The sequence below is a fragment of the Lepus europaeus genome, chromosome 3 (assembly GCF_033115175.1).
Source record: "Lepus europaeus isolate LE1 chromosome 3, mLepTim1.pri, whole genome shotgun sequence".
In the NCBI taxonomy this organism is placed as follows: domain Eukaryota; kingdom Metazoa; phylum Chordata; class Mammalia; order Lagomorpha; family Leporidae; genus Lepus; species Lepus europaeus.
The window spans coordinates 80,980,218-81,124,396 of NC_084829.1; the positions used below are offsets into that span (position 1 = coordinate 80,980,218).

At 39.4% G+C, this 144,179-nt stretch overlaps 1 protein-coding gene across 1 annotated transcript; it reads left to right on the forward strand.

The window, feature by feature from the left end:
* The first annotated feature begins 2,429 nt into the window (after positions 1-2,429).
* Positions 2,430-108,307, forward strand: LOC133756039 (cytochrome b5 reductase 4). Its single transcript, XM_062186445.1, has 16 exons — positions 2,430-2,631; positions 7,026-7,179; positions 48,560-48,660; positions 55,839-55,920; positions 62,540-62,569; positions 63,991-64,051; positions 65,333-65,390; positions 68,318-68,411; positions 70,701-70,733; positions 73,153-73,275; positions 84,036-84,176; positions 85,304-85,456; positions 88,537-88,687; positions 88,989-89,075; positions 96,347-96,511; positions 107,715-108,307. The coding sequence occupies exons 1-16, from the start codon at positions 2,557-2,559 to the stop codon at positions 107,767-107,769; spliced, it is 1,563 nt and encodes a 520-aa protein (XP_062042429.1). The 5' UTR covers positions 2,430-2,556; the 3' UTR covers positions 107,770-108,307.
* Positions 108,308-144,179: the final 35,872 nt, after the last annotated feature.

Genomic DNA, 144,179 nt, shown 5'->3' on the forward strand with positions numbered 1-144,179 from the left:
AGGAACTGACCTGTGAAAATCAATCTGATTAGTTACTTTTGATGACATTCAAGGTTACAAGATTTAAATTTAGTGTACAAATGTATTATAATCCTTTCAAACTAATTTATTTGTATATAAACTATTAATAAAATGGAATATTTTATTACTATGGTAGTGTGGCCTTTTTAAAATCCCTACACTAGAATTAAATGTTTGAATTTTAAAAAGATGCTATAAATATCTTAGTTGTATAACATTTATGGTTTGCAAACTATAACTTTGGTGTGTTCATTAAATTACAAATTGAGTTACAATTTTGCAAATTATAGTATTTAATTTTCAAGACTGGACCTGTAACATCAGCTGTGTGCTGCTGGTCCCTGTTGGATAATGTGGTTAAATATTAATATTGTCTTACTAGATAATAGTGAAAATAACCTTATTTTATCAGTCACACGCTTATTACTATGTTCTTGCTAGAAGCTGGTGGAAAACACTTTAAATCATTATAACTGAGAAAGGGAATCAATCTTAGGGCTCTTAAATTTTAGGAATTTTAAATAAGTGAATAAAGTAACTCTTGTAATAATTCTGCTATCCTTAAATTCAGTAACAAAATACTCATGTGCATGGATTTCAGAAATCATTTTTGTACCAAAATAAACTTAAATTTTAATTCCATTTTCAGTGAATTTTTTGAAGTACATTCATAGCGTTGGTGTTCAGTATGTATCATACTGTATGAGGAATCCCCAGAATTAAAACAACATTTAAATGGAATATTTTACATGGAGTCTAAAGGCCAGAATTTGATAGTATTTTCTAATTTTTGCCCAAGGAAGAGCTAAGGAATTTGGCAGCTATGAAACAATCTTTAATATTATCACATTTCCTTTGCTTTAGTTCCTTGCTTTTGATATTCCCATGTAATTTTTTTCTCATGGGAAGTGAAATCCATAGTGAGTTTTTCTCCTAGATACTTGTAGATGAATGCATCACCACTTAATGGGAGAAAACAACGATTTCCAAAGTAATGTAGTATAACATGGTTATGAAGTTCTTTTTAGCATACATACAGTCTTTTCAAAGTAGGCATTCCAATCGCAAGTAATATTTCTTTACCATTTCAGAATATTAATGGGTAGAGATGAAGGTCAGAGGTGATTAGCTGGCTAAGTAATGCTTCTTAATGAGTGGTCACATACAGTGGCACACTCTTCATTCCTATTTATTTTTATTTGATTTTGGAGAGAGAGTGAGCATGAGCTGGGCCTGGCAGATGCCAGGAGCCAGGAACTCAGTCTGGGTCTCCCACAAAGGTAGCAGGGAGAAAACTGCATGGGGTGGGGAGGAGCTGGTACTCTGGTATGGGATGTGGGTACCCCAATGGCATGTAATCACTGCATCAAATTCCTGCCACATTCTAATATAAAAGGCACTACAAACAACTTTGATTTCCAGGCATTTTATGGACTAGGTAATTGTAATGGAGAAGGTTTCAACCATGAAGATCTGTTCAGCAGGCAAAGTTAGTGAAAGGATCATGAGGAAGGTTATTTATGTATCTCCTCTTAAAAGCTTCTTTTATTGAATTCTATTCTCAGGGTCTGTGTGTGTGTACACAAAATGCAGCAGGCCACCCATCTGGACTTTGAGCATTAGGGACTTGTATTTCCCTTCACAGTGTTTGTGCTTATCTCATGAATATGTTGGAGTAGTACAGAGGTCCACTGCCATTTGTTGAGTACCTACGGTTAGCCAGGCACTGCACTATAGTTTACATATGACCCTTTACTCTGGCCATTGTGCGGATGGGGAGCATGAGGCTTTACGATAGCAAAGTAACTTGGCATAACTCGGCTCAGTCATTAAGGGCAGGGATGGCATCCAGACCAGATCTGCTTGATGTGATCAACATCAGTTAGGGGTGAGCTGCAACTTCCAGGGAAGATGGGAGGTTACACGAGGAAGAGGAATTTCTGAGCAGATACAAAGGGCAGGAGGAGATTTACTCACATATTTTACTGAAAAGTGAAGTTTTCTTCTTACACCCAGTGCTGGCTGTCAGCACTCGATACCTTGGCACTTAAAGGTGTGAGGTTCTCCTTGCACAGCCTAGGGAGAATTTCAGAGCAATCATAATGCTTTTATGGTGTTATTTTATTTCTGTATTCCAAGTAGTGTGGTGGTACTGCTTACCATGGACAGACACTGGCATTCTGAGTACTCAGACCTGGTCAGCACCAGGGCTAAGGAACAGCTTCACTGTCTTAAGACTTCCACGAAATAGCTGTCACCTCCCTCTAGTGCTGAAGTTCTGGACGCAAGAGTAACTGAGCATGCGTACTTTCCCCGGTTCCACCTCCGCCGGCGTTCCCGCCGTCCCCTTGGCCCCGCCCCTCGCGGACGTGCTGCGTCATGGCGTGGCTCACCCCCGGTGACCCCGGAAGTGGGTCGGGGGCTTGGCCTCTGCCCGGCCGCAGAGCCGGAGCGGGAGTACTGTTCTGAGAGTTGAGCCCCAGAACGAGCTTATCCGGCGGCGCACCCCGGGCAGGGCCCGGGACAGGGTCCAGGATGCTCAACGTCCCTTCCCAGTCCTTCCCGGCCTCCAGCTCGCAGCAACGCATCGCCTCTGGGAGGCGTAGCAAGGTAAGCGAGCTGCACGGCCAGCCTAACCCGGAGCTCGCCTTCCGCCGGCGTTCTGCGTTCCTGCACGGTCTGTTAGCTGCTGTCACGCCCTCTCCCACCTCCTGTGCCACTTTGTAGCCATCATGCTCTCCTGCCTTTGCTGCCGACCTCTCTCTGATCCTGGGGCGTCTCCAGTCCTCGAACTCCTAGAACCTCCTTGCTTCTCACCTGCTAGCCACTCTTCCTTCTCGTCCGTTAGTCGCGCTCTGTCAGCTCCAAGTCCTTTCCCGCTATTTGAATTCAGATCTGAATGAGGGGACCATGCACTGAGCTTGTCGCATTGTAGCTACTCAGTATTGGGTTTCTTCCCTCAATCTATCCTCCTTTGCAGCCCTTTGTTCTTCACTGTCCAGAGTTGGGAGTGATGTGGGTTCCCTAGAGAAAGGGAAAAGCTGTGCAGTAGCGACAGTGGCCATCCCTGTAAGGATGGGGACTCTTAGAGGAGATTGGAGAAGCAGGGGCAGTTGTCCACAAACTTCCGAACAGTTCTAAAGTCACACTGCCTTTCTTTCTCCGGTAACTGTTTCTCCACTGCCTTTTCTGCTGATCCCACTGGCTGACTTTGACATTAAATATACTTCTCTTGAGTTTTTCTTGAGCGTAGTTACTGTTAGCAACAAGTGTTACAGGTGTATTCTATATTTGCAAAGTTTACCAAGAAATTGCAAGGTGAATGTTGCTCACTTCAGTTATTTGTTAGTTTCTCATTGTGTTACTACACCTGCCTGTTTTGTTTTTGAGACCTGTGCTTGAGGTTTCTGAACCCTTAGCATCAGCATCATTTGGTACACTCATCGATTTTATTATTATTCTTCACTTAGACCTAGAGTTCTGATCCTAGATCAAAATAAGGGTTCAGGGATCTCTGGCTTTCATTAGCTTTTCACAGGTCTTTAATCCTAAATATAATACTATTACTAATAATAAATGGGTTTGTTTATTGATGTATGTTCTGAGTGCTTTACGTGGATTATCTCGTTTAATCCTCACAGTGATACTATGAATTATTCCCACTTAGAAAATAAAACTGGCTGTGAAGTGTTGCCTTACTATCTGGGCTTATTTGTGATGTGATTCTGGCTGTGACATATCATTTTTTTGCTGCTGTTCTACCATACAAGCCATCCATTATGTGTCCTCCCTGAGGTTTGACCTGTTTCTCTCTTTAAAATACATACTTGACAGATTAATAGAACCTTTCCAGAGAAAAATCTCTGAATTAGAATATGAGTTACTGCTCTCCATTAAAACCCCAACCATATTCTCAGCATCCATTTAAAGGCAAAAACTTAAAGGCAAAGGCAGAAGTAACAGGTGGTGGTGGTAAAGGTGAGTACCATAACCATCCCGACCGCAAAATGTGTGGGGGTGAGAGAAGACTTCTGGAGAAATAATGAGTTGGTGAGGTTAATCCAGGTAGAGAAATTTGTACTTATAAATAGGTGCTTGATAGCTATCAGAGAATCAATTTGGGGCCGGCACTGTGGCATGGCAGGTTAAGCTGCTCTCTGTAGTGCCGGCATCCCAAATGGGCGCCAGTTGAATCCTGGCTGCTCTACTTCTGATCCAGGTCCTGCTAATGCACCTGGGAAAGCAGCGGAAGATGGCCCAAGTCCTCTGGGCTCCTGGCTTCTGCCTGTTCCAGCCTCAGCTGTTGCAGCCATTTGGGGAGTGAGCCAGTGGATGGAAGACTACTTTCTCTACCTGCTTTTCTTTCTATAACTTTTGCCTTTCAAATAAATAAATATTAAAAAAAAATCAGCTCTCCTTTGACTAAAGTATATAATATGAAAAAGTTAAAACTTGTATCTAGTAAAGGAAAATTGACCAGATTGTGAAAGATCTGATAAACTACTAGAGAATATAACGACATTATTATAAGGTAATGTTGGAAGCAGTTGGATCAAACAGTGTCCATGATTAGATTTTTTAAAAGAGTTATTTATTTATTTGAAGGGCAGAGTTACAGAAAGAGAGGGAGAATGGAGTAGAGGTTGGGCAGGGGGATATCTTCCATTCACTGGTTCATTCCCCAAATGGCTACAATGGCAGGGGCTGGGCCTGGCTGAAATCAGAAGCCTCCAACTCCATCTGGGTCTCCCATGTGGGTGGCAGGGGCCTAAGAACATGGACCATCTTCTGCTGTTTTCCTGGGCACATTAGCAGGGAACTGGATCGGAAGCGGGGCAGCCAGGACTCAAGCAGCACTCCTATGGAATGTTGGTGTTGCTGGTGTTGGCTTAACTTGCTGCACCATAGCACTGACTAGATTTTCATTCCAAAAGATTACCTTGTGGATTATGGAATGGAGAGGGACAGTGATTTTGGTTTGAGATGGGAAAGATTGTTTTTTTATACTTTATTCGTTACTCATAAGAGGCACAGTTTCTGTGATGATCAGAATGGGATGTTGTAGATTGATGAGATAGAATTTGGAAGAAAAATGGATGCCTAAAACAGAAGAGTAAGATCTATAATCTTCCTTTAATTTGTGTACTGTACATTAGATATTGACCTGGTACTGTGTTACGAACTTGTTAAGACAGTTTTTATACAGTAGTCCTGTTCCTTAGAGATGTATGGAAAATTTTCCAGTAGGTAATCTTAACTGGATAAAATACAAGAAATACCTCTTGGTCGATTTTGTGTTGCTATAACAAAATACCTGAGACTGGGTGATTTATAAAGAACAAAGATTTGTTTTTTACAGTTCTGGAGATTGGAAAGCCCAAGGTCAAGGGGCCTGTATTTGCAAGGATCTCCTTGCAGAGGGCATCACTTGGTGAGAGAGAGCAAGACATTGAACCTGCAGTTCAGTCTCTTTCATATTTAGCATTAATCCATTCATGAGTGTGGAGTTCTCAGGACTGAAACACATCCCATTAGGCCCCACATCTGAATGTTGTTGTATTGGGAATTCAGTTTTCAATGCATGCTTTTCAGTGGACATATTAAAATCATATCAAGCTTTAAGGCTCTGTTGTAAAAGTCTTGAAGATGTATTTGTAAAACAAAACAAGAACCCAGACCATCCTGTTAGTAAATCCTCTAGGCAGGGAGGGGTTGACTGACACACTTTTTTTTTTTTTTTTTTTTTTTTGCTAAGGGCCAGATAGTACAGTATATGGTTGTTTCCCCTTCTCTTTGATTTTGCTTTCTGTGGTGTCAATTATCTGCAGTCAACCAATGTCCAAAAATATTAGATGGAAAGTTTCAGTTCATGAGTTTGAGGTTGTACACTATTCTGAATAGCATGGTTAAATCTGGCTCTGGCCCTCCTGCTGTGTGAGTCATCCCTTTGTTCAGCATATCTACACTGTATGTGACAGACTTCATTCACTTTGTAGCTGTCTTGAGTATCAGATTGACTGCCTTGGTTTCACAGTGCCTTGTGTTTAAGTAACTTTTATTTTATTCAATAATGGTCCCAAATGCAAGAGTAACGATACTGGTCATGCAGATATGCCAAAGAGAAGCCATAATGTGCTTCCTATGAAAAGGTGAACATTATTGACTTAAAAAGGAAAGAAAAACAATCACATGCTGAGGTTGCTAACATCTATGGAAAGAATGAATGGTCTGTATGAAATCATGATAAAGGAAAAAGAAATGTATGTCTGGGGAAAACCTAGAATATATAAGGTTCAGTACTATCAGCAGTTCCAAGCATCCTCTGGGGGTTTTGGAACATATCCCTGCAGATAAGGGTCTACTCTATTTAGGCACTGAAGGCCTTGGAAGGTTTCAGTCTCTTTACCACTACCATATGTCAAAACTGTTCTTACCTCAGGGCTATATAAAGATGTTGGAAAGGTAGGCCTGGCCATTGTTTGCCAGCTCCTTTTAATAATTTTACAGTTTTGTTACTTTTCTGATATTTGATAAACCTTGTTTCCCAGTGGGTTCATAGCAAACAGATTGCTACCTGATGATTTCTAACGTCTCATATATATTGACAATCAGTTTTAGCCAATCATTTATCTTCTCTACTATCAAACTTGTTTCGATTTTAAAGGTGAAGAAAGTTTTTGGTTCGAGTTAATGACTATTACATATACAATATTAGGGATAGAACCGGGACCAGACCATTATGGTGCAAATTTGTGTGACAAATTTCTAAGCTCTTCCTCAGATCCTAGGTATTTTAAGTAGTGTTATATTTATAATTCTAGTATAGCAAAAACAATTTTGACAGCCTCCTAAAGCTATAAGAGGATTCGTAGAATTGTGAAATTTGAGTTTTATTGTATTTTTAAGTGAGACTAAGAATCATGAAGGTAGGCTGAAGACAAACAGTAGGGAAGCAACCAATGTGAAGAAACCAAATTTGTTTCTTCCTTTTTTTCTTTTTTTAGGTTCCTTTAAAACAGGGCCGAAGTCTTATGGATTGGATTCGACTGACCAAAAGTGGAAAGGACTTAACAGGATTGAAAGGCAGGCTAATTGAAGTAACTGAAGAAGAACTTAAAAACCACAATAAAAAGGATGACTGTTGGATATGCATAAGAGGTAGGTAGAATTTATTAAACACTACAGAAAAATTTTGTCTTGGTTTTCCAATTGTTATGTGATTTTTACTCTATTTTTGTTGTTTGGTGGTATGATTCACAATTAGATAACAAAAGCATGCCTTGTATTATTACTATTATTTTAAGATTTATTTTATTTATTTGAAAGAGTTACAGAGAGAGACAGAGACAGAGACAGAACGAGAGCGAGAGCGAGAGAGAGAGAGAGAGAGAGAGGTCTTCCATCCACTGGTTCACTCCCTAAATCACCACAATGGCTGGAGCTGAGCTAGTCTGAAGCCAGGGGCCAGGCTTCACATCTCCCACATAGGTGCAGGGGCCCAAGTACCTGGGCCATCCTCCACTGCTTTCCCAGGTGTGTTGTCAGGGAGCTGGATTGGAAGTGGAGCAGCTGGGACTTGAACTGGCACCCATATGGAATGCCTGCGCTTCAGACTGGGGCTTTCACCTTCTGTGCCACAGCACCGGCCCCCACATGCCGTGTATTTTTTATACATTATATAATAAATGATAATTTTGATATATATTCAATTATATTTCATAATTATAAATGATATAATTCTGATTTAAATTAGTATTTATTCCTTAAGTAACCATTTGTATTCTGATGCCGAAAGTTGAATTTCTGAAATGAAAATTTTTTTCTAGTATTCCTGCATTTCATTGCCTTTGAAAGGATATGAATATTTTCCAGGCAAGTTAATGCCAAAATAATATAGTAAACTTACTCAGTAACTCCTAGTTTATGTAGAATAACTTTCCACCACCGAGCTTGTGCCAGAATCCTATTGGGGAAAAAAAATCTTTGAAAACTTAAAACTTGGAAAGAATTAAAGCTAAGTCTTCAGTTCTCATTTGTAGGATTTTTTTTTTCTTTTTTGTTACATAGTAAATGAGAACTTCCATTGAGAAATGAGCATATTGGAGGAAGTGAGCAGAGGGACAGGAAGATAAAAGCATGACCTGATAGTAGCCGAAACTATGGTGTCAAAAATAGGAGCAAAAACAAAGAAAGGCATCAAACTACAGTGAGCTTCTATAGTGATGGTCTGGAGTTATCTAGACACAATTAAATATATCTGCTGTCCTCTGTTTAAAATTTACTTATTTATTTATTTTCATCAATTTAAGATTCAGAGAGGCAGAATGAGAGGGAGAGAGAGAGAAAGAGACAGAGCTTCCACTGTTACCTCATATTTGCTCACCTGTAAAGACAAGAGACCAGTGTGCGAAGACAAAGTTTTCTGGGGGCTTATGGATACAGTATGGTGGAAAGAGTTTCCTCCAAGTGGCTCACCACTGGAAGCTGAACAGGTGCCTTTGTGGGACTGGGAAGATGTGATGGTTCCCTCTCAGCATATGACACTTTAGTCTGTACCTTTCTTGAAGTTCTGCATCATTCCCCTTTGCACAGCACATTTTGGTTTGCGCCTGGCTCAGTGTACTGTACAAGCATAGTTGGTTTTTTTTATACATTACATGCTCAAAATTGGTGTTGTTTCTCATTGCTGCCACTCCAGGAAGGTCACATATTGGTTGCCCTTGACTGTTGGACATATGTGCAGTTTGGGGAATGCTCCTTGTTCCTGATTGGTTTTGAGCTGGAGCTGGATACATAGTCAGGTCAGGGATACAAGTCCAGTCCTAAGGGACTTCATTTAGTGAGTCCTATTTATATGCGATTGACCATCCACTGGTTCCCTCCCCAAATGTCAGTAACAGCTCAGACAGGTTGAAGGAAAAGCCAGGAACTTAAACTGGCTCTCCCACATGGGTGTCAGAAACCCAAGTACTTGAGCCATCACCTACTGCTTCCCACAGTGTGTATTAGCAGAAAGCTGGAATCTGAAACATAGCCAGGAATTGAATCTAGTCACTCTGATATGGGATGTGGGCTTCCCAGTTGTGTCTTAACCACTCTACCGAATGTGCAATCCGTCCTCTGTTTACAGAGGAAAGAAACTATGTCATTTTACTATTATACAATTATAATTTTATCGTTGTCTAATTATGGTTTGTTGTCAGCTATCCTCATTATGCTGTATCCTGCATGAAGGCAGGGACCATGTCAGTCTGTCTGAGTACTCTGTGCTTAGTGGCTGCACAGTGAGGCCACATGTTTGTTGAGTGAATATAACACTTATTTTTAAGAAGTTTTGTTACTTAAAGAGGTGTGTGGTTGTCATGGAACTGTTGATATGATACATGGAAAGACCCCAGGAGACACTTCATAGGTTCCCTATGATGACCACATCAAATTTCCCAAACTGCATAGCTTAAACAACAGACATTTATGGTCTCACAGTTCTGGAGGCCAAGAGTCTAAGATCAAGGTGTTGGTGGGGTTGGTTCCACCCAAGGACTGTGAAGAAGAATCCATCCCAAGCCTCTCGCTTAGCCTTAGGTGGTTGGCGGCAGTCTTTGGAGTTCCTTGGCTTGTGAAACATCATCCCAATCTCATCTTCATCTTTAAATGGCATTCTCCTTGTATGCTTGCCTGTGATGAAGTTTCCAATTTTTATACAAAACACGGATCAATGAGATCTACCCTACCCCAGTGTGACCTTATCTAATTTTATATCTGCAGTAACCCTATATCTAAATAAGGTCAGAATCAGAGCTACTGGTGGTTAGTGCTTCAACCTACAAATTGTGGAGAAGTTAATTCAGCCCATAATAGAAACAATTAGAGCATGGAATTTTCATGGCAAAGGATATAGTAACTTGCAGCAGATGATAATACACTTTTCCCTGAGAGAACAACTATGCAACTCCCAAAAGTTCCTCAGAGACACACAAATGTAGATAGTACCAGCAACATGGAAGTAGGATTCTATCTGTTGTGAAAGCCCCTTTTGCCATTTAATAGGAGTTTTAATACCCTCCCTGCTGCCTGTTTATCATTTGCAAGTAACTAGAGCCAAGTGACCTCCCAACTGCGCTTGAGTGTGCTTGAGTGTTTTCTGGTAGGTTGAGTGACGTGGAAGTCAATTCTCCAAGAGCATCTCTCAGCTAGCCTAGGCTGTAGTCATTCCAGATTTCTGTTCTGCAGTAGGGAAGTCAATTCTGAAAACACCCTTGTGTGAACCCTTCTTGTCTTAGTGAGGCATTATCCAAATATATTATACTTTATTATTCACGATGTATTGATGGGGATAACAGATTGCTTAGCCATGTTTGAAAAGTGACACGATGCTTTTCTGCTCCTCGCTGTATATCTTCTGGTAATGTATAGCACTTCTGGTAAGGTTGTTGATTTAATTATGAATTGTGAAAAAGTTCTTGGAAATGTGTTCTACTCTATCAATAGGAAGACTTTTCCCCACTTTTGCAAAGCAATATAAATGTCTTTTGTTTCTTTCTTCTTTTCTCAAGAAGCATGCAATTTAGACCTTGCCCTTGGTATGAGGTAAATGATTATTAGATAATAGGCTGAATGAAGGGCCACAAAGAAAGTAATATCATATTGAAGATGGGGAGACACATGACTTATAACAGTCAGGGATGCTTCTGTGGTAGAGATAAACCTTGAAGCAGGGGACAGTATTTCAACAGGAAATGGAGTGAGGGGATCATCCAAGTAGACAGAAGTGTCTAAATAAAGGAACAGACACAGAAAAGTCTGAGGTTAACTGTTGGAAAATTTTAAGAAGACTGGAAACATTTGTTAAGTTGGGTTGTGCCAGATCATGAAATGTGTTCTTCATTTAGATGGCACTGTAAGCTGTTGAAGGGATCTGGATGTGAGGATAGTGTGATCAGATGTGTCTTGGAGAGTAATCTGATGGTGCGTGTAGGGAATTGAAATGGGACAAGGAAAACATTTATCTAATCATAAAAGATCAAGTGGAAAAGGAATTGAACCAGGATGTTGAGAAAGACATTTGAAAGTAGGATGAATATGAAATGGACTGTTCATTTCTAAAATTATTCCAAATGAGAGTTAAAGAAAATATATAACTAAATGTCACCTTTTCTTCTTACCTATTTTAATTTAACATATTATTTAGGGGCAGACGCTGTGGCATAGTAGGTTAATCCTCCACCTGTGGTGCTGACATCCCATATGGGTGCTGGTACTAGTCCTGGCTGCTCTTCTTCCGATCCAGCTCTCTGCTATGGCCTGGGAAAGCAGTAGAGGATGACCCAAGTCCCTGGGCCCCTGCACCAACATGGGAGACTGGGAAGAAGCTCCTGACTCCTGGCTTCGAATTGGTGCAGCTGCAGCTGTTACAGCCATTTAGGGAGTGAACCAACGGAAGGAAGACCTTTCTCTCTGTCTCTCCCTTTCACCATCTGTAACTCCACCTTCCAAATAAAATAAATAAAATCTTAAAAAACACATATTATTTAAGCTTCTTGTAAGGAGAATGTATGCCTTTAGCCTCAAACATTAGTGATAATGTCTGTACCCAAGGTTTTTTAAAAATTTTTTTAATTTTCATTTTATTTGAAAGGCAGAGAGAGAGAGAGTGCTTTAATTTGCTGGTTCACTCCCCAAGCGCCCTCAAGAGCCAAGGCTATGGCAGGCCAAAGCTAGAGCCTGGAATTCAACCCAAAATTCTTATGTGGGTGGTAGGGACTCAGGACTTGAACCATCACCTGTTGCCTCCAGGGTGCTCATTAACAGGAAGCTGGATCATAAGCAGAGGCAGGATTTGAACCCAGGCACTCTGATATGGGATGTGGATACCATAAGCATCATAATGGCTATGCCAAATGCCTGTCCCTGTGCCAAGTTTTGATCAAAACTGTAGCATGGGGAAGCGTGGTTTCATAGTATAATTTCTTTTTTTTCTTTGTGAAAACATTACATTCTTCATTTTCTAACAAATGCCTCATTTTTAGATCAAATCTGAATTCAACTGATAAGGATGAAAAAATTATCTCTTTGATAAATCTTAGAAAATATATGACTGAGTGTGGGGTTTTGTAGCTTATATTTTCAGGACTATTTTCTCTCTCTCATTTTTTTTTTTAAAGGATAATTTTGTTCATTTGAAAGAGAGAGAAGGAGAGACAGGAGAGAGGTCTTCCAGTTCACTGGTTCACTCCCAAAATGGCTGCATTGGCTGGGGCTGGGCTATGCTGAAGCCAGAAGCCTGGAACTACTTCTGGGTCTCCTGCGTGACTGCAGGGGCCCAAACACTTAGGCCATCATCCACTGCCCTACCCAGGCTACTTCCTGGATGTGGAGCAGTCAGGACTCGAACTGGCTCTCGTATAGGATGCTGGCATTTCAGGAGAGGCTTAAACCACTGTGCCACAATGCTGACCCCCTGTTTTCTTTTTTGAGCATCGATTAGCAGTTCTGCTGCATGCTCATGTGTGCTGAGGTCAGTCACATTCCTAAAAATGATGGTGAAAAAGACCACTTGGCTGTCAGTAGGCTGCAAAGTGTGAAACTACATTGTAGGCATTAGCCTGGAATGGTTTCTAAGATCTTTGGAGTTTGTGGTTTGATAATTTTCACTGTTTTCTATGAAGTACATAACTTTGTTGTAGTACAATAGTAGTTAATTGGAATTTTGAAGTGATGGGTTGGGGAAGTGTTTTGCTTTTCAAAATCTTTGTTGAATTTACCATTCATTCATGCTTTTGTAGTTTTCTCCTTTATTATTTCTCTCCTCTGAGAAGAAGTAAGGTGATTTACAAACATGAAGTTTTGAAAAGCAAACATTTAAATCATTTATCCTATTGGCACAGGCAAAGAGTTCTTGGAAAAGACCCCAGGGGCAGAAGCAGTCAAAGCCAAAATTAACAAATGGGATTACATCAAATTGATTAGCTTCTGTACTGCAAAAGAAACACTCAGGAAAGTAAAGAGGCAGCTGACAGAATGGGAGAAATTATTTGCAAACTATGCAACTGATAAAGAATTAATAACCAGAATATATAAAGAGCTCAGGAAACTCAAAAACAACAAAACAAACAACCCAGTTAAGAAATGGTCAAAGGACTTAAACAGATATTTTTCAAAAGAAGAAATCCAAATGGCAATAGACACATGAAAAAATGCTCAAGATCACTAGCCATCAGGGAAATGCAAATCAAAACCACAATGAGGTTTCATCTCACTCCAGTTAGAATGGCTTTCATACAGAAATCAACAATGCTCTCAAGGATGTAGGGAAAGATGTACCCTAATCCACCGTTGGTGGGAATGTAAACTGGTAAAGCCACTATGGAAGACAATATGGAGATACCTCAGAAATCTGAGTATAGACCTACCATATGACCCAGCCATCCCACTCCTGGGAATTTACCCAAGGGAAATGAAATCAGCATATGAAAGAATTATCTGCACCCTCATGTGTATTGCAGCTCAATTCATTAAAGCTAAAACAAGGAATCAACCCAAATACCTGTCAACTGAAGACTGGATAAAAAAAATATGGGATATGTACACCACGGAATACTACACAGTAATTAAAAAAACTGAAATCTGGTCACTTAAAAAAAGGGGATGAATCTGGAAAACATCATACTAGTGACATAGGCCAGTCCCAAAGGGACAAATACCAAATGTTGTCTCTGACCTGTGATCACTAATAGAGCACCTAAAAGGCAGTCTGTAGATGAGAAATTGATACTTTGAGAAACAGTGACTTGAACAGCCCTTGGTTTGACTTGAGGAACAGTTTTTTTTTTTTTTTTCATATTATTTGTTGAACTCTTTTTTTTTTTTTTTTTTGACAGAGTGGACAGTGAGAGAGAGAGAGAGAGAAAGGTCTTCCTTTGCCGTTGGTTCACCTCCCAATGGCCGCTGTGGCTGGCGCGCTGCAGCCGGTGTACCGCGCTGATCCAAAGACAGGAGCCAGGTGCTTCTCCTGGTCTCCCATGTGGGTGCAGGGCCCAAGGACTTGGGCCATCCTCCATTGCACTCCCGGGCCATAGCAGAGAGCTGGACTGGAAGAGGGGCAACCGGGACAGAATCTGGCGCCCCGACCGGGACTAGAACCTGGTGTGCCGACGCCACAGGCGGAGGATTAGCCTATTGAGCTGCGGTGCCAGCCATGAACTTTTTTTTTTCTTTCTGACAGGCAGAGTGGACAGTGAGAGAGAGAGAGAAAGATCTTCCTTTTTCTGTTGGTTCACCCCCCATTGGCCACTGCGGCCGGCGCACCATGCTGATCCGAAGCCAGGAGCCAGGTGCTTCTCCTGGTCTCCCATGGGGTGCAGGGCCCAAGGACTTGGGCCATCCTCCACTGCACTCCCGGGCCATAGCAGAGAGCTGGCCTGGAAGAGGGGCAACTGGGACAGAATCTGGCGCCCCAACCGGGACTAGAACCCAGTATGCCGGTGCCGCAGGTGGAGGATTAGCCCATTGAGCTGCGGCGCTGGCCAGTGAACTCTTAACATAGTTAAACATATGTGAATAAGTCATTTGAAAATAGATCTTAGTAAAAAATAAAAGTGGGAATAAGAGAGGGAGGTGGAAGAGGAGTGGGAGGGTGGGCACTTTGGGAAGAATCAGCATGTTCCTAAAGTTGTAATTATTCAGTGTATGAAGTTTGTAACTGTAAATCTTCATAGTTCTGCATACATTCCTGTGGACTTACTTCTAAGGGTACAGTTTAAAAACTTGCCATGGGATCCCAAAGCCCCTTAAGCTTGATGGTAAAAATACCATCTTAAGTGTTAAAGTAGTCATATGGATAGGATTAAGTGTCTAGTAATAATAATAGATGTAATTAAAAAAAGAGTGAAACCTTCAACATGGGAAGGAGTCCACACAACAGACTCACACAATGACAATTGCTTTAAATAGTACTCTGACCTCAGAATTAGTTGTAAGGCATTCTGGTCTGACTGAAAAGCCCATTTGAGCATTTCAGGCATAGAAAGCCAGAACAGTGAGGCAAAAAATGTCCTACAAGAAGGACCTTAGTAGGTGAGACCCTAATACAAAGAAGTGGACATTAAAGAAGGAGGTTCTTTTCTCTGAAGGGAAGAAAGAGAGAACTTCCACTTTGCTTATGGCCTTGTCTAAATATTGACGGAGTTCGTGAGTTCCAAAGGCTTCCATAGCCTGGGCAGCTCATGTCAAGAGCCTCAGGTGATTACTGATACCATATATAAGAGTATTAATTGTTAAATTTACAACTGGACTCACTGTGTACTAACTTCCTATGCAGGACCTCTGCCCTCAAAGAGCTGTATTATAATTATGTCTAAATGCTCACAAAAGATGTATCACTCTTTGGTGCTTCTTTAAAGTTATTAAGTTTATAAAAAAAAAAGTGAAATTAACTTCAGTTAATTAACTTCAGATGCAGTGACTTTGAACAGTCCTTGTCTTGATTGTTGAGGAACAGTTTTTGTGTGTGTGTGTGTGTGTGCAAATTGTGGAACTCTTTACTTAGCATAGAGTTGGTCTTCTGTGTAAAATGTTAATTTAAAATGGATCTTAGTGGAGAATGGGACTGGGAATGGGAGAGGGAGGAGGAAGAGGGGTCGGAGTGTGGGTGAGAAGGTGGGTATGTTGAGAAGAATCACTATATTCCAAAAGTTGTACTAATGAAATGCATGAAGTTTGTATTCCTTAAATGAAAGATTTCTTTCGGGGGAAGAAAATAAATCACTTATTCCTGAGAGCTCTGAAGAGCTTAAATCAGGCTGTATGGTATATTTTATTTCAGTATGTAATCAGTGTTAGTAATGATGTATTACGTGATGAAATCGTCATGTGGCAGCGTGGTATAGCCTATGATCTTAGTGAGGGTGAGGGATATGTGTGGCCTGATACTCAGTGATCGTGTACTTAAATAAAGTGTTTTGAAAAAGTTGATTACAGTCAAAGGATTGATGGCTCTTTTTTAAAAAAATTGTCAGATTAGGTACTCCAAATAGTATTTAATGTACTTCATTTATGACTTAGAAATAAACACACTTTGATTTCTTTTTTTACTTATTTGAGAGGCAGAATTAAAGACAGAAGGAGAGACAGAGAGAGAAGTGCTATAAAGTGTCTTTCACAATCCAGTGTCATGTATTTCATATTTTTGTGTCTTTGTTGGTGATTTTGCTGTTTGAAATGGCTGTCAAGGATACTGAAGTGCTGACATAAGAATGCTTATGGTATACCTTATGGAGAAGATAGGTTTTACTTAAGAGTTACAGTGCCGATGACTCTGAGTTCAGTGTTCATGAATGAATAATATACATGTACCAAATAAGATACCTTTTAACAGAAACACATTAAACTGGGTTATTCAATGATTGGTTGGCAAAAATTTTGTGTAAAGAGGGTTACAGGAAACAGAATGTATGTTTTCCCTTAGGTGCAGTAGTTCAGTAGCCTCTGGTAGCTACCATTATACTTTTAACATCTATATCACCTTTTTCTTTAGATTCTACAAATGAGTGGGATCACATTGTATTTGCCTATCTGAGTCTGACTTGTTTCATTAAACATAAAGATCTTCACTTCCATCCATGTTGATGCAAATGACAGGATTTTTAAAAAAATTTTTAAGACTGACTAGTATTCCATTGTGTCCTATATTTTCCTTATCATTTATCAGTTGATGAACATTTAGATTATTTCCATTTTTTGGGTACTGTGAATTCTGCTGTAATAAGCATGATGGAGCAAATATTTTTTTGACATCTAATTTTATTTCCTTTAAATATTTATTCAGTAAAGGGATTGCTGTATCATAAAGTGGTTCTATTTTTAATTTTTTAAGGAATTTCTGTGTTAATTTCCACAATGGCTGAACTAATTTATGTCAGCAGTGTACAAGAGTTCCTTTTTCTGTACATCTTCATCCTCCTTAGCACTTACTTTTGTTGTTTTGTTAATACATCCTCACTGGAGTGAGGTGATATCTTACTGTGTGTGTGTGTGTGTGTTTTAAGATTTATTTATTTATTTATTGGAAAGGCAGAATTACAGAAAGGCAGAGGCAGAGAGAGAGAAAGAGAGAGAGAAATGTCCTCCATCTGCTTTTTTACTCACTAGATGACTACAATGGCCAGAGCTGCACCTATCCGAAGCCAGGAGCCAGTAGCTTCTTCCGGGTCTCCCACATGGGTGCAGGGGCCCAAGGACCTGGGCCATCTTTTACTGTTTCCCAGGCCATAGCTGGATTGGAAGTTGAGCAGTGGGGACTTGAACTGTTGCCTGTATTGGATGCCGGCAGTGCAGGCGGCAGCTTCACCCACTACGCCACAGTGCCGGCCCTTCTTACTGTGGTTTTGATTTGTAGTTCCTTGGTGATTAGTGGTGTTGACCACTCTTGGCCATTTGTGTGTCTTTCTTTGAAAAATGTCTATTTAGATCTATTACCCACTTTAAAAGCGGATTATTTGTGTCATTGCTATTGAGTTGTTTGAGTTTCTAATATGTTCTGGTTATTAACAGCTTCTCAAATGTATAGTTTGCAATATTGTCTCTCATTCTGTAGGTTTTCTGTTGATTTTTTCCTTTGCTGTGCAGAAGCTTTTTATTTTGATGCAATCCCATTTGTCCTTTTTGCTTTTGCTTCCTGTGCTTTTGGAATATTATCCAAGATTTATTTGCCAATCCAGTATCCTGACATGTTTCCTCTATCTTTCTCTGGTAGTTTTCATAATTTCGGTTCTTACATTTAGGTGTTCAATCCATTTGAGTTGATTTTTTTTTTTTTTTGTACGTGGGAAGAAATAAGGTCTAGTTTCATTCTTTTGCATTGATATCCAATTTTATCAGCCTTGTTGTTGAAAAGATTGTCATTTCTCCCGTGCATGTTTTTAGTGCTTTTGTCAAAGAGCAGTTAGTTGGCTGTAGATATGTAGGTTTACTTCTAGGCCCTCAATTGTCTTCCATTGGTCTATGTGTCTGTTTTTATGCCAATACTATTTTATTTGCTATAGCTTTGTAGTATATTTTTAAAAAAAGATTTATTTATTTTACTTGAAAGAGTTACACAGAGAGGAGAGGCAGAGAGAGAGAGAGAGGTCCTCCATCTGCTGGTTCACTCCCTAGTTGGCTGCAACAGCCAGAGCTGTGCTGATCCAAAGCCAGGAGCCAGGAGCTTCCTCCAGGTCTCCTGTGTTGGTGCAGGAGCCCAAGGACCTGGACCATCCTCCACTGCTTTCCCAGGCCACAGCAGAGAGCTGGACAGGAAGTGGAGCAGCTGGGTCCCAAATTGGTGCCCATATGGAATGCCGGCGCTTCAGGCCAGGGTGTTAACCCGCTGCTCCACAGCGCCGGCCCCTGTAGTATATTTTGAATCTAAGGTAATATAATACCTCCTGTTTTGTTCATTTTGCTTGAGATTGTTTTGGCTATATTATTTATTTTGTGGTTGTGTACCATTTTCAGATTTTTTTTTGGTTTTGTGAAGAATGTTTTGATAGGAATTGAACCTGTAGGTCATTTTGGATGCTGTGGACATTTTAATGATGTTGATCCTTGTATTCCATAAGCATGGGATGTCTTTGCATTTATTTGTATCCTCTTCAGTTTCTTTCATTAATGTATTATACTTTTTTTATTGTAGAGATCTTCTACTTTGCTTAAATTTATTTGTGATTTTAAAAAAGATTTTAGTAGCTATTGGAAACATTTGGACTGCTTTCTTGATTTCTTTGTCAGATAATTCACTGTTTGTATAGAATGACACTACTGATTTTTCCATGTTTTGTATCATGCGATTTTGCTGAATTTATTTATGCTAATAGTTTTTGGTAGAATCTTTGCAGTTTTCTATACATAAGGTCATGTCAAATGCAAACATTGAAAGTGTTATTTCCTCCTAATTTAGATGTTCTTTAATTCTTTCTCTTGATTAATTGCTCTGTTTTAGGATTAATTGAATGAAAAGTGGTGAAAGTGGACATCCTTATCTTGTTCCAGATCTTAGAATGCCTTTAGCATTTATCCATTCAATATGATATTAGCTGTTGGCTTGTCATATATGGAATTTATTATTTATTATTTATTATAATTATTATTATTTATTATTGAGGTAACTTTTCTTTCTTTTTTTATTTTTAAGATTTGTTTGAAAAGCAGAGTGACAGAGAGTGAGACAGAGAGAAATCTTCATCCCAGATTTATTCTCAGAATCGCCACAACTGCCAAGGCTGGGCCAGGCTGGCCAGGCTGAAGCCAGGAGCCAGAAACTCCACCTAGATCATTCACATGGGTAGCAGGAACTCAAGTGCTTCAGCTGTTGTGTGCTGCCTTCCCATGTGCAATAGCAGGCAGCTGGAGTGGAAACAGAGTAAGCTGGGACTAGGAGCGTGAATCTTAATCAATCTGGGTCTCTAGCTTGGGTGTCAGGGCCCCCCTGTGTCAGTCATCAGCTGCTGTCTCCCAGATGCACATTAGCAGGAAGCTGTATCAGAAGCAAAGCCAGAACTTGAACTCAGTTACTCTGAAATGGGATGCTGGTTTTCCAAGCAGCTTCTTAACTTTTGTTCCAAATGCCAGCTCCTTTATTATTTCTTTACTTCTACTAACTTTGAGCTTGGTTTGGTCTTGTTTTTCTAGCTCCTTGAGTTAGAGCAATAGGTTGTCCGTTTGAGATCTTTGTTTTTTTGATGTAGGCATTTTATTGCTATCAGCTCCCTTCTTAGTATTGCTTTTGCTGTGTTCTATCCATTTTAGTATGTTGTGTTTTCATTTTCATTTGTTTCAAGACATTCTTTAGTTTCCTTTTTATTTTTTTTCCCCTAAATCATTTGGTTGTTGTAGTTTCCAAAGTTTTTTTTTTTTTTCTTATTTATTTATTTGTAGTTTTAATGCATTGTGACCAGAGAAGGTACATGATTTGATTTCAGCTTTAAACATTGTGTGACCTACCATATGATCTGTCCTGAAGAAAATTCCATGTACTTCTGAGGAGAATTTATATTTTTCAGCTGTTGGATAGAATCTTCTGTATACGTCTGTTGGGTTCAAGTTGTCTAGGATGCACTTTGGTGATCATGTGTGCATGATCTACACATTGCTGAAGGTTAGGTATTAAAGTCCCCTACTGTTTTTATATTGGAGTCTACCTCTGCTTCTAGGTCTGCTAATTTCTTTTAAGCTTTTATTTGAAAGAGTGACAGAGAAAGAGAGCAAGCAAAAGAGCTCTTTTCTGTGCTGGTTCATTTTCGGAATGCCTTCAACAGTTAGTGCTTGACCAGGCTGAAGCCAGGAGCCAGAAATCCTTTTGAGTCTCTTGCAAGGATGGCAGGAAGTTGGGCCATCATCTGATGTCTGCAGGTACATTAGCAGGAAATTGGATGGGAAGCAGAGGCAAGACTGTATCCAGGCACTCCGGTATGGGATGCAGGCATCTAAAGCAGTGAAAGAGCCAGCTGCACAGCTGTACTACAACACCTACCCAGGTCTATAAATACTTCCTTTATATCTGTAGTTGTTCTAAAATTGGGTACATATATATGTATAAGTGTTAGTTCCTCTGGCTGAATTGTCATTACTTTTCATTAAATAATGATCTTCTTTACACTGCTCTTTGTTTAAAGTCTATTTTATCTGCTATAAGTAAGACTACTGCTTTCTTTTTTATTTTGCAAGTAATAACTTAAACCATTCCTTCAGTTTCAGTCTATGTGTATCCTTAGAAATAAAGTGAGATTCATCTGATAAGCTTATTTTTTTAAAAAAGAATTATTTATTTATTTGAAAGCCAGAGAGAGAGAGAGAGAGAGAGACAGACAGACAGACAGACAAATCTTCCATCTGCTGGTTCACTCCCCAAATGATCTCAAAAGCTAGAGCTGGGCTGGTCCAAATCCAGGAGCTTCTTCTGGATCTTCTTTGTGGGTTCAGGGGCCCAATGACCTGGGCCAGGTAGAAGCTGTAGCTAGGAGCGCAACTACTTGGGCCATCACTGCTGCCTTTTAGGGTACACATTAGCAGGAAATGACTGAGGAGCAGAGCTGGGATGTGAACTCAGGCACTCCAGTAAAGGATACAGGTGTCCTAAGTGGTATCTTAACTGCTGCGCCAAATGCCTACCTCCTCACATTCTGATTTCCCACTTTATATCTTCCGTATTATGTATCTTTTAATATATTAACAAAGTTATTATACTTAATTGTTCTGTTTTTCAGTCTTCATACTAAAGATAGGCTAATCCTCCGCCTGTGGCGCCGTGTTCTAGTCCCGGTCGGGGCGCCGGATTCTGTCCCAGTTGCCCCTCTTCCAGTCCAGCTCTCTGCTGTGGCCCGGGAGTGCAATGGAGGATGGCCCAAGTCCTTGGGCCCTGCACCCGCATGGGAGACCAGGAGTAGCACCTGGCTCCTGGCTTCGGATCAGCGCGGTGCACCGGCTGCAGCACGCCGGCCGCAGCGGCCATTGGGGGGTGAACCAATGGCAAAGGAAGACCTTTCTCTCTCTCTCTCTCTCTCTCTCTCTCACTGTCCACTCTGCCTGTCAAAAAAAATAAATAAATAAAAAAGATATGAGTGGTTTGCATATAATGTTTATGATGCTAGAACATCCTGAATTTTTATGGCTATTCGCTAACAAGTTTTCGACTTTCAGGTGTTTCCTTCTTTCTTTTTAGCCTCTCTCTTTGTTTGAAGAACACCTTTTAGCATTTTTTGTAGAACAGGTGTGTTAATGATAAATTCTCTCAGCTTTTGTTGGTCTGAGAATGTCTTTATCTCTCCTTCATATTTAAAGGATAACTTTGCTAAGAACAGTATTTTTTGTTGACAGTCTTTTTTCTTGCTATACTGTGAAAGTGTCATTGCACTCCCTCCTGGCCTGTAATGTTTTTGTCTAAAAGTCTGCAGTCAGGTAAATTGAGACACCTTTATGTGCTGTTGTTTCTTTTTTCTTGAAGCTTGGAGAAATATCTCTTTGCATTTAACTCTGGAAAGCTTGATTATAATATATCATGGGCTAGCTTTGGGTGAGTCTTTTTTTTTTTTTAAAAAAAAGATTTATTTACTTATTTGAAAGGCAGAGTTACAGAGAGGCAGAGGCAGAGAGAGAGAGGTCTTCCATCCAATGGTTCACTCCCCAAATGGCTACAATGGCCAGAGCTGTGCCAATCCAAAACCAGGAGCCAGGCCTTCCCATGCGGGTGCAGGGGCCCAAGGACTTGGGCCATCTTTTACTGCTTTCCCAGACCATAGCAGAGAGCTGGTTTGGAAGTGGAGCAGCTTGGACTCCAACCGGTGCCCATTTGGGATGCTGGCACTGCAGGCGGTGGCTTTACCTGCTACACCACAGTGCCAGCCCCAGATTTGGGTGAATCTTAATGTGATATTTAACCTTTCTGTACCTGAATTTTCTAAGTTTGGGAAGTTTTCTGTTGTTATCTACTACTTGAATATGCTTTTTGCCTCTTAGGCCTTCTCAGGTTCTTTTTGAACTCCAATTACTTGAATATTTGCTCTTTTAATGCTAACTCATAGTTCTCATAAACTTTCTTTATTCCTCTTTTTTTAAATCCCCCGACTGTATATTTTTTTCTGTTTGATCTATTCTGCTCTTGTTACCTTCTATCAAATTTAGCTTTCTCTTATTGTATTTTTTAGATCAAGATTTTTAAAAAATGACATCTATTTCTTGGTTAAGTTTCTGTTAGAGGATTGAAGCATTGCTCTGTGCTTTCTTGAAGCTGGTTGAGCGTCCTTACGACAGCTGTTTTGAGTTCTCCAATAATTTGAAGGTATCAGTTGCTATATATATATGGTCAGTTTCTAACAGGTTTTGTTGTTGTTTTTCATTAGGTAAAGCCATGGTTCTCTGGAAATTTTTAATGCTTTTGGTGTATAGTGTGATTAAGCATTAAGCAATTATATATTTTTCAAGTCTTTATTTGTGCCTAATTTTCCAGAAGTTCCAAGCAGTCTGTATTTCCTTTGAGCACTTCCATATAGCATCCAAAGTCTAGGTATGCCATCAAATCCTCTCTCAGTGTATTTTTTTTCACTGCTTCAGCACTAGAGACTATTCAGCCCAAGTTTGCCCTAAAACTGTAGTTGGTGGGGCCTGTGCTGTGGCGAAGTAGGTTAATCCTCCACCTGGGGCGTCGGCATCCCATATGGGTGCTGGTTCTAGTTCAGGCTGCTCCACTTCTGATCCAGCTTTCTGCCATGGCCTGGGAAAGCACTGGAAGATGGCCCAGGTACTTGGGCCCCTGCACCTATGTGGGAGACCAGGAAGAAGCACCTGGCTCCTGGCTTCGGATTGGCACAGCTCTGGCTGTTGTGGCCATTTGGAGAGTGAACCAGCAGATGGAAGACCTCTCTCTGTCCCTCTTGTCTGTAACTCTACCTCTCAAATAAATAAATAAATAACATAAAAACTGCAGTTGGTGTATTTTTTTTTTTTTTTGAGTGAACTGAGGTAGAATCTAAAAAAGGTTCTACATCTCTGCAAGCCTGTATCTGATGTGGGGATGCCTTGTCTATAGTCAGTGGTATATGATCAGGTACCATGTAATTCTGCTCAACTCTGGTTTTCACTGTGGAGAGACCAGCCCCATGCTCCATTGCAGTGGCTTGGCACCCACCTCCCTTTTCTCACCCTAATGAATAATTTCTTTCTTTCTGTTTTGCTGCCTGGAGTTGGAGAAGTGCTCTGAGCAGTTTTCATCGCCACCAGTGCTACAATGCTAGGTCTCACCTGGAGCCCACAGCCCACTGAGACCATCAAATGAAGGGCCACAGTACTATGGGATCCCTTTCACTGAGTTGGACTTGCAGCCGATACTGCTGCAGCCAGCTGCAGGTGATACTCTCTGGGATATAAATTTGAATGGTCTTTGGTACCAGGTAGGTCCAGAGGCTCAGAGACTGTTACGATCTACCCAGTATTAGGTTTTACCAGTCCAGCACTGATTAGTAAGGCACAGTCTTATATTCACTTTTGTGTTCTATCTCAGCAGCTGGTGTCTTGTTCCTTGCTAGCAACTCAAGGTAGGGAGAGGGGTTGTAGAGGCTGTCATTTGGCTGCCCAGGTTTACCTTAATCTGGGTGGCATTTGAGTCTTCTAGCTGCAGGTAGCTGTGCAGTACTGTAGTGAGGATGTGCACCAGACTCACATGTGGCTGGTGGTGATGCAGGTTGAAAGACAAATTTGTCTCACTGAGATGCAGGTTTCCATCTGATGGTAGGGCAAGTGCCTGGGGATTGGGCTAAAGGTTGTATCTGCTACTAGGTCTCACCTCAACAGGACTGGCACTGAGCTTCAATGTAAAGTCCTAAGCTCACTTTCCTGCCCTGCTCCCCAGAGGCTAGAGTCTTTCTCTTTGTTGTCTGCCTTAGGTTGGGGCATGGTGATAAAGTCATGCCTTAGCTGCTGACTGATCTGTGGGTGCTAGCCTGAGGGCAAGGGCCTTTGATCCTTTGATCTTGTCCAGCACTGGGTTTCTCTTTGATGGGCCTGGTACTAGGTTTCAAAACTGGACTTAATACCCTTTCTTTTCCCCAAACAAGATTTTTCTACTCATTGTGCTGTTTGGAACTAGGGAAGGGGTGGGGTGTTGCCGGCAACTTTCCTTCCTGCCTTCTTCAGTGCATCTTTTTATTGTTCTGAAGTCAGGCCCCGAGGTGTCTTGCTTGGCTTCCTTAGCTCTTGTAGAAGCAGTTTGATGAATGAATTTGTTGTTCAAATTGGTGTCTGTTGAGAGGTGATTACTTGAGCATCCTGCTTAGCTGTTGTGCTCCATGCCACAAACCAACTTTTTACAGGTATGCTTCCCATCATTTGTTTTTGATCTAACCCATTGATTTTTGGGTTGCCTATTCCACAACACTATTGCAAGTAATCTAGTCTTTGTTGATTTTATCTGTTTTACTGACATCTAAGTTTATTTGGTTTCTCTTTCTTTCATTCTCTGTCTCCGAAATGGTCATTTACTCTTCCTCCTCCTTCTTGTTTCTTGTTTTTTAACATTTCCTCTCAATCCCATTCATTGAACATCCAGAAAAATAGAGGAAAATCCATTGAAAATAGAGGAAAAACAAAAACGAAACAAACAGCAGCAATCAAAGCACAAGTGGTCCAGGGTCTCATCTACCCTTGACTGTTTGTGCTGCAGTGCTTCACAGACTTCATACAGCAGTCTGAAATTTCTAAGAAACATGTAGGCATATTTTAATTTTCTCTTGTGTCAGATTTTAAAAGTTGTGCTTTGCAGTGATTTTGTTAATTTCATATCAGCTATCAAGTATGCTATCATCAAGTTGTACATGGTTTTTTCTTATTATCTCGTGAATGCCATTGTGTGCCATGGTATACCCTAAACTCTCTCTCATTCCTGATGATGCTAATTTTTGGTTTGTCTCTTTTTTTCTTGGTCAGTCTTACTAGGAACTTACAATTTTACTAGCTTTTTCAAAGAAATTAATTTTGGTTTTGCTTTTCTTAATTGCTTGTTTATTTATTTTACTAATTTTTACTCTTTATTGAAGAGAGAAGTATTTTAAGATGATTTTCATCCAACTTTGGCATCATTGTATTTCTGGTAATAATTAGCCGTAACTCATATTCTTAGTTAATGCCTGAATTACTTGGTAACGCCAAATCCAGTATTATGACTTCTTTCTTTCTTTCTTTCTTTCTTTCTTTCTTTCTTTCTTTCTTTCTTTCTTTCTTTCTTTCTTTCTTTTCCTTCCTTCCTTCCTTCCTTCCTTCCTTCCTTCCTTCCTTCCTTCCTTCCTTCTTTTTTTTTTGACAGGCAGAGTGGACAGTGAGAGAGAGACAGAGAGAAAGGTCTTCCTTTTGCCGTTGGTTCACCCTCCAATGGCCACAGGCGCTGATCCGATGGCAGGAGCCTGGTGCTTCTCCTGGTCTCCCATGGGGTGCAGGACCCAAGTACTTGGGCCATCCTCCACTGCACTCCCTGGCCACAGCAGGCCTGGAAGAGGGGCAACCGGGACAGGATCGGTGCCCCGACCGGGACTAGAACCCGGTGTGCCGGCGCCGCAAGGCGGAGGATTAGCCTAGTGAGCTGCGGCGCCGGCCTCTTTTTTTTTAACCTCTTGTTTCAACCTTTGTTTAAGGCAAGATCTGTGTACCTGAGCTCCAGGAGCTGAGCTTTCTTGGTACTTCTGTGACTTCCCCAGGGACAGACATCCTCTCCTTCTAGCTTAGTATAGGATCTAGAACGCAAGCAAGTTTCTTGCTTCTCCCCTTATGACGGTTAACCTTATATCAGTAAGGGAAGTGGGAGAGGCCAGGACAAAGGGTCCAGGATGTGAGCAATTTCCTTGCCTCTTTTCTAGTGCTAGGATTACTGTTTTGTATGAGTGCAGCATCTGGCATGAGTTTTCTGTCCCTTCCCCAGTATTTGGCTAGCATTTGCCTTGTGTCAGTGCAGAGTAAGCAGTAGTGTGTGTTTTCTGCCCTTTCCAGCAACAGCTAACTTTTGCCTGATGCCAGGGCAGGGGTTAGGAGGTAGGAAACTTTATTATTCCCTTTTCAGATCAGACAGCTTTTTTCTTATTACAGGATTTGGTCTGTGGCATGGTGTCTTGTTCTGCCTCAGCAATAGTGGATCACCACCATGTACTTGCTTAGGCTAAAAGCAACCATGGACTTTCCTTGTTACTTCTGTTCTATCCTTAACTTTTGGTGCAGGTACTACATACACATACTATCAGTTAGTCTTTCTCAGTTCTGTCCTGCTCACAGTATTTTTCATGAGCAACTCAAGAGGGGGAAGATAATGAAAAAGAATTGGTTAGTGAACACAGAGTTCCCTTGTATATGAGATTCTTAGAGATTCATAATTGGCTCTAGCGCACAATTGCTTTATAATGACATCTCTCTCCCTGTGTTCTGCCAAAGTTGAACTGGTTCACTTGCCCCTTCTGCTCAGTGTGGCTGGTCACTCTTCGGAATTTAGATCATCTGCCTCATGGCCTTGCCTCACTAATGAGTGCAACACCTTTATGGATTATCTGATGTTTTGAAGGATGGGGACAATGCTTCCTTATGACTTATACTAAGTTTGTTCTATCTTAATTAATTTTTGCAGCTGACTTATTTTGTAAAATAGGAAACAGCTAAGAGCACAAGGACTCATTTGTCTCTGTCCACCCCCACCCCCCAAACCCGGTGACTAATAGCAAGACTGGTAAGTGCTGGTAAACCTAAGGCATAGGCAGACAGAAGGAAATGATTCCACAGAATTGAAAAGAGATAGAGAAAGGCAGGAAAACTGATTTTAGAAAGAGGATAGTTGCATAATATTGATGCAAGTTGTGAGTCTAGTTTAAATGTAGTAAGTGTGACCATTATTAATGATTCCTGATTTCTACAGAAGAAGGTTGTGGATTGTTTTCAGAATTATACCCTGATTGCTTAGGCCTTTGGTTAATTTTTAGTGCTTTTACTAATGCTTCCTTTTAGTTAAATATCAGGGCTGTTTCTCCTAATACTGTCATTTATAAGATGATATTTGATAATTGTGCCCAGTTGACCTTCTGAAGTGCTTAGATGCTTATATCGCATTTTCTTAGGGAGATAATTATTTAAAATTTTTTTCTTCCATTATTGGTATCAATCTTTGGCTAGTCTGTTTCTCCTGAGGAATCTTGTAATTTTCTGTACATGATTGTTCTGGGAACCATTTGAGTAATGGGTGGTGGTGGTAATAAGAAGTAAATTTTAGTGTTTTCACTAGTAGAGTTTTGCCTCATTTTAGTTCATCCTGCTCTCCTACTCCAAGTGTGACCATCTCCCTGAACACGGTGTCCTTCTGGCTCATCTCTGGAGAGTGAACCTATGCTTCTTGCACAGTTCATTGGAGGTTTGTCATTTGGTTGTGTTGGTTTTGGAGTTGGGGATCCTAAGGAGTATGCTGCTTCGTACTTTCAGACCTGCCAGAAATCTCTGATTTTTGTACCTTTTGGGGTTCTGCTGAACAAGTTGACTTTTTTTTTTTTTTTAATAGTTCCTACAATTTACACATAGGCTTTACTTTCACCTTTCTTTATTCTGCCAAGTGTGTTATCTTGTCACCACTGATGTGTTTGGCTTTCAGACTTTAAAAACCTTATTGCTATTATTTCCTTATATCTGGATTTCATGTTATTTATCTTTTTATTTTTATTTTTTTTAAATTTCTTTTTAACTTTTATTTAATGAATATAAATTTCCAGTGTACAGCTTATGGATTACAATGGCTTCCCCCTCCCATAACTTCCCTCCCACCTACAACCCTCCCCTCTCCCGCTCCCTCTCCCCTTCCATTCACATCAAGATTCATTTTCAATTCTCTTTATATACAGAAGATCAATTTAGTATAAAGATTTCAACAGTTTGCACCCACATAGAAACACAAAGTGAAACATACTGTTTGAGTACTAGTTATAGCATTAAATCACAATGTACAGCACATTAAGGACAGAGATCCCACCTGAGGAGCAAGTGCACAGTGGCTCTTGTTGTTGACCCAACAAATTGACACTCTAGTTTATGGCGCCAGTAACCACCCTAGGCTGTCGTCATGAGTTGCCAAGGCTATGGAAGCCTTCCAAGTTTGCCGACTCTGATCATATTTTGACAAGGTCATAAAAGACAGAGTGAGGATAGTAACCAATGATCCTTAAAGAGTGGCATTTACCAGGTTTGAACAATTCTACAGCATTAAGTGGGGAAGAGGACCATCAGTACACACAGGTTGGGAGTAGAGCCATTGGTGGTAGAGTAGAGGTTATGATTACAAAGGAATGAGGCCCAAGTGTGCTAGACAGGGTCTAGAACAAAGGACAGAGTCATTATTAGATGTGCTAAGAAAGGTGCTGTCTAAGCTACAATTAAGTTTTCTGATTGAGAGGCAAATAGAACCTGACAGAAGGGGCTTGATAATAATCTGTTGGGCTTTAGGCCTTTTAAGTTAAGAGGCCCAGCCCTTTCTATCTCTTCACATGGGGTATATCCTAAGGGAGGTGTGAACCTCCTAGGGGAAGGCACTCTGTTGACTTTCATTACTTGGCTGGCCTGGGAGGAGAGCTGGCCAGGTAAAGGCAGGTGGCATCTCTAACAAGAGATTTACAGTTCTGCCTGCAATGTTGTTGACCCTACTTGACCATCCCCTCAGCTGCAGTGGTCACTTTGGAAGTTGGGCTGAGTGAAGGGCTTTTCAGCTTAGAGCCAATAAGATCTGTGGCTCTGACCTGGGCATCCTTCGACTCCAGGGCAGGTCCATTTCCAGTGATCCAACTCTTGGCAGAGCTGCCAGGGCTCTTCACAAGCTGACTTCTGCTGAAGCCCAGGCTTACCACTTTGAAAGCCACTGCAGTGGACTGGCCTGTTGGGTCTCCTTGAGGGCAGATCACTGTACAGATCAGCCAGTAATAGGCCTGCCATCCATTGCTTCTGATGCCGAGCTTTCTTTTCCTCCTGGTTTGTGTTAAAGCAGACCAGAGGATGCAAGTCAAGGGAGTGCCCGTGTCCCATCTCTAATCTTCGGTGGCCTGAACTACAAGTCTATAGTCACAGGCATGTTCTGTAGTAGTTTTTCTAAGGTAGACAATGCCCATGAGGAAAATTATATTCTCACTTTAAAACTTTCTTTCCCTTTGGTCTGAAAGGGAGGTTTTTTCTACATACTGTATACTTCGCTGATGGCGAAGTGAATCTAGCTATGAGATTATTATTTAAGTTCTTAGTTTGGCTATGCTATTACAGAAAAATGTTAGCCATCTCTTTTATAAGGTCTAAAGATTAAATTGTGCGTCCAACAGTTTCCTTCATAATAGAATTAGTTTCCTACCTTGAAGAGAATAGAGAAATGAAAGAACAAGTTGGGCTTAGAATAGAGAAATGAGGGAGCAAGTCCTAGATCGCTTGCTGACAATAGCAATATTACATGAATACTTAGCAAACCGTTTCAACCATTAGATAACAACTTAAGAAAACATTTACCAGAAGGTCCAATGCCTTCTATAAATTTTAAGAATCATGTATTTGAAAACACCTCTTAAAGATCTAACATGGTGTAGTTTGTTTAACCAGTAAACTTAAGCACAACCATATAAAATGTTTTTAGTTTCTTTCTACCAACACGTTTAAATCCTATGATACACAGATTCAGGTCACACAAATTAAAATGTATCTTTGATTGATTTTAGCAGCTTAAATTTATGGACAATCTTATCTATAAGCCATTTAAAATAAAACTCTTAATAAAATTTCCCCATGTGGACATACAATATGTACACACATATAACATAGCATAATAGACCAATATAGCAATTTTAATAATAGCTTTTAAAATCTTTAACTCTTTTTGTAGATTGGCAATTGATTTGAATTGCTTTTTGTTTTTAGATTACTTTAACACATTGCTTTAACAGAGCATCAGAGTTTAATTCTATGTCAAAGAGAAATTGAGCTTCCTGTGATCTTTTGCTGTGAGGTTTCCTTCCTTTACCTTCTTTCATATTGGTGACCATGTTTCTGTGTTTCTGTGTGTAACACATCTTGAAGCATCTTTTGCAGGGCAGGATGAGTGGCAACAAATTCTTTCAGTTTCTGTTTGCTATGAAAAGTCTTAATTTCACCTTCATTCACAAATGAGAGCTTTGCAGGATATAATATTCTGGGCTGGCAGTTTTTCTCTCTTAGTACCTGGGCTATGTCTTGCCATTTTCTTCTAGCTTGTAGGGTTTCTGATGAGAAGTCTGCTGTGAGTCTAATTGGAGATCCTCTGAGAGTAATCTGACCTTTCTCTCTTGCACATTTTAGAATCTTTTCTTTATGTTTCACTGTGGTGAGTTTGATTACGATGTGTCGTGGTGAGGATCTCTTTTGGTCATGTTTCTTAGGGGTTCTATAAGCTTCCTGTACTAAGATGCCTCTGTCCTTCTCCAAACCTGGGAAATTTTCTGCTAGTATCTCACTGAAAATGCCTTCTAATCCTTTCTTCCTCTCCATGCCTTCAGGAACTCCTAGAACCCGAATATTAGGTTTTTTAATAGTATCCTGTAGATTCCCGACAATGTTTTTTAGATTTCTAATTTCTTCTTCTTTTCTTTGGTTTGCCTGTTTCCTTTCCTGTTCTCTGTCTTCTAAGTCTGATATTCTCTCTCCTGCTTTGCCCATTCTGTTTTTAAGGCTCTCTAATGTGTTTGTCATTTGATCTATTGAGTTCTTCATTTCATTGTGGTTTTTTGTCACTATCACAGTTTCATGTTCTACTAGTTGTTTCATTTCATTTTGATTCCTCCTTACTATTTCATTTTCACGAGAGAGATTTTCTATCTTGTCCATTAAGGATTTCTGTAGTTCAAGAATTTGTTTTTGAGAACTTCTTAATGTTCTTATCAATTTTTTGAGATGTGCTTCTTGCATTTCTTCTATCTCATCATCTTCATAATCTTGAATTGGGGTGTCTTTTTCATTTGGGGGCGTCATAGTGTCTTCCTTGTTCTTGTTACCTCGGTTTTTGCATTTGTTGTTTGGCATGTTGGAGATATTTGGTTTCTTCACTGTGGAGTTTTTTCTTGTTACACTATGGCTCTATGTTAAGTGGACTGTCTGCTTTCGGTGGAGCCTTAGAGGCTTGAGATGAGTGTGGACTGAGAGCTGTGTTTGGTTCCTCAGGGTTGAGGGTGTGTCAAAGATGACACTCCCAGGTTAGGTGTGGTAAATCTCTCTCTTTTTTTTTTTTTTTTTTGATTCAAAAGGGAAGTAATTCCTCACAGCTGAACGTAATTGGAGGTAGTTAGCAGGCAAATGATATACCCACAGGAGCCAGAGATTGGAAGCTCTTTCCCAAGGACCACACAGGGAATCTGTGCTGCCCTCAGTGTGGGCTCCAATTCTCCTTTAGTGTCCCACTGGGTTGCCAAGTTAGATCCTAATCTCCTGTTATTTCACCCCTCCCCCCAGAATCAGGTTTTTCTGCTAGGCTCAGGGCCGGTGCAGACCTGAGGTTGCCCTGCTTATGACGTATGTCCAAAATGGCGCTTGCTCTTTGTCTTGCTCGCCTTTGAGGGGTGAGTGGAGAGAGAGAAACTCGTGTCTGTATCGGTCACTTTTTTTTTTTTTTCTCCTCTCTCTCTTCTAGTTAGCCTGGTGAACTTTTCCCCACGGAGTTTCAAGTCTCGTTCCCTCTAGTCTCCTCTTTCTGCTTGCCCGTTGGTGTCTCGGGCTATTGAGGTTTGGCTCACCTCGCGTTCCAGCGCTGGTGTGTTGAGTCTGCCGCTGGTGTCCCGAACTTGGGCTCCCACGCTCTCCACGCAGGTCCACTGTGAATCACTAGTTCCGGAAGAGTTTCCGCTGCTGTTTCTTCCCCTACTCTTCCTTGACCCTGCAGTATCTCCACTTTTATTAACCTGTGTGTCTTGCTGAACTATCAGTGTGCTCCCTTCCTATTCCGCCATCTTCATTATTTATCTTTTTAAATAAATATTTATTTATTTGAAAGAGTTTCAGAGAGAGGGGGAAAGAAAGAGAGAGAAAGAGAAAGAGAGGTCTTCCATCCAATGGTTCACTTGCCAAATGATGCAATGGCCAGAGCTGAGCTGAAACAGAACCAGGAGCTTTTTCCGAGTCTCCCACATTGGGGCAGGGGCCCAAGGAGTTGGACCATCTTCCGTTACTTTCCCAGGTGGCATTAGCAGGGAGCTGGATCTGAAGTGGAGCAGCCGGGACTCTAACTGGCACCTATGTGGGATCCCTAATGCTGCAGGCTGGGGCTTTAACCTGCTGTGCCACAGTGTCTGCCCCCTTATTTATCTTCAACAGTCATTTTAGAAACCTTTTTTTTTTTTAGATTCATTTTATTTATTTGAAAGAGTTTCAGAGAGAGGTAGAGACAGAGACAGATGTCTTCCATCCGCTGGTTCACTCCATAGATGGCTTCAACAGCTGGAGCTGCACTGATCCGAAGCCAGGAGCCAGGAGCCTCTTCCCGGTTTCCCATGCTTGTACAGGGGCCCCAGGACTTGAGCTGTCTTCTGCTTTCCTAGGCCATAGCAGAGAGCTGGATTGAAAGAGGAGCAGTCAGGATTAGAAACTGCACCCATATGCAATGCCAGCACTTCAGGCTTGGGTTTTAACCCACTGCGCCACAGCGCCGGCCCCATTTTAGAAACTTTTCAGCAGTGTTAGAGACAAACAAATGCTTTTAATCTAGAAATTGTGACTCTATTATCCAACACCTTTTAAACCTACTTTCTAGTTACTATTCTTGAATATGCTAAGAATCATTTACTTTATATCAGTATAAAATCCATTTACCTATTGTTAATTTTTTTGGCATCTGTCTTAACTAGAATTAGCAAAGATCTATTTCCAGGTTTTCTAAAATAATATGCGGGGTTCCACTTGGTCGTAGTTGGTTTGGACTACCACTTTTGAAAATACAAATACTATCTATAAATTCAAGACAAAAAAAAAAAAAAAAACCCACACACTGTCTAAAGGCACTGAGAGTAAGTGTCATCTGTATTTAAATAAGAGATTTATGACTGGATGAGCTTCCCATTTCTTACAACATTTTTTTAAAAGATTTTATTTATTTATTTGAAAGAGTTACAGAGAGAGACATAAAGAGAGCTAAAATGAGATCTCCATCTACTGGTTCACTCCCCAAATGGCCATGACAGCCCTGCCAAAGTCAGGAGACTCCTCTGGGTCTCCAGTTGTGTGCAGGGGCCCAATGTCTTGGGCCATCCTCCGCTGCTTTCCCGGGTGCATTAGCAGGAAGCAGGTTCAGAAGTGGAGTAGCTGGGACTTGAGGTGTTTTCCACATGGGAGGACAGCACTGCAGGCGGCGATCTACTCGTTGCACCACAGCACTGACCTCTCTTATGGCATTTAACCAGAGGTTATGTCTGAATGTTGAAGCCATGAAAGGTGGGTAAAACTCAGAGACTCAGAGTCTTACTATAAGAACTAGAGGACAGAAGTTGGGACATCTGTAGTAACTGGAAAGCAAGGGAACAAATAAGAAAAAGAGATCCAGTGAGAGGTGTAAATTGTTTAAACCTTGCATCTAGGACACAGTTGAGCACCCCAAAAGCTAAAAGTGTTATGAGAAGTTTCAGTTTTCATCCTGCCAAAGGGAAACAAGTTTGGAGTTTGGGTCTAGTTAGGTCACTTGTCTACTAAAACAGTCAATATTTTATGGATGAATGTAACAGGATCCAGAGTTTCTTTAACACATTGTTTCTACTGGCCATAATGTAGTTGAAAATTACTAGACATACTTAAGAACTAAGGAAATTACTAGAAACTAATCTCTTTATGATCCACATGTTGAATTGAGTGTACAGGATTTTAAAACACCTGTTACAGCTGTGTCACAGAAAGTAAAGGAATATATGACATAATGAAAAAAGAATTGGAAATCTCATAGAAATGGAAATCTAGAACTGACAGTATATGAAATAAAAAAAATGTACTGAATGAATTTAATAGATTGGACATAACCTAAGAAAGATTAATGAACTTGCAGATAGATGTATAGGATGTATCCAATCTGAAGAACAGAGAAGAAAATGATGGAACATAACAAAAGCTTAGGGACCTATTAGATAAAATAAAAATGTCCGGTATATGTGAAATTATTATTTCAAGAGAGGAATGAGATAATGAAGCAGGAAAATATTTGAAGAAATAGCATCCAAATATTTCACAAATTTGTTGAAAGATGTTGAATTGTGAATTCATTAGCTTAACAAATCCAGGAATGATCATCATAAAGAAAACTACATCTGGAAGGTGGGGAGCAGATATTTGGCTTAGCAGTTGATATGCCTCTAGGAATGCCCACATCTTGTATTAGAGTGCATGGGTTTGAGTCCTGGGTCTGTGCCTGATTCTGACGTCTTGCTGGGAGCATCCTGGGAGGCAGTGAGTAATGAATAATGGAAGAAAAGTATACTATCTGAACAGTAAGCAACATTATTGGTTGAACCATTTTATTATAAAATAAAAAATACTACCAGACAAGACTAAGACTCTTTCTGGAAAAAAGACATTTCATAATAATTAAGAGTAATTTAATTAGAAAGATTGTTTATAACTTGAACCAAAGCTTCAAAATATGTGAAGTAATAATAGTATTGAGGGGTGGATTAAAATCTGTATTCATAGTTACATGTAGCAATCTCAGCAATAGTGAGAATTAGATAAAAGCAGACATAAAAATAATGTGCAGTTTCTTTACTGAACACAAGATGGCAAAGTAGTTACAGTACCTGCAAAAATTTATTTGTGCATTGAGTACTGTGAAATATGCCAGTTTTCCCTCATTTATTTTAGAGTCGACAAAATTAACAGTGGCGAATAATTGAAATAAATAGGAATATTACAGTATAGTGGCATCATACTTGTAATATATATAGTAGACATTAAATAAATTTTTATTGAATGAATATAATATTGAACTTTGCAGTTAAGCATTTATTTGAATTTTAAAACCAAAAATTATTTGCAAAATCTAATTAAAAAATATCACTTTTTCTTATAGCTGTGATTTTTGGTCTTAAGATTTTTTTAATGTATATTTATTTATTTTCCACTACTTACAAGACAGAGTAAGAAAGAGAGAGATGTCTTCCATTCCCTGGTTTACTCCCTACATGCCCTCAGCCAGGGCTAAGAACCCAAAACTCCATCTGGGTCTTCCATATGGGTGGCAGGACCCCAGGTATTTGAGCAGACATTCACTGCCTCCTGTGATGCATTAGCCAGATTAGAAGTGAAGGTCCTGGCCGGTGCCGTGGCTTAACAGGCTAATCCTCCGCCTTGTGGTGCCGGCACACCGGGTTCTAGTCCCGGTTGGGGCGCCGGATTCTATCCCGGTTTCCCCTCTTCCAGGCCAGCTCTCTGCTGTGGCCCAAGTGCTTGGGCCCTGTACCCGCATGGGAGACCAGGAGAAGCACCTGGCTCTTGGCTTTGGATCAGCACGATGCGCCGGCCGCGGCGGCCGTTGGAGGGTGAACCAATGGCAAAAAGGAAGACCTTTCTGTCTCTCTCTCTCGCTATCCACTCTGCCTGTCAAAAAAAAGTTAAAAAAAAAAAAAAAAGTGAAGGTACTGAGAATCTGAACTGGCACTCTGATATGGGACGAGGGTATCCCAAGTTGTGGCTTAACCTGTTGTGTCACAATACCTTTCTTTCTCCCCTTTTAAGAGCTTTTATTTATGATGCCATCTATCGATAACTCAGTTTTCCAAAATTGAAATTTATAATTTTTAAAAATATTTAAAAAGAAAAAACAGTAAACCCACTCTGGTAAGATAAATGATGCCTGTGTTTCTGAAAAAAATTGTCTTCATTGTTTTACATTTTGGCAAATTCCTTTTAAAACTTAATTTTATTTATTTGAAAGGCAAACAGAGTATCTTCTCCCATGTGCTGGTTCACTTCCCAAATGCCTATAGCAGTTGTGGCTGGATCAGGCTGAAACCAGGAACAGGGAACCATCTCTGTCATGTGGATGGCAGGGACTCAAGAACTTGGGCCATCATCTGCTCCCTGTGCACATTAGCAGGAAGCTGGAATTGCAGGTGGAGCTGGAACTCCAATTCAGGCACTCCTATATGGGGTACATGTGTCCCAACCACTGAGCCAAATGCCTGCCCCTTGGACAGTATCTTTAATATATGGCTTAATAGTTGACAGCTATAGTCTCATTTCACTTTCTACATTCAATCTTATAACACATCGTGTACTCTTTAAAAAAATTCTACGCTTGTCAAAGAATGAGAGTTAAAAGAGACAGGTAACATCTTAATATTACTATGAAAAAGTTTTGGTTCAGGAACACCAAAAGAATCTAAAACTCCTTCAGGAGTTCCTAGATCAGAACTTCTGACTTAACACAAGAGAGCAAAGAAATGAAAACGTCCTACTTACTGGATGTGTGGTCTGAACGATGGTGATACACTTTCCTCTGTTGGGCCATTGTAGTTCATATGTATTATTAACATGTGGGAGCTTCTTCTGGGAGATAAACTAATAGGCATACAATCTGATTTTGTTCATAGTAGCCAAAAAAAAAAAAAAAAAGGAAACAACTGAAATGTCGGTCCCCTGATGAGAGAAGTAAAATGTGGTATAATCACAGATGGAATATTATGTATCATAAGGAAAAATACTGATACATGTAACACCATAGATGAAATTGACATGCTAACTGAAAGAATACAGTTACAAACTACCACATAATATATGATTTCATTTATATTAAATGTCAGGAGTATGCAAATCTATAGAGACAAAGTAGATTAACAGGGACCTGGGACTAGGGAGATGAAAGGAATGCTACCTGAAAAATGCTTGTTTTTTATTAAATTGCCTTTGGAGTTCTCCTGATCTTAAAACTGTTATTCTGCGACTGAACTTAAATATATGTTTTTTGACAGTATGAAGTACTAAGTGTAATTTAAATATGGGTACTTCAGATTTTAAGAACATGTTTGAGAGCTCAGAGTTTCAGACTTATAACACTAAAAACATAATTTAGTGTGGAAAGATACTGAACAGGTAGTGCTAGTATTTTGACTAAAAAAACTCACTGTAGCTTTCAATATGTGTTTTCAGTTGCACTATAGTTGTACTAGGATGAATTAGCTGGATAATGTATCCATGACTGTTGCTAGGGCATTTAAAAATGATTCATTAAACATGGGAGAGTATCTTCCTGATACAACTGTTGAATTTTAATTTTTAATGTCTACCCTTGATTAAAGTTTAGAAAACAAAGCATAAAAATATTAGCATAAAGGAGAAGAGGAAAGGATGGATGAATGGATGGATGGATTAATAGATGGACAGATGGTTGGATGGATGGGCAAACAAGAAGGACAGACAGGTAGATAATTATCCTCCCAAATCCACCACCACTGAAATTCACTCATGTTAATGGCCTAAAAGTATTACTTGGGTTGTGAACAGAAGACCTTGGTTATAGTTTAATTCTGCATTATTCAGGGTTGGTGTTTCAAAAATCCATTTTTGTTCCCCATTTTTATTGAAATTTAAGTTTTGCAGAATTTATTAATAGTCTAGCATCAATTTGAGATTATGTCTGTTGGTCCATAAATATTATATTTAATGTACAATCAGGTGCCCGAATCAGCATCAGAGCAATCAGAGGTGTAGAAAGAAGTTAATAAAATTGAATCATTAAAAAATTCAGAAGGTTATAAATTAGTTTCACAAAACCAAATGGTAAGACTTCATAGGAGGCTATAAATTTGAATGAGAGATTTGTTTCTAAAAACTCATGTATAGTACAGTAGAATATAGTAAAGCAAAAGAGAAAGCATAAAATTTGGTTTTCGTTTTCTTCTAATATATTCAGATAACCTAGTTTTGTTTTGTTAGGGAATACTTTTGAAAAGGAAAAATGTAAAGATTATAAGGAGGGAGATAATGTGGAAAGAGTCTCTGGATCAGAGGAAATGTACCAATTTCCTTTTGGGACTGGGATTAAATCTCATGATTAGCATGTTACTAGCAATGTCAAGTGTGGTTGAATCTAGTATATGTTAGATTGACACAGTGACAGTCTTAATTCCTTCCAGTGAGGAATTTTACAAGGATTTCTACTTTTTGAAAAATGAATTAAAGGTCTACAAATTTCATGTATTTCCTATATACAGATTAAGGAACATAGTGATACTTTCCACCCTATCCACCCTTCTGTCCACACTCCCACCCTTCTTCCTCTTCCCTCTCCTATCCCTATTCTTAATTTCTACCAAGATCTATTTTAAATTAACTTTATACTCATAGGATTAACCCTACACTAAGTAAAGAGTGCAGTAAATAGTATGAAGAAAAAACACTGTTCCTTAATAGTCAAGACAAAGGCTGTTCAGAATCATTGAATCTCAAAATATCAGTTTCACTCCAAAAATTATCCTTTAGGTACTGGATTAGTTACAACAGATCAGAAAAAACATACTGTATTTATCTTTTTGGTCTGGCTTATTTCACTAAGTATAATGGTTTCCAGTAGCGTCCATTTTGTTGCAAATGATAGGATTTCATTTATTGCTGTGTAGTTTTCCATGGAATATATATATATATATATATACACACCATAATATATATATTAACTATATAATATTAACTATATAACTAATAAAGAAAATTATGGTGTATATATATATATATTTATGGTGTATATATATATTTTCTTTATTCAGTCCTCAGTTAATGGACATTTGGGTCTATTCCATATCCTTTTTTAAATTTTTTAAACTTTTATTTAATAAATATAAATTTCCAAAGTACAACTTTTGTTTTATAGCGGCTTTTTCCCCCCATAACCTCCCTCCCACCTGCAACCATCCCATCTCCCGCTCCCTCTCCCATTCCATTCACATCAAGATTCATTTTCAATTATCTTTATATACAGAAGATCAATTTAGTATATACTAAGTAGAGATTTCAACAGTTTGCACCCACACAGAAACACAAAGTGTAAAGTACTGTTTGAGTATTAGTTATACCATCAATTCATATAGTACAACACATTAAGGACAGAGATCCTACATGGGGAGTAAGTGCACAGTGACTCCTATTGTTGACTTAACAATTGACACTCTTGTTTATGGTGTCAGTAATCACCCAAGGCTCTTGTCATGAGTTGCCAAGGCTATGGAAACCTGAGTTCGCCAACTCTGATCCTATTTAGACAAGGTCATAGTCAAAGTGGAAGTTCTCTTCTCCCTTCAGAGAAAGATACTTCCTACTTTGATGGCCCATTCTTTCTGCTGGGATCTCACTCACAGAGATCTTTCATATCTTTGCTATTTTCAGTTGAGCTACAATGAACATGGGTGTGTAGATAACTTTTTAATATATTGATTTCATTATGATTGGCTAAATTCTCAAGAGTGGAATGGCTGAGTCTATGGTAGGTCTACATTTAGATTTCTGAGGTATCTCCATGCTATCTTGCACAGTGGCTACACCAGTTTACATTCCTACCAACAGTAGATTAGGGTATATTTTTCCCTACATCCTCACCAGCATTTATTGTTTGTTGAATTCTGTATGAGAGCCATTCTAACTGGAGTGAGGTGAAACCTTATTGTGATTTTGATTTGCATTTCCCTGATGGCTAGTGATCCTGACCATTTTTTCATGTGTCTGCTGGCCATTTGGATATCTTTTTTTTTTTTTTAAATGCCTCTTTAAGTCCTTTGCCTATTTCTTCACTGGGTTGTTTGTTTTGTTGAGTTTCTTGAGCTCTTCATATATTCTAGTTATTAATCCTTTATCAGTTTCTAGTGTGCAAATATCTTCTCCCATTTTGTTGGTTGCCTCTTCACTTAGCTGAGTGTTTCTTTTGTAGTGCAGAAGCTTCTCAGTTTGATGTAATCTTGTTTTTCAATTTTGGCTTTGATTGCCTATGCTCTAGGGTTTCCCAAGAAGTCTTTGTGCCAGTGTCTTGCAGAGTTTTCCCAGTGTTCTCTAGTAATTTGGTTGTATCGAGTAGTAGATTTAGGTCCTTGATCCATATGGAGTAGATTTTTGTGTAAGGTCCAAGTAGGGGTCTTGATTCTTACGGTTGCACATGGAGATCCAGTTTTCCCAGCGCCATTTGTTGAAGAGACTTTCCTTGCTCCAGGGATTGATTTTAGCTCCTTTGTTGAAGATAAGTCAGTTGTAGATGTGTGGATTGATTTCTGAAGTTGTATTCTGTTCCATTTGTCCACACATCTGTTTTTTGGCCAGTACCAGGCTGTTTTGATTGTGACTACTCTGTAGTATGTTCTGAAATCTGGCATTGTGATGGCTCCAACTTTTTTTTTTTTTTTTGATGTATAAGATTGCTTGATCTATTTGAGATCTCTTGTTTTCCCATATGAATTTTAACATAATTTTTTTTAGAAATTTTCTAGGAAATTCTTCTCATTCTGAGAAGAATGTCATTGGTATTTTGATTGGGATTGAATCTGTAAATAGCTTTCGGTAATATGGACATTTTGATGATATTGGTTCTTCTAATCCACAAACATGGAAGGTTTTTCCTTTTTTTGTGTGTCTTCTATTTCTTTCTTTAATGTTTTATAATTTTCTTGGTGGAAATCTTTGACATCTTTGGTTAAATTTATTTCAAGATTTTAAAGCTTTTTTTGTAGCTATTGTGAATGGGATTTATCTTAGAAGTTCTTTCTCAGCCATAGCATTGTCTTTGTATACAAAGGCTATTGATTTTTTGTGTTAATTTTATATCCTGCCACTTTACCATACTCTTTTATGAGTTCCAATAATCTCTTAGTGGAGTCTTTTGGTCCCCCCATATATGGAATCATATTATCTGCAAATGAGGATAGTTTGACTTTCTCCTTTCCAATTTGTATCCCTTTTATTTCTTTTTCTTGCCTAATGGCTCTGGCTAAGACTTCCAGGACTATATTGAATAGCAGTGGTAAGAGTGGGCATCCTTGTCTGGTTCTGGATCTTAGTGGGACTGATTCCAACTTTTCACCATTCAATAGGACGTTGGCCATGGATTTGTCATAAATTGCCTTATGTTGAGGAATGTTCCTTCTGTACCCAGTTTGCTAAGAGTTTTCATCATGAAAGAGTATTGTATTTTATCAGTGTTGAGACAATCATACAGTTTTTGTTCTTCAATTTCTTAATGTAATGTATCACATTGATTTGCGAATGTTGAATCATCTCTACGTACAAGGGATAAATCCCACTTGATCTGGTTGAATGATCTTTCTGATGTGCTGTTGGATCCTATTACTAGATTTGTTGAGGAATTTCACATTTATGTTCATCAGGGATATTGGTCTATAGTTCTCTTGTCTGTTGCTTTTTTTCCTGGTTTAGGAATTAAGGTGATGCTGGCTTCATAGAAGGAGTTTGGGAGGATACCCTCCATTTCAATTGTTTTGAATAGCTTGAGAAGAATTGGAGTTAGTTCTTTAAATGTCTGATTGAATTCAGTAGTGAAGTATCAAATCCTGGACTTTTCTTTGTTGGGAGGGACTTTATTACTGATTCAGTCTCCGTCTTGGTTATTGGTCTGTTTAGGTGTTATATGTTTTCATGACTCCATTTTGGTAGATTGTATGTGTCCTAGAGTCTATCCACTTCTTCTAGGTTTCCCATTTGTTGGCATACAGCTCTTTTTTAGTAATTCCTGATGATTGATTTTATTTCTGGGGTATCTGTTGTTACATTTCCTTTCTCATCCCTGATTTTCTTGATTCAGCTCTCCTACCTCTTTTTTGGTTAGTTGGGCCAATGTTGTATCAATTTTGTTTATTTTTCAAATAGCCAGCTCTGCATTTCACAACTTACATTTTTATTGTTTAAATTTTGTTTATTTCTTCCCTAATTTTAATTATCTCTTTCCTTCTACTAATTTTTGGTTTGGTTTGTTGTTTTTTCTAGGTCCTTGAGTTGCACTGATATTTCATTTATTTGGTACTGTTACAGTTTCTTGATGTAGGCACCAGTAGCTGTATACTTCCCCCTTAACACTGCTCTTGTTGTATCCCATAGTTTAATATGTTGTATTATTATCTTTTTTGATTTCTTTTATGATCCACTGTTCATTCAGGAGTATGTTGTTCAGTCTCCATATGTTTCCATATATTCTAGAGATTCTTGAGCTGTTAATTTCCAGCTTCATTCCAGTGTGGTCAGAGAAGATGTATGGTATGATTTTGATTTTCTTGAATTTGCTGAGACTTCTGTATGGCCTAGCATATGGTCTATCCTAGAGAAAGTTCCATGCGTTAATGAGAAGAATGTATATTCTGTAACTGTGGGATAAAAAGATATGTAGATAGTAGTTAGATCCATTTGGTACATAGTGTTGGTAAGCTCTGTTGTTTCTTTGTTGATTTTCTGTATAGTTGAACTGTTCAGTGATGAAAGTGGGTGTTGAAGTCTCTCATTACTATTGTAAATGTCTCCCTTTAGATCCATTACTATTTCTTTTAAATAGACATGTGCCCTGGAATTGGGTACATATATATTTATGATACTCACAACTTCCTGTTGGATTGATCCCTTAATCATTACATAGTGCCCTTCTTTGTCTCTTTTAATAGTTTTTGTGTTAAAGTCTATTTTGTCTGATATTAGAATGACTACACATGTCCTTTTTTGCTTTCTGTTAGCATGAGATATCTTTTTCTATCTGTTCTCTTTCAGTCTGTGGGTATTTTTATTGGTGAGATGTGTTTGTTGTGGGTAGCAAACCCATCTGGGTCTTGGTTTTTAATCCATTCAGTCAGTCTGTATTTTTTAATTGGAGAATTTAGGCCATTTTCATTCAAGGTTACTATTGATAAGTAAGGATTTGGTCCTACTATTTTTCCATAGATATTCCTATTTATTTTGGATTTCCTTTGTACTTTTACTGTGAGATTTTTCTGGCTTCACATTCTTTCATAATGATAATTGTCTTTCTGTGTTTTTGTGTAGAAGCTGTGTAGCACATCCTTAAGCATTTGTAAGGCTGAATGAGTAGCGACAAATTTTTTCAATTTCTGTTTGTTATAGAAGGTCTTTATTTCACATTCATAAGTGAGAGTTTTGCAGGGTATAGTATTCTGGGTTGATGTTTTTTTTCTATGAAGACTTGGACCATGTTTTGCCTTTCTCTCTTAGCCTGTAGGGTTTCTGATGAGAAGTCATCCGTGAGTCTAATTGAGAGACCCTCTGAAAGTAATCTGAAAGCATTTTTCTCATGTACATTTTAGAATGTTTTCTTTATGTTTTATTGTGGAGAGTTTGACTACAGTGTGCTGTGTTGAAAACCTTTTCTGGTCATGTCTATTAAGAGTTTTATGTCCTCCCCTCCCCTCCCCTCCCCTCCCCTTCCTTTCCCTTCCCTTCTCATTTATTTTACTTGAATGTCAGAGTTATACACAGAGAGAAGGAGAGGAGGGGTTGGGGGGGGGGTCCTTCCATCCGCTGGTTCACTCCCCAGATTGCTGCAGCAGCCAGAGCTGCGCCGATCCGCAGCCAGGAGCCAGGAGCTTCTTCCGGGTCTCCCATGTGGGTGCAGGGGCCCAAGGACTTGGGCTGTCTTCTACTGCTTTCCTAGGCCATAGCAGAGGGCTGGATTAGAAATAGAGCAGCCAGGTCTTGAACCAGCACCCCACCCACTACACCACAGCACTGGCCCCTTGCATATCCTTTTCTTTCTGTAAATTGGGGAAGTTTTCTGGAATTATTTCACTGAAAATGTCTTCTAATCTGTTCTTCCTTTTACACATCAGGAATTTTTTATTTGACCTATTAAATTCTTCATTTCTAATGTTTTATTTTGATTTCTCTTTAAGATCTCAATTTCATGGAAAAATTTTCATTCATGTCATGTTGGTTTCTTTAATTCACAAATTTGCCTCTGAGTAATTCTATGATTAATCTTTTGAATTCTGTTTCAGCCATTTCATCTGTCTCTTTATCTTTACATTCTAATATAAAGTGTTATTGTGTTCCTTGGAGGGGTCATTTATTTTCCTTATTCTTGTTTCTTGAATTTCTGTGTTTATTTTTAGGCATTTGTGGAGGTACTTAGTTTTTTCCTCTGATGGCTTTTATCTTTGAACTATGCCTCTGTGGCTTAGTGGAATGCCTGCTGTTTCAGTGAATACCCAGAGGTGTGTGCTAGATATTGCCAGGGAGCTCTGGTCAGTGCTCCAGGGTGGTGCAAGTATCCAGGGTGACACCCAAGTTGGGCATAGTAGATCTCCTCATGTTAACATAATGGAAGGGTATAGTCATCCCTGTTGGTATAATTACACCCGCTCCTCCTCTCTTCCAAGGTGATCAGTGCCCAGATTTTAGCCATCAGTGGGTGTAACATTTATCCACACTTCCACATGAACTGCACAAAGGATCTGTTCAGTCCTCAGTGTGAGCACAGATCCTGTTGCAGTGACCTACTCCAGGCAATTAGGGAACTCTGAGTGTGTGGAGCCTTACACAGTTATTACCCAAAGACCCAGCTACACCCTGCACCCTCTCATGCAGTCACATAGTTCCCACAATCTCACTGCACAGGGCTCCCAGTGTCACAGGGTGCAGAAGATCTACTCTGCCCCCCTAGCCTGTCCTGTCTACAGAGAGGTTGAGACATTCCGAGAGCCACCTGCCTGTTACTGCTCCACCTACGCAATTTGAGCCCCAGAGCCTGTGATATGTTGAGAGGCTGGGGGCACCTCACAGTTGTATGTGGGTACCCAGCCCCCTGTCAGCCCTCCCAGCCAAACTCAAAGTCAGTGGGGAACATGGATTTTTCCCTCAAGTAAAATCCCTGGATCACACCCGTGCTGAATAGCCACTGGCTGAGCCATACTTGTTTCATAATCATGCCTTCTCCCCACTGGTTGGTGGGCACATACAAGAGTCTCTACAGCTGGCACTAATGTCGGAATGACTCCTCCCTGCCTCTTGTTGGGTTCTGTGCACCTGAACTGCTGTGGTTACCTCTGCTGACAAGAGTGCATCTGTCCCCTCCAGTTGCTGGGTGCCCCCACAAGAGATTCTGCACTGCTACCTACTTATGTCCAAAATGGCTACCACCCTCTCTCAGCTGGGTGTCATTGTGGAGTGGATGTGGAGAAAGGTGGCCTCCCTTTATTATCCCTCTGGGTGAACAGGCACCTGTTCCCCTCAGGACTCTGGGCCGAACTCAAAGACAGTGTAGTCTGCTAGGCTCTCCCTCTATCTGTATCACCAGTGGCACAGACTGCTGCAGGGTGAGCTCACCTTGCTCTTAAAGCTGGCGCTGTCTCCAGCTCAGGGCTGCTGAGGGGTGTGGTGTGTCTATGCTTGTTGTCCATGTGCACCTTCCACACTGATCCACGGTGTCTCTCCTCTTTCCCAAAATCTCCACTGCTGTTTTCTCGCCAACTCACCTCTGACAATGTACTTTCTCTACCATTTATTTATTTATTTTTTACTATTTTCCTCTAGCCTAGAGCAGTCTGCCCTGTCCCTATTCTGCCATATTGCAATCCCGTTTACTCAAGGATTTCTACTTTTGTCCTTCTGAAGAGAGTGGGATATTCTTAGTTTCATACAGTGATCTTAATCCATCAGAAAGTTAAGATTGTGAGAGGATACAGGTCCATTTAAAGGGCTTTGAGGAAGCAGAGAGCACAAGTGGGATGTTTCAGGCCTTATATTCTGATCACAGATAGGTGTTAAAGCTTCCAGGAGAACTGATTGCTGAAACACATGAAATTCAGTCACAGATGATCTGTTTGTAGATTTCTTGTTCTTGAGAAACTCTTGAACCCTAGTTAAGATTTGGTTGCAGAGAAAGTTTTCAACTCTTACTTAGAACGGATCCTCTTTTAAAAAGGTTACAGGGGCCAGTGCCGTGACTCACTAGGCTAATTCTCTGCCTGTGGCGCCAGTACCCTGGGGTTCTAGTCCTGGTTGGGGCGCCAGATTCTGTCCCGGTTGCTCCTCTTCCAGTCCAGCTCTCTGCTGTGGCCCAGGAGTGCAGTGGAGGATGGCCCAGGTGCTTGGGCCCTGCACCCGCATGGGAGACCAGGAGGAAGCACCCAGCTCCTGGCTTTGGATCAGCACGATGCGCCAGCCGCAGCATGCCGGCCGCAGCAGCCATTGGTGGGGGGGGGGGGGTGAATCAATGGCAAAGGAAGACCTTTCTCTCTGTCTCTCTCTCACTAACTCTGCCTGTCAAAAATAAATAAATAAAAAATAAATAAAAATAAAAAGCTTACAGGGAGTAAATCTGATCCTAATTGTTGTTACTTAAATTTGTGGTCTGTGGATTTGGAGCATTAAACAGTAGGTAAAATTCCTTCTAAATTTGGTGAGGAGAGGTGTATGTGGACAGAGGATGGGCTCAATCAACCTTTTTCAGATGTTTGTGGAAGTCTACTGAAAGACTCCTGTGAATTGTCTTCTTTTCATGCTTGTGTTTAAGCAGGTTTATGAAGAAATCTGGACTAATTGGTTATTTTCTAAAATTTAATTAACATAGGGTGAACTTTTCAAGTCATCTGAGGTTATTTAAATTCATAAAAGTCATAAAAAGAGGGAGTAGTCCTATAAGTAAGAAAATCAGTTGTTCTTATTGTACTTTGGAGGTATCTTTAGAGCTGGTTTTGTCTGCTATAAAGTTTTTATGTAAAGACTTAAGAAGCCACTCACTTCTTTGGAATGGCGTTTCATTGAGCTATTCTGTTCCTTTTGCTGTTCCCTATTCCACTTTCTTAAGAGATAAAAATATAGTTGTTAGTAGGCATTTAGCCTAATAATTGAGATCCCTGTGTCTCACTTTGGAATGCCTTGGTTCAATTCCTGGCTTCAACTCCTGGCTCTAGCTTCCTGCTAATGCACACTCTGGGAAGTAATGAGGAGACGGCTCAAAAAATTGGGTTCCTGACATCCTTACAAGGAGTCTTGGATTACCCTCCCAGCTCCCAGCTTTGGTCTTGTCCCAGCCTTGCCATTTGGGGAGTGAACAAAGAGATGAGGGCCCTATCTGTGTCTGTGCTTGTCTCTGTTTCTGCCTGTCTTTCTCTCAAGTAAATAAAAAGGGTTGAGTATATGAATAGATGAAATGTTTGGGGATGATAAAAAGATTAAGATCTAAATAAAAATTTTTTTTTTTTTTTTTTTTGGTGGGGGGATGGAGAGTGGCAGAGAAGAGTTGGATTTTTTTTTTCCACAGAGCAATTCTAAGTGGTTACCATTGCTTAGCTTTTGCAGAGATCAGATATACAAACTAAGAGATCAATTGTTTTTCATCCAGATCTCTTCCTAGGGCAGAAGTGGACAATGGAGTAGAAATATTATTGCTGTGGGGTGTGTGTGTGTGTGTACTTTGAAAAATTACAAATACAGTATTTCATCATCATGCTGTGTAGGGAAGCAATTCGCCATGGGTCTTTTGCATTTGGTATGTCTAATGAGCAGAGGCATTGCCTTTGTACTGGACATCCTTTTCAGGGATGTCTATATACTAAGCAACTTTGGATGATACAATGTCTCCCTCTAGTGTGAAAGACTGGTTTGCTTATTGTCCAGTTTAATAAAAGTAGTATCTCCCTCTAGAAGGGATGGAAGGTGTACTTCTCATTTGAAAACATTCAAGTTTCCTAAGCTCAAGAGTCTTCTTTATAATACAGCATGTTGAGAGTATAGACATTACCTGGCCCTCTTTACATAGCTCTTGAAATCAAAATTGAGGGAACTGGTAACAACTGTTGCTACTCTAGCTACTGATGTGAGTTCTAAACTACTCTTTGACTCTAACCTAGTAGTCTTGTTTTGCTTGCCAGGACCCAGAATTCTGGCAAGTTAACTTGTGTGATAATATCAGACTCTACAGTTCTTGATATCTTGAAATAATGATTTTTTAAAATAAGGTGTATTTGGAATGATTTAATGTAACATAAGTTTAATAATTTTTACAAACTCATTTAGGATATTGATTTTCATTGCTTTCATGTAGGGTTTGTTTATAATGTCAGCCCATACATGGAATATCACCCTGGTGGAGAAGATGAGCTAATGAGAGCAGCAGGATCTGATGGGACTGACCTTTTTGATCAGGTAAGGTTCTGAAATTAATCAAAATACTACAGCAGAAAAGTACTCATATATCTAGCAGTATGATATTTGTAGAAGGAAAGAAAATAATAAATTTCATAGGTGTTGACTTGAAATTTGAAATGTAGGCAGATGTTCACAAGTAGCAGCTATTTAATTTGCCTTTGAATGATTTTATTAGAATGTTAGAGATGATTTTGAATCGTTGGGAGTGCTCACTGCCTCCTCTGCTGGCCACTGTTAACTCAGTCTTGATTAACTTTGATAATGATGATTTACTTATGGGAGACAGTGATGATTAGAAGAAGGAACACTGGAAGACATACTAAATCACTTTTTTAAAAGGTTTTATTTATTTATTCATTCATTCATTTATCCCCCCCCCCAAAGCAACCTTTTATGTAAGGAATACAGTACAACTTTTGGAATATAGCGATTCTTCCCACCATACCTGCCCTCCCACCCCTCTACCTCCTCCCTTTCCCATTCCCAGCCCCATTCTCCACTAAGCTCCATTTTCTATTAACTTTATACACAGAAGACCAACTGTATACTAAATAAAGAGTTCAACACTTTGCATGGTAAAGAAAAACCAAAAACAAAAACAAAACTGTTCCTCAACAAAGGTTATTCAAAATCATTGCATCTTGAAGTTAATTTCACTTATCTTTTATTTTGTTTTTAAATACTAATTAACTTTTTTTTTCATTTATTAAGCTTTTATTTAATGAATATAAATTTCCAAAGTACAGCTTATGGGTTACAATGGCTTCCCCCCTCCCATAACTTCCCTCCCACCCGCAACCCTCCCCTTTCCCACTCCCTCTCCCCTTCCATTCACATCAAGATTCATTTTCAATTCTCTTTATATACAGAAGATCAGTTTAGTATATATTAGGTAAAGATTTCAACAGTTTGTCCCATATAGCAACACAAAGTGAAAAAACTACCGTTGGAGTACTAGTTATAGCATTAAATAACAGTGTACAGCACATTAAAGACAGAGGTCCTACATAATATTTTTTTAAAGTTAATTAATTTTCTATGCCATTTCCAGTTTAACACCAGGTGGTTTTTTTTTTTCATTTCCAATTATCTTTATATACAGAAGATCAATTCAGTATAAATTAGAAAAGACCTCATCAGTTTGTACCCACACAGAAACACAAAGTATAAAAATACTGTTTCAGTACTAGTTGTAGCATCACTGCACATTAGAAAACACATTAAGGACAGATCCCACATGAGATGTAAGTAAACAGTGACTCCTTTTGCTGACTTAACAATTTGACACTCCTGTTCATGGCATCAGTAATCTCCCTAGGCTCTAGTCATGAGTTGTCAGGGCTATGGAAGCCTTTAGAGTTCGCTGACTTTGATCTTATTCCGATAGGGTCATAGTCAAAGTGGAAGTTCTCTGCTCCCTTCGGAGAAAGGTACCTCCTTCTTTGATGGCCCTGTTCTTTCCACTGGGATCTCACTCACAGAGATCTTTCATTTAGGTCTTTTTTTTTTTTTCCATGATATCTTGGCTTTCCATGCCTAGTATACTCTCATGGGCTCTTCAGCCAGATCCGAATGCCTTGAGGGCTGATTCTGAGGCCAGAGTGTTGTTTAGGACATCTGCCATTCTATGAGTCTGCTGTGTATCCCGCTTCCCATATTAATTAACTTTAATGAAGCACCCAAGAATGGCATATCTTTTGGGAGTACTTAGACATAATTATAATTACAACTCTTTGAGGACAGAGGTCCTGCATGGGAAGTTAGTGTTCAGTGACTCTTGTTAATATAACAGCACTCTTGTGTATGACATCAGTCATCACCTGAGGCTCTTGACACGAGCTGCCTAGGCTATGGAAGCCTTTTGAATCCACAAACTCTGTCAGTATTTAGACAAGGCCATAAGCAAAGTAGAAATTTTCTCCTCTCTTCAGAGAAAAGAACCTCCTTCTTTGATGATCACTTCTTTCCACTGGGGTGTCACCCACCAAGATCCTTCATGTAGGACATTTTATGCCTCAGTGTCTTGGCTTTCTGTGCCTGAAATGCACTTGTGGGCTTTTCAGCCAGACCAGAATGCCTTAAGGGCTGATTCTGAGGTCAGAGTGTTATTTAAAGGGGTTGTCATTCTATGAATCTGCTGTGCTGACTGCTTCCCGTGTTGGAACATTCACTACTGTTTAATTCTATTATTACCAAACCTAATAATAATCCTATCCATATGGTTAATCCTATTCATATGATCACTTTAACAATTAAGATGGTATTTTTACTACCCATGGGATTTGGGGTCCCATGGCTAGTTTTTAAACTGTATCCTTAGAAGTAAGTCCATAGGAATGCATGTAGAACTATACAGCTTTACAGTTACAAACTTCATACACTGAATAATTACAACTTTAGGAACATGCTGATTCTTCCCACCATGCCCACCCTCCAACCTATACTCCCAATCCCTGTCTCTTCCTCCTTCCTCTCTTATTCCCACTCTTATTTTTTACTGAGATCTATTTTCATTCAACTTTATGCACATACAGTTAATTCTATGTTAATTAAAGAGTTCAACAAATAGTATGGAAAAAACTTGTAAGACAAAGGCTGTTCACGTCATTGCTTCTCAAAGTGTCAATTTCACTTCTAAAAGATTGCCTTTTAGGTGCTCTGTTAGTTATCACAGGTCAGGGAGTACTTGTGATATTTGTCCCTTTGGTACTGGTTTATTTCACTAGTATGCTGTTTTCTATTTTCATGCATTTTGTTGTAAATGACCAGATTTTGTTTTTTTATTGCTGTGTAGTATTCCATAGTGTACATATCCCATAATTTCTTTATCTAATCTTCAGTTGAAGGGCATTTGGGTTGATCCTTAGCTGTTGTGAATTGATCTGCAATACACATGGGGGTGCAGATAACTCTTTCATATGCTGATTTCATTTCCCTTGGATAAATTCCCAGGTGTAGGATGGCTGGGTCATATGGTAGGTCTATGTTTAGATTTCTGAGGTATCTCCATACTACTTACATGGTGGCTGTACCAGTTTACATTCCCACCAACAGTGGATTAGGTACCTTTTTCCCCACATCCTCACCAGCATTTGTTGTTTGTTGATTTCTGTATGAGAGCCATTCTAACTGGAGTTAGGTGAAACCTCATTGTAGTGTTGATTTAACATTTCCCTGATGGCTAGTGATCCTGAACATTTTTTCATTTGTCTGTAGGTGATTTGGATTTCTTCTTTTTGAAAAATGTCTTTTTAAGTTCTTTGCCCATTTCTTCACTGGGTTTTTTTTGTTTTGTTGTTGAGTTTCTTGATCTTCATATATTCTGGTTATTAATCCTTTATCAGTTTCTAGTTGCAAATAATTTCTCCCTTTCTCTAAGTTGACTTTTCAGTTTCTGAGTGCTTCTTTTACAGTCCAGAAGCTTCTCAATTTGATGTAATCCCATTTGTTAATTTTAGCTTTGATTGCTTGTGTCTCTGGGGTCTTTTCCAAGAAGTCTTTGCCAGTGCCAGTTTTTTGCAGGATTTCCTCAACATTCTTTAATAATTTTATGGTGTTGGGTCATAGATTTAGACCTTTAATCCATTTTGAGTGGATTTTTGTGTAAGGTGTAAGATAGGGGTCTTGCTTTATACTTCTGCATGTGGAAATACAGTTTTCCCAGCACCATTTGTTGAAGAGACTGTCCTTGCTCCAGGGATTGATTTTAGCTCCTTTTTTTAAAATTTTATTTTATTTACTTATTTTTTTGACAGGCAGAGTGGACAGTGAGAGAGAGACAGAGAGAAAAGTCTTCCTTTGCTGTTGGTTCACCCTTCAATGGCCGCTGCGGCTGGCGCGCTGCAGCTGGCGCACCGCGCTGATCTGAAGGCAGGAGCCAGCTGCTTCTCCTGGTCTCCCATGGGGTGCAGGGCCCAAGCACCTGGGCCATCTTCCACTGCACTCCTGGGCCACAGCAGAGAGCTGGCCTGGAAGAGGGGCAACTGGGACAGAATCCGGCGTACCGACTGGGACTAGAACCCGGTGTGCCGGCGCCGCAGGCAGAGGATTAGCCTATTGAGCCGTGGCGCCGGCCAATTTTAGCTCCTTTGTCAAATATAAGATGGTTGTAGATGGGTGGGTTGGTTTCTGCAGTTTCTATTCTATTCCATTGGACTATCCATCTGTTTTTGTACCAGTACCAGGCTGTTTTGATTATAACTGCCCTGAAGTATATCTTGAAATCTGGTGTTGTGATGCCTCCAGCTTTGTTTTTGTTGTAGAAGATTGCTTTAGCTATTCAAGGCCTTTGTTTCCATATGAATTTCAACATCATTTTTTCTATGAGAAGAATGTCGTTAGTATTTTGATTGGTATCACATTGAATCTATAAATTGCTTTGGAAGTATGGACTTTTTGATAATATTGATCCTTCTAATCCATGAACATGGAAGATTTTCCCATTTTTTTTGTATCTTTCTCTATTTCTTTCTTTAATATTTTGTAATTCTCATCATAGAGTTCTTTGACATCCTTGGTTAAATTTATTCCAAGGTATTTGATTTTTTTTTTTTTTTTTGCAATTATTATGAATGGGATTGATCCTACAAGGTCTTTCTCAGCCATGTCATTGTCTGTGTATACAAAGGCTGTTGCTTTTTGTGTACTGATTTTATAGCCTGCTACCTTACCAAACACTTCTATGAGTTCCAGTAGTCTCTTATTGGAGTCTTTTGGATCCCCTATGTATAGAATCAAGTCTTTGCAAATAGGGATAGTTTGACTTCTTCCTTCCCAATGTGTATCCCTTTGATTTCTTTTTCTTGCCTAATGACTCTGGCTAAAACTTCCAGGACTATATTGAATAGCAGTGGTGAGAGTGGACATCCTTGTCTGGTTCTAGATCTCAGTGGGAATGCTTCCAACTTTTCCACATTCAATCGATGCTGTCAATTGATTGTGTTGAGGAATATTTGTTCTATACCTAGTTTGCTTAGAGTTTTCATCATGAAAGGGGATTGTATGTTTAATGGATGCCTTCTCTGCATCTATTGAGATAACCACATGGTTTTTGTTCTTCAGTTTGTTAATGTGATGTATTACATTGATTGATTTGTGAAAAATCCCTCTTGGTCTGGGTGAGTGATCTTTCTGATGTGTTATGGGATTTGACTGGCTAGAATTAGATTAGATTAGTTAGATTAGAAGAAGGAACTTTGGAAGACATATTAAATCACTTAACAAATCACATAAGCCTTTTTACTGTTAGTCTTTTCTCATTTGGAGATTATTATGTATTCAACCTGCCTCAATATACAGAATCTGCCTTTCAAGTAAAAAGTTAGATGAGGTTGATTAATGAATAAAAGATTTATTTTTTTCTCAAGTGATAGTAGAAATAGCACAACTTTTGGGATGCCAGCACTGCATGCAGCGGTTTAACCCTCTGCACCACCATGCTGGCCCCATGATCCCTTTTCTTGTATTTCTAGCTGCCTGATGGTCACTTTGATAACCTGGTGGCACTTCAACTCAGTGTGCTCTCAGATAATATCAACTCATCTTCTTTTCTCCTGTTGCCTGTTTCTGTTAATAGAGACATGAAGCCACTGAGAATCTTTGCTTTCTGTCATTATGCCCCAGTATCTGGCCATTTCTTTGCTCTATCTTTAAACAATTTTTTCTTTTCCCATTGCCTTAGCACCCTCTCTAGTCCTGTCCTTGTAATGCTGTCCAACTAACTTTGCCTTTAGTGCTAATTTAGATAACATGACAGGTAGATTCATATTCTTAAACACAGTTGTCTTAGTACCTTGCCGTTCACTTCTCAGTGGCTCACCATTTACAGGTTTTAGCTTGGCATTTGAGGCCCTAAAAAGTATAGATGAGGGCAGATATTCTTAATTGCATCTTAGTTTAAGCAAACTGAACTACCTGTCATTTTTCACCACCTCCATGGTTGACAAACCTCATATCTTTCTCTCTTTGACTGTCTTTCTGTTTTATCTGTTTAAATTGTACCCAATCTCAGGCTGAAAAGACCAATAGCAAAGGTAGTGCTCTAGACACTAGTGGATGCTCCATAAATGTCTGGTAAATACCCTTTGTGTTTATATTTGTAAATAAGTGCCAATTGTAAGTATATGTACCTTTTGATATATTATTATAATCAAAATTTATTTACTAAAACATAGAGATGCTGTTATCATATTATTTGACCTGATTATTTTAATGATTATGTACTTTTGTATTGAATAATATCTTCCTTTACTCGTTTTTGTATAATTGGTTACTTGAATTATTTCCAATATTTTTCCAGATATGTTCCAGAATATCTGAGTGAAAGAGAAACATATTTTTGAGGTTTTTAATGGAAATTGAGAAAGTGCCCTAAATGAAGGTTATTTAAATTTAATTCCCACCAGTGGTATCTGGCTATGAGTTTTGTCAGTTATCTTCCTTGAAGTGACAGTCTGACTTTGTTTATTTTCAAGAAGATGTCTGTTAAATACCCAAGTCTGAATAAATACTTTGTTTATTAGGCATTCTTTCTTGTTTAAATGGCCTTTCATGAAAAAAAGCCCATTTTGATTTGCAGATCAAACAGCTGTCTAAGTGTCCTCAGGGCAACTATCATACTTTATAATGGATGAGTTTTGAGAACTTTCTGGTTTGTCACATTGAATATAAAAAAACATGAGTACTCAAGGGTCCAGATTTAGGTAAATGAATGATTTTTTTAATTCATGAAGAAAGGATTTTCTGAAATATCTGCACCCCTCCTCCCCAGAATCTGGTGGTAAAAATATAATGATCACTAATACAGTTTAGGTCTCCTGCCTTAATTAGTGCTAAGATAACAACATTTTACCCACCACTGTTGTTGTAGCACCAGTGCAAATGTGAAAACAGTGACAAGGGCACACAACATCGTAATATTTTCATGAAGCTAATGGAGACCTCCCTCATGGATACCGAAAACCTGAGAAACCCCCAGGAGCCCGTAGACAAAAACTTTGAGAATACTGTATAAACAATCCCTGTCTTTGCTGCCTTTCTGTCACTCCCTTGATTAATTGAATCTGTTTCTTGGTTTTGAGGTGTATGTTCAGAGTGGTTTAGTATGTAGTTTTGAGCATAATAAAGTGAGAGGATCCATGGAGTTACATTCAACATTGCATTCTTCTCCCTGCTAGGTTCATCGTTGGGTCAATTATGAATCCATGCTGAAAGAATGCCTGGTTGGAAGAATGGCAGTTAAACCCACCATTTCAAAAGGTGAGGGGAGCTGGTGCTAAACCAGCATTGATGTGTATTGCACATGTAGTCCTTTTTTTAAATTTAAATATTTATTTATTTATTTAGCATATGTTTGAAAGGCAGAGTTAAAGAGAGATAGAGAGAGGGAGGAAGGGAGAGATCTTCTATCCGCTGGTTTACTCCCCAAAAAATCTTCAACGACCAGGGCTTGGTCAGGCTGAAGCTAGGAGCCTAGAGCTTCTGGGTCTTCCACGTGAGTACAAGGGACCAAGCACTTTGGGCTTTCTTCTGCTGCTTTCTCAGGCACACTAGCAGGGAGATGGATTGGAAGTGGAGTAGCCAGCTCTTGAACCAGTGCCAATATGGGATGCCAGCTTCACAGACGGTAGCTTAACCTGGTATGCCAGAATGCCAGCCCCATAGTCCTTTGTTTTTAAAGTTGGATTTCAGCAAATAGATTTCAATAAGTCACTACATTTTTATCACTTTTGCTGACCTGTTAGTCTAGTCCCTCTAAACATTTTGCTTCATTTCTTCTTAAGAATTATGTAAACATTCCCTTAAAAATTGGCATGTTTTGTATAGAAAATCATAGTATATGAGGCTTAAATATTTGTGAAAGTGAACACTTTATTTACTCTTTTCTTAGTTTTCATTAGTTTCTTATTCTCTTGTTGCATAGGCAGATTAGCTACTTAATTACCCCAATATTTGGTTAGGACTGATTTTTAGATTAGTTTTTAGACCTTATATTTTGATCAAATAATAATATTTACATGCTTTAGAAATCATAGTATATAAAAATTACATAGTGAAACTTTCCATCCCAACTTTTTGCCCTAGTTGCTTTGAAAAGTCATAATCCATGCTCCTTTGCTACAAATAACTCCAGTCTTATTTTAAACTTCTTTTAAAGTGTATTCCATTTTCTTTTAATTACCTTTGAGCTAAAACTCTACAATCTGGGTTTTGTTCAATGTCATCTCATTAGTTCCTGATTGGCTTTCAGAAGAGCAGCCTTTGAGAATTTTAGAAATGGAATTGGAGTTCTAGTAATACTTTCTATAACCCTTTTCTATGAAGGAATGATAGGCATTTCTTTTGAGTAACTCCTGACCTTGACACTGAAATTCAGTGAAATTGATTTGTTAAGACAGAATCATCTATTAATTATTTCACTGAGTTTTGTAATTCAAGGCTTTATTGCCAAGAGCCTCGATGAGCAGTATGGAAATAGCACAGGCATACCTAGGTTTGAACTCTGTGTCCATGGCCTATTGGCTGTGCAGTCTTTGGGACAGTTTCTACCAGGGAGCATCAGTTTCCAAGTATATACAGTGATTAATGTTACTAAGAAGTAGCCTGAGTAAGGTTCCTTGCCCAGCAAATCTGATAGGTGATCAATAGGATTATTTTTCTTCCTGTTGCTACAAAACAAATAAGATATATGTGAGAACTGTATAAAAGGGACATAGTAGCTAAAGAGAAAGATTTTTTGGTTCAGAAATAAGAAATGCCCATGCTAATTAAAGTGGTGTATTAACATTACTTCCTATACTTTTTATATATGAGATTTATTCATAGAAACTGGAACAATTTTTTAGAGTTAGTGGGGACTATTAGTGATTAAACTAGAACAATAGGGGGTAAACTATGACTGTCTGGCAAACCAGATTATGTGTCCACCCTATACTTAGAGCTTCTCCCAGGTGAAGTGGGAAAAGAGGATGATGAGACTAATCCTGACAGAATTGGGCAGGAGGAGAAAGTAGATATACTGAAGAGGAATTTACACATGAGCTCTTTTCAGTATTGGAAATCTGGCACTGTCTTTTATGTGAGGTGATTGTCATACACCAGTGCAGGTGGGCTCCAGAACAGACATGTGGACTTTGGGGGCTTAATTTCCAGTTTGTCTGGTGGCTTCTAGTGTAGCCTAGTGCAAGTTGAGGTATGGTTGCTATAAGTGTAAACCACATTGAATTTGGTATGAAAAACAAAATGTAAAGTGTCTTATAATTGTTATATTGATTGTATGTTGAAATGAGAATATTCTGCATATAGTAAGTAAAAATATTTAATTTAACCTTTTTCTTTTTTTACTTTGCTAATCTGGTTATTAGACAATTTACATTTACACGATGGCTTGCATTAAATTTATTTTGGACAGCACTATTCTAGACCATAATTATACTTTTAAAAATTAACATTATATTTTTAAAAAGTAGTCATATTTTCTAATGACATATTTCAGCTTCAGGACTATTCTTTTTCTTTTTTTAAAATTTATTTATTTACTTGAAAGTCAGAGTTACACGGAGAAGGAGAGGCAGAGAGAGACAGAGGTCTTCCATCCACTGGTTCACTCCCCAGTTGGCTGCAACGGCTGGAGCTGTGCTGATCCGAAGCCAGGAGCCAGGAGCTTCTTCCAGGTGCAGGGGCCCAAGGACTTGGGCCATCTTATACTGCTTTCCTAGGCCATAGCAGAGAGCTGGATTGGAAGTGGAGCAGCTGGGACACGAACCGGCACCAATATGGGATGCCGGTGCTGCAGGTGGCAGCTTTATGCCACAGCGCTGGCCCCAGGAATATTTCTTCTTAATTCTTTTTACTCTATCTTAATTCCTCTTACTTTATTTTTTTAGATTTCATGCCCTGTCTCTAGAATTTAATGACTGTAAAGCATTTAGAACCATAGGTTAGCAGAACATTAGAGGTGGGAAAGGGACTTAGAGCTGCTCTAATTTCCTCTGTCAACGTGAAGCTACTGAGGCTTGTAGATTAACACACCTGATTAAAGGCTACAGAGTTATTTAATTTTGGAAGTGCACTAAGTGAAGAAATCTTAGGAGCCTGCTCTTCTAAGGCAGAGAATTACCTCATTAATGTTATGTGCTTTTGAATGATTTATTTTCGTTTGGTGTATGCCAGTGGTCCTTAACTGGAGTTGATTATATTCCTCAGGGGACAGTCAGAATTAGCTGAAGAACATTTTGGTTGTCATAAGCAAACTAGGCACAACTGGCATTCTGGTGGATGCAGGTCAGAGATGCCACTGAATAACGTACAAAGCTTAGGACAGATGTCCACAACGAAGAATTATCTAGCCCAGAATCTTGGTAGTGCTGAAACAGAGAAACCCTCTTACATGCGTTAGTCTCTCATTCTTAAAACTGGTGATAGTGGCCCATGCATATTAATCTGGCATGTAGACAGTGAACAGCTCTCTAGTTCATCCCAGGCAAACTGTGGCATCTGTAGAGCCAGGGATACAGGTAGCCAACAGGATCCACAGGGTGCTGAGGCGTTCTAATTTCTAGGAGTCCTTTTACTGTCACAGCACTGTGATCAAGGACGAGGTAACTATTGCATGGACTGGCTGCCAGCTGGAAGTTCAGCCTCTGCAGAGGCAGGCAGAGTTCTTAGCTCTACCTTCTGTTTCCTCATTAGTGGAATGGTGGCACTTCAGGGAAGCAAAACATAGCTCAGAGAGTAACTGGTAGAGGAAGAAGCAAGACAGCTACTTGTAGGAGAGAGGGTGGCAGGGGGATGTAATGAAGTGAGATTTACCAGACAAGCAAAGTTAATATCTTAGTCTAGCTGTCTTGATTTCCTCTTGCTGGTGTAAGGTCCATTGTGAGGGTGATTTAAAGGAAAGGTAATTAAAAATGAGAGATGAGAAGTCTCTGATTAGAGGGGCAGACGCATGACTGCACAGAATGTGTATCTTGCTCTGTAGTGATTGATATTTTGTTTATATTAGCATTTGTTTATTTCAGAGAATGATAAATTTTGAAGACACACACAAATAAACACACACACACACACACATATATATATAAATATATTCATTCCAAATAAGGTTAGAATCGTTTTTCCCTCAGGGGCTAGGACAGGATTGGACAGTAATTATAAATTGGAGAATTGAATAAACAATGACAAGGATAACTAACTTACGGAGAAAATATGAACTTCTAAAAATGCAGTGTATGCTGTGATCAACTAAATGCGTAATGGTGGAAAAAACTCGAATAATTTATTCTGGTGCTTGTAAAGCTTTTTAATCCTGGGATTTTACAGAGTGTGTCTTTGAACATTTAAATTCTGCTGGTAAACTGCTTCTAGGACTGTTGTGATGCAGTGGGATAAACTGCCACTTGTAAGGCTGGCATTCCATGTCGAAATGCCAGTTTGAGTCCCACTGATTCAGTTCCATACTAATAAGTCTGGGAAGGCAGTAGAGGATGGTCCAAGTACTTGGACCTCTTCGACCAATGTGGGAGACCAGAATAGAATTCTTGGCTCCTGGATCTGGCCTGGCCTAGATCTGGCTTTTGCAGCCATTTAGGAAGTGAACCAGTGGATGGAAACTAACTCTCTTTCTCTTTCTCTCTCTCTCTCTCTTTCTCTCTGCGTGTGTGTGTGTGTGTGTGTTCCTCTCTGTGTGTTACTCTGCTTTTGCATAAATGAATGAATAAATCTTTATTTAAAAAAAAGAACATAAGAGCTATAAAAAGTTTAAAATATAGAAATTATTAAATCAAGATTTGAGTAATGAATATATAACTTTTGCAAAAGTAGCTTAGTAGAACTTTTAAAAGTAATGCAAATCACCTAAGTAGATGTCCTCTTTCTACTAGCACATCTTGGATTAAAAAAAAAAAAAGACTCAGGGAACAAATTACTAATTTAGCAGAATCCAGAAAGTTCACATCAGGTAGGAAGTAATTATGTGAAATAATATACTTTCCCCCTAGAAGAAAATTACCTAGCATATTTCTTCAAAATTTTGGAGCCTCTTAGATTAAAAACAAATTATTTTACATAATAAATGAGATTTATGAAGCTACTAGCTTTATTGTACACTGAAAATAGCTTTAATTTCCTTAGGATATGATCATAATACTGTTTTCTTTGTTCTAATATAAAACAAATAGTCACAACTGCAGTAGCAGACAGATAAGACTGAAGATGAAAGTGAATGAGCAAGCACAGACAGCAATAATCCTTTGCCAGCTGTAATAGCTGGATTTCTGTCTAGCAGTTGATAAATCAAGCTTGTGTTGAGGGAGAATTTAAGTGATGTTTTTGGTCTTGTGTATTTTTAGGAAGTATTAACTCTAGCAATGGCATGTCAAGAAATAAAGGCTGAGTTTCAGAGGAGAAAAATCTAATCATGGCTATGCTGCCAGTTGTGGGTTTCTAGTCCTTGACCTCTGATTTACATGAGGGGATCGGGTAATTTGCCTTATGTTGTTAGGATCCCTTTCAGCTATAAAATTATTTTCATAAAATGAGGAAAACTAGGATAGTCACCTGGCCTCCTTAATCATAATTATTTTGCAAAGGTTGAATGAAGTGTAGTTAATTATGGAATTTCTGATGATTAAAAATTAGAACATAGTTTTGAGAACTTTGATTTAAATATTTCAGTTTCTTTTTCTATAAAATAAGGTGATGTCAATTTAATGAGCGATGTCTTTCAGTTTTTCTACTCAGTTACCTTGTGATAGCTTATAATACTCTTTTATTTTAAAAACTCTGACTACTTGCTGAGAGTCTCTTTTTTTTTTTTTTTTTTTTTTTTTTTGTTTCTTGTTACTAGAAAGGTACGTAATTACTAAGATAACTTTGTGGGTTGGCTGTCATCCTGAAAAAAAAAAAAGCATACTAATTTTTTTTCTGGGTTGTAACACTAATAATTCCATTCTATATCCATGTGAAAGTCTGGACATATTTTCAGCATTTCTGCCACTTTAAAGTTGTAGCAACAAATATCACTTTAAGTACTGACCAAAAAGAGAAAGATAATAAGGAATATTTCTTTGGATTGTTTACATCTATGTTTCATTTATAAAGTGTAATGTAATTCTGATTAATTTAGACTAATTTAGATTATACCCTGGACAAAACTTGGAGTTTATATCCTCTCTAAAGAAACTAAGATGTTAGAAAAAAGTGACCAAGGAAGAAGGAAAAGTCATATGAAATGGGAGGCAGACCTCAGCAGAAATGACCTAATAATTCTCCAGAATTATTATTAACATTGAAAATTATTAACATATTTAAAAAATATATTTATTTATATATTTATTTGAAAGGCAGAGTGACAGAGAAAGGGGGAGAAGCAGAGAGAGAGAGAGAAGGACCTTCCATTCGCTGGCTCATTCCCCAGATGGCTGCAATGGCCAAGACTGGGGCAGGCAGAAGCCAGGAGCCAGGAGCTTCATCTGGGTCTCCCATGTGGGTAGCAAGGCCACAAATACTTGGCCATTTGCTGCTGCTTTCCCAGGCATATTAACAGGGAGCTGGATTGGAAGTGGAACAACCAGGACTCGAACCAGTGCCCATGTGGGATGGCAGCATGCCACAGCTTTAGCCCCGAAACCTACGTATTGGAAACAAAGGTATATAGTTATGAGCCTTCTTTTTCTTTCTTAAAATTTTTTTATTAATAAAAGAGAACAGATTTTATGCATTCCATAGGTACAATTCCAAAAAGACAACCACACTTCTACTTAAGCCTTGGTTAGAAAGCTCTGCAAAAAGACTTTTAGCTTTAAATCAATAATATGTACTGATATTCTCTTTGATATTATATACTGTTTCTGACTTCTTTTTCTAAATCATTGTACAGACTATCATGAGGAAAAGAAAGTCTTAAATGGTAAGTCATAGATGTATAATAAAAAGAGTCGTGCATGCTTATGTACAGTGTTGCCTCACAGAATGGTATGGGAAGTTATATTTTTTTGAAGTGAAAGATGTCATTATTATATTAAATCTAGAGTATTGGATAAAACTTTCTAGGCCTCCTATTCCAGTCACTACTGTTAACAATAATCTACTGTTAACAGCAATCCCTTCTGTGACATCCCTAAACACATGTCCCCCATGATTAGGAGTTACAGCCTCAGAAATAAGCCTGCACAAGTCAGCTCCCTGATGCATGTGACTCACCTCCAATGTTGTATGTAGATGCTGAATAGATTATTAATCTCATCTTTTCTGGGCTGAGCAGCATTGGCTTCCTCAGCTGTTCAATGTGACTTGATATTAGGACTGCACTTGCCCACCCCCTGCTTACCCCTTCCCCCCTGCAAAGAAAAAGTTGGGTGTGGCAGATAGTACTGATTGATGAAATGCCTGAGGTGACTGGACCTGAACTGTTGATATATGTTTAGAAGTTTTTCCCCCTGTTTACAAAAGAATGTTAGAGAAATGCAGCTAACTAGCTAGACTGCCAGATGAGCTGCTTCTTCCTTATTAACTAGCAAAAATAGTCTATATTATAAACTAGTTTGTACAATTAATGATACCTAAAGCTGTTTGAGACTGTAAAAATGTATTAAATTAGCGACTGATCTTCGGTTTCATCTGATGATTGACACTTCTGTGATACTGCAAAATCGACCATTGTTTATAAACTAATTAATAATGGACTGGGCATTTCCTTTGCCACCACATACGGCTTCCAGAATCTTCACTTTACTGTTGACCTCCTTTGGATAAATTGCATTTAAACCCAGTTAAAAGTGGCTTTAATAATGGAATATAGCACTCCATAAGTGATTTGGCAAGCACCATTACCACTGTGATCTGGATCCAGTAAGACTGAAAATATATGCAAGCATCCTTCAAAAGTTTGTAGAAAACTTGATTTAAAAGACAAGTTTATTCAGGTGCAAAAACATTTTTAAATCCATACGTAGTTTTTCCATAATATGCATATTCCATAAACTTTTTGAAGTCCCCTCTTATTTATGTTTATCAGCTGCCACAGTTTGCTCTTTTAGACCCATGTGATACATTTGTATTTCTGGATGTGATCTACCTGCCTTCTATGTCATAATTCCAACAACTGCAGGGGTTGTGTGTGGGGGGTGGTGGAACTTGTCAGTTGTTAGGGGCCATAAGGTGGGTGCTAGATACAGGGTATGTTTAGGTTTATGAAAACTGAGTAATACATTTACGATTTGTGTCCTATTATGTTTGTATGTAATATTTCTGTAAGGATTGAACTGAGATACCAAAAAATTTTCACTGCTATGAAAATGAATTAAAGCTATTATGTTTTCCTTTGCAAAGGCATGCTTCCTAAGAGCCGAGTGACAGATACACTTGTCAAAGAAGGTCCTAGTTTTCCAAGGTATGCACTATGTAGAAAGTTAAATCAGTTCTACACAAAAAGGCACACATTTTTTAAAAAGTAGCTTTGAGTATGGTTTATTGCTTACTGTTAATCATAATTTTTTGATGCAAGAACAGTAGTGCCTCATCTATCAGATATTGTTGGAAAATGAGTTGATCCATGAATGTGGATTTTACATATAACTGAAATTTGATCCATTTTAAACACCAACACTTTAAAAAATTAAATTTTTTTTTCTAATTATAAAATACATTCATGGAAGAAAACTTGGAAAATAGAGAAACACACAAAAAAGTGACAAAATGAATTATAATCTCCCCAACTTTAAATGTATACTGCTACCATTTGATTTATTCTGTCCATTTGCATTCACATAATACTTATTTCCATAGTATTTTATTTTTATAATACCAGTTTTGTAATACATTCCACAAGCAATTTTCTGTTATTAGTCTGTAGAAGCATTTTTGTCTGTATATAAGACCATACTAGAATTAACTATTCTATTATTTGTATATCTAGTTTGTTTTCTTCAATTTTTAGTAGAAATCTTTCAAAATGTATTGAGTACTGTCTTAAACAGTTAACATTATGCAGTATATGTATTTGTTAATGACTTAAATGCCCTTCAAGTTAAGTGTGTTCTCTGTCATTCTTACCATCTTTTTTTCCTTTGCTGGTCTCTATTATTCTAACAGTAGCATCCTGATATATTTGTTACATTGTTTTGTAGACTGTTTTAAATTAAGGGGTTAGGGATGCCCTCTCTAGGTTCACCTATGAGTGCCTTTATGCATGTGATAAGTGCAAAGCCAGTATCAGTTTGATCAATAGCTATGGCAATACAGAAGACTTAGTTTAACATTTACTGTCCACTCATCAAAAAACCTTGATGAGTTAATTTCTTTAATAGTAATGGATTTGTGACAGGCAGGAATGAACATAGTAAATGCAGATTTCTTCATTCTCTTTAAAAATATGTTCTTATTGCTCTAATGAGAGGAGATTTTAGTAAGGAGATGCATAACCTTTATAAAAAGTGCTTATCAGTGTTATTTTTGTTTTTTATTCAAATATATGGAAGTATAAAATTTTGAATCTAGAAATAATGGTGACCTATCTAATGAAGACCATAACATGGTAAAATTACTGTTTATTTAAAAAAAGTTTAATCTGGAGAAGTGTAATTCTCAGGGAAAATTGTTAAAAATTTAATGATTTAAAATGTTAATGTGCAACATTATTATAATTATTCTTTCTTTTCTTAATATTTTACAGCTATGATTGGTTCCAAACAGATTCCTTAGTCACCATTGTCATATATACTAAACAGAAGGTAAAACATTTTAAAAAAATTAAAAAATAATAAATAACAAATGTTATTCATGGGTCAGGTCCTTTTCTAAGCACCTATCTTATGTTAATTTATTTACATCACAAATATTCTGTGATAAAGATATTAGTTTTATCCTGTTATAAAGAAAAGGAACCAGAAAGAGATCAAATAATTGGACCAAAGTCACACAGTAAATGGCAGATCTACAGTTTAGAGCCCCAGCAGTCTGGCTGTAGGGTGTCTTCTCTTAACAACTGGGCCATAGTTTCATTAAAGTATTGGACTGGGAAGTATTTTATGTGACTTTTTTTTTTTAAAGCATGGATAACGAAAGTGAATCCCAATGAACTTCACCATAAAAACAAATTTCCTGAATGTAAATTGGAATTAGAGAGACTGTACTACTGTGGTTCAGTATGTTTGAACTACTAATGGTGTTCAGATATCCTTTTTTTTTTTTTTTTTAAGATTTACTTATGTATTTGAAAGGCAGAGTTAGAGAGGCAGAGGCAGAGAGAGAAAGGTCTTCCATCTGCCAGTTCACTCCTTGGAGGACCGCAACCACCGGAGCTGGGCCAATCCGAAGCTAGGATCCAGAAGCTTCTTCCAGGTCTCCCACATGGGTGTAGGGACCCAAGGACTTGGGCCATCTTCCACTGGCTTCCCAGACCATAGCAGAGAGCTGGATTGGAAGTGGAGCAGCTGGGACTAGAACTGGCATCAGTATGGGATGCTGACACTGCAGGTGGCAGCTTTACCTGCTATGCCACAGCACTGGCCCCCAGGTATCCTTTTTTTTTTTTTTTTTTTTAAAAAAAAAGATTTATTTATTTTACTTGAAAGTCAAGAGTTATACAGAGGAGAGGTAGAGAGAGAGAGGTCCTCCATCCAATGGTTCACTCCCCAGTTGGCCGCAACCGCTGGAGCTGCGCCGATCTGAAGCCAGGAGCCAGGAGCCTCCTCTGGGTCCCCCTCGTGGGTGCAGGGGCCCAAGGACCTGGGCCATCTTCCACTGCCCTCGCAGGCCACAGCAGAGATCTGTATCAGAAGTGAAGCAGCCAGGTCTCAAACCAGCGCCCATATGGGATGCCGGCGCCACAGGCCAGGTTGTTAACCTGCCACGCTACAGTGCCAGGCGCCCTCCCCCCCCTCCCAATATCCTTTTGAAACTGAAGTTAGGGGCTGGTACCTGGTGGAGCCACTGCCTGCAATGCCAGTATCCCATATGGGCACTGGTTCAAGTCCTGGCTATTCCACTTCTGATCCAACTCTCTGCTGTGGCCTGGGAAAGTATTGGAGGATGGCCCAAGTCCTTGTGTCCCTGCAGCTGTATGGGAGACCCTGAGTAATCTCCTGACTCCTGGCTTCAGATCAGCGCAGCTCTGGCCATTGCGGCCAATTGGGGAGTGAACCAGTAGATAGAAGACCTCTCTCTCTCTCTCTCTCTCTCTCTCTCTGCCTCTCTTTTTTTTTTGTGTGTAACTCTGACTTTCAAATAACTAAATAAATCTTAAAAAAAAAAAGAAACTAAATTTAGGGAGATAGTTTTTTCACTAAGGGTTTGCTTGACATTTTGTTTATGTGAGGCCCTTCCTTAGTTGGCAGGGTTCTAATAATGAAGGACTGTTAAACAGAGCCCTGGCTTTCCCAGGGCTCACTTTCCCCCTGGGAAATCTCCAAACACATCCTTCAGCAGTCGTCAAGGTTCCCACACTTGGAGGAACAATGTGGGTTTAAAGATGAGTTCTGGCAGCTGGGAGCTTTTCATGCCACCTCTGGGGTGGCAGAACCACCCTGAGCTGATGAGTTCCTCTGACTCTTGCAGCATTAGCTTACTCAGCTGCAGAAGACTGGCTTTGGGGTAGGCGCTGCAGTGCATCAGGGTAAGCCTCTCCTTGAGATGCCCACATCCTGTATTGGAGTCTGTGGGTTCTAGTCCTGCCTTCACTTCTGTTAAAGCTGCCTGCTAATGTGTACCCTGTGAGACAGCAGATAATGATTCATGTCCTTGGGTCCCTGCCACCCATGTGCTGTATACCTGGATGGACTGCCTGGCTTCTGACTTTGACCTGGCCCAACACTGGATGTTGTGGGCATCTGAGGAGTGAACCAGTAGATGGAAGATACCCCTCTGTAACTCTGCCTTTCTATAAATAAACACTTACTAAAAGAGAAAAAGTGACTAGCCTCTGCCTGATACAGTCATATAGCCAGGAGCGGTAGAGACATTGCTTGTCCCTCTTCCCACTCCTTCTTGCTATTGTCCCTTTGTCATGTAGTCTAAAACCAATAGGGGAGGACCTAGGGAGGTCTGAGTCGACTCCCATGGGTAATATCAAGGTAGTACAGAGACCAGATGGCTAAAGGAAAGGGAAGGTTTCCACAGGAAAGTATGATTTCAGTATGATTTAATGATACCAAAATACCCTCCACCAATGCTACGTTGTTTTAGAGACATCTAAAAATTTGCCACTGGATTGGTTTTGTTTTGTTTGATAGGCTGAGGTGGAGAGGTTATATAATTTGCCAGCATCACCCAATAGTGGAAAGATGAAAATTAACACAAATATCTTGGTTTCTCATATAATTCTAATTTGTTTTTTTTACCACATTGCTTATCCAACAAGTATTTATTGAGTACCTATTAGCTGCCAAGTGCTATTCTAAAGATACTCTCTTAAGCATAGTGCTCCAAGGTGAAGGGGGATCCTAACAGACATGAACATGTAGTTTAAATTTTGGTATGTGCTTTGAAGGAGAAGAATTGGGTTGAATGAGAGGGAAAAAACAGGAGTAACATTTATTTAGCTTGCAAGTTCTATAAAGAAGCACAGTACAAACTCTCATCAGTCAGTCACCTCACAAGTATAAATGTGGAAGTTTGGGGAAACTGCTTTTTAATCTTTTGTTTTTGCTTTCTGTTTAAGGATATCGGTTTAGACTCAATAATAATTGATCATCAGGATGATTCCTTTAGAGCAGAAACAATTATCAAGGACTATTCATATCTTGTACATATTGGTGAGTACTGTTTTATTAAATGAGAATACCCTCATTTTCTTTTAAGTATGACAATAATGGCCTATAGTCTAGGGCACTATATATTTTATCTCCTATTTTTTTTGTCATTTTTGATTTTTTTGTTTATACTAATAAAAGTGTTAGCAAATGGTTGGTAAGGTCTTAAACCTTTCCAAGTTTAAGCAGATGCCATCAGAATCAATAGTTTATAAAATACTTGTTGGTCCAGCTCTGGTAAGTCACTTATACTTTACAAGCAAGTCTCCTGAGGCCTCCAATTGTTATGTACTTACTTAGCACCCATCACTGGGTGGCCCATTCCACAGGTCTATTTCTTACCTGCTCTGCCATGGGCAGTTAGAAGCCACAACAGAGCAGTCTGGGCTGCACATGTGTGTTGTATCCTCGGCTGTCTGTCTCTTCATGGCCAAAGAGAAACCAGACAATTCACTTCTGTCAGTTTGGAGGAATTAAGATCTGTTAGAAGAAAGAAATCTCTATAAAGTCAGGTATCAGAATACCAGATTCTTAATCTGCTTCTCGCCTAGAATGAACTTGACTCTAAGATTTCACTGTTTTCTCCTTTTATGACAATGATGTTTTTCTAATTAGAAAGTAGAAAGAAAACAAAAAGCAAATAATAGCAACAGGAAAATAATCTCGGAGATGGTGTGTGAAGTGTGTATTCTCATGAAGGACTTCTCAGTTACTTCTGCAGAGTGCAGGCTGAAATTCTCAGACTTCAACTGAGGCAGGTTCTGCTCAGTGCTCTGCTGTGTAATGAAGTTCATTTAGTTCTGAATTTGGTGAGAGTTAATAATTGTTTGTTGTTGTTACTTCCCCCTCATCCATTAGACCAGCCAACCTCAAGCCATAAATCTTTCTAGAAATATATCCTACCCTATACAACTGTTTTTCTCTAATTTTTTATAACTTAAAATCTGATTGCCTTTTATAGGAGAGCTTTAATTAGATACTCCAGTTGTCTGGAAAAGTATATATTAGTCATAGCACTGTCATGATTTCTTTTTAAATAAAACCTATGTGCTAGCATCTACTATTTTTTCCAAATACTTTGTGACTGATTTTGTTCATGCTGTAGCTAACAGTATATTTAGCTGTTCTTTCTGGCCAGACCACAGCTGCAGTTGCTCCTGAAGCAGTAGTTGAGAGTTTGAAGAGTGTCCCCAAATCATACCAAGATGGGGTTTGTTGGAATTCCGAACTAGGAGGCATTAAATGTCAGGATGATCTACCCAAAACTTTAATTAGGAAAATGGGTACAGAGGGGTCTTCAGTATATTTCAAGGCAGACAGTGAGAAAAAGGGATGTTCTGCCTATGTGTGTCTGAAACAAGGGTGCCAGGTTATGGAGTTTATAGAGAATTTAAGAGTTTGGCTCAGGGCTGGGGCCAGTTTCTTTCAGTGTTTAGGGCAATAACCTAAACACCTTTAACAGTGCCCAGAGAATGTTCATGGCCCAGGCTCATGTTCTAGCCTGCTGGGGAAAACATGCTCATGCTGGCTGGGTCACAGAACAGCCAAGGCATTTTGTATTTCTCCATCAGGACAAAAAAAAGTGGACAATCCTCTAGGACCCAATATTATCACATATATTACAAAAACAACAACATCAAAAAACAAAAAGAACCAGCTTGGTTACCAGTATTGAACTGAAGGAAGGACTGAAATAGTGCAAAATTTTTAGAAGGTATTTGATAACAGTATTCCCTGCATCTCCTCCTTTTAGAGTATAAGGGCAGAGGTTTTTCTGTTTGATTAACTGTTGTATCCATTATTCTTGGAAGTGCATGGCACATACAGAGTCTCAAGAATTTCTTTTCTCAGCAGTTAAATGAATATTCAGCTTTAGAAAATAATAGAAAAGAGAAGCAAGGCTAGACCTTGCCTGGTCTGTGTTCTCATTTGCTCATGAACACACCTAGGGGTCTGCAACCTACAGGTGCCATGTCTCTGTGTAGCCTGCCCTTTCTGTGATTTGCTGGATTTTTCTTCTGGGACCATGCTTAGACTTGTATGAGTTCTCCACTTATGTGTAATTATATATTTATTCATTAAAAGAAAGCAAAATGGGATAATTAAATGTATATTTAATTTGGCTCTCCATTTTGATGGTGTGCATTTTTTTTTCCTTTTGATCTTTCAGAATGTTTTGCTTGTCTTGAGGGATTTGAAATAGTACATGAAAGAACCACTTAAATGATCTTGGTTTTCATAAATTGTATGAATTTAAGTTGGATTTTAACCAAATTCATTTTTCTGTCCCAGGGCTAAGCCATGAGGTTCAAGAAGATTTTTCTGGTAAGCTGCCAAAAAAATTGTGTTTCTATACATGCATGTATGTAGAGAAAATCACATTTTTTTTGACAGGCAGAGTTAGACAGTGGGAGAGAGAGAGAGAGACAGAAAAGTCTTCCTTCCGTTGGTTCACCCCGCAATTGGCTGCTATGGCCAGCGCGCTGAGCCGATCAGAAGCCAGGAGCCAGGTGCTTCCTCCTGGTCTCCCGTGCGGGTGCAGGGCCCAAGCACTTGGGCCATCTTCCACTGCGCTCCCGGGCCACAGCAGAGAGCTGCATTGGAAGAGGAGCGACAGGGACAGAACTGGTGCCCCAACTGGGACTAGAACCCGGGGTGCTGGATTAGCCTAGTGAGCCGTGGCGCTGGCCAGAAGAATCACATTTGTCTTGTTTTTCATAAGTATGTTTTCATATTGCAAAACAAAGGTATACTTTTTATAAAAAAAAGTACATTTTTACTGTAGATTTTATGTTTTCCTCTATTTTCTCTTCCCCTTGTTCCTTTAAATTTTTTTTCTTCCTTAAAAAAATTCCTATCTCCTTTCCATTCTTCCTTCCTTCCTCATCTCTGCCCTGCTGCTCACATGCAGTTTGTAGAAATATACTAGACCAAGTTTCTCTTAGCTGTTTATGTTGGCAGAGAATATTACTAAAGCATGAATATTGCTGCATGTCCATGCATAGCATGGATTTCACACAGTTGTTTATTAACAGTACTCACCATAGAATGGTGCTTTCTTGCTTCCAGGTACTGTCAGAGTATACAAGAGTATTTCAAAAAGTTCATGAAAAATGGAGTTAAAATGATAAATTTATTTTGGTGCAAAAATTTTTTGAAATCTATGTGTGAATTTTTCAAAGTATTCATTTTCCATGAATCCTTGTAAGACCTCTTATGTTACACTGTGTTAGTGTCTCCCCTTTTCTGTATACCTTAGTGAGCCTAGTAAATTTTATAGATTATGCTGTTAAAAGTCAAGAAGCATATTTTTACTTCAGATCAGTACTCACTGAATTGAATTAATTTGATTGATTTTTTAAAAAAATATTTATTTATTTATTTATTTATTTGAATGACAGAGTTACAGAGAAGGAGAGGCAAGAAAGATATCTTCCATCAACTGGTTCACTCCCCAAATACTGTAACAGCTAGGGCTGGGCCAGGCTGAAGCCAGGGGCCTGGGACTCCATCTGAGTCTCCCACAGAGGTGGCAGGGGCCCAAGCTCTGGGGTCATCTTCTGCTGCTATCCCAGACATATTAGCAGGGAGCTGGATTGGAAATGGGAAAGCTAGGACACTTAACTGAAGCTCACATAAGATGCTGGTGTCTGTTGCAGGTGGCAGCTTAGTCTGCTGTGCCACAGTGCTGGTCCCTGACTGACCTGTTTTAAAAAGCTGTAAAGTTGATACTGGATCCTGTGTTTACTGTGAGGAAAAACAGATACCATTGTTTCTAAAGAAAAATGAGATGTGCTTCAGTTCTTTAAATGCATGTTCAATTCATAAAATTGAAATCAATATGTGGAATTCTATATATTATTATTATATCCATGTATTTAAAACTATTTTAATCATTCAAATAATATAAAATGCTTTTAGTTGTCAAAAAGTCACATAAGCCTCATTAATATAGTCCCTATTTGCTTGGGATGTGTTTCACTGAGGTTTTTCTTGTATTTCTTACTCAGTGTTAGTCTGCTGAATTTATCCATGAGAAACCCCTGACTCCAACTAGGCAGTTTAAAAGTATGCAACTTGAATTTGCTTTTGTGGCTACTCTAATGAGTTTTGTCCTTGCATTCTGGCTGATTGTTAGCTGCTACCCTGTTCTTCCCCAAAATTGTGCTTAAAAGACACTACTTCAGCAAATTTCTTGGGTCTTCCTCTCTTGGAACCCCCTTTATGACTGCTGTGGTAGAAGTTTCTGACTTAAGTAAATCTTGCTTTGCTCAAAAAAAAAAAAAAAAAAAAAAAAAACCCACAAAATTTAGCTGTAAACTGCTTTAATTCCATGACTGTATCTGATAAGCATTATGAAGACTAGTAATATGAGAGGTCTTCAAAAAGTTCATGGAAGATGCATTTTGAGAAAAACATGATTTCAATTTTTTTGTGCTAAAATTATCTTTCAATTCCATTTTCCATGAACTTTTTGAAGTACCCTTGTGCATGTTGGTTTGACCCTTGAAATTAGTTTGTAAGAAGCTAATCTGGCCTAAAGTTAATTAAACTGGATTTCACATTGTATAAGGAATAAACAATTTTGATAAATATTCTAACAAAATGTCATTTATCTCACTAGTGATCAACATCATTTATATTACTTAGATCAGAACATTTGGACTGTTTGAGAAAGATTGTTTTGAAAAAAATATCTGATATTAGTATCTATGAATCCAAATGGCTGTTATCTTCTTTTCAGTGCGGGTTGTTGAGAATGTGGGAAAAATAGAAATTGTCCTTAAGAAAAGAGAGAAAACTTCTTGGAAATGTCTCGGTCATCCCCTGGAGAATGATAATTCACTAGTTCCAAAGAAAGATACAGGTATGCCATGCTGTTACTTTCTTACATTAATTTAATATTGGTGAAATTGTTGTACTGGGTGGTACCAGAGTTTGGAAGGCCGGATTCGTGTGAGCTGAAGGATTCCTGTATTTTGTTCTAGGAGGCTTGAAAAGGACATTATATCTGTTTTTTTTTTTTTTTCATATATGTTAAATTTCAGAGTAAAGGTTTAGGCACAAGTCCCTAGATAATGACTTCTTGAAAGGAGAAGCCTGCTTGTACTTAGACTTTTTTTTTTTTTTAAACCTTTTTGAGAGGCAGAGAGACAGACAAACACAGAGCTCCCATGTGCTGATTCACTCTCCAAATGCCTACAATGACTAGGGTTAGACCGCACTAAAGCTGGGAGTTGGGGACCCAGTCAGCTGTCCCATGGGAATGACAGAGACCCAACCACAGGAGGCATTCCCAGTTTACTCTCAGGGTACACATTAGCAGGAAGCTTGAATAGGAAGTAGAGGCAGGAATTGAACTCAGACATTCTTAATGTCTTAACCGCTGCACTGAATTCCTTCCCCTGTGCTTAGGCTTTTGTCCTACATACTCCCTTGGGTGCCTTTTAATAAAAGATACAAACACCAGTTGACATTTATGTTTTATGTGCACATCTGATGTTTTTCTTCTATTAAAGAAGATTTGTTTAATATTTTCTGCTCAAGTAAACCAGATTCTCACTTACTCCTAAAGATACTGTTTATTTCCTTCCTTTTCATCTAAGTTTAAAATATATAGAAAATAGTGCATGTTATATATATTCTACTTGATGAAATTTCACAAAATGGACACACCTGTATTTTCTCTTTTGAAACAAGTGGGATTTGCTCTTCCTCCCAAGTGTGTTGAAAATTCACAGTGATGTGTCACAGTATACATCTATTCTCTTCCTTCATGCTGAATGTTCATCCTCCATGCTGATCTTTTCAATATAGGAACTTAGGATTTTGTTTTTTGTGGGTTTTTTTAAAGATTTATTTATTTATTTGAAAGAGTTACAGAGAGAGCGAGAGAGATCTTCTGCGGGTTCACTTAGAAAAGGAGAGAGAGAGAGAATCACAATCATCCATCTGCTGGTTCTCTTCCCCAAATGGCTGCATGAGCCATGGTGGGGCCAAGTCGAAGCTAGGAGTCAGGAACTTCCCATGTGGATGCAGGGGCCCAAGCTTTTGGGCTATCTTCTGCTGATTTCCCAGGCACATTAGCAGGGAGCTGGATCAGGAGTGGAGCAGGTGGGGCTTGAACCAGCACCCATATGGGATGCTGGCCCTGCAGGTTGCAGCTTTACCCACTATAGCACAACACTGGTCTCAAAAGTTAGGATTTTGAATTCTGGGAAATATCATTGATTGTCTTCCATCTGTGATCTGTTTTTGCTTTCTAGAAGTATTTTTATATTAAATCTCCTTAATGAATCCTCTAAATTTCTTAATTTTTCTTATTTTCACTTTTGTCCTTTTGTTCTAAGGAGATTTCTTTAGCTTTGTTTTTCAAAGCTTTTCTGTTAAGTTTCTCATTTCTACTTGTATTTTAAATTTCTAAGAATTTGTTTGATTTCCATTTGTTTGTTCTTAGCATGTTATTTGTCTTAGCATGTTATTAACTCCTCCTACCTTTTTAAAAATATTGATAGTGTTTTAGAGTTTTCTTTTCACAGTGTATCCTGAGATTCCCTCTCAAGTTAGTTTGTTGCTCAGTGTGTTTTTAGGGTCTTTCATATTAGATGCTCTCTTTGAGTGTTTGCTTATCCTTGACTGCTCACATCTCATGGTGGAACTCTAAAAGCTCACTGGAAACTGCATGTGGGTGTTGCTTATCAATGGTAATAGACATTCCACAGCTGGATCGTTTCCCTGGGAAATAGGGATGCCAGTATTTTGTCAGATCTCTAGAGTGAACAGTCTCTTCCCTACTGATTTCAGTTACCAGGCATGCCCTTGCCTTGTCAGCTCTCGAGTTTGATGCCTTCATTTCTAATTCCCATTCTTTCTGTCCTTAGGGGCTTTTGCCTTAAAAAAATAATCAGACAGAAAAAAAGAGGCCTAGTTGTTATTTTGGGGGCTTCAGAAGGAGCTAACTGTATGAATTCCATTTACGACTTTTAAATATTTAAAATTACTATAAATATTTAAAATTATTATATGAAATAGGAAAAACTGAACTGTTTATTTGACTCTCACCATTCAACCTAGAACACACACTTCTGGTCACCAAAATGTGTGGGAGTTTGTCCCCACTGACAGCCAGTTTGTCAGGAACACCAACTGGGTGTCCACAATTTAACTCAGTTCTCATACTAACCATAGTGAATGCAGACCCCACTTGTTAAGGCTCAGTGTAACAAGACTGTCCTTCAACTCAGCCCTTTAAGTCAATTGCAGGCTTCTAGATTGTGATTGTACTTCTGACCAAGCAACCATAAATTTGGGTTCTTTTGCCTCATCCTGCTTTGAGTTTAGAAATTTGCTATTTAGACTCATGGAACTTGGGGAAACACTTACTTATATGTACTCTTTTAGTATAAAGGAGGTAACATAGGATCCAGCTGATTAGCCAGATTGAAGAGAAGTAAAGGGCACCTTATGTGAGGAGTACAGCGCTTTCATGTCTCCCAAAGCTGCACCACACTCCAAGTAACTCCACGTGTTCAGCAACCTAGAAGCTCTCCAAATTCTGTCTTTTTGGGTTTTTGTGAAAGCTTCATTATGTAGGAATGATTGATTGTGTCATGGCCAATGGCAATCAACTCAATCTTCAGCCTTTCTCTACTTGGAAGGGGCTGAAAGTTCCAAGTGTTTAGCTATATGGTAGGTTACCCTGACAGCTAGCCTCCTGTCTGAGGCAGTCCAAGAACCTGCTAAGAGTTGCCTTATTAGAACAAACAATGCTATAGTCACACAGAAAATTCCAAGGGATTTAGGAGCTTCCGGTCACTCAGAAATTATGAAAATTTTAGTAACTACATCAGAAACTGAGTCAAAGACCAAATATTAGAAAAAGGGTTTTCTTGGTACCTTTATCTATAAGGATTTTAGGAGCTCTATGTCAGGATCCAGGGACATTTATTTATTTATTTCACAATTATAAAAATATATTTATAGATAATTTTCAGAAAAGTATGAGAAATCTTATTTTGAGGATTCATTGTATATAGAAGGCTACTTTAGGCACTGTTAAGAAACAAACAGAAAACATGAGAAATTATTTCTCAGGTGGAAGAGAGAACACATTAAAAACAGGAAACTAAATATCTTTTATAAAGATCAGATCAACAAGGATATGTTATGTTGTACAAACTAAACATATTTTAAGGTAGTCTCAAGTGAACCAAGATGAAGTTGACCTTGAATGACTACCTGAAGTTGTTTGAAATTGGAGTCTATGACTTAAAAAAAAAAAAAAAATAAGAAGCTGTGAAGGGCTTTCCATATCATACTGGATACATATTGTGTCGGGTATTTTGCAGTTTGGAGGAAAATGGAAGAAGAACATAAGTGGTGTGTATGAAAGTTCAAATAGGTTAATTGTACTGGAGCAGGAGGAACTGAATTTTGTGGTATTATGTAGGGAAGGGGGACACAGGAATAATAGTGTGATCTAGTAGATCAGAAGAGAATAGGAAAGGGGCAATGAAGAAAAGATTTATTATTAGGCTGAAATCTCTCACCTGAAATTACCTGACTTATCTAGTAATTGAAAGATGGAACACCAGATGAAATCCAAGTCCAAGAAATAAATGATACTGAAAACTAAAGCTGGCCTCCATTTGGAAATAGAATGATCAGTGCCCAGGTATTCATCTTTGTAACTTGCTGAGGTTTTCTATAAACTCTGATACCTTTGCTATAAATTTCTCCTTCAGACTCAAAGCACCATAGGAAAAAGAAAGCTTTATTTAAAATGAAAGAAAGAGTGGAAAAGAGAAGCAAAGAAAGCACGGTTTGATCTTTTTTATGTGAAATTGGAGCCAGGGGTATTATTTTTCAGTGAAATAGATTTTCTGCTTTGACAAATGCCTCAGAGTCAAGGTGATTTTTATTTGACTGAATTAACAAAGATAATTTTTTATTTTTTCTTTCTTCTCATGGAATCATGAAAAACTGTAGATTATTCTACTCACTAGCAAAGCTTGTTATATCAAAGGATTGTATTGAACTTGTTACCTGTTATCTGAAACGTGTACAGCCCTATGTGGTTCCTAGATTTTCAATATGTATTACCAAAAGTAGACTCTTTTATAACATGTTGACTTCATCTTAGTGAAGTTTCTTAGCCAAAAGAATTTTAGTTTGAAAATAAGCTTGTAAGTTGAAAGATTTTTTTAAAAATATTTACTTATTTATTTCAAAATCAGAGTTATAGAGAGAGAGGGAGAGGCAACAGATCTTCCATCTGTTGGTTCACTCTCCAAATGGCTAGAATGGCCAAGGCTGGGCCAGGCTGAAGCCAGGAGCCAGGACCTTCATCTGAGTCTCCCATGAGGGTGGTAGGGTTCCAGATGCCAGGACCATCTTCTGCTGCTATGGATCAGAAATGGAGCAGTGGGACATGAACCTGTGCCCATATGGGATGCCAGCTGCAGACAGTAACTTTACTGGCTATACCACAACACTGGTCCCCTGTTGTCTTTCTGTTGTCTCTCACAGTGAAGACTTTGCCATGTTTTCTGTTTTAGCCTAATGAAACTTTATTTTTGAAAGAATAATGGATTGAACATTTCTAAAATTTATTTTCATTTTATTTGAGGGACAGAAGGGGAGGGGAGGGGAAGAGAGAGAGAGAGAGTTCTTCCATCCATTGGTTTGCTCTTCAAGTACCCACAGCCCCAGCTGAAGCCAGGAGCCTAGGACTTAGTCCAGGTGAACTTGAGTGGCAGGGCCTTAACTGCTTGGTAATCACATGCTGCCTTCCAGGGTGCACAACAGCAGGAAGCTGAATCAAAAGTGGAGCCAAGATTCAAAACCCAGGGACTGTGCTGTGGGATGAGGACATCCCAGTGACATCTTAGCCACTGAGCCAAATGCTCATCCCTGACGTTCTATTTTTAGAAAAAGAAATACAGCTTCTTTTCAGTGTTAAGAAAAAGGTTTGTGGGGACCAGCACTGTGGTGTAGCAGGTTAAGGCTCTGGCCTGAAGTGCCAGCATCCCATATGGGCGCCGATTCTAGTCCCGGCTGCTCCTCTTCCAATCCAGCTCTCTGCTATGGCCTGGGAAAGCAGTAGAGGATGGCCCAAGTGCTTGGGCCCCTGTACCCATGTGGGAGATCCGAAAGAAGCTCCTGGCTTCGGATCGGAACAGTTCCAGCCATTACAGCAATCTGGGGAGTGTACCAGCAGATGGAAGACCTCTCTCTCTATCTCTACCTCTCTCTGTAATTCTGTCTTTTAAATAAATAAAATAAATCTTTAAAAAAAAAAAAAAGGGTTTGTCCAAATTATCATATTATTTCCCAGTATTGCAGTGTTATCCCAATATCTCAGTGTTATGTGATTTTTTGTGTTTTTTTTTTTTTTGACAGGCAGAGTGGACAGTGAGAGAGAGACAGAGAGAAAGGTCTTCCTTTGCCGTTGGTTCACCCTCCAGTGGCCGCCGCAGCCGGCCCACCGCGCTGATCCGAAGGCAGGAGCCAGGTACCTCTCCTGGTCTCCCATGGGGTGCAGGGCCCAAGCACTTGGGCCATCCTCCACTGCCTTCCCGGGCCATAGCAGAGAGCTGGCCTGGAAGAGGGGCAAATGGGACAGAATCCGGCGCCCTTACCGGGACTAGAACCCGGTGTGCTGGTGCCGCAGGCAGAGGATTAGCCTATTGAGCCACGGCGCCAGCTATGTGAGTGTTTTTAAAAGAAGTTAAGAGTACTGGTGCTGTGGCATAATGGGTAAAGCCGCTGTCTGTAGTGCTGGCCTCCCATATGGGCACCAGTTCGAGTCAGCTGCTCCACTTCTGATCCAGCTCTCTGCTATTGCCTGGGAAAGCAGAAGAGGTTGGCCCAACTCCTTGGGCCCCTGTACTCACGTGGGAGACCCAGAAGAAGCTCCTGGCTCCTGGCTTCGGATCGGCACAGCTCTGGCCATTGCGACCATTTGGAGAGTGAACCAATGAATGGAAGACCTCTCCTTCTCTCTGTGTGTAACTCTTTCAAATAAATAATAATAATAATAAAACTTAAAAAAAAAAGCAGTTAGGTATTTTGGATAGAAAAGTTTGTCTTATATTTTTATTTCATTACCTTGTATTTATTTTCAGTCTCTTGTTTTCTTAAATAATGATCTGGGCCGGCGCTGCGGCTCAATAGGCTAATCCTCCGGGTTCTAGTCCCAGTTGGGGCGCTGGGTTCTGTCCCGGTTGCCCCTCTTCCAGGCCAGTTCTCTACTGTGGCCCAGGAGTGCAGTGGAGGATGGCCCAAGTGCTTGGGCCCTGCACCCCATGGGAGACCAGGAGAAGCACCTGGCTCCTGGCTTTGGATCAGTGCGGTGCGCCGGCCGCAGCACGGCGGCCATTGGAGGGTGAACCAACGGCAAAAAGGAAGACCTTTCTCTCTGTCTCTCTCTCTCACTGTCCACTCTGCCTGTAAGAAAATAAAAAATAAATAAATAATTATCTGTGCTTACAAAGCCAAAAATCTGACACTTAAAATTATGGCATTGTCCAGACTGAAGTTATTAGCAGCATCTGCTTTATACTACTTTTTCTAATTTAATGTATTTCCCAGTGGTCTATGCTTTATCCTCAGGGCAACAGGAAGCTTAAAATTCTTAAATTTTTCATAAAACTTTTAAAGCCTTTAGTTAAGATGTTCCTCTAAAATCATGTCAGTCTTTTATGAGATTGTCAGTTTTTTATGAAACTATCTCAATAGTGTTAAGTTGCAAGAATACTGTGTCAACTCTCTTACAAGGTAAGTCAGTAATTCACCGTAACCCGGGATTTCCTTGTGTTGTAAGTATAGTCTTAGAGATGCATGCTTACTGTGGCAAATCCTTCCTGGAAAATGCTAGAAAAGAAATTGTCAAATCAGAAGATGGAAATCTTTACCTAGAAGTAAAGTTAGGAAGAAGACATGCAGTAGATTTGATTAGACCCACAGCCTTTAGACCTGGGCAAGGGGGGCACCAGCCCTAGGTTCCACTCTTGGAGAAACCGATATAGCTGTCCTCCAGCCACACCCCTTCCATGGTACCTCTTCCATGGGGTGAAGATGTGCAAGGCCATGATGTGTCCACCTGGCGTATATGCTCTTTCTTTCAGCACCGTAGTCTTGCCATCTGGAATCCCAGGATTGGTTGACCAAATGGCTCTAAATCCACTTCTACCCAAGGAGTGCTCAGAGTTGTTTTTTAGGAGAGATCATGAGTAGCCTGAAAATGTGGACTGAAGTGTCCACACCTGTGTAAGGCCCCACTACTGTCAGAGCTGAGAGTGAGAAGTAGAGAGTTGCAGGCACAGGGGCTGAAGGTCTTCTCCCTTCCTACTCTCACTGTGTCATGTTCTTAGGAGTTTGAGAGTCTTGAATTTGAATCTAGCAGGAGAATTTTGAAGGTGAGTATTCTAAAGTACAGCATAAAAGTAATTTATGGACAGTTATTTGCAGATTTGTAATTTTTTTAAGTGTTTTGATATATATTGTGAGTCTCTGGTTGTATTTCTTAACTTGGGTCCCAGAAAAGGTCTGAACGAGGGAGATCATTTGACCTTTGATTTCTCTTATGGGTAGGACTCTGTCCTTTAACCCTTTGATACCCTTTGATAACCCTGGTTACTCTTGCAGGAGAACTTTAGGGTAGTGACATTAGCCAAAATCTGATCCAAACCTACGCCCTGACACTACAGTGAGGTGGCCTCAAGTAATGCCCTCGTTTTTGTGTTCTTTGATGCACTCTGAACTTTTGTAATTATTGAGCAAACCATGTTAGCAGGTAGAAAGATTGAATGACTGGAATCTTTGCAGGACAGAAGAAAGAAGGAAAGTTGGATCCAGTTATGCCCAAAGTGATTTCTAAGATTATATGTGAATTTCAGTTTTCTACTCCTTGTTGATTATTAACTGTTGAGCCTTCACTTGTTAAGATCTGGGAGCAAATTTTTCTGCACCTACTTCAGTTTTTTTCTTAAAAATTGATTGATTGATTGATTTGAAAGGCAGAAATACAGAACACAAGAGAATGAGATCTTCCATCTGCTGGTTCATTCCCCAAATGGCCGCAACAGCCAGAACTGGACTGATCTGAAGCCAGAAGCTTCTTTTTGGTCTCCCATAGGGGTGGCAAGGGCCCAAGTACTTGGGCCATCTTCTGCTGCTTTCCTAGACGCATTATTAGCAGGGAGCTAGATCAGAAGTGGAGCGGCCAGCACTTCAGCCGACACCAATATGGGATGCCAGTGCTGCAGGCAGCAGCTTAACCTGCTAGGCCACAGCGCTGGCTCCCCTACTTCAATATTTTAAGAAAGAGAGGATAATTAGGATAAATGCATTATCAGGATTGATTCCTTTACATCTCTATAAGTACTGCTTTCTAAGGGAGAAAATAAGCAAGCCAATATCATGTCTACTGTGGTATACTATTTATTTCCAAAAGAGAATTTATTTTCTCAGCTTGGAATAGTAATTTCAAGTATTTCCAGTATTTCTATAACTCCTTGATTGCTTTTGTTTTTTAATTATTATACCACAAACCTAGCATCTTCAGTTTGTCACTTAAATTAATTTTCCAGATTCTTTTTTTTTTTTTTTTAAATTTTTGACAGGCAGAGTGGACAGTGAGAGAGAGACAGAGAGAAAGGTCTTCCTTTTGCCGTTGGTTCACCCTCCAATGGCCGCCGCGGTAGCGCGCTGCGGCCGGCGCACCACGCTGTTCCGATGGCAGGAGCCAGGTGCTTATCCTGGTCTCCCATGGGGTGCAGAGCCCAAGGACTTGGGCCATCCTCCACTGCACTCCCTGGCCACAGCAGAGAGCTGGCCTGGAAGAGGGGCAACCGGGACAGGATCGGTGCCCCGACCGGGACTAGAACCCGGTGTGCCGGCGCCGCAAGGCGGAGGATTAGCCTGTTGAGCCACGGCGCCGGCCAATTTTCCAGATTCTATAACCTGTACCTTAAGCATAAAAGTTTATTTCTATTTTAATCATATTTTGATGGTTAAAATGTTTTATAATTCATATATACACTTAATACATGTTCATAAGTAGACATAACAATGTTTACTTTTCTTGCCTTCATCAAGGAGGTATTCTAAAAGCAATTTTAAATCATTTTAAGTATTTCACTGCTAATTGCTTTGGGAAAACAAACAAGAGGTAAAACACAGACCTGAAGGCTTACATATTTACAGCATTCATCTTTGATAGGCTTGCCTTCTTCATTAGCCTATAGGTTACTGAAAGACAAATCCATTTAGTTTGATTTTGTATCTTAAGCACATACAATGTGGCACAAAGTGTATGCTCAATAAATATATTATGAATGAATGAAGGTCCCCTGATTACTTTTTTCTTTAAAAAAAAATTATTAGACACAGAGAGAGATAGCAAAAAAGAGAGTGAGCAAGATACAGAGAGACAGCAAGAGAGTGAGCAAGTGAGCAAGGGAGAGAGTATGTGCTTCCATTCATTGGTTTACTCCCCAGATGTCTGCCACAGCCAGGGCTGGGCTGGAGTTAGGAACTGGGAAGTCATTCCAAATTTCCCACATATTTAATAGGAACTTAGTTAATTGAGGTGTCACTGTCGTTTCCCAAGATCTGTAGTAGCAAGAAGTTGGAACTAGGAGCGAGAGCCAGAATGAAACCCAGGCCCTCCAATATAGGACATGGGCATCTTAACTGCTGGACTGAATGCCTGGCCTGCTTCGCTGATTTTATTTCGGAACAAAAAGTGATTCAGGTAATCCCTCCTTACACCCCAAAATCTGAAGATGTAGGCTTAGTCATAATGTCAGTGAGAAGGCATCTCTAGTGCCCAGGCAAGAGCTATATTTTCCGAGAGCAATTCATGTTTCTTCTCCCTACCAAGAAGTCTGATAAAGTAACTAATTCTAAACCTTTGGAAAATTAATTAAGTCTTTAAAAAACTTAATATTTCAGATAGTTTCAGTTTATAATTCTACAGAATTCATGTTTTAATTCAATTTCATGTTCAGACTTACTTTTCTAAAGCCAGGAGAAGTTAACAGGGTTATAGAATGGTTATTGGCAAGATATGAGAGTGATTCATTCATTCTTCTAATGTCCATTTTTAAGTTCTTGTTGTAGGAACATTACAGCTTTAGAGGAAGACATCTGTTGTAGGCTTAACCAGAAAATAAAGTATGAGAGTGCTTCAAAAATTTTGTGGAAAAATGGAACTATAATGTGTTTGTTTTGGTGTAGAAACATTGAAATTCCTGCATAGTTTTTTCATGTATATGGTTTATACCACTGTAAAAGTAAAACCTGAAAGGTAGAATTATTTGAAAATAAATTTGAGAAGTAAATTTGAATTTCTTAAAATAGTTTTAATGTACTGTAACAGATATGAGGAAATTACACTTATTTTATAAAATTCATTTTTCATATTATAGAAATATAAGTTTAAAATAAGTATCTCAGGAAATGAAAAACTTTAACCTTATATTATTGATGAATTTTTAAAATATGTAGACATTTCAGTGAAATTGAAACTCTCTGGAGTATAAAAGCTGAGTATGTGCTTTCACTTGGTGGCCTGCTATTATTAATTTATGTATCACTAAGAGAAAATGAACCACCTTCTAGGTTTATACTACAGAAAGTGCCAGTTAATTTCCAAGGAAGATGTCACTCATGATACGAAGCTTTTCTGTGTGATGCTGCCACCGAGCACTCATCTTCAGGTGCCCACTGGGCAACATGTTTACCTCAAGCTGACTATTACAGGTAAGAGAACAGAGGCTTTGGGCGCATTTCTGCTTCCTCAAGTGGTTCACATTCCGTGTTGATGTCTTTATGAAGCAACCATTTAGGTTATTAATAAGTGTTTCTGGGCAGCAAGTTCAATAACTGGTATCTTCCCAAGTGCAGTTATTGCCAAAGTATTTTAACTTACATATGAATTAGCTTTATATATATCAAGGAGCCACATAAAAAGCTTTTGTCTTTCAAATGTGTGGTGATGCTTCTGTTTGGAATTTGGTTAGCTAAAGCTATAACATGAATTCTTTATTTTATCCTTTTATAGAAATCATATATTCTTTTTATTTTAGAATTTTTTAACTTTGCCACATTCAATTTAAACATTTTATATATATATATTTATATACACATATGTACAATTTTTCTTAAAGAGATTAATATCACATGGTAAGGGATTCATGACAATGATCATGATGTGGGGAAAGAAGAGCATATTATTATTTATATAGTATGATTCAGTGAAGTAGTACTTAAAACTACCCAATGATGTAATATCCACACAATTTTTATACTCTTTATATTAATCTCCACAAATAAGAAAAATTGTGATATTTGTCTTTCTGGGTTTGGCTTATTTCACTTAGTAATTTCTTAAAATTAGTTGAACATTTTTTCATTTAGTTACCAAGATTCTTTTATATAAGTTTTAACTATTAAAAATGTAAAGTAAAATAAATTCTTCCCCTTCTCCACATACTTTCACTGGCCGTCAGCAACCATTTGTAAATTCCTTCTTACATCCATCCCTGTGGTCAGCTTTTGATACAACTTTTGTTGTGGTCTATTACAAAGCTTAAATGCTCATGGAATAGACTGCTGTCTATTATTAGCATATTATTATTTCCATTATAGGTTTATTATTGCTTTTGTTAAAAGTATGTCAACATATATAAGCATGGAGTATATACACATGCGTATACCATATACCTGTAAGACATACAGTTAGAATTATTAATATACATTAGGGACATCATCTTATATATATATATATATATATCCATAAAATCATAAAATATTTTATGTTTCATCTTCATTAAGAGTTTCTTAGATTTTTAGAGTTTAACTTATTTTTTGTGTTTTCTTTCCTCTAGGTACAGAAATAGTAAAGCCATACACACCTGTATCAAATTCCTTACTCTCAGAGTTCAAAGAACCAGTTCTTCCCAACAATAAATACATCTACTTTTTGATCAAAATCTATCCAACTGGACTCTTTACACCAGAACTTGATCATCTTCAAATTGGTTAGTATTTTTGTAAACCTTGTGCTCTAGGTTGAATCAAACTAACTGTAGTTATCTCCAAATGGAAGTCTGTCAGATATCTTCACTCAAGTTTAAGATATTTGGCAGTCAGCCATTTTCTGTTAAGTCTACCTCCTAGTGACTTTGTAATCTTTTTTCCTATCCCTTCTACCACCCTGTTATGGCAAGCCTTCGTCATTTCTCTCTGGTCTCTAACTGGTTTTTCACAATTCTTTCTACCTACTGTTGGTCTCTTTTTGTTTATCTGCATTTTCCAGTCCTTGGGAATGGACTTAATCATGTTGCTCTAAAGCTTTGAAACCTCTGCTGGTCCCCATTACCTGTACTGATTCAGTCTTCTGTGTTGCCTACGGAACATGATCTTTCCAGCTTCATCTCTTGGTATACAAAAATACTGTACTCCTGACAGTTCTACAAGTTTGTCATCCACATTCATTGGTACATTCAGTTATTCATCAACCCTTTCTCTACCGGTCAAGTGCCTTACTTTGTAAAAGATCCAACAAAATATCACTTTCTTTGTGAAACCTCCCTCCTCAGAAACCTCTAATAAATAGAATTACCTCTGTTTTTAACTCTGTTATAAGAACAAATACATAATAGAGTGTCAATAAATGTACTTAAAAGAATGGATAGGGGGCCAGTGTTATGGCAGAGCAGGTTAAGCCTGTGATGCCAGCATCCATATGGGCACTGAATCAAGACCTGGCTGCTCTACTTCTTCTTCCATTTTTAAAGATTTTTTTTTAAAATTTATTTGAAAGTCAGTTACACAGAGAGAGAAGGAGAGGCTGGTTCACTCCCCAATTGGCCGCAGTGGGCGAATCTTTGTTAATCTGAAGCCAGGAGCCTGGAGCCAGGAGCTTCTTCCGGGTCTCCCATGTGGGTGCAGGGGCCCAAGGACTTGGGCCACCTTCCACTGCTTTCCTAGGCCATAGCAGAGAGCTGGATCGGAAGTGGAGCAGCCAGGACTTGAACTGGCGCCCATATGAGATGCTGGCACTGTAGGCAGTGGCTTTACCCTCTGTGCTACAGTGCCGGCCCCTGTTCTACTTCTGATCTACGTCCCCGCTAATGTAGCTGGGAAAGCAGCAGAGGATGGCCCCAAGTCCTTGGGCCCCTGCACTCAAGTGGGACAGCTGGAAGAGGCTCCTGGTTTCTGACTTTGGCTTGGCCCAGCCCCCTCATTGCAGCCATTTGGGGAGTGAACCAGCAGATAGAAGATCTCTCTCTTTCTCTCTCTTGCTTTTCATTTCAAATAAAAATTTTTGAAAATCCTTCAAAAAATTAGGTAAAAGACCTATAATAAATACTTTGGGATTAATGACCTCACTTCTTGCTCCAACTCCTATTCTCTTATGTTTTCGGCTCCTAGTTCTGTATTTCCTTTCTACTGCTTTTTACCTAAGACAAAGTGTTCTAAGACAGCATTATCAATATATTAGAGTAACATTGAAATGGATCACTAAAATTGACAAATTAAAAAAAGTCACATTTCTTGGAAATTCATCTTAGAAATCTACGTATAATTGTTATGGTTAGTCATTCATGATTTGTTACATAAATGAAAATAGTGTTTGTGAATGTGAACGTTACATCCATATGATTCAGTGGAAACTTAAACAGTGATATTACAACTCTTTCTAAAGATTCTGTGAACAAAGGAAAGTGGAGATTTCACCTAGAGCATGGAGCTGGAAAACTCAAAGAACAAGATGAAGTATTATTTCAGCTTCATTCAGGGAAGCTAGACATGATATAAATACTTGTGTCACTTAAAGAGTTGTATTTTTGCATGGTAATGATAACTCATGAACCCTTACCATGGTGTAAATGAAGTGTCCCATAAAATTATTCACCCCTTTGTTTCAATCCTTGTTCACCAAGCAACTTTTATGTGATTAATATGGTTTTCCAAGTGTTTTGATACAAGGAACAAAGTACTTGGGTTGGGACATGGAATGTTCAGTTCACTAGATACTGTCAGTCACTTGCCATTTTTGCATGTGTATTTTAATGTCTTATGAATTTGATTAGTGTCAGTTACACTGCCTGAGTTTAATCAGAGTTGTGGCGTTGGAAGGATTGTGAATAAAAGTTACCAATAACCATCTGCCTATTTCCTAAGGACATGCTGATCTTCTGATCCCTTTCAGTCTATAACAAAGTGTTTCTGTCACTTTCAAATGCTTAATTCATCAAATCAAGATTGTTACTATCCTGTAATGCAAAATACCAAAAAATTTTTGAACATCCATGCATTTTAAAGTAATTGGACTATTTAAAATAATTTAAAAATCATGAACAGCTTTATTTTTCATTTTTAAAATTATAATGGAAATTTCCAAATGTAGTCCTACAGGCAGTTTTCTTATATGAGTAATTCATGGTGATTAAAGCAACAGCAGTAAAGAATATGGGCCCTAATTTCTTAACTGTGTTGATCCTAGATTAGAAAGGTACATGCCCCAGGTACAGCTGACTGCTTTTCTGATTTTGCTGTTTTTATTTGAATTAGAACAGCTTTTCTTACTTTAATTGATGTGTCATTTAAAAAATTTGATGGAGGAGAAGTTAGCATATTAACTAACCTGAGATTGTAGAATACATTTCTATTTCACTTTTCTCTCCAACTAATTGTATTACAGTGGCTAATAATCAGTATGTACACAGTGGATATTTTTTGCCCAGTACCATACAGTGCAGATGTTCATGAACTCTAACTTTTAGATGCTTGTAATTTAGTCTAGCTACAATCCTTTATGATAATTTATGGGTAAGTACAGTATGATACTTTATATATCACACTTCAGATGATTTGAGAAAATAACAGTGGGGCATAATAAAATCTCCTTATTAACTTGATTATAATGATATAATTCAGGCATATTTGGGGGCCTAATGATAACCTCTAGCACTTCTTAGATCCTCTAAAGGGTGATGTGCTCTCTGAAGTTATTTAGCACTCATCATTGTTCTACCTGTAGCTACTTTTAGCATTCTCAGTTTCTCTGCTGGGTTTTTCATTTTTCTGATTTAGTTTATATTTCATTGTATAGGAGATTTTGTTTCTGTAAGCAGTCCTGAGGGCAATTTTAAAGTATCCAGACTCCAAGAATTAGAAGATCTCTTCTTATTGGCAGCTGGAACAGGCTTCACACCAATGGTTAAAATACTGAATTATGCTTTGACTTATATACCCAGTCTCAGGTATGTAATTTTATCTGTAATTACTATCCCTTGTGAGGCTGTTTTATTAGTATAAAGCTTTCTAAACTGAGTATGCATCAGACCCTAACAAACATATTCTTACTTCCTCGTTTATCATTTCTTAGTCTTGCCTTCTCCAGACCTAGCTATTTTATTAACTTAGATCTATTATCTCATGTTAGTTTTTGATACTTTTGGTTCTAAAAAATATTCACCCTAGTTCACTGTAGACTTTCAATTTGTATGTAATTTAAATGTTTTTATTTAAATCTTTCTGATTTTGCTTTTTCTTTCTTTTAAGGAAAGTGAAGCTGATGTTCTTCAATAAAACAGAGGATGATATAATTTGGAGAAGTCAGCTGGAGAAATTAGCATTTAGAGATAAAAGGTACTAAACTGGTGTTAGTTCTGCATTTAAATATTCATACCTCTATAGTAAGTGCAGGCCTCATATTCTTTGGTTGAAACGTTGAGTTGACCAGGAAGCTCCTCCTTCATAAAACCCTAATCAGTAATGCCCTGAATTTAAATCATATGATTGCCCCCTCCCCAAGAAATACTATCTAAGTATGTGTCAAAGAAAATGTATATTGGACTCTCTGATCATGTTACGTAATTTTTACTGAATTTTACTGAATATTTCATTATAGTCATTTTGGCAATTAAATATTTTCCTGTTGCAATGTAGCAGATAAAATAAATTTGGTGAAAATAGTTTCAACAAAATTAAACACCTTATAGGATTTACTAGAGCCTTTAATATGCTAATATCCATTGTAACTGAGAGAGATTCTTAAGCATTGTTTAGCAAGATTCTCTTCATTTTTGGATTAGCACTTTTTTTAAAAAACGATTTTGTTTTCCTTTAGATTCTTAAGGTCACAGCAAATACATGCCTGTTCTCAATTCTCATATTAATGCAAAGAGAACAGATTCATTGTAGTTCTAGTGCAGAGAACAGAAGAAATGAAGTTCCTAGATACAATTTGTATCACTAATAATCCTCAGTATACAGTTTGAGAAATGCTGAAACAGGCAATAGAAAAAAAAAATTTAGTCAAGTTAACTCACTGGTATAATGAGGCAGAAATTAAATTTATTTCAATAAAAAACAACCCAGCACAGTCAGCTGAAATAAAAATATAATTTAACAAGCATATGGCACATCTCCCCTAAAGATTTGAAAGCAATAGGAAAGTCAGAACAAGTTTTTTGTTTTGTTTTGTGTTTTTTACAAAGAGTGAACTGGATAAGCTTTCACACTTTCCAAAGCGTTTTTGTAACAAATGGTATTTCTGAGACTCTCAGGATGTGATAAGTTGCACAAAATATCTGATGTAAATGTTTGCATTTATAATAACATAAATTCTAGACCTTTTCATTAGAGTTAAAATCCTTAGGAACTCAGCTATCCCAGGGGTGCCAGGTTTTTCTAAGTATTTTCTGAATATCTGTAGTAAAATAATACAATGATCTTTTTAAGATTTTTATCTCCTTGTTTGTTGTTTCCCATCATCTTCCCCTTTCTCTTTTAATAAATGACTTCCACAAATTAACAATAATTTATTCTTAAAATGTTTACTATTCTTTAAAAGCTTAAAACTGAAATCTACAAATATTTACTATATTTAGGTAACTGTATAGCTATTTTAGAGAGTGATTTAAAGAAAAATTTTTATGTATTTAAAGCGTGTTTTATGCTTGCAAGCATTTGTTGAGAAGCCTAAAGATCTAAATTCTAGTTCCTATTCTACTCCTCTATAGCCTGAAACTTTATTCAAAAATTACTTCATTTTATGGTCTTGTCTCTTTATCTTCACCATAAAATAACTGTGTCTGTCTTGCTTATTTCATAAAGCTGTTGTGAGAGTTGTAGGAATTAATATAGGTGCTTTGGAAACTGAAATCATCCCTTAGATGTTTGTATTGGGCTTATAGAGAACCTTTATGTACATGTGTTTGGTTTCTTAACTCTCAGAGCTCCTGTTTTCCTAAATAGACATTTAAAAGAGTGTCAAATTGTTAAATCAGCAACAGGAGTCACTGTGTACTTACACCCCATGTGGGATCTGTCCCTAATGTGTCGTCTAAAGCCAAGTGATGCTATAACTAGTACTGAAACAGTATTTTTATACTTTGCGTTTCTGTGTGGGCACAAACTGATGAGGTCTTTACTAATTATATACTGAAGTGATCTTCTGTATATAAAGAGAATTGGAAATGAAAAAAAAAAAAAACAACCTGGTGTTAAAATGGAAATGGCATAGAAAATTAATTAATTTGAAAAAAAAACTATGTAGGATCTCTGTCTTTAATGTGCTGTACATTGCTATTTAATGCTATAATTAGTAATCCAATGGTAGTTTTTTCACTTTATGTTGCTATATGGGCAAAATGTTGAAATCTTTACCTAATATATACTAAACTGATCTTCTGTATACAAAGAGAATTGAAAATGAATCTTTACATGAATGGAAGGGGAAAGGGAGCGGGAAAGGGGAGGGTTGCGGGCGGGAGGGAAGTTATGGGAGGGGGGAAGCCATTGTAACCCATAAGCTATACTTTGGAAATTTATATTCATTAAATAAAAGTTTAATAAAAAAAAAAAGAGTGTAAACAGATATAGCTTAGTTTGTTAGCTAGGGTTGGTTTTTGTTTTTTGTTTTTTTAAAGTATCTCTAGTGGTTTGATAAAGATCTTCTTTGAGATAGTTTCCTCATAAAAATTCTAAAAGAAATTTAACATTTTAATAAAGAGACATACTTCTAGTTATTAAAAGGAGTTAAACTTGATTTTCAAATTAATTGGTGAAAAGGAATGTGTTGACATCCTCTGAACATAAAGTGTCTTTTAACAAAGTCAACTTTGCTTTTGTTTTGGGCTTCGTAATTTGGGTTGGTGGGATTGCATAGGCTGGAGTATTGAGGATGTTCAGGAAAGGCCTCCTTTTTCCCTTCTGGATGCCTGGCTCTAACAGCACTCACCAGGAGAGTGATGCTCTCAGTGTGCTGAGAGAAGTGGTAGTGTTTTGACTGCCTGTCTGCCTCCTCCCTCTCTCTGCCTTCTCCTTGTCTTCTTACTGTCTCTTGCTCACCTCTGTGTGCTCATTCCCTCTACTGCTGGGCCTTTTCCTTCCTTTCCCTGGAGACACTCTATTGAAGGGCTTCTGGCCACTTGTGTGATTCACAGTACCCAAAGATTTCATGGTCTTTTGTGAGTGAAGTCAGGACTGACAGGAAAACAAAAGATCCATGTTTATGTAGATGGTTTTGGAACATTTATCAGGAATTTTGCCGTATCCTATGGCTTTTTGTAGAAATTGAAGAACTCTAGCCTTAAAGGCTTACACATGAGTTTTGGTAATGCTATTATATCAAAACAATTATTGTGCCCATAAATGAGAGCGAAAATAAGCATTCAGTTTTAATGTCGGGTGATTTTAGTCATCTCTATTTTTAGTTAGCATTTAAACCTGTTCATTTTTTACTGTACTGAGTCACTCTTTCCCACCCCTTGACTCCCATTTTTCTTTCCTGGTTTTGGTACTAAAGTTTCTGATGATAGAAATGTATTATCTGAACACATTTCCTTGATTAAACTACTATTGGATTGTGAACATAGAAAAAGGTTTCTGAAATGTTGTAGTTGAAATACCCTTCTCTGTAGATTTCAGTCTCAGCCTTCCACATAATCCTTTGTAGAACAAGAAGGGATAGGAAGAGTTAGGCTAGTGGGTGAGCTAATATTTTCATGTTCAGCAAGCATGCTATGCTTGTCCTCAGGGTTTATCTGGATGAAATCATTAACAGACAAAATTCTTCAAAATAACATTGTAAAATAGCAACTGGTTAACCTGTGATCTTGAGCAAGTTACTTGCTGAGCCTTGATTTTCACATCTGTTAGAAGAGAGACAAACCCACCTAATAGACTCACTTGGGTATGGGGATTAATGAGCTACCATATGTAGTATTAGCATGCTTGTAACATTTTTGTGAAATAAGTGTGCATATCTGCTCTACCTGTATGGAGGCCCTTACGGAAGCTTAAAATACTGCATTGATTTATTTTCTCATGCATTCCCAGGAATGTGTCTCTTCGTTTTTCCTTTTTTCTACTCTCAGTAGAAATGCCAAAAATAAAAAATAAACAGGTGTTCTATCAGTATTTTTGAGGATATTTTTCATTCTATTTTAATCTGTTATTAAGTATGAAGTTTGAACAGAAAAAAAAATGAAAGCTTACCAAATTTTACCTAAATGTGTTCATATACTTGATTATTAAATCCAGCCATTGGGATTCAATTCACAGCATTCCAAGCCTTACAAAATCATGAATATTTCTTAAGATGCAAGAAAACTGTAGGCAGCCCATAAGTCATAGACAAGTCAAGGTCAGTCTTGGCTTGTGGAATTCCTGGGATGAGAAAGTCACGTACTCCCATGTTGAAGGAGGATGCACTATTAAAATTAACTATGTTATGACTGTGTTGCAGGAAGCCTGATAAGTTGCTTGCATGTGTTGTTAACTTCTGTGTTGCCTTGAGCTGCAGCTGGTTATGTATAAAATATCTCTGAGACGCAGGAATAAACAAGCCTTGATCAGTCTTGTTGTCTTGGCTCCATTCTCTGTGTCCTTGTCCCTCTTTTCATTCCCACTGCCTCCTTCAGATTCCGTTCGACTGGTGTGGCTGGCCCACACAAACAGTAGGTAAATACTATGTGCAGTAGATAATCTAGCTAGTTATTTTATAAAACTGAAATTCAAATTAAATTTCAATTACTCTTCTCTCAAATATGTGAGCAGTGTTATAAGGTTCAGTTGATCTAGTCTTATACATTGGTCTACCTTTTCCCATAAATATAATGTACTGGTTCAGTTTGACAATGAGGTTAACTTCTGGACAGTGTTCTGTAATAATATAAACAAATATTTTCCCTCCTTTTCAGTCATTTGGGGAGGCAGTAAAACTATATTAATAGAGCTAAAATGTTTACATTGATTTCTCCTTTTGTTTATAAAATTAATGCATATTTATATAGAAAAATTATGAGGAAGAAAATCTTCCATAATCCTGTCACCCAGAGAACAGTTACTAACATTGTGATCTGTTTGCTTACATTTATGTACACATGTTCACATGCACAACTTTTTGTTTTGTATTTTTAAAACAATCTGCTCATGCTTATTATACTTCAAAAAAGTTTATTTTATTTATGATACAAACATACACAGAGAGAGCGCCCATCTACTAGTTCACTTCCCCAAATACCCAGGCCAAATCCAGGAGCCAGAAACTCAATCAGGGTCTCTTGAGCCATTATCTGGTACCTGCCAGTTGTGCATTAGCAGGAAGCTCCAGAATGAGGAGCAGAGCTGGAACTTGGTATAGGATGCAGGGGCCCCAACCGGCATCTTAACTGCTAGGCCAAATGGCTACTTCTTATATGTTCTTTTTGTACTACATGGTTTTATAACCTCATGTTAGTGTATTATATGTATTCTATGTAAAGAATATTTCTACTTAGTCTATTATATTCTATGCAAAGAATATTATCAGCCAGTGATTCTCAACATGAAACAACTCCACTGCTTTGGCATTTTTTTCTGGAAACATTGTCAAAACTGAGGGAGGAGGTGTTACAGACACCAAGTTCATGGGCCAGAAATGCTGCTAAACATCATACGATGCAGAAGATAGCCCCCTACAAAAAAGAAGTATTTGGCCCAAAATGTCAGATTGCAGGTTTAGAAACAGCAGTGTACCATAGTTTATAATAACTACATGGTACTCAGTCATACCATATTGTACTTAACCACCCCTCACAGTGCTCTGAAATCATCTGAAACTATCTTAATTCTAAGTGCTAGAAAGAAAAGAACATGTTAGTATAAGACAGTATTTGGGGAGGCTCTTTTGTATATAGTGATTGCTGCTATAAATGGGAACATCGGAGGTAAGAAATAAAACATAATTCTGTAAATATTGACTATAAAATTACAGAATATTAGAAGTCTAATAGGTGATGTAGGGCTGGTGATGGGGTGGGGAAGAGGGTGCACAGCTGCACCAGCCACATCTTGTTTCTGTCCTCATACTTGATTCTCCCTTCACAAGTGAAACATACACTTCAGCTTTCTCTGAAGATTTACATTAATGTGTGATCAATTCCTACTGCTATTCAGACAGTGTATCAGTTAACTCACTGGAACATGGAGAAATGCAGTTGATCTGATGCTGTTGAAAATTTGAAGAATTAATTGTAAGGGGCCAGCACTGTGGCGTAGCGGGTAAAACTGCCGCCTGTAGTACCAGCATCCCATATGGGTATGGGTTCAAGACTCAGCTGCTCCACTTCTGATCCAGCTCTCTGCTATGGCCTGGAAAAGCAGTAGAAGATGGCCCAAGTGCTTGAGCCCCTGCACCCACATGGGAGACCTGGAAGGAGCTCCTGGCTCCGGGCTTCAGATCGGCCCAGCTCCAGCCATTGCAGCCATTTGAAGAGAGACCCAGGGGATGGAAGACTTCTCCTTCTCTCTCTCTCTCTCTGCCTCTCCTCTCTCTGTGTTAACTCTCTCAAATAAATAAATAAATCTTTTTTTAAAAAAAGAATTAATTGTATTTGCTAAAATGGAGCTATCAGAGCTAGTATAACACTGAATTCTGAATTTACTGTGGCTTTTTACCAGCAATTTACTTGACAAGATTGCTAAGCCTGTGAGAAAAAATGTTCTGTCATTACACTGTGAGACTTGGTTTGATGTTGTGCTTTCTCATTTTAATTCTATTCCCTTTCTTTTGCTTTCATCTATTTAGTTATAAACTATTTGAGTGCCTCCTGTGTGTTGGCCACTAGGCATACGGTGATAGCCAAAGCGGACATGGTCTCATGTGGAAAGTAGACAATAAAGTGGTCATCTTGGTGACTGCACGTTTACAACTGTGGTGCTTCCCTATAGAAATGATGCTTAGCTCAGGACTGAAGGGGCGTAGAGTGCAGAGTGCAGGGTGGTGGAGAAGCCTTACAGAAAGCAGAAAGAGAATGGCCAGCATAATGGCAGGGCAGACTGAGAGAAGACAGTCAAGAGCAAGGACTCCAAATTGAATGCGGAGAGCTAGGCAGAGAGAGGTTCCCAGCATAAACCCCTCACTTCTGGTTTGTGCAACCAGGTTGATAATGGTGCCATTCACAGAGATAATGTCAGGTGTGGGGCAGAGAGATCCTAAGTTAAGTTTGAATGGCCTTGATTGCCTAAAATGTCAGATAACCTTGTTAGTCAAATTGCTCATAAGAATCTGCAAATCATTGGAGAGATTTGGAACGGAGATTGCTCTTTCCTGTGATTTATATGAGCAGATTGTTAGTGGAAATAAGAAGTTGTTTGACATCTCTTGGGGCTCTCTTTCTAATGAGTTCAGTAAAAGCCAAATTGCTTTCCATAACTATAGCTAAGTCAGTACTTGGTAAATAATGGATTTACCTGTATGTTTTTGTCAAATATGTACTTATAATTAACTTTAGTGATTTTTTTTTTAGCAAGTATACCAATCTTTATATTTAAATTACTCTTTTGATTGGGGAGAGGAATGTTTTACTAAACTTGAAACATGGTAGTATGTTTAAAATAACACATTTTTTAAATTTGTTTCTTTTCCCTAGATTTGATGTTGAATTTGTTCTCTCAGCACCCACTTCTGATTGGAATGGCAAACAGGGACACATTTCACCAGCTCTTCTTTCTGATTTCTTAAAAGCAAGTTTAGACAAATCCAAAGTTCTCATCTGCATTTGTGGACCAACACCATTTACAGAAGAAGGAATAAGGTAAGTAGGAGTGTGATAGGAAACAGAATATCCAACACCATGAAATGGAGATCTCTCATAAAAAGCAATTGACTTATTTCTCATTTCTTCTCATTCATATAAACCTGCAATTTAATTATTTGTTACAACTTTTAAAAATAACAAAGCTTTTAATCTTCATGTGGTGAAGGATTGGGAGCCAGGATTATGCTAGTGTTAGATATGAACATAGAAGTAAAATACAGCCAGCAATCTGTGTTTTTTGCTAATAACACACAATATGGATACATTCACAAGATTGATACCATAATCTTATTTGGGACATAAGGCTGGCTCAACCTCTTCTTGGACCAGTGTTTTATGGTGTATAATAATTAATAAACAATGGTCCTCTTATTGTAACGTTCAATCTTCATTCTCTACACTGGGCAAGTTAGTAAAAAAACAATACAGTGACCAAAAGGCAACAAAACAAAAAGGAGAGACTAAAGCATAAATAAGGTCAAATAGTTGAATCTTGGGTGACAAACAATGGTAGTGGCCATGTTATTTGAAATTGATGTTAATATGATTTAACTCTAAAGTGATGCTTTAAAATACATGATTAAATATAGCTACTGTTGGGCTTCTGGGTGAATTTATAATATGACTCTTTTTGTTGTTTAGTGTATGATTGAATCTGATGTTTTCTAGATAATTTTATATCTTGCAGCTTTATTTTTATTTTTTTTTAAAGATTTATTCATTTTTTGGAAAGACAAAGTTACAGAGAGAGGGAGGGACACAGAGAGAAAGATCTCCCATCCACTGTTTCACTCCCTAAATGGCCACAACGACCAATGCTTGGCTAGGCTGAAACCAGAAGCCTGGAACTCCATCTTGGTCTCCCACATGGATGGCAGTGGCCCAGATACTTCGACCATCTTCCTCTGCTTTCCCAGGCACATGAGCAGGAAGCTGTATCAGAAGTGGGCAGCCGGGATTCATATGGGATGCCAGTGTTGCAGGTGGTATCTTAACCAGCTACTCCACATGCCGGCGGCCCCTTTATTTTTGTTTTAATTATCAGATTCATCCCAGCCAGTAAATAAAGGCATTAAAAATCATTTCCATGCCATATTTTAATTAAATTTAAGTATATTTCTAGCTTTAATAGTTCAGAAAAATACTCTTCTAGTTAACCTTCTCACCTTTGATAAAATTTTAAAGTTCACATTTAAAATTACTCTTTTAAGACTCAAGCAAAACTTAAAATTATAGTTAAGATCTAGTATGGTTTGGATATAAAGTAATTTTTAGGAAAAAAGATTAAGAGCTACACTGTGTCCTCCTGTCTTGACACTGTTATTTTAGAAGTATCAGCATAGATTGCAGTATAATACTTTTCAATGATTGGAGTCATAAACTCTTCAGTCTCAGTAGGAAGGAATTTGTTGTATAGCCTCCTTAATAGAACTAGATTTTCTCACATAAATTACAGGCTTCTTGAAGACTCAGATTTTGTCTATTGATTTCATACAGATCTTACCCAGTTCTTTGCATACTATAGCCTCAAGACATGTACATGGAATAGAAAGTAGATCATGCTTTTGTATTTTTGTTTTTTAAATTGACTAATCTATATAGCTTTCTTTTCTTGATTTTATCTCAAAACTAATCATCCAGAGCTATAGTAGCCAGTTTGCCAACAATTTCTCAGGAATATTATTAATTGTTAAATATGGAATACAAACTGCTAAGCACCATTGAAATGCAGCATGGAGTTGCCTTTTGAGATGTCATTTAATTCAAATCAGCACATGTAATAATTCGTAGCATCTGCGCTGTGACTTTCAGTTGAGGATTCATTTGATTCCCTTGTCTTCCCAATCATAATGGATGTGGAATAGCTCTCATAATTTGGCATGGATCCTTTATTCCACATGGTTTTTGTTTTTATGAAACGAAACTCTGTGGGATGTCTACTCCTGGGGCCCTCCAGAATTAATCTCTTGTCTGCCACATAGGTTATATGCATAATCATTGCAAACATATGCGCCGTATTTTGTTGGACATTTGTCAAGTTGTGTGATGTGGTAACAGGGCAGGATTCAGAAACCTACTTTTAAAAAAATACATATAAATAATTTGGAATTACTAAATGCCCACTTTATTACAGAGATGAATAAAATAGTCTGTGCTTTCAAGGACCACAGTGTCTGCTGGTGGAACAACTGCATATACTAATAACTAAACTATGACTCAGAATATCATAAACATTCATATGAGAAATAAAAATAAATAAATAGTTGTTAGAAGATTAATTCCTTTGTTTGAAAGACAGATTTACAGAGAGAAAGAGAGAGACCGTCCATCTGCTGGTTTACTTCCCAAATGATGTAACAACTGGGACTGGACCAGGCCAAGCTAGGAGGCTTGAACCCCATCCATGTCTCCAACATGTGTGGCAGGGGCCCAAGGATTTGGACCATCCTCCACTGCCTTTGCAGGCAGGGAGCTGGATTGGAAGTGGAGCGCCTGGGATTCAAACCGATTCTCATATGGGATACTGGTGTCACAGGCAGTAACTTAACCCACTGCACTACAATGTTGCCACCTCCCCTTTTCTTAAATAACCAAAAAGATTATTTATTTTGAACGGCAGATTTACACACGAGAGAGAGAGAGGTAAAGAGAGGAAGAGAGAGGTGGAGAGGAGAGGAGAGGGGAGGGGAGGGGAGGGGAGGGGAGAGGAGAGGAGAAAAAAGAGAGACAAGTTACTTTGTCTAGGAGTATTTACACTGGAGAGATGGAAACTGCATGGTCAGAAAAGGCCTCTGCTTTGAAGGATGACTAAAATGTTACATGACAGAAGAGGTGGAGAGGAAAGAGAGAGAGAATGAGCAGAAGCATTAAGGGTCCAGGCATTCAGAAGACTAAGTTGGTTTGAGTAGAGAGACTGCTTGCCTGGGGGCGGCAGGAAGAATGGCTGGAAAAGTAGGATTGTTCAGATAGGGAGAGGCTTGACTGGTGCATCTGGTTGGCCTTATCACTCCTGAGTTTTGTGAATATGGGTATGGATTCTAGAAGCTGCCAAATGGAGGTTGAATCCCAGCTCTGCCACTTAACAATCATCTTAAAAACATTTGCTGGGTGTTTGAGGGCCAGCTACTTAACATTTTTAGGCTTTAGTACACTCACCTGTAAAAAGGCATACATAGTAATTCTTAAGCTTGTAAAGTTCTTAATACAGTAACTGGATATAATATAGTAAGTACTAAATAATGGTTACTGGGGTGGGCGTTGTGGTGCAATGGGTTAAGCTACTGGTTGCAGGACTAGTATCCCATATATGAGCACTGGTTCAAATCCTAGCTGCTCTGCTTCTTTTTAAATTTTTTTCTTTTAAAATATTTAAGAAAAATAAATTTCATGTATTTTATATATACAGATTTAGGAGCATAGTAAACCCTCTCTCCTGCCCACACTCCCACCATCCATTTTTACTTTTGTATTCTTTCTTTTAATTTTTACAATGAAATACTTTCAGATTATTTTATAATGATAAGATTAGCACTCCACCAAGCAAAGAATCCAACAAATAATAATAACAAAAAAACTTCACTGTTCCTCAATAGTAACGACACGGATGTAAACAAAATATCAAATCTCAAAATCTGAATGTTGCTCATATATGTTACATTTTTCAGTACTCTATTTAGTTACCACAGATCAGGGAAAACGTGATAATTTGTCTTTTTGGGACTGGCTTATTTCACTAAGAATAATCATTTCCAGTTGCATTTTGTTGCGAAAGACAGGATTTTATTCTTTTTTAAGGCTGAGTATTATTCCATAGTGTATATGTACCACATTTTCTTTATCTAGCTATTGGTTGATGGGTATCTGGCTTGATACTATATCTTTAAGCTATTGTAAATTGAGTTGCAATAAACATGGGGGCACATATAACTCTTTAATATGCTGACTTCATTTCATTTGGGAAATCCCCAGGACTGGGATGGCTGCATCATATTGTAGATCTATTTTCAGAATTCTGAGGAATTTCCTTGCTGTCTTCCAAAGTGACTGTTCCAGTTTACATTCCCACCAACAGTGGATTAGGGCACCTTTTCCTCTACATCCTCACCAGCCTTTATTGTTTTTTTAATTTCTGTATGAGAGCCATTCTAACTGGCATAGGTGAAATGTCATTATGATTTTGATTTGTATTTCCCTGATGGCTAGTAATCCTGAGTAGTTTTTCATGAGTTTCTTGGCCATTTGAATTTCCTCTTTTTAAAAATGCCTGTTCAGGTCCTTTCTCCAATTCTTAACTGGATTGTTTGTTTTGTTGTTGAGTTTCTTGAGCTCTTTATAGATTCTGGGTTTTAATCCTTCATCAGTTGCATTCTTTGAAAATATTTTTTTCACATTCTGTTGGTTACCTCTTGACTTTGTTCAGTGTATCCTTTGCTGCACAGAAGCTTCTTAGCCTGATGTAATCCCATTTGTCTATTTTTCCCTTTATTCCCTATGCTTCTGGGGTCTGTTCCAAGAAGTCTTTCCCTAGGCTAGTGTCTTGCAGATTTTTCCCGGTGTTCTCCTCTGTTAATTTCATGGAATCAGGTTGTAGATTTAGATCCTTGATTCATTTAGTGTTGATTTTTCTGTAAGGTGTAAATTAGGGGTTCTTGTTTCATATTTCTGCATGTGGAAATCCAGTTTTCCTAGTACCATTTGTTGAAGAGACTCCTTTATCCAGGGATATAATTTTAGCTCCTTTGTCAAAGATTAGTTTATTGTATATATGTGGATTGAATTCCATGGTTTCTGTACTGTTCCAAAGGACTTCATGTCTATTTTTGTGCTAGTACTAGGCTATTTGATTATGACTGCCCTGTAGTATATCTTGAAATCTGGTATTCTGATTCCTCTGGCTTTGTTTTTGTTGTGTAAGGTTGCTTTAGCTATTTTGGGTCTCTTGTGTTTCCATATGAATTTTAGCATCATTTCAGTTTTTCCAGATCTGAGAAGCATGTCCTTGCTATTTTGATTGGGATCTCATTAAATCTAAATTGGTTTCAGTAGTATGGTTATTCTAATAGCATTAATTCTTCCAATCCATGAGATGGAAGATTATTCCATTTATTTTTTGTCTTCTTCTATTTCTTTCCTTAATGTTTTATAATTTTCATGGTATACATATTTCCCTCCTTGGTTAAATTTATGCCAAGATATTTAAATTTTTGTAGCTATTGTGAGTGGGACTAATATTGCAAGTTCTTTGTGTGTTGATTTTATATCCTGTCACTTTACCAAACTCTTTTATGTGTTCCAATAGTCTCTTAATAGAGTCTTTTGGTTCCTCTCTACATAGAATCATATCATTTGCAAATATGGATAATTTGATTTCCTCTTTTTCAATTTGTATCCCTTTGGTTTCTTTTTCTTCCCTATTAGCTCTGGATTATAGTTCCAGGACTATATTGAATAGTAATGGTGATAGTGGGCATCCTTGTCTGGTTCTGGGTATTTTCAAATTAAGGTGATGCTGAACTTATAGAAGGAATTTTGGAGGATTCCATGCTTTCACTTGTTTTAAATAGTTTGAGAAGAATTGTAAGTAGTTTTTTTTTTAAAGTTTGATAGAATTCAGCAGTCAAGCCATTCAGTCCTGGGCTTTCCTTTGTTGGGAGGGTCCTTTTTACTGATTCAATCTCTGTCTTGGTTATTGGGTGTGTTTAGGTTGTCTGTGTCTTTGTGAATCAGTTTTAGTATATTGTATGTGTCCAGGAATCTATCAGTTCTTCTAGATTTTCCAGTTTGTTGACCTACTGCTCTTTGTAGGCATTCCTGATGGTTGTTTTTATTTCTGTTGTATCTGTTGATATCACTCCTTTTTCATCTCTGATTTATTGATTTAGGTATTCTCCTATTTTTTTTTGATTAGTTGGGCCAGTGGTTTAGTAATTTTTTATTTCTTAAAAAAAACTCTTAATTTTACATATCTTTTGTATTTTTTTGTTTCAATTTTATTTATATTTCTTTTCTTATTTATTTCCTCCTACTAATTTTGGGTTTGGCTTTGGCTTGTTGTTATTTTTCTAGGTCCTTGAGATGCATTGAGAGCTCATTTGTTTGATGCATTTCCAATTTCTTTTTAAAAAAATATTTATTTTATTTATTTGAAAGACAGTTACAGAGAGAGGTAGAGACAGAGAGAGAGGTCTTCCATCCGCTGGTTCAATCCCCAGATGGCTGCAACGGCCGGAGCTGGACCGATCTAAAGCCGGGAGCCAGGAGCTTCTTCCAGGTCTCCCGTGTGGGTGCAGGGGCTCAAGGACTTGGACCATCTTCTACTGCTATCCTAGGCCATAGCAGAGAGCTGGATTGGAAGAGAATCAGCCAGGACTAGAACCGGTGCCCATATGGGATACCAACGCTTCAGAACAGGGCTTTTACCCACTGCACCACAGCACCAGCCCCTCCAATTTCTTGATGTAGACACTAATTGCCATAAACTTCCCAGTTGACACTGCTTTTGCTGTATCCCATAAGTTTTGATCCCTTTTGATTTGATCCCTTTTGATCCCTTTTGATTTCTTATGACCCATGTTCATTCAGGAGTGTGATGCTAGATCTCAATGTGTTTGCATATTTTCTAGAGATTCTTAAGTTGTGAATTTCTAGTTTCATTCCATTGAGGTCAGAAATGATGCATGGAATGATTTCAGTTTTTTTTTTTTTTTTCTTAATTTGCTGAGACTTGCTTTATGGCATAGCATATGATCTATCTTAGAGGAATTTCCATGCACTTATGAAAAGAATGTGTATTCCTGAGTAGTTTAAGGAAATGTTCTATAGTTATGTTAGGTCCAGTTGATCCATAGTGTTGATTAGCTCTGTTGTTTCATTGTTGATGTTCTGTCTAGTTAAACTTTCCACTGATGAAAATGAGATGTAGAGGTCTGCCATTACTATTGTGTTAGAGTCTATGTCTCCCTTTAGTTCCATATGTTTTAAATAGCCAGACACCCTGGCATTGGATGTATACACATTTATTTTAGTCACATGTTCCTGTTGAATTGATCCCTTAATCATTATATAGTGCCCTTCTTTGTCTCTTTTAACAGTTTTTGTGATAGTCTATTTTGTCTGATATTAGGATGGCTACACCACCTCTTTTTTGGTTTTCATTAGCATGGAATATCTTTTTCCATCCTTTCACTTTCAGTCTGTTTGTATCTTTGTTGGTTTCTTGTAGACAACAAATAGATGGGTCTTTTTATTAATTCATTCAGCCTGTTTGTATCTTTTAATTGAAGAATTTAGGCCACTTGCATTCAAGGTTACTATTGTTAAGTAACAACTTAGCCCTACCTTTTACCCATAAATATTCCTACTGTTTACATTGGATTTCCTTTGTACTTTTATTAAGAGGTGTTCTGCCTTCATATTCTTTCATAATGATGACTATCTTTCTGTGTTTCAGTGTAGCACATCCTTAAGCATCTTTTGAAGGCTGGAAAAGTGGAGGCAAATTCTTTCAATTTCTGTTTGTTATGGAAGGTCTTCATTTCACCTTTAGGAGAGCTTTGCAGGGTATAGTATTCTGAGTTGACAATTTTTTTTCCTTAAGACTTGGACTATGTCTCTTGTGTTTCCATATGAATGTTAGGTTCATTTTTTTTCTAGATTTGCAAAGAATGTTGTTGGTATTTTCATTGGGATTACATTGAATCTGTAGATTTCTTTTGGTAGTTTGGACATTTTGATGATATTGATTCTTCCAATCCATGAACGTGGAATATTTTTCCATTTTTTATGTCTTCTGTTTCTTTAGTGTTTTGTAATTTTCATCATAGAGCTCTTTGGCATCATTGGTTAAATTTATTCCAGGGTATTCAATTTGTTTTGTAGCTATTTTGAATAGGATTGATCTTAGAAGTTCTTTCTCAGCCGTGGCATTGTCTGTGCATACAAATGCTAATGACTTTTGTGTATTACTTTTATATCCTGCAACTTTACCAAACTGTTTTGTGAGTTCTGATTCATTCATTCTCATTCTCTCTCTCTCTCTCTCTCTCTCTCTCTCTCTTTAAGATTTATTTATTGGATGTGAGGGCCATCTGGCTGCAACATCTGTCACCCCATTGATCACCAGGGTTGATTTGGCTGATCTGGCTGGCTAGGCAGGTGTCCCCTTCCTCCCTCACCACTCCACATGCATCCCTCCTGAAGCTGCGCACTCAGTCAAAGAGGACGGCCTTCCCCTCTAGATCAGGACTGGTCTTTGGTCAAGGGTATACGAGTAGCTGCTCTCCCCTGTTAGAACCTCCAAACAAGCTCTCAAGATTTATTTATTTATTGGAAAGGCAGAGTTACAGAAAGGCAGAGGCAGGGAGAGAGATAGAGGGCTTCCATCCACTGGTTCACTACTCAAATGGCTGCAACTGCCAGAGCTGTGGCAATCCGAAGCCAGGAGCCAAGAGTTTCTTTTGGATCTCCCATGCGGGTGGAGGGGTCCAAAGACCTGGGCCATCTTATACTGCTTTCCCAGGCTATAGCAGAGAGCTTGATTGGAAGTAGAGCAGCTGGGACTTGAACTGGTGCCCATATGGGATGCCGATACTGTAAGCATCAACTTTACCCATTATACCACAGCACCGGCCCCCTGATAGTCTCTTAGTGAAGTCCTTTGATTCCCCCATATGTAGAATCATGTCATCTGCATTAGGGTTAGTTTAATTTCCTCCTCTCCAATTTGTATACCTACTGTTTCTTTTTCTTGCCTAATAGCTCTGGCTAAAACTTCCAGCACTTTAATAAACAGCAGTGTATGGGCATCCTTGAGTGATTCTGGATCTTAGGGGGAATGCTTCTTGTTTTTCTTCATTCAGTAGGGCATTGGCCATGGCTTTGTCATTAATTGCCTTGATTGTGTTGAGGAATATTCTTTCTACACCCAATTTGCTTACTGTTTTCATCATGAAAGGGTATTGTATTTTATCAAATGCTTTCTCTATATCTATTGAGATAATCATATAGTTTTTGTTCTTCAGTTTGCTAATGTGATGTATTACATTGATTGATTTGTAAATGTTGAACCATCCCTGCATACCACGAATAAATCCCACTTGTTCTTGTTGAATGATCGGTGGGGATTGTAGATTTTTCCCATTTGTAAAATCCCCTCGTCCTGTGCACATGAGAGCTGCTGCAGCCTCTACTGGTGTCAAGATAGTGCCTTCTTCTGCCACACACTGGGTGCCCTTGTTAGGGGACAGGGAGGAAGAAATGTGCTTTTCTTTCACTGGACTTTTTGGTGCCTGCCCCCTGCTAAGGCTCCAGGCAGGACTCAAAGTCAGTGTGGTCTGCAAGTTTCTCCCTCAGGCAACATCACCAGTGGTATGGGCTGCCACAGTTGGCCCCCACCTTGCTTTCAGAAGCTAGCATCTCCTCCAGCCCTTGGCTTTGAGAGTCTTGGTGGTTTCTCTGCTCACTGCTGTGTATCCTCACTTTCCACACTGCTCCACGATGTCCCTATTCTTCATTTAGAAAATCTAATGCAGACTTCTCTCCAGTTTGCTGCTGGGAATATACTTCTTCTGTTTTTCTTGTGTTACCTTTCCCTGGTCAAATCTGCGTGTCTTTCCCTATTCGGACATCTTGGAATCCTCTCAGCCTGGAGCTGCTGTGGAAATTCCTATGGAAGCAGCTTTTCCCTTCAGGACACACAGGGAACCAAGTGGAGCTGGCTGTGGCTGCTGTGCTTCTGATCCAGCCCCCTGCTAGTGTGCCTAGGAAAGCAGCACGGTGCTTGGGCCACTGCCACCTATGTAGGAGGCCATGATGGAGCTTTTGGCTCCTGGCATTGGCCTGGTCTACCCTTGGCCATTGCAGCCATTTTAGGGAGTGAACCAGTGGATGGAAGAGCTCAGTCTCTGCCCCTCTCTGTGTCACTTTTCTTTTCAAATAAATTAAATAAAAATTTTTAAAAAATAAATAATGGTTATTTTCAGCAGGATATTAGACAGCAATTTCTAAAAATTTCAGTCACTATAGTGTTTCCCAAGTTGAATCAGATCTAAACAGTATGTCTGCCTTTCCTTTTCACTGGGAGATAATGAAGATAGAACACTAGGGGAATCAGGTTCTTATTTTGAAAACTCGTGAGTAAAGGGAAAAAACATTTCTTCTGCCTTTTCTATGTGAGCCATACTATAAGATAGCCATACAATAAATTGACAAAAGTTACATTCATATATTCAGAATTCCTCACCTGATGAATGAAAGGGTGATAGAAGTAGAGTATCATCAAATTCATTCCCTAATAAACTGATGGATCATTACTTGCATCAGTGGTTGCTAGCATCCAAAAAGAAAGACAACCATATATATGCACTTGCTGATGGAAGAGTACTACCTATAACATAGTCTTGTCAGAAAGAATTAATAAACCTATAAATCTAGCTATTCAGTTATGAGAAGAGGACATGGAAACAGTATTAAGGAATATCACAGTGATGCAGCAAAATGAGGACTGTGAGAGACTCAACAAATAAAAATCTGTTTGGCAACAAATTATAGGGGGCAGGAGAAAAAAGGGGTGATCTTGTAAATCAAAAGATACCTAAAAGAATTGTCAGCTAATGACAAGAGTAAACTTAAATTGGATCATGGTTCAAAGAAGCTACTTTTAAAATTATGGCATTTATGAGGCGATTGAAAATTCAAAATTTGAGGGGCTGACGCTGTGGCGCAACAGGTTAAAGTCCTGGCCTGAAGCGCCGGCATCCCATATGGGCGCTAGTTCGAGACCCGGCTGCTCCTCTTCCAATCCAGCTCTCTACTATGGCCTAGGAAAGCAGTAGAAGGTGGCCCAAGTCCTTGGGCCCCTGCACCCACGTGGGAGACCCTGAAGAAGCTCCTGGCTCCTGGCTTCAGATCGGCGCAGCTCTGGCCATTGCGGCCATCAGGGGAGTGAACCAGTGGATGGAAGACCTTTCTTTCTGTCTTTATCTCTCTCTGTAACTCTGTCTTTTGAAATAAATAAAATAAATCTTCAAAAAAAATTTGAAATTTGAACAATTATCTTTTATAGTAGTGATAATTATATTTTTAAAAATATATGCTAAATAGAGAAAATGAAAAAGTACTGATTCTGATGTTAAACTTTGATCTTATTTCTTTATTTTTTAACATTTCCACTAAGAAACTTCTGCTCTCTGTTGTTTTTCAGGTTGCTGCATGATCTTAACTTTTCCAAAGATGAGATCCATAGTTTTACAGCATAATGAAGACCTGTCATTGTCCTTAACTAGTTTACCTAAATTTGTGATGGCTTAGGGTTTTTTAAGAACATTTTTGTATATACAAAAAGGTTAACTAGAATCCAGGCTTCCATTTCTGAAATGAAATCAACTGTTTTCTTCTGTATAAGTAACTTCTTGGCTTTATTTTGTACCATAACTTATTTTACTACTGATATTTGAACAAGAAGTTGGTCTTGGCAACAAATATATACAAGATTCTTTGTTATGAATCATAAATTTCCTTACCATTTAAATCTTATTACTGTTGTACAATAAGCACTTGTATTTATGACATAAAATAAATGATCACTTCGATCATGTTTCTATGCTGTAAAATGTCTTATTAGCAATACAAATTCAATTTTACATTGCACTGTTAACTCAGGAAATGATCATTTATGTTCTGGTTACTGATATTAAAACATGGAATGTTTTAACTTATTAAGTGATCCAAAAATTTGTTTGTATGTATCTGGTATTAATGCAGAGGTGAATAAAGTTATACTTAAGTGTTTTTTAATCCTTGTTTAGGAATGCGGTTGAATGCAACAATATTGGGCCAGTGTCTTAAGTGGAAATAAAGAAGGCAACAGTATAAAAGATACTGGAGACATTTCAGACATGCACCCTTGTACTAGCTATGTTAGAGAGCTTATGAGGAGAAACGTAGCAGTTATTTTGATTCTTAGTCAAAACCAAAGGCATTAGGAAAAGGAATGAAAGTGTTGCATCTGGTTCCATGGCCTAAATTAATCACTTAGTGCTTTGGAACAGGTTAAAGTTTAATTCTTTTTAGCCCATTGAGACTAGCTGGAGAGCTGAGGAACATTCTGTTCTAAATGGTTCTTCCTATGGCTGGTGGCTTTCTCCACAGCTGGCAGTTCAGCAGGGAGCTCTCCTAGGCTCTGGTGTGTGGGCAACTTAGTTTGTCTCCCTGCTGCTGTGTGCAACCTTCAGATATTTTCTCAAATCGGAATTTAGCAAAAGGTATCAAGAAAAATCACTGCATGTTTTTTATGAGGCAACTGGGTTGAATGCCTTGGTGGCTACTGCATAATCTAAATTGGATTATTATTTTTTTTCCTAAAGATTTACTTATTTATTTGACAGAGTTGCACACAGAAAGAAGGAGAGGCAGAGAAAGAGAGAGATCTTCCATCCACTGGTTCACTCCCCTATCGGCCACAATGGCCAGAGCTGAGCCTATCCGAAGCCAGGAGCTTCTTCCGGTTCTCCCACGTGGGTGCAGGGGCCCAAGGACTTGGGCCACCTTCTACTGCTTTCCCAGGCCATAGCAGAGAGCTGGATCAGAAGTAAAGCAACCAGGACTTGAACCGGCACCCATATGGGATGCCGGCACTGTAGGGAGTGGCTTTACTCGCTACGCCACAGCTCTGGCGCCCTAACTTGGATTTTTTTCGACCTTAACACAGTTTACCAGCAGTGTTTTCACAGAAATCCAGGGGAGCTGGAGATCTCATTTCTGTAAATGATTTTGTGAACATCTATGTGTTCCCTGAATGAACAGTCTACTCAAGAGTAATACAATATTAACATTATTTAAATTAAAATACTCAGCTTGTGAACTTCTTGTATACAAATGGTGAGTTGAACTCTGTCACTTTTTTCTGTGCCTCCCTCTTCTGTAACCAGTCCTCCTCTCACTGTCATTAACCATTATTATGGTGAATGGACTGTGGTTGTCCTGAGCTGGCAGAGCTCCTTAGATGCCAACAGGAACTTTCTCTGGCTTCATACCTCCCTACCACCTTGTTTTTTCCTTCTAAAAGAGACCGTGTATCACCTCTTTAGAACTCATGAGCAGTATCTCAGTTAACTGCCTTAGCCAACATCTTTGTCATCTTTTCTCATTATTCTTCTGTTTTCTCTTTCCACCAGTCCTTTTCTAGTTACCAAAAGCAAATGAGTCTCCTCTCTATTACTCTCTGTATGTATCTTTTCTTCATTCCACCTTTTTATTGTATTTTAAAGCCAAAGAAATCTCATAAGCATCTTCTGGGTGATCTTCACTCAGTTCTATATTTAACATGTTAATTATTCCCCAAATTGTAGTCTCTAATTTGAAAATCAGCCAAGCTTCAGTTTATAATGCCCAGTTACATCTTGGACACCACTTGAATGTTCTGTAAGCTCTTTAATCTCATCGTAGCCCAAACTAAATTTTGGTCATAATCATCTCTTCCCAAGTTTGTCTCTGTCTGGTTTTCTAGGATTGCCGTCCATCTGATCAGCTTTGGGAACCATTAGGAATCAACATTACTGTCTCCATATACGATCTGATCCATTTCTATACCAGCCACCCCTGCCCTATCATTCCTCAACTGGATTAGTAGAGAGGAGCTTGTTAATAGGTCTTCCTGTTATAGTCTTGAGCTCATTGAAAGATTATTCATCATTCCAGAATGTTGTACAAGGATTTTGGAGTCTTCTACTGAATACAGCTATATACTCTGGGGGTACAGATGGAATATACATTATAACTATTAATCTTAAGCAAAGAATTCAAAACACTCCTACATCACATATTTACAATGAGGAAAGAGAATCATGATGACTCCTTTGGCTTGACAATTCTGCTTGCTTTAAAAAAATGTATATGTGTGTGTACATGTTCATTTTCTGTTGCTGCCAGAATACATTACTACAAATTAAGTAGCTTTAAAAAACAACCACTGATTATCTCCTAGTTTCAGGGTCAGAAGTCTGGGCACAGTGTGGCTCAACTGTGTCTTCTGTGGAAGGCTCTGTAGGACTGAAATCAACTTGGCAATTGGGCTTGGCTCTTAGGCTTTAGGGAAGATTGTTAGTCCAACCCAGTTCAGGTTCTTGGTAGAATTCCGTTTCTTGAAGTTATAGGACTCAGTTCATTTCCTTACTATCAGCTGGGGCAAGTCTTTGCTGATAGAAACTGCCTGAATTCCTTCTTACACTCACTCTCCTTCAATATCGCTGGGTTAAGTCTTTCTTGTGCTTTAAAGCTCTCTGAATTTGCCTTCCACTACATCAGTCTTGCCCCAGCCAGAGAAAGTTAACTGCTTTTAATGACCTGTGGTTAGAATGGACCATTCATATAATGGTCTCTCACTGTTAAGATTTCAAAGTCCCCTTTGCCTTGTAACCTAACATATTCAAAGGCTGCAGAAATTAGGGTGTTGACATCTTTAGGATCCCATTCTATCTGTCACAATGTATAAAGAAAACAAAGAAATGTGTCCAAGGTTAAGATGATTATGTTTTATTTAGATATGGGCCCTCAAATTTTACCTTAATGCAATAGGACATGAGAAGAGTTGTCACATCCCAAATACTTCATTATGGAAGCTAACACTTGGCTATGACCTCGTCCCAGTCCACCTTCTTTATCATATAAGCTTATCTTGAACCAACTTTGGGCTGAATCTACTGATAGTTATGGGCCTATACCTTCGGGCAGATGAACCAGATTGTATGGTCTATAGTAGTTTGAATTGTAGCTTGTAGATTATAAAAGGGAGAGTTCATCCAGCCCCAAACTCTTGGTGTATTTTCAGCTTGGGTTTTCTTATAAAGTCAGCTTCACCCATTGTTGACAGTTTGGTAGGTCTCAAAGCAGAAGTCCAGGGTGATCTATCTAAAATTCAAAATCATATCTGCCTTCCTACTGAAGTTCCTTTCTGGTACCCAATCCCTACTCATGTAATGGAAGCTTTCTCTTGGGAATAGCATTATTCATAAAGCCAAAAGGTGGAAATAACCCAAATGTCTATCGATATCCATGCAGTGGAATAGTAGTCAGCCATAAAAAGGACTGAGGAACTGGTAACATGCTACAACTTGGGTGGGCCTTAAAAACATTATACCGAGTAAAAGAAGCCAATCATAAAATACCACATATATTATTCATATAAAATGTGTAAAACAGAAATTATAGAAGCAGAAAGTAGCTGATGGTTGCTTATCAGGTATAGAAGAAGGAATGATAGCTAAAGGGTGCAGAGGGTTTTACTTGAAGAGAGAATGCTCTAATTTCAAATATGATTATAGTTCCTTATACCCGTGATTATACCAAAACCATGGAATTGTACACTTTAACTGGGCCAATCCTATGGTATGTGAACTATATTTCAATAAAATGTAAGTATTTTCAAATATTAAGAGCAAGCCAGGAAAAACACAAGAGTGAATCAATATTACATAAAATTTAAGACAAAAGTGAAAAGGATATAAACTTAAAAATATATTAAGATTAAAGAGGAAGTGGTACATAATAAAAACAAAGAATATTCATATGAATAATAATAGTCCTTGTAGAAGAAAATTAAAAGAAGGGAAATGTATAAATACTAAACACTATGCTTAAAAAAAAGTATTCTTGAAACAAAAAGTGATGTCAGTGTCCAAAGAGCACACCTGAGAATATTTACTCCAAAATCCCAATACTGAAAAAAAAAATTTAATAAAATTATTTAATCCTAAATCAAAAGAAGGCTTTAGTCATCCAGACAAAAACCAAAAACAAACCCAGGACTTTAAAAGCAAAAAAAAAAAAAAAAAAAAAAAAAAAAAATCAGTTCATCTGTCTTGAACAGCATTGCCTTTTGCTGCAAGAAAGCATTGTAGCATATTTAAGATACTCAAGGAAAAAAAGTGAGCAAAGGATTTTATATCTAGCAAAATTTACATTTGAATATAAAGGCATGAACTATTACTGAATATAAAAAATGAAATATTCTTTTCAAAATACTTTCCTAAGGAATCTTCAAAACAACAAACTTTAGAAAACCAGGAAGACTAGAAAGACAGATAAAAGGATTGTTGGTGACCATCAAAAGTAAGGCTAAGGGTTAAAAAATGAGTATAGATATGATGCAACCATCAAAAATGGAAGGAGAATGGGGAAAGCACAGGCAAAAGTTTTTAAACTATTTTAGTAGCATTGGCAAAGGTTGTATTAGTTTTGTTATTCTCAAGATATGAAATAAATGCAGAATTTAAAAATGTCATCTGGTCTTTAGCATCTGTGTCTCATTTTAATACTTTTGGGGTGAAGTGGTTTAAAACCATCTGAACTTGGAATAGTCATTACTAGGGGTTGGGAAGGGCAGAGCAAGTAGGGGATAGAGAAGATTGGACAACAGGTACCAAAATACAGACAGAAGTACCAGGTTCTGCTGTTTCACAGCGCAGGGGGTGACTGCAGTTTATAATGATGTGTTATAAACTATAATGACCTGGACGAGAAGCTTGTAGGCTCCAAAGCAAAGATAAAGAAACAGAAAAGCTAACTATCTTAGGCTCTCTCAATGTGCTAAACTATATTGCACTGTACCGTGTTATATGTTAGTCAAAAAATTTTTTAAATAAGAACTGGCATCACAGCACAGCAGATTTAGCTACCACTTGTAATGTCAGCATCCCATCCAGCTCCTTGCTGGTGCACCTGGGAAAGCAGCAGAAGATAGTCCAAGTACTTGGGTCTCTGGCACTCATGTGGAAGACTCGGATGGAGCTCCTGGCTTCAGCTGGCCATTGCGGTCATTTGGGGGAGTGAACCAGCAAATGTAAGATATCTATCTCTCCCTCTGTCCGGCTCTGTGTTGTAGTAGGCTAAGGCTCTGCCTGCAGCGTTCCATATGGGTGCCAGTTCAAGTCCTGGCTGCTCCATTTCGATCCAGCTCTATTAATGCCCTGGGAAAGCAGCGAAAGATGGCCCAAGAAACTGGCTCCTTGCTTCGGCTCAGCCCAGCTTCAGACATTGCAGCCATTTGGGGAGTGAACCAGTGGATGGACCTCTCACTGTCTCTCTCAATTCTGCCTCTCAAATAAATAATAAAGAAAAAAATGGGAGGAAAGAGACAGGAGGGGAGAGAGGAAGGAAAGGAAGAAGAACAAAAAATATTTTAGTGAAACTAGCTCTGATCAAACTATTACTTGGTTTTGAGAAAAAATGTCACTAATTAAAAATCTTAGAGAACGGGCTATAAAATGTAACCAAGGGTCCACAGTGCTGCCTCCCTTGTGGTTCCAACCCGAAGGAGAAAACTTGACAATTACTGCTCTTCATGAGATTAGCTGTTTGAAGCATTCCATTTCTGTTTCTCTCTTACCCACTGGTATTCACGGTACTCATGAAGATTGTTACCTCCAAGAAATGATTGTGTATGAACCGGGGGAGACTTACCAGAGACAAATGCTAGATTATGTTCCCAAAGGCCAAGTTCTGTGAAGGTAACAGGAGCAGGAGGTGCCTGGTAGTACATGTTAGGGCTTAACAACGTCTGTGGTGCTCAGTGTTGGGAAACCAGGCTTGGGAGAAAACCTGATCTCATAATCTGAGCTGAACTGCAAGAAACCCAAGTAAACACTGCAAATTGAGAGAAATGTGTGCACGAACCCTCTAGGTACAAAGCTGTGAAGGAAATACAGCAGCTCCCTAACAAGCAATGAAAGAATAGTGCCTAAGACAGTTCATATACCATGTCTGTTGACAAGCACCAGATCTAAGCAGGTGCCTTCTCATTCAAAACTGAATAAGCTTTAAAATTCCAGTATAGGGGGTGGGCATTTGCCTTAGTGGCTAACACAACTTGGGACACCAACATCCCATATTGGAGTGTTGGTTTGAACCTTATTTCCTCCACTACTAATGCTCACCTTGCAAGGCAGTAGGTTATAGCTCCTACATGGGAGACTGATGGAGTTCCTGGCTCCTGGCTTCAACTAGCCCAGCCTTAGCTGTAGCTGGTGTTTGGGGGAATGAACCAATGGGTGGAAGATTCATTTGTCTCTCTCTCTCCCTCTCTCCCTGCCTTTCAAATAAAGTGAAAATGAATATAATTTTTAATTAAAAATCCAATATAGAACTTAGAGTAATGCAGAAAGGTAGGAAAAAGAATAATGTCATTCTAAAGATTCACAAGGAAGAGCAAAGCCATCACAATGATTTCTGATGGAAGCCAGAAAAAGATTATCAAAAACGTTTGATATTCTCAGTGGCATGCAGGAAGGCATAGCCTCCTTCAACAGGAGCAAGAAGAATGGAATGAGATGAAATAGGCCTGAAAACTTTCTGCAGTATCAAATATTAGATATCATAAAAACAATGAGATTTTAGAGAAAAAAGCTATGACCAATAGTTGTGAACTTGGGTAGGTTGTCCTTCATTTTTAAGGAGCAGAAATGAGCAATTCTCAGATTCACAAAGGTTCAGGAAACATTCTAGCTATCTTGAAAAAAATTACTTGAAAAAAACTAGAGAAGCAGATGAACCAAGATTAAGAATTTCAAACTGCAAAAGCCATAGTATATAAGTACTTTTCATAAGTAATTAACAGTCAAATCAAGGAATATCTGAAGCAGTCCTTCTGTGGACATCAGATGCAAATGTGAAAATTGGCCTTGGTCAATATTAGTAGATTAGGGAAACCTGGGAAAGGAATGCAACTGTAAACAAGATTTTTTTTTGCTTGCAATAAAATTAGCCCTAGTCTCAAAGTTATTCTCAATACTGGCAAGAGTGCAGTGAGTCAGGCATTTGCCAGGCTCCTTGGTACACTGCTATGTTTTTTTGGAAAAGCCCCCTGTCAGTATGCACTCAAACTTTTCTCACTCCTTGGCTATTTGGGGATTTTATCCGACGCATTAGCACAAAACACTGGAGGGAAAAAAAACCCGAAGCTCTTCACTATTGCTACATTATAAAACTACAATTTAAATTACATACAATACTGAAGTTTGTATGGGAAGTTTACAGGAAGCAGGGAATAATTAAGTTAGTATAGTCATTTACTGTAATATTTTATGTACATTAAAATAAAACTTATGAACATTTAGTATAAAAATATGTCCACTATGATATTAAGTGAAAAAATCAGGCTCTAAACTGTATATATAATGTGATTGTAATCATAGAAAAAGATGGAAATATGTAAACAATATAGAAAAAGGTTTGTGAATTTTTCTGAAGTCTATACAAAAATAGTTGTTACTTTAGATGAATTACTAACATATTTTAGAAAAATTATGCATATGTTAGCTAATGGTAAATAAGTACCGAGTGTTCATACATTTAATTTTTTTTCAAACTAGGGTAAGAAAACAAGCACATTTAGCAGGAGACATTACCACAACCTAATCTCTTGCCTTAGAGATTAGTACCATTTATCTGGCTTTATAGGGAATAATCCATTTTTTAAAAAATTTCAAATAATGCTAGGAGATGATTTAGAACCTTTTCCTGAATAGGAAAAACTAATGAGGTCTACAACAAGAGAAAGAAACTGAGATCTTAATTTGTAGAATAATTTCAGTTCTATATCTTTGGCTCCAACCCAGTGGTTGGTCATATTTACTCTCCAGAGCCACAATGCCCAACAGAAAGTTGCACGTACTCTGGGGTCAGGATAAACCCACTCAGGCCCCCAGTTCTTTAGTTAGGCTTTTTTTCTTTTTTTAGATTATTTATTTCAGAGGCAGAGTTACAAACAGAGAGAGGGAGAGACAGAGAGAGGTCTTCCATCTGCTGGTTCATTCCAAAACGGCTGCAATGGCCAGAGCGGAGCCGATCTGAAGCCAGGAGCTTCTTCCAGATCTCCCACATGGATGCAGGGGCCCAAGCACTTGGGCCATCTTCCGCTGCTTTCCCAGGCCATAAGCAGAGAGCTGGATGGGAAGAGGAGCAGCTGGTACTGGAACCAGTGCCCATTTGGGACGCTGGCGCCGCAGGCAGAGGCTCAGCCTACTACACCACAGCGCTGGCCCCTGGTTAGGTTCTTATAAGTTACTTCATTTGCCTCTTTTATAACCACCCATCATAAAACAATACTTGGCTTAACCATACTGCTCTTCTCTAAACACATTTCTTTTTGCTTTCCCTGCAGTAAGAGTAGTGTCAATACTGAGCACCATACAGAAGGTAAATAACATGTATCTGCTGGAATCAATCTACAACATGGAAATGAACCATCCAAAAGACTGGGCTTCTCAGGGCTCCTGTTCAGATTTTGATTAGGTCACCAATTTACACGAGAAGTTGGCTCCTTCTTTTTTCTTGTTGGTTTAACCACACAACAGAAGCATTATCATTTGGGGAGGCAGGCAAGAGCAATGGGGAAGAGGCAGAAAATTAGCGGGAAGGTGCATTTCAAAACCATCTACACCTAGAGGGAGCTGCTGCAAAATTGAGCCCCCTTCCTTCATAAATGGCAGATAACATTTTGTTGCCCTTTTCTTTTAATCATATTGCAATCAATGTTGCTCTACAAAACTGCATGTATTCATCTAATAACTCAGGGCTTTTCCCACTTTGAAAGATGGATTCAGTTATAAGCTAGTACTGGAAACGTCCAGTTGTATACATGAAACCTTTGCAGAAAGGTATTCAGAAACAGAGTGTCGTGTCTGACTTGTTTTGCTCTGAATTATGCTTTGAAGTTGCATCAGTATTGTTGCATATATCAGTAGTTATATGTTTATAACTATTATTTACCTATTTCATATTAGTTAAAAGTTCCTTTTAGTACTGTCTGAATGTATCAATATACAATTATTCAGTCATTCAAATGCCAATGGACATTGAGTTGTTTCCAATTTGAGGCTATTCTGATTAAAGATGCTAAGAGAACCCATGTCCAGCTCTTTATGGGGACATATTATTTTCATTTCTTTTGGCTAAATAGCAGGAAGTATAATTTTTGTGGCCTATAATAACTGTATGTTTAAGTTTTAAGCAACTTGTAACTTTTCTTTAAAATGATTGAATCATTCCTATTGGCATAGTATGAGACTTTCAGTTATTCTACATCTCCACAAACTTTGAATTGATTAATCTTTTCAATTGTGGTGTGTAGTGCTATCACGTTGTGGTTTTAATTTCCACTTCTCTGGCAGCTACTGACGTTGAACATATTTTCTGTGCTTATTGGCTATTAGTGTTTTGTCTTTGTTAGGATGTCTGTTTAGATCTTATGCTCGGGTTGCTTGTCTTATTACTCTTATTATTATTATTATTATTATCATTGAATTTTAAGTGTCCTTTATATATCCTGAATATGTCTATTGCCACATATGTTTTGTGAATATTTCAGTTTGTGACAGCAAATCAGACTTGTCCTTATATCTGTAAGTTTATTATAAGAAGAAGTATTAGAATAATTATTAGAATATAGGATACTCTTATAATAAACTTAGAGATATAAGCCAACTTAGTTTTGACCAAAATGAAAATGTAAAATAAACGACAATGCAGGCGGCAGCTTTGTAGCTGATGTGTGAGTGAATGGAAGGCAAAGAAGAGACACCTGGTGGCAGAGCAGGGAGGACGGTTGGCAGGGGCCAGGCCTGTGCGGCAGGCAGTAGTGATAAACAGGGCCAGGAGGAGACCCCTTCAGTTTTACTGCAGTGAAACACATATTAGTGAATGAAGGTCATAACTGTGTGACCACTAAGGCACATAGCCAGAGGCTTTGTTAGGGGGAACAAGCTGCGGACATCTCGTAGAACTTTCTGTCCCTTGCTTTGTAGCAACTGGGCATTTGAAGGGAAATTGGAAAATGAGCTGGCACCTTTCTTTCTTGTATTTGAAGAGCTTATGCTCTGACTTGGAATTTTCTAATTAGCTCTCCTAGTCCTTCGTGATTACAACAGAAAGGGGAGTGTTTTTAGTAGCTATTGTTGAAGCAACTGTGTAGATGTTCTTACAATTCTATGTCCTCTCATTGAGCACATGCTGAGAGAGGCAGCTATCTGTGCTCTGCAATTGTTCTTTAAACTCATCCAAGGGAAAAGGCTTTTGAATTATTTTGTAAAATGCATTTTTTGAGCAAGTTAATATTTTATTTATACAAGAATTGTCACAAGCAATTCTAAGAATAGTCAGATTCTTGAGGAAAAAATACCGAAAATAATTTCACAGCATTTAAGTTTTTGTTATCACATTTCATATGTTAAGTGTGGCATTTTAAAAGCAATTATTTATTTAGAAAGGCAAAAAGACAGAAAAACAGCATGATCTCCTCCATTGGTTCAGTCCCCACAATAGCTGGGGCGTGGCCACACCAAACCCAGGAACAGAAACTCACTCCCGGTCTCCAGTTTACGGGGCAGGGCCCCAGATGCCTGAGTCATCACCTGCAGAGCACACAATGTCAGGAAGCTGGAATCTGAAGCAGAGCTGGGGCTTGAACCCAGGCGCTCCAGTATAGGATGCAGCAGCTTCACCATTGAGCCAAGCACCCACCCCAGTGTTTATTACATATACTTATATTTTAATAAATTGAATTAGTTATTCTAATCCTTCTGTGGGGTAGCAATTCTACCAGATACACCACTAGAAGAAGATGCATTCTCCCTCACCCATTTGGGAAATGGCAAAGGTAGCGTTTCCTGCACTGGAAGTGGTTTAGGAAAGCGGCTCACATTTCTGCAGTGCTTTTCAGTGAGCCGAACAACTTCAACAACCCTTTGGTGATATGCTGGCACATGGTAGCAACAGACTCTCAAACAACACATCTGACTTGTAGAACATGCTGATTTCTGTGGTGTGAACACTTGTGTGGTGAACAATCCAGTTCTACATGAGGTCATTGAGGGCAGTGCTGCAGAGAGAGGGGTATCATTAGTTCCTCTAAGTGACCAGTGCTTTCACACAGGTTGTGGACCAGGCATTGTGCAAGAGCTTTCTACAGGCTTCCATTTAACTACCTCAGACCAACATGAAGAAATGGGTATTCTTATCTTTTGTTTACTCATGATGCTTAAGGAAGCTATATCACAAGTCACAGAGCAGTAGAGCCAGGTGGAATTCAGCCAATCTGATGAACTTGCCTGGGGTGACACAGCTAGAAGGAGCTGCTGCAGGCCCTCAGAGCAGGTGGGGGGATCCTGGAAGGTGCCTCCCCTCTCACAGCAAGCAATCAGAATTTTGTTTCCCAGTGCACAAAATTTGAACGCTCCACCTCGTGGTCAGGTCTAGGTACTGCCAATTGCACTCCACTTGTTTTAAAGTAGTGGGAAGAAGAAAACTATCAGCTGTCCTGAGAATGACAGGGGGCAGAGTTTGGAGAAGGCTCTGGAACCAGCTGTGTTCTCTATAAACTGGGTGGCTTTGGAAGTTGCTTTAAATCTCTTGGTGCTAGGTGATTCTCATAGGTACACAATGGGATGATTAGTGTCTGGCACAGACAAGATGCTTCATAAATATTAGCCTGATACTATCTCAAAAACATTCTGGCTTTTTAATATGTTTGATGAAACAAAGAAGTTGAGTTTTTTGTATGAAAACTGGAGTTATTTGTAAATTCAGAAACATAGGGAATGATTAATTAAAGGATGATTTATAAGCCCACGTTATCACTTACACCAGCCGTGTGGTATGAGATTTATAAAATGCATTTCAGTGATTTGACAAACAGGGTTGATATTTTTAGTCCAATAATAGAGTAATTTGATGCAAGGCCTTCCTTATCTTTTTCATAAAAAGCAATGATTTCAGACCTGCAAAAACAGAGGGAGAAATTGCCATGAACAGACAACTATTACCCACCCAGCTTGAGAAACAAAGCGCTTAAAATATTGTTGAAGACTCCTGGAGAGTCCTCTGTGATCCTGTTCCCCTCCAAGCCACTCCCAGGGTTACTATTACCTTAAGCTTTGTATTTATCATTCCCATGCATGTCTTTATATTTGAATACAATGTTTATGGGAAAATGGAATTAAAGGTAAGTTTATTTTGGTGTAAAAATTTTGAAATCAATGTAGAATTTTTCATAACAGGAATTTTACATGAACTTTTTGAAGACCCCTCATATGTTCGTATTCATAAAGCATAACTCCATACAAAATACAGAATTGTCGTTTATGTTCTTAAATGTTATATGACTGATACTGTTTGGGGTCTTCCGACACTTGTTTTGTTTTAATGGAATGCTTTGGGGATTAATTTATGTTGATACATGTGGCACTATCCATTTTAATAGTGTTCCATTATTTTATGAATATGCGGTATATTTTTAAAAATCATTTTCCTATTGATGGGCATTTGAATTTTTGCAATTTTTCTCCATCCCCAAATGGTAATATTGTTGTACATGTTACCTTGTGAGTACAAGTGAGGATTTCCTCAGGAGTTTCTAGTCACATAGGGTATGTGCATCTTCAGTTTACTAGGGAAAACAATCCTATTTTCACAGTTGGCCAAGTTGTCAATTTGCCTGCTCACTACAGTGTGTGAGAATTCTCATAAACCATATCCTTAAAATGCTTTTTATCATTTGACTTTAGAAATATTCCAGCTCTAACGCACTGAGATGGCCTCAGTGTCCCTTTAATTTGCATTTTCCTGGTGAGGTGGGCGTTTGTCTCTGAGGCTCTCTCTCTGCCTTTCCCCTGCTCCATCCTGGAGCAACCCGATCCCTACAAACACATTTCCCAGGGCCCTTTGCCCACCACCTCCCATTTACATGCAGCTCACTAGAAGCACTGCTGGGAGATTGGAGGAGGTAGGCCAGAGCCTTTCTCCCTGTCCACTCTGCTGTGAGTTCTCTGGCAGTGTTTTGCTCCTTCATGGTCTCAGCTCCTGTTGCACAAGGCCTGTCTGGGTGCCCACTCCTGCTGGATGGTCCTCCCCGAGGCAGTGCCCACTGGACAGGCCCAGCTCCTGATTCTAGAAACTTCATCTATTCATCTCCTTCCTTTTCACTGTGGCCTGTGAGTTCCCACCAAGCTCTTGGTAGCCTTCCCTTTGGGGTTTCCAAAGTCTCTGTGTTCAGTTGCAACCAAGTGAGAACTCAAATCCAAACATCCCCTACATCTAATACAAGTGAGGCTGAACCATTTTTCTTTTCCTCCCTGCCTCTCTCCCTCCCTTCTTTATTTTACCATTTAGACCTTCCCTTGTGTACACTAAGTGTACTTGTCTTTGTTTTTCTCTTGGATCACTTTTTTCTTATTGACTTACAGAAATTCTTTCAATTTTTTGAATATGTAGCTGCAAATATTTTATCCTGGTCTTGTATAGCTTGTTTTTCTTTTTTAAAAGATGTATTTTAAGGCTCAGCAGTGTTTATGGTTAACATACTAATTAGATGTATCAAGCTTTTCTTTTGTGGCTTGTGTTTTTCATATCATTTTAGAATCCTTTACTACCCAGGAGTCAATAAATAATAAATAAATAAGGTTTTGGCTTTTTGTTTTGCTTTGTTTTTAAAATTTCACATTTCACAGTCACATCTATATTTTCTTCCACATTTCAGAATTTAATTCACCTGGAATTAATTTTCATGCATGGTTTGCTGTTATTTTTTTCAAGTGGATAACCTGTTATGCTGGAAACACTGGTGTGTTGGAGTTGCCTCATACCCATTCAGGAGGGGCTGTTAATAAATTTTGAAGAATTTGTGAGCTGATTGTTAAACACATTGTAGTGTGTATCAGTCATGGTGGGAATTTTTATACTACAGGAATGGGTAAATATTGCAAATCAGCTGCCTCTCCAACTCTAGGAAACTTACTCGCACATGGGTGCACAGAACTTATCACGAACCCTATTATACAGTGAATCCTTTGCAAATTGAACATCACAACTTTAATGGCTATAAAATAAATTTTTGAGTTGCAACAGAAAATAATGCACATATACACACATATAGAAAGAGGGCATTTCCTGCATAATTCACACAAAAAAAGTGCTATGTGTTCTGAATCATCAGTTTATTTTGAAGAATAATTTTTCTTTGCTATTATGGTCTTTTAAAAATTTTTTATTCTTTAAAAATTTTATTTATTTGAAAGAAAGAGTTAGAGAGAGAGGTAGAGTCAGAGAGAGAGAGGTCTTCCATCTGCTGGTTCACTCCCCAAATGGCCACAATGGCTGGAGTGGAGCCAATTCGAAGCCAGGAGCCAGGAGCTTCTTCCAGGTCTCCTATGTGGGAGCAGGGGTTCAAGGGCTTGAGCCATCCTCTGCTGCTTTCCCAGGTCATAGCAGAGAGCTAGATTAGAAGTGGAGCAGTCAGGACTTTACCGGGTGCCATATGGGATGCCGGCACTGCAGGCCAGGGCTTTAACCCATTGTGCCATAGTGCCAGCCCCCTGATGATCTTATGATCCTCTTCTAATCAACCAATATGATAATAAATAAAATATAGATGCTTGTATTCTTGGGATAATTCAGTTGTGTCATAATTATTACTTTTTAATTAAAAATAGCCATTATGTGTTTAAATTTTTTAAATGTTTCGTTTTATTTTTATTTGAAGGCAGAGAGAGACAGAGGCAGAGAGAAAGACAGAGATCTTCCATCTGCTGGTTTGCTACCCAGCGATGGCTAGGCCAGGCTGAAGCCAGGAGATGGGAACTCAATCTAGGTCTCTTATGAAGGCAACAGGGACCAAAGTACTTGAGCCATCACCTGCTGCCTTCCAGGGTGTGCATTAACAGGAAGCTGGGTGGAAGCAGAGGAGCCAGGACTCAAACCGGGCACTCTGATATGGGATGCAGACGTCCCAAGCAGCAACTTAGTACCGCACCAAATACCCATTCCTGTGTTTACATTTTTATTTATTTATTTATCAGAGGGGGAGAGAGAGAGAGAGAGAGAGAGAGCGAGAGCTCCCATCTATGAGTTTATTCCCCAAATGCCTGCAGTGGTCAGGGCTGGGCAGGGCCAAAGCCAGGAGACCAGAATTCAATCCAGATCTCCTATGCCAGCAACAGAGACCCAAGCACTTGAGCCATCACCTGCTGCCTCTCAGGTTGGACATTAACAGGAAGCTGGAATCAACTTGAACTCAGGTACGCTGATAGGGGGTACCTGTGTCCCCACTGGCATCTTAACTGCTAGGACAAACACCTGCCCCTGCTATTATTAAATTTTATTTGAAATTAAGTATTTGTTGTTGGGGCTGGCACTTTGGTGTGGTGGGTAAAGCTGCTGCCTGCTACGCCAGCATCCCATATGGGCATTGAATCAAGTCCTGGCTGCTGCACTTCCAATCCAGCTTTCTGCTAATGTGCCTGGGAAAGCAGTGGAAGATGACCCAAGTGCATGGGCCCCGCACCTACATGGGAGACCTGGAAGAAGCTCCTGGCTCCTGGCTTCGGATTGGCACAGCTCCGGCTGTTGCAGCCACTTGGGGAGTGAAAAATTTTTTAAATTAAAAAATTGTTATCAATGTTCATAAATGAGATTGGCATGTTCTTTTCATTATTTGGTCTTTCTAACTTGGCTTGAATGTTGAAATAACAGTGGTCATATAATGTCTTTTGGAGTGGGCAGTTCTTTTCTATTTTACCTTATGATGCCTGTGTGACAAGAAGCTGGCCCTCAGTCAACAGGTGTATCTCATTTGTTAAACTCCTTCATCACCTTTTCCTCACCTTATGGAGCAATTAATTCCTAATTGATTTTCATTACACTAAATTTATTTGGTTCTGAGATTTTTACTTTGAGTCATTTTTACAAAAATATTTGTAGAGAAAGTGGGTTGTTTCATCTCACTTCTCTAACTTACTGGCAAAAATAAATTGCTGAGGCCGGCACCGCAGCTCAATAGGCTAATCCTCCGCCTGTGGCGCCGGCACACCGGGTTCTAGTACCGGTCGGGGTGCCGGATTCTGTCCTGGTTGCCCCTCTTCCAGGCCAGCTCTCTGCTGTGGCCCAGGAGTGCAGTGGAGGATGGCCCAAGTGCTTGGGCCCTGCACCCGCAAGGGAGACCAGGAGAAGCACCTGGCTCCTGGCTTTGGATCAGCGCGATGCGCCAGCTGCAGCAGCCGTTGGAGGGTGAACTAACAGTAAAAGGAAGACTTTTCTCTCTTTCTCTCTCTCTCTGTCCACTCTGCCTGTCAAAAAAAAAAAAAAATTGCTGAAAGTATTTTCTTGTTTTTGATACTGCTTCTGTCTGCACAGTTAAACCCATTTTTTTTCATTTCTACTACTCACCCGTTCTTTCTGCTTTCATCACTCTTGTCAAAGTTGCAGCTATTATATGAGTATTTTTTAAAGAATGTGACTTTGATTTCATCAGTCCTCTCTAATGTATTTTTGCTTTCTATTTCATTACTTTTGCCCGTATTTTATTACCTACTAACTGTGGCTGCCTTACTGGCACTCCTTTTCTTCCTGGGACCAAGGAGTGGTGCTTGAGAGGGGAAAGCAGAAAGCATGTGATTGAAGTGACATCAGGCCAAGAATGGAGGTTGGCATTTCCTCTGAGAAGTGCTAGACTCGGGTGTTCTTTAAAGGAGACATTTTTAAACCCTTCTTTCCAGCTACTTGGAAAGCTCTAAAGGTGCTTCTAAGGGAACATTTTCAGAAGATGCTAATTATTTCTTTTGCATAACAAATATCTATGCAACCTTATAAGCATGAGGAAAAGGAACTTGTATTAAGTGCTGTGATTCATTGCAGAGCACATAAATGCTTAAATCGCAGCTTGGCCAACAAGGAAGAAGAAAATAAGGAAGCAATGACTCTCCTTATAATTGATTTCTAAGTCCCAGTCCATAGGCTGAGTTCTTCCGGCATCTGGCAATTGTCTGGCTGATGAGCCACCTCCAGAAGTAGCCAGCACCCCCCCACATGTCAGGGATTTCCCTGCTCCAGTGTCTGCAAGCACCCGAGTCATGTGGAAGTATTTGAAAAAAATGTTCATAAGAGGATACTTCAAAAGTTCATGGAAAATGAGATATAAAGATCAGTTTATTTTGATTAAAAAAAATGAAAACCATGCATACGAGATTGTTCTGAAAACTCATGGAGAGTAAGCATTACGGAAAAAAAAGCATGGATTTCAACATGTTTTGCACAAAACAAATGACCTTTTAGTTCCATTTTCCCATAGACTGTTTGAGGAACCCTCGTGTGTCTTTATTGTCACCCCACCAATTGTGTCCGTTTGTGTGACTCATAATTTCTGATGTTCTCTGAACCCACTCTAGACTGATACTTCTGAAATCGGACAAGACCCCCTAAAATTTACCCTGAAATGTGGCCCCTTAAAGTTCCCTAGAAATGCTACCAGGGGTGCCACATGCGCTACCGGAATTTGGGGTGCCATACGATTTCACCACGGGCTTATTACTAAATCCCCGATATTAATAAGCCCAAGAGGGTTCTTACCTAATATTTAGAGAAGAATTCTAAATACCGGCACAGATAAGCGAGGCAGCATGGTACGTTTTAAGCTTTTATTTAGTGAGAAAGATGCATAAGAGAGTGAGAGCTTTATTTAGGGGAGAGAGGTGTTCATACCAAGCACCAGGAACCAGCCACGTGGATGAGCATCTAGGCCAGGAAGCCTAGAGCACATGGCCCGAAGGCCATGCACCCTGGAAGTGCAGGGCTACAGCAAGCCCCTTCTTAGCAAGAGGCCAGGGAAAAAGAGCAGACCAGGCCACGCCGTGTCCCGGCCTTTAACCCACTTCCAAAGGGGAGTGGTTAATTAACCTGATTGGCTGGTGGGCACCTAGGTGTGGCCAGGTAGGGGAATGGGGCCACTCATGGGCATGGCAAAGGCATCAGGTAGGGGCATGAGGCCAATCAGGGGTGTGGCGAAGGCGTGGTCTTCCAGTTCACAAATCCAATCAATTTTAACCTGTATGCCTGCCTACTTCAATTCCACCTCTCCATGCAGTGGAATTCTTTTTGAAAAAATAAAAATAAAGTAGCTCTTAGTTTAATGAGCCATACAAACAAGTAGAAAAACAACCATTAGTGCTGTTAGCTTTTCATTGCTTGAACTAAAGTGCCTGAGACAAGCTACTGAAGAAGGGGCAAGGTTTATTTTTGTATAGTTTTACAGTTTGCAGTCCCAGAACTGGAGGCATCTGGTAAGGCTGGAGGATGACAGAGGGATGACTACACTGTGTGGCAGTGAGTAGAGAGAGCAGCCAGGCCAAACTTGGCTTCGATAAACAACCTTCTGTTCAGAGCTACCCTCCAGTGATCCGAAGACCTCTCCGTGGGCCCACCTCCTAGATGCCATCATTAGATCAAATCTCCACCCTTAATCTAGTAACCATTGGTTTAGGACTTTGGGAACCAAGCCTCTGTGCATGGACCTTTCAGATACCTCCAAACTATTATCCGAACTGTAACAGGGGTGCAATAATAAATACAACATTAGAAATATGCAAAGGGTGCTGTGAAAGCTGGAGACAGCATCAGAATGAAGGAATCACAGCAGGATGCCAGGAGGAAGAATTGCCATTCCTATTTCAAGCTGATGAAAGCTCTTGATTCAGGTGGGTGTGAATGAGGGCGGTAAAAGGATTGATGGGGCTCCATAAATGCAGGGAGGCTAGGCCCACGAGAAGGAGAAGCCGGGGTTCCCATCCACTAAAACATCCCAGTGATAAGAAGGAAGGCGAGAGGAGAGGAAGGGTGTGTGGTGAAGCAGAGCTTTTCTTAATTGGAATGGCAGTGGTGCCTGTCTACTCAGGCCATGCATAGCTAACTGGGGGTTCTCAGTGCTGCCCCACTCAACCAGGGCGCTCCAAAAATGAGCCTTCTGCTCTTGTCTCCCCTGGCTGGCTCATCACTGTGCTCCCTAGTGTCTGATTCCTCTCTAGGCCATGCCCTACTCTGACCTTGGTTTTCTAGAAGAGCTTACCGGCTGAGCCACAGCAGGGTGCTTGAGGCATTGGGCAGTGATCCAGTCAGGAAAAAGCCAGGCTTGAGGACATGAAAGCAGGATGAAGACCATGCTGGCTGATCAACCGCCTGGCCCATACCACGTGCATAGGAGCAGCAAAGCAGGGAACCTAAGCATTCTATTGCAAGAATGTTCTCCTTCAAAAATAGCTGCAAAGCTATTTTCCCTAGGAAAATATGTTATTTTTTTGTACTCACATCAGTTTATGTAAAGGTCTTTGTCTGTCCCTAGTTGAAGGTTGGTATATTGGGATCAAGTCCCTCATGCCAATTGTCTCTGGGGTGGAGGAGCCACAGTTAGAAACCCATGGGAGCACGATTGCAGGAATAACTGAGATCTACAATAAATGTTGCACAGCCTTTCACAGATCCCATGGCATTTGTTCTTCACTGAACTATGAGATGCACTGTGTTAATAATTCTCACATTGCAGATGGGGAAATGCATGCTAGGGGAAGTTGCATAAGTTGGCAAGTTCCTGAGCTGCTGAGTGGGGCATTCAGAACTCATACCCAGATCATTGACTCCTGAGCCCACACCCCTTTCCCTTCCCCAAACCATGACTCTCCTAAGCTTCTCTCCATCTGTTCTTGCACTGGTCAATGGCATTGAGAAACTGATCTGCTTCTCTAGCTTTGAAATTCATTGGCTGTATGAGTACATATTCTGTGAGGATGTAGAGATGGCCCCTATAGGCCCTAACATCTAGGAGGCAGATAATGCATTTAAAATGTCTATAAATGAGCAGGATTTTTTTTTTTGAAGTTTTAAGAACCCTATTTTTTTTTGAAAGATGCTGAGATGGAGATGTAATTTTAGATTATGATATGGAAGAAGATTTTGAATGGATTTGGTATTTCAGCTGACTTCTGTCAGGCAGCTGGATTTTGATGGGCAGGACTAGGGCAGACCCAGGAACAAATTCAAGGTCCTAGAAGGACCAAGTGTGCAGTTCTCAGCCTGCATGAAGCTGAGTGATGGCAGGCGAGGCCTGCAGCTGGGTCACAGGGCACCTTGTATGTCTGTATAATGAGTCTGCTTACAGCAGAAAGATGGTAGAGACCCTCTAAACATTTTTCAGTAGGCAAATGGCATGATTGGAAAATAATCAGGGGCTAAAGTTGTTCACAGCAGGTTAAGCTAATCTTGGGATGCCAGCATCCCACATTGGAGTGCCAATTCTGGCCCAGCTACTTCTGTTCTGGTCCAGTTTCTTGCTAATGAGCCTGGAAAGATGCCGATGACAGCTCAAGTACTTGGGTCCCTACCATTTATATGGGAGACCCAGATGCAGTTCCTGGCTCCTTACTTTGGCTTCACCCAGCCCTGGCTGTTGAGGGCATTTGGGGAGTAAACCAGCAGGTGAAAGATCTCTCCCTGTCTCTGTGTCTCCCTCTTGTTGTCGCTGTCTTTCAAATAAAGAAACCTTTTCAAGAAGAAAGTAATTAATGATCAATGCTGCTTTTCCAGAGGAGAACCAATGATGCAGGTCATAGGTCAGTGCATTCAGAAGCATCCTGTATATCCTCTGATGGTTAATTTCATGTATCGACTTAGCTGGGATTCAGTACCCAGTTGTTGTTCAAACACTAATCTGGATGTTGCTATGACAATATTTTTTCAAATACGGTTAACATTTCCAATCAGTAGACTTTAAGTAAAGTAGATTGCCCTTCATAATGCAGGTGAGCTTTGACCAAGCAGCTGAAGACCTCTGGAGCAAAGACCAAGGTTTCCTAAACAAGGAGGAATTCTGCCTCGCCTGGCAACACGGAAACCTGCCTGAGTTTACAGCTAGCTTGCTCTGGCATGCAGATTTCAGGCTCCAGACTACAGCACCGACTCTTACCTGAATTCCCTGCCTGCCCTACAGACCTCAGACTTGCCAGTCCCCACAGTGATGTGAAACAATTCCTTAAAATAAATCAATCTTAGGTAAATGATTAACATCTGGATAGCTCTAGAGGTATCAGTTTGAGGGGTGTTCAAAAAGTGCATGGGAATACATATTATGAAAAAACTATGCATGGATTTCAAATTTTTTGTATCAAATCTGGTTTTACATTTTGTAGGTTTAACTTATTTTTTAAGGTCAATGCATTATTATTCAGTAGATTTTTTGAGTTCCCCTTTATTTCCTCCCAATTCATTGCTTCCTGCCCCTTTGTCCAATGATCCTTACAGCAAAACCACTAAAATACATAATAGAAGCAATGTATTCAACAGAGACTAAATCCTGGAATCTAGAAATAAGATTTAGTCTGCAATTAGTATTAATAAGCATAAACACAGTCTGCCCTGCTGCTCCTTCTGCCCTAAGGCTTAGATGACATCTGTTTGTAAGAGTGAGGAGGCGTCTCTAAAGAAAACAGGAAGTTTTTAGAGTAAAATATAATTAAAGCAGGATACATACAACTATGCAAGAGGCTTCCAGAGAGTTTTGGTGATGTTGATGATTTTAGAGATGGGCCACTGTTTCTCCAGGGCTGACAGATGGGGGCTCTGATGAATCCTGAGTGCCAAGTGGAAGGTTCTCAGCACACACACACACACACTCACACACTTGTGTGTGAGACCCAGTTTTCTCATCTGTAATGGGACAGGTTGAGCTAGATGATTTCCAAGCTCCTTTGCAATTCTGGCCTTCAGTGAGTCTGTGATTTGTTTTTCCAGATTGGCTCTGTGATTTGCAAGAGAATGAGTTGATATTCCAGGAGACTCTGACAGTAAAAATTCTCATCCTAAATTAAATTAAAATATTCATGTTTTGGTCTTTAGATCCACCTTTTTGGTCCCTGATTAGCATGGACAATTTCTCCCTACCAAATCACTTGCAGACAAAGGACCATATGACTTGTCCCACTTACTGGGCCCATGTCTCATCATGAAGTAGTATGAATTGGGTGGTCAGAACACTCCCCAGGTGTTGCAGGGCAGCCTGTTGACAACAAACACGGAAATGAGCTTTTAAAATGCTGTAAATAATACATGGTAATACACAAAAGGACAAAGCAAACAGCTAAACCCCATCACTCAGAGATAGTCACCATTAACATGTGACCATTTAAACATAGATTTTTATGGTTATATGTATTTTATTAATGAGACATGCAATGTTACAATATTCAAATTTTATTTAAAATTCTATATTTTAATATTTAATCTAAAATATATTTTAGGATACAAGAGGGCTTCAAAAGGTTCATTTTGATTATAATTTCTATGAATTTTTTGAAGTCCCCACAAATTTTATTATAAAACTACAATTTGTATGTTTTCCTTACATTTAGAGAAGGATTATTGACATTAAAAAGAAGAACCTAGAAGACCTGTTTTCTCTTTTTTAAAAATTTATTTTAAGTTGAAAATTTATAAATCTATATATTTATGGGGAACAAAGTGAGGTTATATATTAATGCAATGTGGAATTATTAAGTCAAGCTTTAATATGGCCATCATCTCAAATACTTACTTTTTATATTTATAAGGATTTTTAAAATTTTTAGTCTTTAACTGATTCAATAGAGTTTGTAGACACAATTCTAAGAATTGTGTCTAAGAATAATATTCCCTTTTCCCTACCCCCATTCTCCCTTTCACTCTTGCTCCTTCTCCCTGTTCTTTTTTTTAGGTTTTTTTTTTTTTTTTTTTTTACAGGCAGAGTTAGACAGTGAGAGAGAGAGAGACAAAGAGAAAGGTCTTCCTTTTTTCTGTTGGTTCACCCCCCAATGGCCACTTCCGCTGGCACGCTGCGGCCAGCACACCACACTGATCCAAAGCCAGGAGCCAGGTGCTTGCAAAAAATATTCTAATCTGTAGATAGTTGCTCATTTTACCTTTTGGTTTGGGATGTAGCCCAAGAATTCCTATTCTACTATTTTACTGGTGTCCCCTTATAATTTGTTTTCTTATGTCACAGTTGCATCATCCACACATAAAGAGGCTGAAAAACATGAAACCTGACAAAATAGAGTTCTGACTTACTGAAGAAAGCAAGCAAAAAGTGTAAATGAGAAAAGTAAATGACAAGAGCTATACCTCCCTTATTTTTTAGTTGTCAATAATTTGCCATATTGGGTCTTATGTAACAGACTATTTTCAGACATAATGCAACATACAAAAATGTCAGTTAAGTTGTAGCTAATTTTGAGAATAATAACCCATTTTAAGGAAAAAACATTGAAAATTTAAAAGATAGACTCGGTAAGCTCTTTAAATGCCAGAAATTATTTATTATAACTTTCTGAACTAGAAATGAAAACTTTCTGAAGCATCTTCTGGGGTAAGGTATTACATTGCATTCACTGGAAGAGCACAAATAACAACTGAGAGACCTTTGACAGTTTTATAATCAATTCCTTCTGAATGCCTGTTGGATGGAGAGAAGTCACAGCAGTCTCACTTTCATAATAGCAACTTGGTGAAAACACTCTGTAAAGAAGGAATACAGTTGTCTCAAGGAAAAGCAATTTAACTTGCAGGCTGAGCTACCTGCTTTATTCACAGAATGTCATTTCTACTTGAAAGAACAAGTGCTGTACAAACTATGGTTATTCAGACTTGTGCATTTGTCACTCTTGGAAAATTGACTCCACTGCCAGGAGTGACGTTTTTTACCAGTTCTTCTAGTTTTCTGTTTTTGTTGCTAATGAGATAAAGTTTCCACTTTCAAGAAGATTAGAATTTCAGAAAACTTTTTCTTCCATATGAATCTGGCAGATTCCCAATACTGGGAAATATTTTTATGAGATTTATGCAGATGCTAATAAATGCGACTTTTTTGATGTTGTACAATGTTTGATGTGAACATATGGAAGATCTGTACAACATAGAAAATCAATGTTTACCAATACATGATTTTGTAAAAAATACACATGAGCAAATTTAAAATTAACCAGTTTCAGTTTATTTCAGTTTATTAACCAGGATTTCAGTTTATAGAGTGCAAAAAATTCTTTAATATCACTTCTGTTTCCACAATGCAGCTTACTTTTCAGAAACTACCTCTCATTTAGATTGCATATTAAAGAAGGCTAGCCACAATGACTTAAGGTTAATTAGTGCTCCTGGACCTCCAACAAGGCATCTCTGTGAAATTTTAATTTTTTCGGTGAAAACCGCATATTGAAACAGATAGAAGGTAAAAGCAAGTGTGAGAATTCAGCTGTCATCTTTAATGACATAGTTAAGAGATGTGCAAAAATATAAAACAACACACTCTTGTTGCTAAATATTTTGTTTTAGAGAATAAATTTTTCAGAAATGTTATTTCTGGTAACATGAAATGTATTTATTGTTATTTTTAAATTAACAAATAAATGCTTTTTAGTTTTGCTTTAATTCTAAAATGATGAATATTGATAAATATAACTAACATAAACACAAACAAAACTCTCTAGAATCCTCAATAATTTTTAAGAATGTAAAGGAATCCTTAGACCAAAATGTTTGAGACCCACTGATTTGACATAAATCCTAGTTTACTCATTTATTTAACTGATCCCTTGATTGAAATTGTTTATTTTTTAAAGATTGATTTATTTATTTGAAAGACAGAGCTACAGAGTGGCAGAGACAGAGAGAGGAGTCTTCCATCCGCTGGTTCACTCCCCAGATGGCCGCAATGGCCGGAGCTGTGCTGATCCAAAGCTAGGAGCCAGGAGCTTCTTCCAGGTCTCCCCCATTGGTATAGCGGCCCAAGGACTTGAGCCATCTTCTACTGCTTTCCCAGGCTGTATCAGAGAGCTGGATCAGAAGTGGAACAGCCGGGACTCAAACCAGCGCCCATATGGGATGCTGGTACTGCAGGCGCTGGCCTTATCCGCTACGCCACAGTGCCAGCCCCAGGACTTACTAAATCTTAAATCTTGGTCTGTGATCTCTGTTTTCTCTCCTGTAATTCAGCAAAGTTCCTCACCAACTTAATCTGTTTCCTGTTGCTATACCTGAATACCAGGTTCTGTATAATTTACAAAAATAAAGCTTTATTCAGCTCATAGTTCTGAAGACTGGGGAGTTGAAGTCTGGGCAGCTGTATCTATTTTATTTGTTTATTTTTTATTTTTTGACAGGCAGAGTGGACAGTGAGAGAGAGAGAGAAAGGTCTTCCTTTTTCCGTTGGTTCATCCCCCAATGGCCGCTGCGGCTGGCGCACTGCGGCCAGCGCACTGCGGCTGGTGCACCACGCTGATCCATAGCCAGGAGCCAGGTGTTTCTTCTGGTCTCCCTTAAAGGTGCAGGGCCCAAGCACTTGGGCCATCCTCCACTGCACTCCCGGGTCATAGCAGAGAGCTGGACTGGAAAAGGAGCAGCTGGGACAGAATCCGGTGCCCCTGAGCAGCTGTATCTAGTGAGGGTTTCTTGCTGGTGGGGCACAGTCCCAAGGTAGCACAAGGCATCACGTAGTAACACAGAATGTTGTAAGTGATGCCTCCCCTCTTCTTTTAAAACCACAGTTATATAAAATTAGGGTCCTATCCTGTGGCCTTGTTTAACCTCAGTTATCTCCTAAAGGCCCCACCTGCAAATACCATAGTCAGATTAAGTTTCTGCTCTCTTAATACCTCAAGGTGGCAATGAAATTTCAGCATAAATTTTGGTAAGCAGATTCAAACTGTAACACTGGCACATAGGACACACTCAGCATATGTTTGTTGCATAACTGATTAACCAAATAAATGATGAGCAAATGGAAAGATATATGAATTCATTAATCCAAAAATCAGGTTGAGCCATGTGCACATAATATGACAATTTAGAAACAAAGATGGGGGCTCGCACTGTGGTGTAGCTAGTAAAGCCGCCTTTGGTGCTGACATCCCATATGGGTGCCAGTTTGAGTCCTGGTTGCTTCACTTCTGATGCAGCTCTCTGCTATGGCCTGGGATAGCAGTAGAAGGTGGCTCAAGCACTAAGGTCCCTGAACCCACGTGGGAGACCTGGAAGAAGCTCCTGGCTCCTGGCTTTGGATCGGCACAGCTCCAGCTGTTGCAGCCATCTGGGGAGTGAACCAGATGTAACTTTGCCTTTCAAACAAATAAATAAAACTTTAAAAAAAAAGATGGAGCTTTATTTTTTATTTATTTATTTATTTATTTGACAGGCAGAGTGGACAGTGAGAGAGAGAGACAGAGAGAAAGGTCTTCTTTTGCTGTTGGTTCACCCTCCAATGGCCACCGCGGCTGGTGCGCTGCGGCTGGCACACCGCGCTGATCCAAAGGCAGGAGCTAGGTGCTTATCCTGGTCTCCCGTGGGGTGCAGAGCCCAAGCACTTGGGCCATCCTCCACTGCACTCCTGGGCCACAGCAGAGAGCTGGCCTGGAAGAGGGCCAACTGGGACAGAATCCGGCACCCCGACCAGGACTAGAACCCAGTGTGCCGGTGCCACAGGTGGAGGATTAGCCTATTAAGCCATGGTGCTGGCCAAAGATGGAGCTTTAAATGTGTGTGCCCCATCAGGGCCCCCTGACCCACAAGGGCCCTGGCCTCATGGCCTGAGCCCTGTCCCTACCTCCCCACTGGCTTTCTTTCTACTCACTCTTGTCCTAGACTTCTAAATGCTGCCTGCTCTCATCTGACTCTGCTGGACTGCTAGTATAACAGCCCTCTATCCCACATTGTCTTTTTCTTGGATATACTGCAAGGTAGGAAGTAAGGGAGTAGATTTGGGAACCTACTCATAGCTGGGGCTTTGGGCAAATTTTTTAACCCATCTGTGCCTCTCTCATCCTCTGCGTGGTGGGGTTCACATAGTATCCCCCTCACAGGGCTGTTATAGGGATTCCATGAGTAGGTCTTTGTAACTGGAATAGTGCCTGGCCCAGAGCAGTCTCTTTATAAATGTTTATTAAATAAAATTCGTACAGCAGGGCTTGGATGATCATTAGAGATGGTATGGTAAGGGTTGGAGTTCTCCAACTTCCCAAGCCACTTCTGACGGCCCCTGCCTGCCCTAGTGAGCAGATGCTGGGACCCAAGTCCTGGCTCAGCACAGACAGCCTCGTCGTCCCTCGTTGAGTCATCTGTGCTTGCATCTCCTACACAGAGAACAAAATGTCTACCTTTAGGACAAGTAAAATAGCTGCCTTTCCAACACAACTGCTTCACAAGGTATCCTTCCACTTCCAAAGACAATCAGAAAACCTGCAAAGAGCATTCTCTGTAATATAAATTACAGGAACAAAACTGAAGGGGGTGGGCATTTGGTGCACTGGTTAAGATGCCATTTGTGGTACTTACATCCCATATCAGAGTGCCTAGGTTTGAGTCGTGAATCTTTTTCTTCTTCTTCTTTTTTTTTTAGCAGTGTTTTTTTTTTTAAATTTGACAGGTAGAGTTATAGACAGTGAGAAAGAGAGATAGAGAGAAAGATCTTTCTTCTGTTGGTTCACCCCCTAAATGGCCGCTACGGCCAGCACTGCACTGATCCGAAGCCAGGAGCCAGGTGATTCCTCCTGGTCTCCCATGCGGGTGCAGGGCCCAAGCACTTGGGCCATCCTCCACTGCCTTCCCAGGCCACAGCAGAGAGCTGGACTGGAAGAGGAGCAGCCAGGACTAGAATCCGGCACCCATATGGGATGCTGGCACCGCAGGTGGAGGATTAACCAAGTGAGCCACGGCGCCGGCCCCAGAGTTGTGAATCTTTTTCTGATTACAGCTTCCTACTGATGTACACCTTGGAAAGTAGCAGGTGATGACTCAAGTACTTGGTCTCTGCCACCCATATGGGAAACCTGGAAAAAGTTCTGGGCTCCTGGCTTTGGCCTAACCCAGCTCCAGCTGTTTCAGGCATTTGGAGAATGAACCAGCAGATCAAAGATGTCTTCCCATCTCTCTGGTTTCAACAACTACAACAACAACAACAAAAATCTGAGGAAGGTAGGTGCATATGTCAGCTTTTTGTTACTACAACAAAATACCTGACATGGCATATGAATGGGTCACAGTCCCAAGATTATCTGCCACTGGTTGGGCATCTAGTGATGGTGTTCTTGCTGGCAGAGTGCCAAGATGACACAGGTCATTCCAGGGAAAGAGATGGGGAACATGCACATCTGTGTCTATGCAATTTCTTACAAGTCACCAGGATTTAATCATATGAGCACCACCCTTACAACTCAACCCAACCCAATGGCCTCTCAGAGACCCCACCTACAAACCCCACAACCGGGTCAAGTCTCCACCATCTCAGTATCATTAACATAAGACTTGGGGGACCTACCCTTTAACACATGGGCCTTTGAGGAATGTTCGATACCCAAGCTACCATCCAAACCATAACAGTAGGAAAAAAAAAGTCAGGCTGGGAATAATCACTTCTGAATTATGCTACAACTCATCAGTAGTGCAGACAAGTCAGCCAGCCTAAAAAGATCAATACATCCTCTTTTCTGTCTCATGTACAGCCTCTTCAGACACTGTGAAGGCAATTGGAGAGGGTTTATGTGCTGGAAACCCATCATCTTTAGCTGTATGTTGTTCAAGAGACGCAGGGAATTGTTGCACATCTGCTTTAGTCACATCATGTTGGCAAAGCCTTCAAATCACTTCTAATTGGATCAGTTGCAAGCTTTTTTCCTGATTAAACCATAAACCTGGAGTTTAGATGTGTTTAATTTCCTACAAGCTGTTAATGAGAGTACTGTTCTCCTTCAGAGCAGAATAAAGCAAAAAAACTGGCTTAAAGAAACACCTGGAGGCCCTAGAAATCTCAGGAACTGTTACACTCTAGAGAAGAAACATCTCAAAACAGATAACTCTCACACTCTTTATTCTTGATGTCTTTGTGTACACAGGAAAATGCCAGTAATTAACCTAGCCTTTAACAGGGGTGGTCATCAACAAACACCGGAGAAGACCCTAGAGCAGCCGCATTTGCCGATGGATAACACGAGTAGTAGTCTATCAGCCTGCAAAAACTGCCCACACCTCACTTACTGATGGGGAGAAACAACAGCAGTTTTGTGTACAGCAGGGGGCGCTGCTCGGAGGTAGACAGGAGGACCTTACCAAGTGGCCTCTGGGTGGCAGTAAAGAGTACATCTGTCACTCGGTGCTCAATAAATATGAGTGCCTTCTTTCTTGCCTTCCCCCTTCCTGCATTTAATTCCAGTGACCACAGAGGAGGCTCAGAGCCTTCATTACCTGTGCCTCCCCTCGGGGCCTCAGGATGCCCTCTAAGTTCAGTCCTTAGGGTTTAGGGTTTAGGAAAATGTCGAGTGGCACCAGGAGACGCTTTTACCAGGTGCCTGCTGTGCATTTGGTTGAGGTCAACGTGACAGCCACTCACTCTGACAGCCTTTGACGTCCCCAAGTCCTCTAAGAACCCATTAGGCCTCTCCCTCACCTTCAGTTTATCTTGACCCCTTTTCTTGCCCAGTGGGAAGCTGTATTGGCATGTGTATCTTTTGCCCAATGGGTAGTTGTATTTCCTTTCATTTCTTCTATAACTCTTATAAACAGGTTTCAAGTGTGGCCTTCTGACCCTGTCATGGTGTCAGGATCTCAGTGAGCAGATGTACTACACTCATGCCTGTGTGGGCAAGAAACTTCAGTTGGAGGCCCCTCCGCTCAGTGCTGGTCTTGTCAGGTCAATGAACTCATCACTTACAGTTCAGCAGAGACGTACTCACACATTGTTATTGTTTAGAAAACCTTAGTTCTAAGCACTCAGATGGGGTTCACTAAACACTTGTTGGACTGGTACTATGTTGAGTGTGGCAGATCTAGAGAACTCTCATGAGCCTAACCTGCCGGACGGAAGGTAAGTTGGCACAGCTATTCCAGAACAGTGTGGCAGTTTCTTAAAAATAAAAGCAGATCTGCAGTCGACCTTGTGGCCCTTCCCTTCAGTGTTTCACCAAAGCTGGGAAAGCACAGCTCCACACAAGGCCTTGTAAACAAGCTCACGTAGCAGCTTTACTCATAATGGCCTCCAACTGGAACCACTCCAAATGCCCATCGAGATGATTGGATGAACAATGTTGGTGTAGCCACGCAGTGGGGCACTACATAGTGATTAACTATGGATATATACAACAACATGGATTGAATCTCAAAATATTTTAAAAAGCCAGACAGGAAGAGTATATGCTGCACAATCTCGTTAGTGTAAAATGCTAGAAAATGCAAAGCGATCTACAGTGATAGATCAGTGGATGCCAGGGGGTGAAAGGGGAGAGTTGGGGGTGGGATGACACAGGCTGTGAGAAAATAGCACTGGGCTGCATCTGTGCTGAGTGTAGCGACTGTTTCCTGGATGGGAGATTTGGGGCCACCTACTCTTGACTCCTGAAAGGAATGATTCTGAGCTTTGTGCTGTGAAATAGAAGTGAAGTCAGCAAGGAGCCTGAAGGAAAAGCTGATGCTGTAGAAACTTCTGGTGAATTTGGTGTATAACATGACCAGCAGTAAAACATTTTTAAATGAAAACCTAATGGCAAAGTTTTAGCATTAAAAGCACTTTGCAAAACAAACGAGCAGGTCCTGGTTCAGTCCTGTGGCAGAACACCTCACAGGTGTAGACAAAGTTCTGGAAGTTGCCTGGTATTTAAAGAAACAGGTTCCCATGGAAAAGGGCAGGGATTTTTTTTTTTTTTTTGAGTCCTGTGATTGGAATTCAAATTCTTCCTTCACCACTCACTAGGTGTGTGATCTCAAGTTGTTTTGGCTAGCTCTCATTTTTCTGCTTCATAAAATAGTGATCGTAATACCACCTACCTTAGAAGACTGTTTTGAAGTAGGCTGAATAGTTAAGCATTCTGCAAAGTGTTTGGTGGTAAGGATTCATAAATATGAGCTTGCTTATTTTAGAGTATAATTGGGATGTGCTCTAAGCAGTCACCTCCTTTGAGAGATCCCCAAACTTGCCCCATCCTAACAATTCTCTGGGGGCATTTGTTAAACACAGATACCAGCCCCTGCCTCACCCCTACTGAACTTGAATCTCTAGGGGAGGTACCTGGGAATCTGTTCAACAAGAGACTCATAGCTCCAGGCACATTTGGGAAACACAGATGATGTTTGTAAAATTGCAGATTCCCTACATCTGAGGATCCAGTTCAAGTACCTACACACTCATGGCTTCATCTCCCACTGTCCCGCCCAGAGTCTGATTCTATTCTCAGAGACCGAGATATTGCATTTTCTTTTCTTTTTTGCTTGTTTCTGAGCAACATTAGTTTCAATGTAATGCGGCTAGAGAAGAAATTGTATTTTAAATAAGCTCCTACCCCTACCCCACCTGGGGCTCTCAGCCCACGCTTTGGGAAACACTGCCTGCTATCCTACCTCCATTTAAACTACAAGAATTTTAGCAATAGTCTGTAATTTGAGACAAAGGCCCTATAGCTTTGTTTTTGCCTCCAGTTCATGGGCTTTATTAATTAGGGGGAATCATTTTGTCTCTTTGCCAAGTATTTTCCTTCCTCATGCCAAATTAAAATCGACCTCTTCTATGCCAAGTTCTTTAGCTTGGGGTTGAAAAGTAACTCACTAGTCAGGATGTATTTGCTGCACCTGTTCCGGTTTTGCACGATTCTGCTCATGCGGGCTTTTCTTTACCAGCTCTGGTCATTTGATCTGATTCAGTGCCTTGGAAGCAACCCTGAAGGTAAGGACTCCTCCTGTTTAACTTATGTGTGTCACTGGGCACTTCTGAGGCATTTCTGATGAACAGAGGGTGTTCAGGGAAGCATGAACAAAGGCATGAGCTCGCCGGGCACACAGGCACTCAGATCCTAGGGAGGCTTTCTGGTGTACCTCCTTTTGGTCCCAGAGTCACCAAAGGGGTTGAGATGAGGCAGCCAGCTCCATGGATATGATATGGGTAGATGTTGTGCAGCATTTGGTGGGTCCATGCGAACAGCTATGAGACAAATTTGGAAGGATACGCCAGGGTGTCAGCTGGAAAGGGCTGAGACGTGGAGGAGAAGCACAATTCCAGCAAAGAACAGCAGGGAGCCTTTCTGCTAATCCCTGAATTTCAGCCGGGACTTGAGAAACCATTTCACTGGGACACATGTGTAGTCATTCACGTGCAGTTAAGAGCCATAACAAAATAGGATTTAGGGTGTCTGAGGAAACCAGGAATGTGTCGCCACCTTGGGGAAACATTTTGCTAAATGATTGACATCGTTCTTACGGGGATCAGTGTGTGTGAGCTCAGTAAAGCTGAGCTTGGATCATTGCATCCCTTTCTTTTGGAAACAAGTTTCTAATTCTTAGAAACCAACTCAAGCATTCAGTCTCAGTTTTCATAAATGTTCAACTTCAGAACCCTACAATTCTTGAAACATCTGCAATAAGAATCTAGGGAACTTTAATTTCTGTAGCTTTTTTTTTTTTTTAAGATTTATTTATTTGAGAGGCAGAGTTACAGAGAGGGAGAGACACAAGAAAGGTCTTCCATCTGCTGGTTTACTCCTCAAATGGCCGCAATGGCCAGAGCTGGGCTGATCTGAAGCCAGGAGTTTCTTCCAGGTCTCCCAAATGAGTTCAGGGACCCAAGCATTGCAGCTCTCCCAGGCCATAGCACAGAGCTGGCTGGGAAGTGGAGCAGCTGGAACTCCAACTGGCACCCATATGGGATGTGGATGCCACAGGCGGAAGCTTAATCTACTACACAATAGCACTGGACCCAGCTGTTCTTTTTTTATTTTGTTTTTATTTTTATTTTATTTTATTTTTTATTTTTGACAGGCAGAGTGGACAGAGAGACAGAGAGAAAGGTCTTCCTTTGCCGTTGGTTCACCCTCCAATGGCCACCACGGCAGGCACGCTGTGGCCAGTGCACCATGCTGATCCGAAGCCAGGAGCCAGGTGCTTCTCCTGGTCTCCCATGGGGTGCAGGGCCCAAGCACTTGGGCCATCCTCCACTGCACTCCTGGGCCATAGCAGAGATCTGGCCTGGAGAGGGGCAACCGGGACAGAATCCGGCGCCCCGACCCGACTAGAACCTGGTGTGCTGGCGCCGCTAGGCAGAGGATTAGCCTGTTGAGCCACGGTGCCAGCCAACCAGCTGTTTTTTTTTAATATACACATAAAAACTTTGTGGGGGAAATGGAATTAAGGTACAAGTTATTTTGGTGCAAGTTTTTTTCTTTTTAACTCGTGCTTTTTTTTTTTTTTTTTTTTTTTGGACAGGCAGAGTTAGACAGTGAGAGAGAGAGACAGAGAGAAAGGTCTTCCTTTCTGTTGGTTCACCCCCAAAATGGCCGCCACGGCCGGCGTGCTGCACCAATCTGAAGCCAGGAGCCAGGTGCTTCCTCCTGGTCTCCCATGCGGGTGCAGGGCCCAAGCACTTGGGCCATCCTCCATTGCCTTCCCGGGCCACGGCAGAGAGCTGGACTGGAAGAGGAGCAACCGGGACAGAACCAGCGCCCTCACCGGGACTAGAACCCGGTGTGCTGGTGCCGCAGACGGAGGATTAGCTTAGTGAGCCGCGGCTCCAGCCTAATACGTGCATTTTTATAATATGCATTTTCTGTGATGTTTTTGAAGCATCCTTGTATGAGATACATTAAAGACTTTAAATTGGGGCCAGCACTGTGGCGCAGCAGGTTGAAGCCCCAGCCTGCAGTGCCCACAACCCATTATGGGTGCCAGGGTGCCAGTTTGTGTCCCAGCTGCTCCACTTCCAATCCAGCTTCCTGCTTTTGTGCCTGGGAAAGCAGCAGAGGATGGCCCAAGGACCCTACACCCATGTGGGAGACCCTAAAGAAGCTCCTGGTTCTTGGTTTCAGGTCAGCTCAGCTCCGGCCATTGCGGCCATTTGGGGAGTGAACCAGTGGATGGAAGACCTCTCTCTCCTTTCTCTCTCTCTCTCTTTCTCTCTGTCTTTCAAATAAATAAAATAAATCTTTTATAAAAAAAAAAGTGTAAATATACCTCTGATAAAAAGCATCATTTAGACAGTAAGGATGAAGAGTAAAACTTCAGGAATCCCCATGAGAGCATTTCAGGCATGGAAAGCCAAGACATAGTGGCAAAAATGGTTCTGCATGAAAGATCTCTGTGAGTGAGACCCCAGGAGAAAGAAGAATGTACTTTTCTCTGAAGGGAGGAAAGAACTTCCTCTTTGCATATGGCCCTGTCTAAATACCAACAGGGTTTGTGGACTCAAAAGGCTTCCATAGCCTTGGCAGCTCATGTCAAGAGCCTCGGGTGGTCATTGACATCAAAAATAAGAGTGTCAGTTATTAAATCAACAACAGGAGTCACGGTGCACTTACTCCCCATGTTGGACCTCTGACCTTAATGGGGTGTACTATGAGAATTAATGGTAAAACTTGTCTTCAAACTATATACTTTGTGTGTCTGTGTGGGTGCAAACAGTTACAATCTCTACTTAGTAGAGTGTTAGTCTTCTGTATAAAGTGAATTAAAAATGAATCTTAATAAAAAATGGAATGGGAGAGGGAGTAGGAGGTGGGATGGGAGTAGGGATAAGAGGGCGCAAATGGGGGGAAGAAACATATTCCTAAAAATTGTATATATGAAATTTATACTCATTAAAAAAAACTTTAGGGATCCCTAAGGTCCATGTTTACCTTCGCTTCTCATTGAATGGGAGAATTTCAGCCAATGACCTTTGCCCCTCGTTCCCAGATTTTTTTCCCTGTGCTCTGAGGACATCATGTTTATGTAGCTCTCAAAAGAAATGGAAATTTGGGGCCATTGCTGCGGCTTAGTAGGTTGAGCATCTACCTGTGGTACTGGCATCCCTTTTGGATGCCTATTTGAGTCCCGGCTGCTCCTCTTCTGATCCTGCTCTCTGTTAGTGGCCTGGGAAGGCAGTGGAGGATGGCTCAAGTGTTTGCCTGCACCCACGTGGGAGACCTGGATGAGGCTCCTGGCTTCTGATAGGCTCAGCTCAGGCCATTGCAGCCATCTGAGGAGTGAACCAGCAGATGGAAGACCTCTTTCTCTGTCTCTCCCTCTCTCTGTAACTCTGCCTCTCAAGTCAGTAAATAAATCTTAAAAAAAAAAAGAAATGGAAATGGAAACTCAAGTGTCTTTTCCCAGCTCCATGGGTACTATACCTTGGGATAATGAAGAGGACATATAATGCATATTTCAAATTATAAGTAAAATTCGGAATTACCAGGATGCACATCTTCCTGCAAAAGTTTTAGGAACAACTTTTTTTTAATGGACACACTGATATAAACCTATAGACAGAAATCTCTTTAGTACCCCTTCTTCTCCCCCACAAGCACCTGCTTTATGTAGCTTAGAGGCAAAGGAAGGAATGTTTTGTGTCTTGAGCAGGGAAGTATTTAGCAAATCAAGGCTTCAATTAGAAACAGTCACAAGTGACCATATCAATAAATGACCTTTGTTACGTTCCAAATTTCACATAATCCTGATAACATACAGAACCTAAACTCAGTTTATAAACTTCATGTATTTCTTTCCTCCAAATCTTCCCTCTATCCCTACTTTCCTAGATATTCACTAGGAAAGATCTTAGCTGCAAATAACAAAGTCCATGAAGATAGTTATTGTTTACCTCATGGGTTACACCATTGGTGTAATTACACTTCTGCTTCTCCATCCTTAGGGTATTTGGGCTCTTGTCCTTTTGATTGTCATGGTATGTCACAAACTAGCACAACTCCAGCCTCACATCTTCACATCATTTCCAATGCCAGGAAGGTGGGGAAAAAGGGTGATTTTTTAACCTTCACAACAGTGCTATGAGATTAGTACTATAAAAAAGCCGTTGTATATTAAAAAAAAAAAAAAA

Bases quoted from the DNA above. Each gene is read 5' to 3' on its own strand.
- LOC133756039 (XM_062186445.1), top strand. From the start codon at position 2,557: ATGCTCAACGTCCCTTCCCAGTCCTTCCCGGCCTCCAGCTCGCAGCAA. The intron at 64,052-65,332 runs GTATGCACTATG...AATATTTTACAG, and splicing joins GAAGGTCCTAGTTTTCCAAG to CTATGATTGGTTCCAAACAG. The intron at 84,177-85,303 runs GTAAGAGAACAG...TCTTTCCTCTAG, and splicing joins CCTCAAGCTGACTATTACAG to GTACAGAAATAGTAAAGCCA.